At 43.5% G+C, this 144,179-nt stretch overlaps 5 protein-coding genes across 27 annotated transcripts in view; 3 read left to right on the plus strand and 2 right to left on the minus strand.

Annotated features, from left to right (window-relative positions):
- Positions 1-1,379, plus strand: part of LOC129185835 (bone morphogenetic protein 7-like) — a 12,070-nt gene extending 10,691 nt beyond the window's left edge. The window contains exons 5-7 of the mRNA XM_054783355.1: positions 398-471; positions 549-659; positions 751-1,379. Coding sequence (XP_054639330.1) covers positions 398-471; positions 549-659; positions 751-900 — 335 coding nt within the window. The 3' untranslated portion in view covers positions 901-1,379. The remainder of the gene's footprint in view (positions 1-397; positions 472-548; positions 660-750) is intronic.
- A 25,334-nt stretch (positions 1,380-26,713) lies between these two features.
- LOC129185837 (bone morphogenetic protein 7-like) lies at positions 26,714-58,574 on the minus strand. 2 transcript variants are annotated; one of them, XM_054783362.1, is made up of 3 exons: positions 58,069-58,574; positions 36,260-36,527; positions 26,714-29,279 (listed from the first exon to the last, which is right to left on the minus strand). In XM_054783362.1, the coding sequence occupies exons 1-2, from the start codon at positions 58,454-58,456 to the stop codon at positions 36,313-36,315; spliced, it is 603 nt and encodes a 200-aa protein (XP_054639337.1). In that variant the 5' UTR covers positions 58,457-58,574; the 3' UTR covers positions 26,714-29,279; positions 36,260-36,312. The 2 variants fall into 2 exon arrangements, with proteins under 2 accessions (XP_054639337.1, XP_054639336.1); XM_054783361.1 differs by having other exon boundaries at positions 26,714-29,675.
- On the plus strand, positions 58,115-64,452 carry LOC129185838 (dysbindin-like). Its single transcript, XM_054783364.1, has 5 exons — positions 58,115-58,439; positions 62,745-62,899; positions 62,986-63,129; positions 63,207-63,430; positions 64,393-64,452. The coding sequence occupies exons 3-5, from the start codon at positions 63,009-63,011 to the stop codon at positions 64,450-64,452; spliced, it is 405 nt and encodes a 134-aa protein (XP_054639339.1). The 5' UTR covers positions 58,115-58,439; positions 62,745-62,899; positions 62,986-63,008.
- Positions 64,453-67,299: 2,847 nt separating this feature from the next.
- On the minus strand, positions 67,300-71,065 carry LOC129185836 (protein LSM14 homolog B-like). Of its 3 annotated transcripts, XM_054783360.1 has the most exons (7): positions 69,543-71,061; positions 69,299-69,462; positions 69,100-69,229; positions 68,843-69,025; positions 68,127-68,270; positions 67,930-68,056; positions 67,300-67,854 (listed from the first exon to the last, which is right to left on the minus strand). In XM_054783360.1, the coding sequence occupies exons 1-7, from the start codon at positions 69,667-69,669 to the stop codon at positions 67,698-67,700; spliced, it is 1,032 nt and encodes a 343-aa protein (XP_054639335.1). In that variant the 5' UTR covers positions 69,670-71,061; the 3' UTR covers positions 67,300-67,697. The 3 variants fall into 3 exon arrangements, with proteins under 3 accessions (XP_054639335.1, XP_054639334.1, XP_054639331.1); XM_054783359.1 differs by having other exon boundaries at positions 68,127-68,267; positions 69,100-69,462; positions 69,543-71,065; XM_054783356.1 differs by having other exon boundaries at positions 69,100-69,462; positions 69,543-71,062.
- On the plus strand, positions 70,250-101,216 carry LOC129185833 (transcription initiation factor TFIID subunit 4-like). Of its 20 annotated transcripts, none has more exons than XM_054783342.1 (22): positions 70,251-70,708; positions 70,911-71,692; positions 72,381-72,514; positions 73,084-73,203; positions 73,632-73,715; positions 73,836-73,958; positions 74,048-74,137; positions 74,234-74,446; positions 74,522-74,663; positions 74,763-74,865; positions 76,555-76,724; positions 76,799-76,929; positions 83,720-83,845; positions 84,456-84,512; positions 84,588-84,710; positions 86,495-91,647; positions 91,757-92,611; positions 92,748-93,389; positions 93,501-93,586; positions 93,661-93,732; positions 93,984-94,092; positions 94,881-97,925. In XM_054783342.1, the coding sequence occupies exons 2-16, from the start codon at positions 71,152-71,154 to the stop codon at positions 86,651-86,653; spliced, it is 2,316 nt and encodes a 771-aa protein (XP_054639317.1). In that variant the 5' UTR covers positions 70,251-70,708; positions 70,911-71,151; the 3' UTR covers positions 86,654-91,647; positions 91,757-92,611; positions 92,748-93,389; positions 93,501-93,586; positions 93,661-93,732; positions 93,984-94,092; positions 94,881-97,925. The 20 variants fall into 20 exon arrangements, with proteins under 20 accessions (XP_054639326.1, XP_054639328.1, XP_054639317.1 ...); XM_054783337.1 differs by having other exon boundaries at positions 86,495-91,505; positions 91,620-91,647; positions 91,757-91,831; positions 92,426-92,611; positions 93,661-97,924; XM_054783344.1 differs by having other exon boundaries at positions 86,495-91,174; positions 91,346-91,391; positions 91,813-91,831; positions 92,426-92,611; positions 93,661-97,923.
- The last annotated feature ends 42,963 nt before the right edge of the window (positions 101,217-144,179 follow it).

The following is a 144,179-nucleotide window of genomic DNA, read 5'->3' on the forward strand; positions in this document are numbered from 1 at the left end:
TCTACTACGGTCAACTCTAGCTAGCTGACGTCACACAAGTCCTGCTTCTTAAAAGGTGCACGCAAGGGGTCACACACACCATACTACCCTTGATATCACATCTTCTGAACACCTTATATTTGTATTTGAATTCATTTAGCCATTTTTATGCTTGGAAATGCTTCATTTAGGCCAAGAATACGTACAATTGGCTTAAATATGCATTTGGTTGATGAATAATAGGCTGTATTAAAAAACGAAACAGTGATCATTTATTGGAAAAACCAAGACAGAGTGAGGCAGCGACGTAGCGAGGGATGACTGTGGCCGATTTGTAGCGCTCAAATATGACATCATCAGATGCTGCATGTACTGTATGCATACACATTTTAATTGTTAATACTGCTTTCCATTTTAGATCATCTGGGCACCTTGAAAGACGGATGCAAAAAACACGAGCTGTATGTCAGTTTCAGAGATTTAGGATGGCAGGTATGGGGAATATTTAGCATTTGGTGATATCAAAAAAGTAGATACTTTACTGACTTTTTCTGCTTTATGTCGATCAGGACTGGATCATCGCACCAGAGGGCTACGCAGCTTACTACTGCGAGGGGGAGTGCGCCTTCCCTCTCAACTCCTACATGAATGCCACCAATCACGCTATTGTGCAAACTCTAGTGAGTCTGGGACACCATGACAGCCGTTTTTCTGAACACTTGATGTTGTGTGCCAAGCGTGTCAGCTGATTAATACGTCTCGTAACCACAGGTGCACTTCATCAACCCTGGAACAGTGCCTAAGCCCTGCTGTGCTCCCACGCAGCTCCACGGCATCTCCGTGCTCTACTTTGACGACAGTTCCAATGTCATCCTGAAGAAGTACCGCAACATGGTGGTCAGATCCTGTGGCTGTCACTGACTCGTGGGCATCCGCTATGCGAGGTCATTTCTGAGGGATGTTTCCAAAAGGAAGAAAGTGGTAGAAGCAGAGGCAAGGGGTGTGTTATTGCCTGCCACAGAATTGGCTTTTACGTTTAGGACCAGCAGCTGAGCAATTTGGACCACTGCTTCCACCAAAAGGGTGGTTTGCTCTGCCTCTTTTTCTATTTCTCAGTGCAGCTTGGAAGCATGTGCCATGAATCAGAGCAGGGATACTTGAACTGGATTACACGTGTGTATATTTCACTTGTGACCATCAGATTGATTCTGAATTGGACACCTCATCGACGTTTAGCCACTGGGCTGCACATTGTGTTCCGGAAGGACCGAAGGAGATCAAGTCCCGATAAAAGCAGGACTATAAGCTTTACTGTTCTGGGCTGGCTTTCAGCAGACCAGCTGGACCAAGTCAGGTGTTTGATGTGACAAATGACAGCAAAGCCTTGGAAATAAAAATGAAATACCTCAAGTGTGTGTTCTCCTCAAGTTCTTTGGTGCATATGTACAGAACATGGCTTTGTGTAAGGATGGCAGTGATTCATGCTCATGAGCTACAACCTTCTGCACAGTGATGGGCCATCAGGGCCAGCAAGGTCTTCTCTGCCGGCCTAAGCACTGTCAGACGCAGTGACCCACATTCACAACTTCAATTCTAGTGTTTGTTCCATGGAATTGCTTTCATTTCTTGCCAACACGATTACCGTATTTTCACGACCATAAGGCACACTTAAAAGTCTTTTGTCCAAAATGGGCGGGGCGCCTTATAATGCGGAGCACCGTATGTTATGTGTGTACCGAGCTCCAAAATCTCTAAGTGTTGCTGTGTAACTTTTATGAGCGCTCCGCTCGACTGACTGAGCGTCTCCTGCAGACACGCTGCTTGTAAAGAGGAAAGGAAAGGTGGACGTGACTGAGGACGCTAAAGGCACGCCCCAGTAGTTATATAAGTATATTTTATAAAATGGCGCCATCTATCCATCCCGGCAAAGACTACCGTGGCACAGCAACATCCAGCGGATTACAAGGAAAGCTGGCTATCTTCCGCTGCTACTGCAGTAAAAACGTTGCAGACAACATCACATCACCAACATGGATGACGTGCCGCTCACTTTCCACATCCTGGTGAAGCACACTGTAGAGAAGGAGACAGTGTAACCAATGAGTAATTAAAACAGAGTCCTGATAGCAGTTTACTATCAATCCAGGTTTAATTATTTGCTGGACTGAAATGCATCTCTTATTTTGCTTCACAAACTGGAAGTCAGCGAACATAACATGAATGGACAAAACATCTCAATACAACACACAAAGGAAAAAATTATATCTACTGTATATACAATGTTGAATGTCCCTTAAACTTTCCTGAGCAGAGTCTAGGATTTGCTGGCCAGCATACAAAAATAAAGAGTCTATAGAGCTCTATACGTGTATGTATGGGCGGTGTATGAGGGAGTGAGTATGTGCTGTGGTGCCTGGGATGCTCCAGCAGCGGCAGGATGGTGATGATGAGGAGGAGGTAGATGGTGCCCTCTTCCTCCACTATGGCCAACAAGGAACAGCAACAGTCTCTCACATCCAATTCGCTAGCAGGAAAACAGCATAATGTCATGCAGTGATGGATTGAGCAGGCAGGCCTGGCACACACAGGTGGCTCTCCTACACACTTTGACCATGTGCAGCCTACAGCGCTCACTAGGGGCACAATGGTAACCAATTAACGACTGTAGCAAGACTGTCATAAAGATGTCCATCCAAGAGAATCACTTTCAATTATCATAAAACGAATGTATAAAATTTAATAGGACATTACTTAAATAATAATAACAGAGAGTGGCATTAATCCCGGAACATTACATATAGAAAGATAACATTTCTTTTAAATCACACAAAAACACAGCTGGGTTACAACAGCACGGTAGATACACACAACGGGACACGAGAAGTCCGCTTTTACGGTTGTGCTTGGTTGCCATGGTAATGGACAGAAACTGCTACCTGTGGTGGTTTTTAAGAGGAAGATGCTGCCTAAAGAAAAGTTTCCTGCCGGACCAATCAAAGGGGCTGGAAGGACGAGGAGAAAATGGCTGAGTGGCTGAGTGACGTGTACGGAAAGAGACCGGATGTTTTTTTTCACACGCGTCACCACAGCCGCTGTGAAAAACCAAGTGCAGCAAATTAACTTGGAGCTTAACATCATTCCTGGAGGCTTGACGAAGGAACTCCAACCGCTGGACATCGGTGTAAACACGGCGTTTAAAGTGAAGTTGCGAGCGGCGTGGGAGCGATGGATGACAGCTAGCGAACACAGCTTCACTAATGGATTGTGGATGCTTGGGCTAACGTGTCTGATGCACTGTTGTTGGAGCTTTCACAAAAGCCAGCATCATTTCTGAGGCGCCGCACGGCAACGAGACTGACTGACAATGACGACAGGGAACCTGGCGTGTTTCATGGAGAACTTGCCCCGCTGTTCATTTAGGATATAGAAGATGAGGACTTTGATGGATGTGTGGATGAGGATTAATCAAAAATAACGTGAGTACATTGTTAAATACTTAAAGTACAACCCAACTCAGTTTTGCTCCCGCTGGCTTTTTAAAAACATACAATAGCATGCATGCTCGCGTATTGTAGCGTCGGTAGTGTTTTGGTGCAAATGCTCTTAAAGTTACATGTTTGAGCTACATAGTTGTTAGTTATTGTTCTGCAAAAGTAGCGGTAGTGTCTTGTCTGTTTTTGCGTTGCTGTGTGATGTTTTTAGTTGTGCACCATGACTGAGACTGTTGTGTTGAGTTTTTTTTTTAAACCCCTGTCCTGCCCAGCCTTGAAAGCAGATAGAATTGTAGATCTAAATGGCCTCAAGTGCTCAACAGATTTACTCTGCCAGGGAGAAGTGTGATATACACTTCCCCTGTTATACAGAATTTATTTGACTTTGATGCTTGTTATTAAGCAAATTTTTAGCGACCGGACCGGAGCAGGAGGGGACAGAGAAGAAGAAAAAAGAGAACAGGGGCGGGTGTGGGCATAAGAGGGGGACAAAAAAAAAAAGAGACAAGAGACAAGGACAACAGCAGCAACAACAATTGTGACAACAAGAACAGAACACCAGAAACATACAGAACTACATCAGCAAATAAATGTCTGTGACAACTATAAAGACGAACAAGGACATAAGGACAGAGGACAAAATAATATCAACAACCACAATGACAATGCTGTCAATGACAATCACACATAATAGCAGTCATGAAATGATGAATTATGATAGTGATCGCAATGATAATACTGCATTGAAACAGTCACACATAATAGTAGTAATGAAATGATGAACTATGATAGTGATCACAATGATAATACTGCATTGAAACAGTCACACATAATAGTAGTAATGAAATGATGAACTATGATAGTGATCACAATGACAATACTGCATTGAAACAGTCACACATAATAGTAGTAATGAAATGATGAACTATGATAGTGAACAGAATGACAATAACTGTAATGCACATCCTTGTAAAAAAAACTATAATCATACTGCTGATATCACTGTCGCTGTAATAAAACCAACAATATAATAACACCCTGGTTAACTCAGTGAGTAATGTGGGGAAGTACGTATGTACTGTGAGTGTGCATATGTACAGGTATCTCTGTATGTGGGGAAGACTTCATATATATAAAGGTGCAAGAATGTGTGGGTGTGTAATTGTCACTGAGAATGCATGAAAGGAAAGGGGCCGCCCTCCACCTCCCAGAGAGCCCCGCCCCAAATAGCCAGGCCGAGCCCCCGCCGCCAGAAGGCCACCAGGCCCACAGGGGCAGGCAGCACAAAGATCAGTGCCCCAAGAGCCAGCCCAGAGAGCCCTTCCCCCCGGGAAGACCAGCAAGGGGCCGAAGAGAGGTAATCCCAGCCAAGGACAGGGCGCCGGCGGGCCGGAGGACAGCCAACCCCTGAGACCAGCAAGAGATCACACCCCACAAAGGCAGACGAGTACCGGGCGCCACAAACCGGCAGGCCCAGAGACGCCCCCATAACCGTAAAGAAGCGCCAATCCTCCCCCACCACCACCCCGCCCCGGGCCAGCCCCCGCCCGACCCCCGACACAGGACCGCCCCGCCCAGGGATGCAGGAGGCACACCCCCCACCCACCAAGAAAACGCCCCCGCCCGCCCCGCACCCCGCCACGCCGCAGACCGGCCACCGCCCCACCCCCCGTCCATCCGCCAACACGCCAAGGGAGAAACCCCGGAGGGAGGGAGACAACCGCCGGCCAGGAAGCAGAGACCAGCCAGACACCAGCAGGTAGCAGGGACCGCCCGCCAGCCCACCCCCAAGCACCCGACCAAAGCCACCCGCGACCGCCCCACCCTGGAGCAAGCATCCCCCCGTCGATCCCAGCCAGCGCCATGCAGAAGAACACCACGCCGCCCGCCCACACGCCCACCCGCCCGCGCCCCCCACACCCCCCGCCCACCAAGCCACAGCGGCCCCGTCCTCCCTGAAGGGAGAAAGCAAGGGATCCCCCCACCCCAGCACCACGCACCCCCCACCCCAAGCCCAAACCGTCATCCGCGACCCCCACCTCCGCGCTCCCAGTCACCCGGGAGACAGCCGCAGGCGCCGGAGGACAACAAGCAGCTCCACCTGTTACACATACAACACACACATAAATCAGTCAAATAAAATAAAATAAGTAATAAATTAATAAAAAAAAAATGGCACCCCAACCCACTCTCCCACCCAGAGGAGATAGCTCCGCAGTGGCAGCTGGGCTCAAGTACCCACGCCCCCACCAGGGGGAGAGGCCGATCCCCACACCCCACACCGGACGACCCCATGCGGCAGCCGAGTAGGAGGGCCCAGGGCAGACCCTGCCCCACCCCCAGAGGCAAAGGAGGCGAGGTAGAGGCAGCGCCACCAGCCGCACACGGGCCCCCCCAGCAACAGTAGGCGCCCGGCACCCGCAGGCTGCAGCACCCCGCCCACCCACCACTCCTGGACGGCCACCCCGACCACGCCCCATCACCCGACCTGGACCCCTCCCCACGCCCACCCACCAGCCCCCCCCCAGGCAGGCAGCCCAGAAAAGAAGAAACGGGACACCAAGCCCGCCTCCGCCCGCCCCCGAGGTACCAGGGCCACCCAGCGACCAGGACCGCATCCCAAGCCAGATGAGCGAGACCCCCAGGGGCAGAGACAGACGCCCTCAGCCCCCCGAGAGTCAGGTCAGGGAATTAATTAATGGTGCCCATATAGACTGAAATTCTGACATTTGTTCTTTAGATTCAGCAGACATTCTCTCCATAGCTATATGATCTAACAAAAGATTTTTGTAAAGAGCTATCTTCAGTTTCTTCCTTGATTTCCAATTGATGAGAATGGTTTTCTTGGCGATGCTTAATGCGGTGATGAGAAGCTGTGTTTGGTTTGTTTTTACATCAATTGTGGAGAGATCGCCCAGCAGGCATAGTAAAGGGGAGGTAGGAATGGAGAACCCAAGTGCCAAAGATAGGTACTCACACACTCCGTGCCAAAAATTGTTTAATGGGAGCACAGGTCCACATGGAATGTAAGTAGTCATCTATTCTATGGTCTGAGCAGTGTGTACAGATGTTAGAGTCAGTTAAGCCCATTCTAAACATTCTATGTCCTGTGTAGTGTACTCTATGAAGGATTTTAAACTGAATCAGCTGTAGGTTGGGATTATTGATTTATTCCATACTGTGTAACAAGGTCGTTAAATGAGATAAAGTTGTTTCCTATAATTATATTTTTCATACAACTTATTCCTTTTTCGTGCCATGTTGGGAAATTTAATGGTTTCTTTTTAAGCAAGATGTCAGGATTATTCCAGACGGGAGTGTATTGGCAAGGAGTGAGCGAGAATTTTGTTATTTTTAGAAATTCCCACCAAGCTGTCAGAGTGGTGCTTATATTTATACTTTTAAAACAATTATTTTTCCGGAGGATTTGGCTAATGAAGGGCAGGTTACAAATTGGGATTTCATGGCTAAGTGATTGTTCTATGTCTAGCCATAAATAATCCAATGGGTTAGGTTTTATCCATTTTAAGATATACTGTAACCTGTTTGCAAGGAAGTAGTTGGAGAAGTTTGGTAGTTCTAAGCCCCCATATTCTTTAGATTTTTGTAACGTTTTGAGACTTATTTGTGCTGGCTTATTTTTCCAAAGAAATTTATTTATATATGAATCTAATGACTTGAACCAAATTATAGATGGTTTGGTGGGGATCATGGAAAACAGATAATTAACCTTTGGTAAAATCATCATTTTCACGGTGGATACTCTGCCTGTAAGTGAGATGGGCAAGGTTCTCCAACGTGCAAGATCATCCTCTACTTCAATAGTGGAGTATAATTCAAGCGGATCAGGTCTGACAGGTTGGAGGAAATGTTAATACCCAAATACTTAATGTTCCCTGAACACAGTGGTATAGAGGGGGTGCTCTGGAAACCAAAGTTAATGGGCAGTACTGTGGATTTAGACCAGTTAATGGAGTAATCTGAGGTGCTATAATTGTTAATGAGTGAGATAGATTTGTGAAGTGAAGAATGTGAATTATCTAGGAAGAGTAATACATCATCAGCATAAAGGGTTATCTTATGATGAACATTTGTGGTGTGGATCCCTTTAATACTTTATATTAATAATTATATAATAGTTATATGTTGTCGAATTGCAGCTGCAAGAGGTTAGATAAAGATAGCAAATAGTGAGGGAGAGAGTGGACACCCTTGCCTAGTACCTCTTTGTAAAGTAAATTCTGGAGAGATGTGATTGTTGGTGCGAACAGAGGCCTTCGGGGTGTTGTATAGTATTTTAATCCAAGTTCTAAATGAATCTCCAAAGCCAAATTTTTGTAGTGTTGCAAAGAGAAATTTCCAGTTTACTCTATCAAATGCTTTTCCAGTATCTAATGAGACAATTGTGGTTTCTAAATTATGGATGATAGAGTCATCAATCAGATTGATTAGACGGCGTACGTTGCTAGTTGAGTTTCTCCCCTTGATAAATCCTGATTGATCAGGGTGTATTATATGAAGGGTAACTTTTTCCAGCCTTATAGCTAACGCTTTGCATATTATTTTCAGATCTGCATTAATCAGTGAAATTGGACGATAACTGGAAGGTGGTGTTGGGTCCTTATCCGGTTTCAGCAGGAGACTGATAGTAGCTGAGTTCATGTTTGGAGGCAAGCATGAACTGTCTTTAATTTCCAAAACCATTCTAAGAAATATTGGAGATAGTAATGACAAGAATGTTTTATTAAACTCGGCAGGGAAACCGTCAGGTCCTGGTGCTTTGTTATTCGGTAACCGGTGTAGAGCGTTATGGAGTTCTATTCATGAAATGGGTACATCTAAGTTGGTCACCTGTTCGTCATTTAATTTTGGTAATTCTATGGTGTTGAGAAATGTTTCGATATCTGGGAGAGATGGTTTAATCTGAGGTGTATATAGATTTTTATAAAAGCTACTAAAGACGGAATTAATTTCCTCCGGGAGGTGAGTGATATGACCTCCTGAGTTTCTCATGGAGGAGATAGAGCTTTTTTCTTTATTGACTTTTAGTTGGTTAGCGAAGTATTTTCCGTGTTTATTGCCATGCTCAAACTTTTCCAAACGTAGACTCTGCAGTTAGAACTGAATTTTCTTGTCAGTAATTTCTTTTAAGTCTAGTTTCAGTTTCCTTAGGTTACTTAGAATATGCTCATCTTGTGAGTCAGCATGAGCTGCTTCGAGGATTTGGATTTTTTTCTCCAACTCTGATTCTCGTAATCTCTCTTTCTTTTTCTTATATGATGAATATGAAATGGTTTTTCCGCGCATTCCTGCTTTTGCTGCCTCCCACAGAATACTAGCCGAGACACCGGGTTGGTCATTGAAGTCTAAAAACATTGTCCACTCTCTTTCAAAGTTTTTTAGGAAGTCTGAGTCTTTTAGTAATGATGTATTTAATCTCCAGCATCTAGTAGGAGCGCTCATAGTTTGGTTAGTGAGAAAAAGAGAGACTGGGGCGTGGTCACTAATGGTGATAGGGTGTATGTCACATGTGTCAAACTCGTGCCCTGGAGGGCCGAGACGCTGCAGGTTTTCTCTCCAACCAATATCTTCAGCAGGTGATTTTGTTGATGAGCTCCTTCCCTCAAACTGAAGGTGTTGATCATTAAAATCACCTGCTTTAGTGACTGGCTGGAAAGAAAACCTGCAGTGTCACGGCCCTCCATGGCACGAGTTTGACACCTCTGTGTATGTTTGAAATGTCTGATATGATTGAGTTGCTTGTCAAAAAGTAGTCAATACGAGAGTAGGTGTGGTGCACTGGTGAGAAATAAGTATATTCCCTGTGAGTAGGGTGATAAGAGCGCCAAGCATCACAAAGACCAAAATCATTCGTATCGATGTTGATTGAGACTCACGATGTCTCCCAGCTGGGCTAGACCTGTCCACTTCTGGGTTAAATACTAAGTTGAGGTCCCCTCCCAAGATCATACTTGTCTCCAAATGTGCAGAGAGAGAAGAAAAGAAGGTGTGAAAGAAGGAGGGGTCGTCAACATTCGGACCATATATGTTGGCAATGCAGAAATGTACATTATCAACAGATATGTTCATTATTATATATCTCCCTTCTGTGTCTGTAATAGTGTTGTGGAGTGTAAAAATCACCCTCCTGTTAATTAAAATAGCTACCCCTCTCTGTTTGGATTTGTAACTTGCTAAATATGTGTGTGGGAACTGTGGTGAGTGAAGGGTATGGACAGCTGACTTGGACATGTGAGTCTCTTGGAATAAGACAATGTCTGCTTGGGTGTTCTTCAAATGGTGAAACATTTTTTGTCTTTTTTCTATCGACCCGACTCCCCTGACATTCCAAGTGACAAACTGCAGTGAGTTCATCCTAGACTAGCTTTTGGTGATGTGTGTGTAAACAAGATCAAATGTGAAGTATGTGTACCTGGAAATAAAAATCATGGGAGTATATACAGTGCATTAAAATGTATGCTTAATTTGTACATAGGCAAAGTGTAACATAGTAATCCTGAATGAACTAAGCCAACTAAAGTGAGGATGTGATGTGGGTTTATGCATATGTGAGATGAGCGTGCTTGTGAGTGGGGGTGATATCCATATCAATAGTAGAATATGATGTGTATGTGTAGGAGAATGCGTGCACATGTGTGTATTTGTCTGAATTGTGGCAGACAAGAGGATATGTGACATTATGAGAAGGGGAGAAAGGGGGAAAGCATGACACAGAGGTAGGATGGGGAGAGGAAGAAAGAAAGAGAAAAAGAAAAAAAAGGAAAGAAAGGCTGTGTATACATACAGTGGGATAGAGAAAGGGGGGGTAAAGTGGGAGCAGACAGTAACATGCAAATGCTACAAGTGTGCGCGCTGCGAGATCGAAAAAAAGTAACCTGGTTGAGATAGATCATTAGTTACCATATCAATACAGCCATGGTGTGACTTCCCCGTCGCGGTAAAGTTGTCCATTGACGAAGAGTTTATCCACCGTGATGACAGCTCGGCATCCCTCGTCAATGAACTTCCTCCGAACAGGGAATAGGCGTCGGCGCCTGTCGAGGATTTCTCTGGGAAATTGATCGTGGACGCTGAAGTCCGTCCCCTTCAGCTCCCGGCCTCGGCTCTTCACCTGTTCCTTCTGCTTGAAACGTTCGGATTTCGCCACAATGGGTGTCAGCCTACGGTTCTCTGGCTTCTTGGCTCCCAGGCGGTGGACGTGGTGAAAAGTGATGTTTTGGATGGCGTCCGCTGGGAGTTTGAGCTGTCGCGCCATGAAGGCCCTCACTGATTCTTCAGCAAAGACCAGATTGTCCCGCATGCTCCGGGCCTGGAGGTCAAAGATCGTCTCCTTCATGGTCTTATTCTCTTGGACGAGTTGTGAAACTCTGTCGGTGAGGGACTTCACCGACTCGCGAAGGGCTGCGTTCTCCGTGACCAAGGAGACGATCTGGTTTTGGCTGAAGTCCAGAGATTCACGGATGGCCTGGAATTCTTTGTGAAGCACTTCGACGAGAGCAAGGCGGCCGTCCAAGCAAATCAGCCTCTTCAAGATTCAAGAGTTTTATTGTCATATGCATAGTAAAACAGGCAGTTATACTATGCAATGAAATTCTTATTCTGTTCATTCTCCCAAGGAAAGAAAGAAAATACAAGAAAAAGAATAAGAAAATAAGAAACATAAATACCAATAAATTAAGCAACAACAACAGAAGAGACATTAATACAGATAAATAATACAAATAAATAAATAAATAAAGTGCTATGAGTGTGTGCGTGTGTTGTGTGCAGCGTGTGTGAGTGCTTCGTTGAGAAGCCTGATGGCCTGTGGGTAAAAGCTGTTTGCCAGCCTTGTGGTCCTGGACTTCAAACTCCTGTAGCGTCTGCCTGACGGTAGGAGTGTGAATAATGAATGTTGTGGATGTTTGCTGTCCTTGATGAGGTTGTGTGTTCTTCGTAGGACTCTAGATTTATAAATGTCTTGCAGTGAGGGGAGGGCTGCCCCAACAATGTTCTGTGAGGTCTTGATCACCCGCTGGAGTGCCTTCCTATCACGTGTTGTACAGTTACCGTACCAAACAGTGATGGAGGCGGTAAGGACACTTTCCATAGTGCATCTGTAGAAGCAACTCAGGATTTTGGTGGACATGCCAAATTTCCTCAGTCTTCTCAGGAAGTACAGTCTCCTTTGGGACTTCTTCATAATTTGTTGGGTGTTGTGAGACCAGGTGAGGTCCTCGCTGATGTGTGTGCCAAGGAACTTGAAGGTTTTCACCCTCTCCACCTCAGTCTCATCAATAAACAGGGGTCTATGCGGCTCCTTTTCCCTTGTTCTTGGGTCGATGATCATCTCTTTAGTCTTATCTGTATTGAGATGGAGATTATTATCATGACACCAAGATATGAGGTCCACCACCTCTCTTCTGTATGATGTTTCAACACCACCAGTGATCAGTCCGATGACTGTAGTGTCATCCGCAAATTTAATGATGCTGGTGTTGTTCTGGGAGGCCACGCAATCGTAGGTGAAGAGCGTGTAGAGGAGCGGACTCAGCACACACCCCTGTGGGGTCCCAGTGCTCACAATTCTTGAGCTGGATGTGCGATTGTGGACTCTGACTGACTCGGGCCTGCCTGTTAGAAAGTTAAACACCCAGTTACAGAGGGAAGGAGACAGGCCAAGTGTGAGGAGCTTATTTGTGAGTTTGTGGGGGCTGACTGTATTAAATGCAGAGCTATAGTCTATAAATAGCATTCTGACATATGTGTCCTGGCCCTGTAGGTGAGAAAGGGCTGTGTGGATGGCAGTGTTGACTGCATCATTAGTGGACCAGTTCTGGCGATATGCAAACTGTAGAGGGTCCACACTTGAACTGGATGCTCTTTTTGATGTGGGTCATGACTATTCTTTCAAAGCACTTCATTACAATAGGAGTGAGTGCTATAGGGCGATAGTCATTCAAGCAGGTCACGTTGCTCTTCTTGGGTACGGGCACTATGGTGGTGGACTTAAAGCAGGTCGGTACAGATGCTTGTGCAAGCGACAGGTTAAATATGTCAGCAAGCACATAAGCTAGCGCTGATGAGCAAACCCGAAGTGCACGGCCTGAGATGTTGTCTGGGCCTGCTGCTTTTCGTGGGTTTGTTTTGTTCAGAACCCTGCGCACATCAGCTGATGTCACTATGAGAGGTGAGTCCTGTGTGCTCCCCAAGTCCAGCCACCCTCTCTGCTCATCAGAAGTTTGGGTGTCAAAGCGGGCGTAGAACTCGTTCAGCTCATCTGGAAGTGTGGTATGGCTGGATGTGGCTACACTACTCCGCTGTCGATAGTCTGTGATGTGCTGGAGCCCCGCCCACATGCGCCGAGGGTCTGAGGTGGAATTGTAGCCCTCCAGCTTCTGTCTGTACTGTCTTTTGGCCTCTCGTATGGACCTCCTCAGGTCATATCTGGCCTTTTTGTAGTCCTCAGCGGTGCCCATGACAAATGCAGACGAACGAGCACGTAGCTTAGCCCTTACATCACAGTTCATCCACTGTTTTTGATTAGGGTATTTCCTGTAATACTTGGTGGTGGTAACAGTCTCTATGCATGTGCTAATGTAGCCAGTAACAGCAGAAGCATATTCATCCAAATCAACAGTACAATCTTCCCTCCCCGCTGCAGTTTTAAACACATCCCAGTTTGTGCAGCCAAAGCAGTCCTGAAGTACTTGATCAGTTTCTTCATTCCGCACTTAAACTGCTGTACTCACAGGGGGAGCTTGTTTGAGAAGTTGTCTGTATGTTGGATAAAGGAATATGGAGATGTGGTCGGCCTTTCCAAACTGGGATCTTGGAACAGCCTTCAAAGCACCTTTCATGTTGCTGTAGACTTGGTCCAGGATGTTATTTTCCCTTGTGGGAAAGCTTACATGCTTGTAATATTTGGGGAGAACAGTCCTGAGGTTGCAGTGGTTGAAATCGCCAGATATAATGAATACAGCGTCTGGGTGTTTGGTCTCGTGTTTATAAATGATGTCATGCAGGAGGCCTAGTGCGTTAGCGGTGTTAGCTCGTGGTGGAATGTAAACAGCAGTTAAGTACACAGCGCTAAACTCACGAGGCAAATAAAAAGGTCTGCATTTCACCATCACCAGCTCAATGTCCTGCGAGCAGTGCTTTTCCATCGTCTGTACGTCTGTGGACCACCATACGTCACTTCCGGTTGTACGGAAAGGACGCTCACGGAAAAGCTCCGTCCACTATTACCGGAGTTTTAAACTTTTGCGACCTTGGTGAATACAGTTCGTGATCACAACTTGTGATTACAACTCTGCAAGTGAGTGCTGAGACTTCTGCCTCAATTCGGACCCGCGAGTGGACTAAACTCACCAAAAGAGACAATCAGGTGGAGCCGACAGCCGTTACAAGCAAGCTATCATGCTAGCTGCGGTTTGACAGCCGCACACGAAGCCTGATTTTAATAACAGGATAACATTTGGAGTTTTCCTGTGCACCTTTTTCCGGCCCACAAGGACTGGTGGGACTTTGGTGAGATACTGGTGAGAGATAAACTCGCTGTTATAACGAATATTAATCACCGAAGGCATTGCACCACAAGCCAACGGCTAACTGATGGCGTTACCAAGCAACAGTAACAATGTCAAAGGCTCGAGGGAGAGGAAGCGCATCAAGCGGTGGCTCTAACAGTTCTGGTCGAAGTACTCCAGATTCAGTCATACAGTATATACGGAAGATGTCGACCTAGAACAGATTCCTGAGACAACCGGAGGTGCTTACCTAGTACCACAACCGCCGCCGAGACCCAACAAGGATGACACAGTTAACCAGATGACACACCTGAGTGGAAATATAGACAAAGCAACAGCGACAGCCTTGCAGAAGGTTAAACACCGCGCAAAAAAGCAAGAAAGAAGTTTAATGGAAAAGAGTGAGGATACCATGGCGAAAACCGTGGAGGATTATGGAAAACAGCTGCAGCAACTTGTGGAGAATTCCAACTCCATGTACAGAGTAATTCAAAGTCTGCTAGAGACTACCAACGCCATACAAAGAGAAATGCAAGGTATGAAAGAGCAAGTTCAAGTTCAGAGAGAAGCATTTCAAAATGAAATGGGGATATTAAGGAAGGAAATGCAAGGTCTGAGAGTGGAGAATAAAAAATTACAGGAAAGTTATGCTGCACTGGGAGCCACTCTCAAAAATGAATGTGAAGAAAAGGATAAAATCATTGAGAAGCTGAAAATCACCATAGATGACATGGATCAGAACACACGAATGAATGACGTGGTCGTGACGGGACTTCCAATCAAACCAAGGTCCTATGCCAGAGCAGTGGCGAATACTGAAGAACCAGAGGAAATGGATGTCGCCTCAACAGAGCAACAAGTTGTTGATTTCTTGCAATCAAAGAATGTAGATGTAGACATCCAATCTATTGATACTTGCATCCCATTGTATGGTAGAAACCTACTACACCCGTCATCATCGTCAAATTCACTAATAGGAAGGTTGCTCTGCTGAAACAGGGAAAGAAGCTGAAAGGAACAAATGTCTACATGAATGACCACCTGACCAAGCGCAACGCTGAGATTGCGAAGAAAGCACGTGATCTGAGGAAGCAAGGAAAGATTCAAGGAACATGGAGTGCAACCTGCAAAATCTTCATCAAAGCAAATGGAGGACCAGAGGCCAGAGTTCGTGCTGTCAAAGACATCAAGGACCTAGAAAGATATTGAGGTCTCCCAACATGGAGGAAAACAGCTTCAATATGCTACAAGAAGATCTACAATAGGACACTTTTCACTTTACAGACCACAAACAATTGGATATGAAAAAGATATTGATCCAGACTCAAATTTTTTCTCTCACATTACAAACGACTGCCGTTATTATACGGAGGAGCAATACAACAACAGCTTCATCAACGACGACAAGTTATCCATCATACACATAAACAGCAGAAGCTTGAACGCAAACTTTACTAATATTAAACAATATTTGAATCAATTCAAAGAACCTTTCAAAGTTATAGCAATCTCAGAAACTTGGATCAATGCTAACAAACGAATGGACTTCGAGCTGGAAGGATATGAAATGATGAGTGCAAACAGGAACAATGCAAATGGAGGAGGTGTGGCCGTATACGTGGACAAACATCTGAACTACAAAATGGTAAAGAATATGTCATTTGTCATCGATAACATTTTAGAATGTATAACAATGGAAATCTGTAAATAAAAAAGCAAAAATGTGTTAATTAGTTGTGTGTACAGAACTCCAAAGTCAAAGATTGGAATGTTTGAGGATTGGATTAAGACAATGTTTACAGACATACAGGAGGTCAAAAAACTATTTTCATATGTGGAGACTTCAATATTGATCTCTTGAACTCACACAAGTGCAAGGAAATAGACGACTTCATAGATACAATGTATCGTTTGAGTTTATAGCCTAAAATCATTAGACCAAGTAGAATAACAGAGCACTGTGCCACCCTCATTGATAATATATTCACCAATGACTTGGATAACAACACCATCAGTGGCCTGCTAATGAGTGACATCAGTGATCATCTTCCAGTGTTCACAATCTACAATGAACATTATAAGAAAAAACAGGTGGAGGCAAAAAAGACTTTTCAAAGATTGCGTACAGAGGACAGCATCCGTGCCTTCAAGATAGGACTAGAAGAACAAAGTTGGGAGAGTATCTACAGTGCAATAGATGTGGATGAGGCATATGACAGCTTCCTTGGTACTTATATGGAGCTCTACGATAAGAACTGTCCCTGGCAAGAAAAGTCCAAGAAGCAAAAGAGAAACAACCAGCCATGGATGACAAAAGGACTAAAAAACGCCTGTAAGAAGAAGAAGACATCATACAGGACATTCATCATCCAACAGACTAAAGAAGCAGAACAAAAGTATAAGACTTACAAAAATAAGTTGACATCTATCTTGAGAGTGTGTAAGAGGGAATATTATAGTCACGTACTAAATAAGAACAGAAATAACATGAGAGCAACTTGGGGCATCTTAAATAGTATTATAAAGAACAACTTTAAGAAAGCAGACTATCCTCCCTATTTCATGGTTGGAAACACTTACAGGAATGACATGAATGCGGTAGCTGAAATGTTTAATGAATATTTTGTAAATATTGGACAAAAACTGGAAGAAGAAATTCCAAAACAAGACACAATTGATGAAGGGAATGATATCATTGATAGGAATCTTAATTCTATGTTTCTCACTGCTGTAACCAAAAAGGAGATCACTGACATTGTTAAACATTTTAAGGCAAAAACATCAACTGATTGTCATGGAATGGAAATGGAAACAATGAAAAGGGTCATCAATGAGATCGCAGACCCGTTAACATAGATTAGTGACCGAGGAAAGGGCTTCTTGAGACGTCATCTGTACTTCTGTGTAGAAGGTGTCGGACGTTTCGCTCCTCATCCGAAGAGCTTCGTCAGCAAACTAATAAGTGCTGGTAGCTTAGGCCTAAATACAGTAAGAGTGGGCGGAATAGGTGTGCCAACACCCTCCTCCTATTGGTTCGTTACACTAAGCCTGGGCGGAGCAGTGGTATAATCCTATCCTGTTATTCACGCTACAATAAAAGGGAAGTGTCGCTCCCTGAATTGGGTATGAACGACTCTGATACTGGCTTGTTAGCATCTATTGTTCTGGCTCGGCCCTGCCTTCACCTCATTTGCAAGACTAAGAGCTGTGGGTTTTGGTCTCAGTAACCTGCTGAACACAGGGTCCAAATTAAACCTCAAACCACCATTCCGATTCAATGATGGGTTCTGTTGTTTGACAAAAATAGCTTCCTTAACTCCTCTTTCAAACCATCTGTTTTCTTTGGCCAAAATCTTAACCTCGCTGTCCTGAAAAGAGTGATTGGTAGCTTTCAGGTGTAGATGTACTGCTGATTGAGGACCACTAGCATTGTCCCTGCGATGTTGATAAAGCCTTTTTTGGAGCATTTGCTTAGTTTCCCCAATGTAGTGCTCTTTGCATTCCTCATCTTTACAGTGGATGGAATAGACCACATTGCTCTGTTTCTGGTTTGGAGCCTTGTCTTTAGGATGCACTAATTTTTGTCTCAGGGTATTTACTGGTTTGAAATAGGTAGGAATTTTGTGTTGCCATAAGATCCTCTGGAGTTTTTCGGAGACCCCCGCTACATAAGGGACTACCACTCCTCTCCTTTTTGCTTCTGTGGGCTTTTGGGTTTCTTTCCCTACTCTCTTCTTTTGACATTTGTTAAAAGCCCACCGTGGGTACCCACAGGTTGAGAGCGCTCTCTGGACATGTTGTGTCTCCTTTTTCTTTCCCTCAGCACTAGTTGGTATTTGTTCCGCTCTATGTTGGAGGGTCCTAATAACCCCTAGTTTATGTTGTAGTGGATGGTTTGATTCAAAAAGCAGGTATTGGTCAGTGTGTGTGGCCTTTCTAAAGACCTCTGTAAGTAGCTGTCTGTCCTTTCCTATAATTACCTTGCAGTCTAAGAAGGCTAGTTGGTTTTCTTTAGTGTCCTCGCGAGTAAATTTGATATTGGTGTCCACCGCATTGATGTGATCTGTGAAAGACTGAATTTCTTGTTTTTTGATTATGACAAAGGTGTCATCCACGTATCTAAACCAGTGCCTTGGTAAAAAAATAACAAGTCTAATTAGTGATGCCAACACATATGAGCAACTTAAAAGGGACCCATCCAGTAGGTATAAGAAAGAAATCATACACTGTCTCCAAAAGTTAGAGAAGGAAGAACTAATTGACAGACAGATGTATCATAGGTTATACCCTGGGGAGGCTACACCATGTATCTATGGCCTTCCAAAAATCCACAAGGAAGGGTTTCCCCTCAGACCCATTGTCTGTAGCATTGACTCTACCACGTACAATGTAGCGAAATATGTAAAAACAGTCTTATCCCCATTGGTAGGCAACACTGATCATCATATAGAGAACACAAAAGGGTTTGTGGCGAGCATCAAAGACCTCAGATTGGAGCCAGAGGAAACTTTGGTGTCTTATGATGTGACTTCACTTTTCACATCTGTCCCCACCTCAGCAGCAGTCTCGGTGGTGAGGAAGAGACTGCTCGAGGACTCAACTCTGCATCGGAGAACAAAACTTAGTGCTGACCACATCTGCCAATTACTGGAAATTTGCCTTAACACCACATATTTTCAGTTTAGAGGGAAATTCTACAGACAAATTCATGGTTGTGCTATGGGCTCACCAGTCTCACCCATAGTGGCGAATCTGTACATGGAAGAGATGGAGAAACAGGCTCTCACATCCTTCTCAGGGACAAAACCAAGGCACTGGTTTAGATACGTGGATGACACCTTTGTCATAATCAAAAAACAAGAAATTCAGTCTTTCACAGATCACATCAATGCGGTGGACACCAATATCAAATTTACTCGCGAGGACACTAAAGAAAACCAACTAGCCTTCTTAGACTGCAAGGTAATTATAGGAAAGGACAGACAGCTACTTACAGAGGTCTTTAGAAAGGCCACACACACTGACCAATACCTGCTTTTTGAATCAAACCATCCACTACAACATAAACTAGGGGTTATTAGGACCCTCCAACATAGAGCGGAACAAATACCAACTAGTGCTGAGGGAAAGAAAAAGGAGACACAACATGTCCAGAGAGCGCTCTCAACCTGTGGGTACCCACGGTGGGCTTTTAACAAATGTCAAAAGAAGAGAGTAGGGAAAGAAACCCAAAAGCCCACAGAAGCAAAAAGGAGAGGAGTGGTAGTCCCTTATGTAGCGGGGGTCTCCGAAAAACTCCAGAGGATCTTATGGCAACACAAAATTCCTACCTATTTCAAACCAGTAAATACCCTGAGACAAAAATTAGTGCATCCTAAAGACAAGGCTCCAAACCAGAAACAGAGCAATGTGGTCTATTCCATCCACTGTAAAGATGAGGAATGCAAAGAGCACTACATTGGGGAAACTAAGCAAATGCTCCAAAAAAGGCTTTATCAACATCGCAGGGACAATGCTAGTGGTCCTCAATCAGCAGTACATCTACACCTGAAAGCTACCAATCACTCTTTTCAGGACAGCGAGGTTAAGATTTTGGCCAAAGAAAACAGATGGTTTGAAAGAGGAGTTAAGGAAGCTATTTTTGTCAAACAACAGAACCCATCATTGAATCGGAATGGTGGTTTGAGGTTTAATTTGGACCCTGTGTTCAGCAGGTTACTGAGACCAAAACCCACAGCTCTTAGTCTTGCAAATGAGGTGAAGGCAGGGCCGAGCCAGAACAATAGATGCTAACAAGCCAGTATCAGAGTCGTTCATACCCAATTCAGGGAGCGACACTTCCCTTTTATTGTAGCGTGAATAACAGGATAGGATTATACCACTGCTCCGCCCAGGCTTAGTGTAACGAACCAATAGGAGGAGGGTGTTGGCACACCTATTCCGCCCACTCTTACTGTATTTAGGCCTAAGCTACCAGCACTTATTAGTTTGCTGACGAAGCTCTTCGGATGAGGAGCGAAACGTCCGACACCTTCTACACAGAAGTACAGATGACGTCTCAAGAAGCCCTTTCCTCGATGGACAACTCCTGTACGACTGAGAGCCTACACAGACGCATAGATTAGTAACTTATATATTTAATATTTCCAAGCAAAATGAAAACAGCCAAGGTGGTTCCAATTTTCAAAAAAGGAGACAAACACCAATTTACAAATTATCGGCCAGTTTCTTTGTTACCACAATTCTCTAAAATTGTGGAGAAGCTATTTAATAATAGGTTGGACAAATGTATTAATAAGAATGAATTATTGGCTAGCAGTCAATATGGTTACAGAGCCAACATTTCAACTTCTATGGCACTGATGGAAATCACGGAGGAAATCACTACTGCTATGGACAACAGAAGATGTGAAGCTGCTGTATTCATGGATCTGACAAAAGCCTTCGATACAATTAATCACACTATCTTAATTTCAAAATTAGAAAGGTACAGAATTAGAGGTTCAGTCCTAAATTGGGTTAAAAGCTACCTAGCAAAGAGGAAACAATTTGTAAAGCTAGGAGAATATACATCTGGGAGTTTAAACACCACGTGTGGAGTACCCCAGGGGTCCATACTGGGACCAAAACTGTTTAACTTGTACATTAACGACATTTGTAAAGTAACAAACAACTTAAAATTGTTCTTATTTGCCGATGATACCACCGCTTCTGTTCTGGTGAAAGCACACAAGAACTCATTAAAAGGTCAAGGATGAAAAGGTCATATTAAAGTCATGGTTTGACAGGAACAGATTATCTCTGAACTTAAGTAAAACTAAAATAATGCTATTTGGTAATAGTAGAAAGGACACATACGACCAAATACAAATTAATGGAGTGGATATTGAAAAAGTGGAAGAATATAAATTCCTTGGGGTTGTAATAGATGAAAACATGAGTTGGAAATCTCATATTAAAAATATACAACAAAAGGTGGTGAGAAATATCTCAATATTGAATAAAGCAAAATATGTTCTTGACCAAAAATCACTTCACACTCTGTACTGTTCCCTAGTATTAGCATATCTAATGTATTGTGTGGAGATATGGGAAATAATTACAAAAGCAATCTTCACTCACTCACTGTATTGCAAAAAAGATCTGTGAGGATAATTCATAATGCCAAGTATAGAGAACATACAAACCCTTTATTTTTAAAATCACAGATATTAAAATTCGCAGATTTAGTACACTTTCAAACCGCTAGAATAATGTATAAAGTTAATAACAACTCGTTACCCAAAAACCTAATAAAGTATTTCTCAATCAGAGAGGAGAAATATGATCTTAGAGGAAGATGAAACCTAAAACATTTATATGTGAGAACTACGCTGAAAACCCACAGCATTTCCGTGTGTGGAATTAAATTATGGAACGGATTGAGTAAAGAACTCAAACAAAGTACAGAGATGAGCAAATTCAAAAAACAATACAAGCAGTTGATGTTTGCTAAATACAAGGCAGAAGAGTCCTGATTGTTCTGTCAGGTTTGTTATTTTTTTTAAATTTTTATTATTATTTTTTTATTATTTTTTTTGTTTTGTTAAAAAAAAAAAGAAAAAAGCTTTGTTCTTTTTTTATTTATTTATTTTGTATTGTCATCATTATTATTATTATTATTATTATTATTAATGTATATGTGTGTATGTATATATATATATATATATATATATATATATATAATTTTTTTTCTTTTTCTTTTTTTGGGGGGGAGGGCTATCTTACCGTTATCTATTATGTATTATCCTGACTATCACAGAAAACATGACATGGAATGCAGGAAGTGAACAACATGTACTGTACAAGATGTAGATTGGAAGGGGGGTAGGATTAAATAAGCTTTGCTTCTTCCTACTCCTTTTGGACATGTGGAACTGTGAAAAAAAATGATTCATGAGATGTATTCCATTGTAACCTTCATGTTCAAATAAACTAAACCAAACCAAACCAAACCAAACCATTTGTTTACGTAAACACAGACGCCGCCACCTCTGTGTTTACCAGACGCTAAAGTCCGATCACCCCGGTAAGCAGCAAATGTTTCCAACTGGATCGCCGAGTCCGGTATATCCTCCGTCAGCCAGGTTTCTGTGAAGGTGAGGACACAGCATTCCCTGATCTCACGTTGAGCTGTAATCCTTGCTCTTAGTTCGTCCATCTTGTTTTCAAGAGAGCGGACGTTGGCTAGCAGCAGGCATGGTAGCGGTGGCCTAGTCGCTCTAGCTTTTAGCCTAGCATGCAGGCCGCCTCTCTTGCCTCGTTTCCGCCTCGAATGCTTTGCTCACCGGATATTCAGCTCATCAGGCCCGCAGGCTGCTGCGTCCTCCCGGCGCAGAAGAAGACCAAAGTCTGAGAGGCTAAATGAAAGTTCATGGTGAACCCTGCCGATGTTCAAAAGTGTCTCTCTGTTGTAATGTACTGCATGAGTGCGTTGAATGTCCAAAATGAACAATAAAATCGCAAAAAATAGAAAAAAACGGGAGAGTGAGACAGAGACATCTGCCACGGAGGGCGCCATCTCTGAAGTCAGTGCCTGGCGGGGACATTTCTCCAGGTGAGTCCTCCGGGCGGCTCCGCTTGGGTTGTGGTGTCTTGGGTGACTTGTCAGACTTGCCCATAACTACACGATCGAAGCACCCGTCGATGTACTCCTCCAGATCTTCCATTTTTTGGCTTGGTTAGGCGTTTAGGGTGTTTAATATGTTGGTTTTGTGTCGAAATACTTTGTGGATGTTTTAGTAGTTGATTGTTTTTTTCTGAGCGCTATGTTTCGCTTGTCTGTTTTCCGCGCATCGCGCACACTCTCGCGAGATTACAGCATCACGTCCTCACCACTGTTGTGTTGAGTGATGACCATCCTGATTTCAAGTGGGTTTGATAAACTGCATGAGAGTTCTGCTCTTTATCTAAAGAAATAAAGCATTGTCGCTTACTCACTGACTTCTGAGCGACACTGTATGTGTTAGCGTGCATACGTGCACCCAATAATATGGCCTTGTGTATGTGTTAAATACAAAAATAGCACCTGGAACTGAGACTGCGCCTTTTAATACGGTGCGCTTTATGGTCGTGAAAATACGGTATCTTCATTCCGTAGCGGCTCCATTGATTGCACTGCTTCTAGGCGTGTGTGTTTTTTTGTCCAAACAGAGTTCATCTTCTTTGTGATGCCAGTCTGATGTCAGTCTAACCTGCACCGGGCCTTTCCAGTCACGAATGTTGTCACTTAATGTTAATGCTTCTTTAACCAATTAGATTTCAGATTTGCTGGCCCACAATAACGTCAGCATTTGGCTGACGACTGGCTGATCAGAACAAAAGTGTTCCACAAATAGTCTGTAGTGATCCAGCAAGGAGATTTTGTCTATAAATTAAAGGTGACCATTTCTGTATTTTATTTGTATGTTTTCCATCAGCCGTGGCATATTGAACATACAGTATTGTCATGTTCTGTGTTTCTGTCTGCTATGTGTTGTAGTGCACGCTGCCGTGCAGAGGCGGCGCTGATTGCGCACACCTGTGTTCAACCTCCAGCACCTGGATTAGCAGTCAGACACCAGTTGTTCATCGCTTTCACATGCTCACCTACAGCCGTACCCGCTCTCCTGGTGACTTCTGACTGGTCTAGTTTGTGTATCGTTGTTTTGTTCCCTGCGTGCTGTCCTGCAGTTATCCAGCCTCTCGCTCAGGTTAGTTCTGCTACCTTTTTCAGCAGCTCTCTCAGTTACACGAGTGTGTTTTTGTTCCTGCCTTAGTTTTCCACAGCGGTGTTTTTTGTTCGTACCCTTTCTGGCTTTATGCCCAGTGTCCTTTTCTTGTTACAACGCTGTGTGTTTTCACTCTCTGCATTTTGGCATCCAAAACCCGGCCTTGGCCGAACGTGACAGAACAACTGGCCAACCATGGATCCCGCAGAGCTTGAACACCTGCCTTCCGCCCTTTCCCATCAAGGGCACCTGACCCATCTCTACAACTCTTTGTTGAGGTTGACGCTTCGGATACAGGAGTGGGAGCGGTCCTGTCCCAGAGATCCCCGGTCGACCAGAGGCTTCACCCGTGTTCATTCTTCTCGTGAACGCTGAGGGTAATTACAACGTGGGGAATAGGAGCTGCTGGCCATCGTTCTGGCGCTAGGGGAGTGGAGGGTGCAGCCTTGCCGTCTGTGGTGGTGACGGACCACAAGAATCTGGCACACATCAGGACTCCTCACAGACTCGATTCCCACCAGGCGCGTTGGTCCCTGTTTCTGACGTGCATCAAGCACGAGAAAATATCCAAGGGGGATGAAACGACTCAAATCAAGGTTAGTAAAAATAAGCTAGATGAAAATGCCGAAGCTGAAGTGAAATATCCTAGAAATGTGCTGAAATTTATTCATATCAGCAACCATCAGTTGGGAGATGACCACTCTACGTTCACAGACTTCCTATCAAACCAACTTCCACCAATAGGTGGCGACATTGAAATTGTCCATTCATTTTCAATGTGAAAAAAAATACTGGATGAAGGAAAATGTTTAAGAAATTATAGATAGCCTACATGTCCTGAATGAGCTCAACATTCTCATGTTTGCGCAGGTTGAGTTAGCGGACTACAAAAGCAGTGTAAAAGTAGAATAAGCACAAAGTTACAGTCATGAAAAAATTAACATTACTTCCACCAGGAGAGGTTAGGGTTACAGCCTCGTGGAGGAAGACAATGTACCAAGGCCCACACAAGGGGGTGCTATTGCTCCTCTTTAGAGCATTCATTCATTTTAACATTGGGAACAGTTGGCTCAGTTGCAGCTGCATTGTGGATTTGACCCAAAGGTAAAGAAAAGGATCAATCCAGCGTTGATTTCTTGTTGCAGAACATGAAATATGAAGCAGCTGTGCACCTAGATGTACTTAGACCTTCCTTCTAACCTCATCTGGAGTGCGTGCATCTATTCTACTGTGTCATTCTACAAAGTGGTTTCAAGGGATTGTTTTATGCCATTTGTTTTTACACCAAATGCCCTTCAAAGTCAAATCATCGTCCCTTTTTAGCTCTACACCAGGGGGGTCCAAACTTTTTCCAGCGAGGGCCACTTAGTGAAAAATGAAAGGATGCAAATGGTACTAAAAATGATGTTTTTTTCCATAATAATATCAGTTTTTTCTTGTAGAATTGGATCAATGATAATTAATTTCCCAACTATTTCATCTCAGCTTTCCTTTTTTCTTTATTTCGACTAAAATGATTGTTTATTCTCATAAAATGCTACTTTTTCTCATTAGAAAACTTTTTTTCTTTATTTTGACTTTAATTACAAATTTCTGCTGTTTTCTGTTTCTGCTGTTGATTTTTTTCGCAATATTTCAACTTTCGTCTTGTATATTTTCTTCTCCTAATATTTGGACTTTATTCCCATGTTATACATGTTCACCAAACCTAAGTTTGCAAAAATTACAACTTTATTCATTTTTTACTTTGACAAAAAATCTACTACTGTTCCGCTATTCTTTCTTTTTTTTCCTTGCTAGATTACTATTATTAATCCACCAAATGCCTATTTAAGACAGTTGTACGTATTCTTGGCCTAAATGAAGCATTTCCAAGCATAAAAATGGCTAAATGAATTAAAATGCAAATATAAGGTGTTCAGAAGACATGCTATCAAGGGTAGTATGGTATCTGTGACGACTTGTGTGCACCTTTTAAGAAGCGGGACTTGTGTGACGTCAGCTAGCTAGAGTTGACTGCAGCAGATTAGCAGTGGAGAGAGTGGCCGACAGCAGCTCCTGTGTGAATATTCACTGCATGTGTTCTCTGCTTGTTAATAAAGTGATTGAAGTGCATCATAGGTCTCTCCTTAACCTCAAACAGCGGCAGTATTCTACACTAGTCACTAATATATATAATATATATAATATATATACTAATATATATCACTCAAAAAGGAGGGCCATTTTGTGTCCCCCCTCCAGGTTAATTTTCTTTAAAGGCTACAGTAGGTACTGGTACACAATAAGTTAAATCATGTTGTCAGATTCATGTTGTCACGTCTCGGCTTGTGGTGTGGCGACGTCCCCAGGATGCAGAGAGCAGGACCCAAATATATATTTTTCATAATAGCAGCTGCCATGCAGGGGCAGCGATCCAACCATGACAATCGCAAACTACACACGCCAAAAGCAACCTAATTAGCGACACATGCCTGTCACGAGAAACGGAAAGACGGGAGCAAACTGAATGGAGGAACAGGAAGTGATTACAAAATAAAGGTATATATCAGGAACTGAGGCCTAATGATGCAAAATAAACAAATAAACAACATTTGACTTGATTCAGGATTGAAGTGCTTCCTAACACGTTGTGTTGCATATTTTTGATGGGAAATTCTTAGCTCATTTGATCATTAGTTAGATGAAATTAAATGATAATGTTCATTTTGAACATCTGCATAAAAGACAAACAGTCAAGATTTTTTCCCTTTCTGGGCGCAGTGGTACACGTATATCGGACATTTTAGCCGTATTATCACGTGTTTGGAAGTTATTCCCAACTGAGGGTGAATGACAAAAAATGACGACAAAAAGAAATGATGAAATGATGCTTTGGACCAAAAATCCGGAAATTCGGATGCTCAAAAAAAAAGGGGGAAAAAAACCCAGAACAAAAAGGAAAAAACTGTTTCTTTATTCATATTTAATTTATATATACTTTTTTTTCTTGGTCTTACTGTCATCTTTAATGTATTAGTATCCTGATTATCATAGAAAACATGACATGGAACGCAGGAAAAGAAATAACAAGTGTTCTAATAGATGTGGAATAGACGGGGGGTGGGATTAAATAAGCTTTGCTTCTTCCTACACCTTTTGGACATGTCGAACTGTGAAAGGATGCTTTATGAGATGTATTCCATTGGAACCTTCATGTTCAAATAAACTAATACCAAACCAATCATGAATGTGCAGAGATCCTGTCATGAATTGGCTGACGCCAAGAGTGGGAACCCAGAATGCAGATGGACACAGCGCTTGAGTGAAAAAAACACACTTTTATTACCACAGGTAATAAGGCGCAAAGAATACAACAAAAATACAAAAATATAACTAAGTTACGCAGAGCAAAGGCCAAAAAGTACTAACAAAAAATCACTGGCAAGCAGGAGAAAAAAACTAAGCAATAAATAAGGGAGCTGCAGAAAAACAAGATGCAGAACAGGTACTAACAATACTGCTAGGCAAGCTACAACAAACTATGAAACAACAAGGAAGCAAGGACCAGTTGGAAGGCCAAGGTATGAGGAACGGGAAGCAGGATTGGCAAGGGAATAACTGGCAACTGGTTGTGGTATGGCAGCAGCTGATAAAGGCCCAGATAATTGGTCACAGGTGATTCACATGAGTAATTTTGGTATGGTATGCACTGCAACAGAAAACAGACAGGCGGCAGCAAAGCGATAACACTGAACATGACAGTACCCCCCCCTCACAAGTCGCCCCTTGGCGGCATACCTGGTTTGTCTGGATGGAGAGAGTGGAAGTCGCTTATGAGTGTTGGGTCAAGGATACAGGGGCGGGAGACCCACAATCGCTCCTCATGTCCGTATCCCTCCCAGTCGACCAGGTATTGCACCCCCCTACCCCTCTTTCTCGAGTCTAGAATGGCCTTCACCGTGTAAGCTGGCAGGCCATCGATCATCCGCGGAGGAGGCTGAGACTCAGCAGGAGGACACAATGGACTGGTGGATACTGGTTTGAGGCGAGAAACATGAAAAACAGGATGGATCTTGAGGGCAGCGGGGAGCTTGAGCTTGACAGCGGAAGGGCTGATGATGGTCTGGATGGTGTATAGTCCTACGAATCTGGGTGCCATCTTTCTGTTGGTGTTAGCCAATGGTAAGTCCTTGGAGGACAACCAGACCTCCTGGCCCGGTTGATAGTTCGGGGCCGGGGCCCTATGTCGGTCCGCTAATCTGCGGTTGCGGGCCGCAGTGCGTGAGAGTGCAGCTCTCGTCTCACGCCAAATCCGGTGGGCCCGGGGCGGATGTATTGATGGACCGACGATACTGCTGCTTCTCTTTCCTGGGCTGGAAACAATGGCGGCTGGTATCCAAACGCGGCCTTGAAAGGTGACATGCCTGTGGCCGAGCAGATCAGTGAGTTATGGGCGTACTCGACCCAGGGGAGGTGGCGGACCATGCGGATGGGTGGCGATGGCAAACACATCTCAGAGCGGCCTCCAGGTCCTGATTGGCCCGCTCAGTCTGGCCGTTGGTCTGAGGGTGGTAACCAGAAGACAGGCTCATGGAAGCCCCCAGTGTCCTGCAGAAAGATCTCCAGACCTTGGATACGAATTGGGGCCCCCGGTCAGATACAAGGTCGGTAGAAATGCCGTGAAGGCGAAAAACGTGCTTGACCAGCAACCGAGCCGTTTCCATGGACGAAGGCAGTCTGGAGAGAGCAATGAAATGTGCCATTTTGGAAAATCTGTCAACCACGTTAAGTATCACCGTATGTCCTCGAGAAGCCGGCAACCCCGTGATGAAATCGAGTGCGATGTGGGACCATGGACGGCAGGGAACAGGAAGTGGTTGCAGAAGTCCCGCTGGAGGTTTGTGAGAAGCCTTGCTACGGGCGCAGACTGAGCAGGCAGCGACGAAGGCCTTGATGTCGGAAGTCAGGGATGGCCACCAGAATCTCTGTCCCAGAATAAACTTGGTGCGGCCAACCCCTGGATGACATGCCACTTTCGAGTCATGTCCCCACTGCAGGACCTCGGACCTAAGGGAATCAGGCACAACAACTTGTCCTCCGGGCACCCGTCAGGGGGCGTGGTCCCAGTGTTGGCTTCCGAGACCTTCCTCTCCACCTCCCACTGGAGAGCTCCAAGTACCCGGGCCACAGGCACAATGGTGTCCGGAGTCGTGTCAACCTCCGCCGGGCCGTAGACCCTGGATAGGGCGTCAGGCTTCACGTTGCGGGACTTGCCGGAGGATTAGCAGGGGAGGGTGGAGGAGGAACTAGAAGTCCGGCTGTAAGTGCTTGCTCTAGGTGTTGGTCAATCGAACCCACACTGATGGCAAGCGCGGTGATAGCGTCCATCATTTCACGCAAAGACTTGTCGTGGATTCCCACCAGCTGCCCTTGATGATTCAGGGCGGAGCGCAGGTGTTCCAAATCTGCAGGTTCCATAATGGCCAGTTATTCTGTCACGAATTGGCTGACGCCAAGAGTGGGAACCCAGAATGCCGATGGACACAGCGCTTGAGTGAAAAAACACACTTTTATTACCCCAGGTAATAAGGTGCAAAGAATACAACAAAAATACAAAAATATAACGTTACGTAAAGTTACGTAGGGCAAAGGCCAAAAAGTACTAACAAAAAATCACTGGCAAGCAGGAGAAAAAACTAAGCAATAAATAAGGGAGCTGCAGAAAAACAAGAGGCAGCACAGGTACTAACAATACTGCTAGGCAAGATACAACGAACTATGAAACAACAAGGAAGCAAGGACCAGTTGGGAGCCAAGGTATGAGGAACAGGAAGCAGGATTGGCAAGGGAGTAACTGGCAACTGGTTGTGGTCTGGCAGCAGCTGATAAAGGCCCAGATAATTGGTCACAGGTGATTCACATGAGTAATTTGGGTATGGTATGCACTGCAACAGAAAACAGACAGGTGGCAGCAAAGCGATAACACTGAACATGACAGATCCACTGTATTTAATTTACAAAACTTTGTGTGTGAAATTTTGTGCTTAATAACATTGGGCCTCATTCACGAACATCTTCTTAAAAGTCTTCTTAAGAGCTGTACTTAAGAAGGCGCGGGTTGGAAACTGCGCCACATTCACGACACGTTCTTAAGTAGGGATAATCGTTCGCACCGGTGTTCTTAGGTTGATGAATGCCAACTGCGATGCCCGTGCATGTGAGGCCTAATTTGCATAGGTCACCGCCTATTATTTCCTATATAAGGTCAAAAATGTGCCGTGCGCAACAGGCAGCTGGAGGCGGAGATGGCAACGCGCAAGGGGGAGACTGAGAAGCAGCTGGACAACAAACAGAAGAAAAACTTCAATTCTACTGAAATAGAGGTGCTTTTACAAGGAGTGAGCGAACACAAGACCACCTTATTTTCACGTGTATCCACCGGTCATCAGGCCATCCAAAAAGAGTCGGCATGGAGCACCATTGCAGGAAACATAAATGCCGTTTCCACGAAGAAACGCGCCACCACAGAGGTTAAAAAGAAGTGGTTTGACTTAAAATAGACTAAAAAAAAAAAGATTGGACTGCACCGGAGGGATCTGGAGGAAACGGGAGGCGGGCCATCAATCAAAAACCAAACCATTTCGGAAACTCTAGAAAATATTTACACAATCATGATGGAAAAATAAAGTCAAAATACATAGTTTGTGTGTGACAATGTATTTTTTCTGTGGTTACATTTGATTAGACGCTGCCTAATTAATACAGCAGCCCCGTGGTCTGGCTCAAGACGTGGCTGGGGGCGCATGTCGTTATCTGGGGGTGCTACGTGTGCAATAGACACACCACGTTTCATTGCGATGTTATTCTGATGATCCTGCACACCTGCAAGAACAGAGAGGGAAGCCTGAAGCCTGAAGCGGGACATCAAATATTGGTGGCTTTCAGCAAATAAATCTAATGGTCCCTTTACATTGTCTCTCTGTGCAGCGCACGTCCAGCCAGCCTTTTTTTTTGATGAATTGGGATTTGAATATATATTTATCCATCAGTATATTTTAGTTGTTTTGATGATAAATAATTGTTGGGATATTTTATTTGCACTACATTTTTTGGGATCAGGTTGCAAAATCCATCATGAGGGCGATTGTGCATTGAAAGTGCAAGCTTTGCTTGTGCGTAAGAGTCCTCCTGAGCGTTCGTAGAATTTGTTCTTAGATCTAAGAACTGTGAGTTAAGAACACGTTTCGTGAATGCCAAAACTCTTCGTAAGAAGGCTTTAAGAACACATTTGTGCGTAAGAACGTTTCGTGAATGAGGCCCTGTGAGTTAAGAACACGTTTCGTGAATGCCAAAAATCTTCGTAAGAAGGCTTTAAGAACACATTTGTGCGTAAGAACTTTTCGTGAATGAGGCCCATTGCCGCTTCATATTTCATGTTTGTGAAATATTGCTTCTTTTTTCAGCAAGTAACAGACAACTAAAATGTAGTCCGAAAAAATGATGGATAGACCGAATTTTGCTCTAAGTCACTCCCCAAACGTCTGGCCACGCCTGCACAGGGGCCAGACAGCAGGATAAGAAATGAATCACTGCTTGAATCACCCACCATTTCATTCATGCAACCGGCATTGATTTGCATATTTCTCATGAAATTCTTTTAAAACACTCATTTTCTCCAAAATTCAAAATGAACAGAGGAATCCATTTTCATACACAGTAGTGCCTCGTTTATTGGTTAAAGTAGAGGTCATTCTTTATATTATAAATGGAATGTTTTCATAGTTAAAGCATAGAAAACCTTCTATCACCTTGTAAATACGGTATTTTTTTTTTAGCACTATCATAGACATGAACCACGAACACCTCTTTACACTCCTATTAGCCAATATGGTTGACATAATGACATACTGTATCATATAGTCCAGGGGTCACCAACGTTTTTTCTTGTGAGATCTACTTTTAGAAACTGAAAATAGCCACGAGCTACTGATTTGTGTAGAAATGATTTTCATACCTCATTTCAACCCAAACAGATCAAATATGCTTGTTTTATCAAAACATTCACAAAATGCTGGTATCCACAACTCACATTTTATGTTTCACAATACTTTTCTTTCTAGTGTTCTCACATTATTAACTGAAAACCTGAATGAAAAGCAGGCCTGCAGGCACCTCATGTGGTCGTGGGGGCTACCTGGTGCCCGCGGGCACTGTGTTGGTGGCCCTGATATAGACTTACCCTTGTTAGCATCGGGACACTTCCTTAAGTGGCCTTCTCGTGGAGTCACTGAGTCACACTAAATTTTATTGCCAAGCTTATGGCCGATAGGAGCACTCAGCTCCAACACAGAACACACTTCAGCTGTTCTCCTTATTCACTAATGACGTGAACAGAGGTGCGTTCACAGACATCAGAATTTAACAGGAACAGTACCAACAGGTTGTTACACTAACATTACTGACACCTAGTGACCAGGGCACAATACTACATATCAATGTGTCTTACGTCTTAGATTTGTATTTGAGTTCATTTAGTCATTTTCATGCTTGACAAACTGAAGCCAAATGTCCATATATTTTTGACTAATACTGTAAATATGCTTTGACTAAGTCACATTAATAAGAATATTCAACCACAGCCTATAATTAGTTTCAAGAAATGCACCTTAAAGCACATTTGAGGTATTTTATTTCTAAATGTGTCATGATCTGTGTGCTGCTCTGCTGCCCTCCTCTGTCCTCTTTTTGCAGCACATGGCTGAGACCACAGGAGGGCTAATTGGACACACCTGATGACAATTACAGTGGCCTTCTTAAGCAGCAACCAGACTCAGACACTATGCCAGATTGTTGCCAACCTTGTGCCAACTACCTGCTCGTCCCAGCATCTAGTCCCTCGTGTTCTTTCTGGTCACAGTGTTACTATTTCTCATTTTTCCCTGCAGTGTTGTCCCTGCAGTGGTAAGTGTATTGCCTTTACCTGCTTGATTGTTCAGCAGCGACTTTAGTTTGTACTTTTCCTGCCTACGTTTTGTGCAGCGTTTTCTGTTCTTATCAGGCGCGGATTTAGAGGGGGGTGTGGGGCCCATTTTGAGGCACCCACGATTTTCTTTGCCACAATAAAAGCTAATAAAATGATAAACCATCCTGGATTGCAGTCACCCAGTCCCAGTGAAGGTACATGTATGTCTAAACCGGTACACGTTGATTTATTAGTACTGCTACTAGTACCAAGACAGATCACCCCAGGCCACAGTCAGTCAACTGACCCCAGAGCTAGGCCGGCTGGGGGAGCAGGGGAGGCTAGCGTCCTTTCATAAAGAGAGTTATGACAACTGAGATTACGCCGCCATGTTGGGGCCAATTCAAGCGCGTGGCTTGCGTGCACAGTACGACAATGCATGTAAATTGCAATGTCTCTGCACAAAGGGACGCATGCAAAATGTCTGTTTTATAACAATTTATAGATCTATATTTTCTAATGTGTAATATGGTGTCATTTGACTGACTTGACTGGATGAATGAAAACATTGTTGAACAGTTATGGACATCATGCAAATGCAGTCTACATTAAAACAATATGAATTCTGTTGAATATGGAACAGTTGCATTAACTTCAACATTTGGTTTCAACTGTAAATGGAATAAAAAGCAGAATTTTACGATACATTCAATGCCAACAGATCTCAAAATGAATGCAGTTTTATAAGTTTGCTGGAGATCATGGATGACTTCATTTGCAACCAGAGGTGGTTTACACAAGGATCATTCTTAACTCTAAGCATCCATGACTGCCTTATTGTTTCCTTTTTTATAGTATATTTACATTTAGGCTACTTTCTTATATCAAACCAATGAAGTAGAACACAATATTTAGGTAAACACACTCTCTCCAAAATGTGCCAAGCTCATGACGAGATGCCTTAAACTTAGTAACATCGCCCCAGGTGGCTCTGGCAGGTTGTCTAAACATTGTGACATTAAACATGTTAACATATACAGAGCCTACCTCACACAGCTTTGAAGACGAGTTCGGCTTCCAGCCCAAACGGTTGATTTTATTTTCCCAAATTGTCCGTCTGTTGACATCTGAAGGGAATCTGTACAGCTTGAAACCCTTGTCATGTCTATTTGTGCATCCAAATGCACAACAACCCGGCATTTTTGGGGAATAAACAAGAATACGGCCAAGAATACTGTAAAGAAAAGGTGAACGTGAAGCGAATTTGGCCCCAAGATGGCTCCACGAGTCACGTGACCGTATTTTTTCGACTCGTCATGTCCCAACTCTCTATATGGAGGGACTCTAGGGGAGGGGAGCCCCAGGGAATATTTTGTGGTCTGCTTTTTGGGTCAGGAGGATGCTACACTGTTCTAGGCTGGCTGTACATGTGTATGGCTTAGTACATGCTGCACTGTGTAGTGGTAGGTGGTAAGCAGGCGGCATGCAGGATAGGGTCAGCATGTATCCTTGATATCAGTTTGGGCATTGGGCTGGAGGGTTTATGAAGTGAAAGTAATTAAACACTGCTAGGGATTGCTTCCCAGTGGGAAATAGACGGTCTTTTTATCTGAAAAGCCGGTCAATCTGGCTGGCAGCCAGCACACTTTGACATTGACAACCCAGAGATTACCCCTCATTACGCTATTACGATGTCCCACAAAATATTTACGATCTCAGACTTCGATTTACTGATGAACCTTAACACACATTATATGGTTCTGATTGGCTATGAGACAAAAATAAGATAAAAGAGATAGAAATAACAACAAACTCTTGAAATTAAGGACATAAAATTGGCCTCAGATATCACCAGATTGCAGGGAATGAGGTCTAATTTAAAAAAATTTTCAGGGGGAGGGCTCCCAGACCCCCCTTCTCCATTTCCAATGTCAGCCTCGGCCACACCCCCCCTTTTCAAAAAAGCTAGATCTGCCCCTGTGGACCGAGATAGACTTGGTACTTAACATACTCTAGCACAGTGGTTCTCAGCTTGTTAGTCTGCAGGACCCACCGTTACCATCAGCTTCTGAATCACACACTCAGAATACTAAAAGTCTCCTTTGCTTATACCTCGCCGCACAACACGCTGAGGTTTGTCAATGTAGGAACATCCATATTTACAGTATATAGGCTGTGTCATACCCGCGTTTCATGCTTAATTAGTAAATGGCAGTGTGGGGCCTGTGGAGTTGCTACCACAAGGTTACCCAGCATACCTTGTGGGTTAAAGTGGGAATTTCAAAGCCATTGTGGAGGTGTCCAGTATAAGGGAAAATGAATTACAACCAGGGCCGGTCTTACCAAGAGGCAAACACAGGCATGCCTAGTGGGGCCCCCAAACATCTCATAAAAACTGATTATTTATTTTTTTCCTTTGATTTCAAGTGCATATTACTCTTTTAGTCTTAATTCCTAAGTTTAAAGCTACCATCAAAAGGCGTAACCTATCACGATCGCTTCTCATGCGCATTACGGCGCATGTGTAGATTGATTCAGGAGGACGGCAGCAAAACAACCTTGTTGGCGTGGTTTGGAGAAAAATGAAGAGGAGTTACCACCCCAGTGGAGCGGAAAACTTCCAAAAGGTGTTAACCTTTTTCACAGTCACAGCAAACGTAGACGTACGACAACCGGAAGAGCCGGAGAATGCAGCCGCTCTCGAGATGAGGCTGAGTGACGCTTTTCATCACAAAGACGTGAGTATTAAAGCAGTAAAGTAGATTCAATCTTTTGAAGCACATTGAAGACCTTGTGCTAAGGTGAGAAGACCATTTTTGTTAGTGCAGTACGAGGATGTGGAGGACCTCAATGACTGGGTTTGCCTCGGGCCCCCAAATGACGCAATACTCCCCTGATTCCAAGTCAGCGTAGAAATGGATGAACTATGTGAGTACGAAGACACCAAGAATACAAACCTCGGCGAAAGACGTCATACGCTAAATCATGCTTCCAACAGCTGGTGAGCGCTTCACGCCACGGCATGCCAATGTGCCGCTGTCTGGCATGTTCCCGCAGTAATCAAGACGTCGGCGGGTGACCTACGGAGGCTAGGAGCACAGCGACAGACAGCTGACGGCTTCCCTGGAGTCCCAGTTAGATCCTTCTTAGCCTCGCATGATCGCACACGGATCTCAGGTCTGTGTATGCTCTCGGCATGGGTGTGTTTGGGGAGCTAAACCTGCACTCTGTTGGCATCCTATAATCTCATTATAAATAAGAGGTCACTGTTTGGAGAGGCACGGTGGCCCCAGTCCAGTTTGATTCCGATGGAATTAGTAGCCGTCAACATTCCTGTCTGAGTTTCTCTCGTCTCTTCAAGAAGCAAGCAGCCATTCAATGCAGCAGATGAGCTGTCACGCTGCCTCATATAATATCCATCACCCCCCTCAAAATGTGCACACACACACAGCATATGTAATAATAGTCATTTCCCTTCTGAGTTCATATCCTGTATGTAGACACCAATACAAACACATCAGGATCATGTTCATTCAGGCGTGCACAGAAGATAAACAAAGAACTTACAGGGAAGGCGTTGAAGGCTGTGAAGGTTGCCTGATGAGGAGCTCATGCGATAATCAAACAGAGATGCTGATAGTTTGGTCTTCTAGCCCAGAGAGACTGTCGATCATCTCCCACCTTCTCCGCATCCTAGATGAACTGATGCCGACTCCCACACCGCAATCCTTGCCTCTTTCCCTCAGCGGACTCTGCGCCCCTCGGATAATACAGGAAACAAGTTTGAAGCTTTGTGAAGTCAAGCAGCTGACCAATGGCGGGCAGGAGGGAGGAGCTGAGGGATTGAGAAGAGGTTTTATGTAACAAAGTGGAAAATACTGGCTCAGGTTAATTTTGTCTTCCTGTATACAGCACAGCCTTGTCCCTTTCTTTCATTCATTCTAATAAAATGAAGTGATTTTTAACAAAGTCAGACACAACGTGTGGCTAATTAGTTTAGCACAGTCCCTCGTTTATCACGGTTCACTGGTTCCAGACCCCAAGTGAATTTCTGCAAAGCAGGATTTCTTATTTGAAAATCAAATATTTTCATATTAGAGCATAGAAAACCGGTTTCCAACCTAGACGTAAACATAAACCTTTACGCTCATATTACTCAATGTGGGAGACATAATAAGAGTAAATAAGCCATTGAAGACATAAATAAGAATGCTCGCGTGCGTTGCTATAAATATGTTTCCTAGGGGAACTGAGTACTGGGCGGACAGGAGGTAACGTCGAGGGTTCAGAGTTGAGTTGTAGCCTGGCATGGGTTACCACCACAACAGCAGCTGTGTTGTGAGATCATTCCAACCAAGCCTGATATTAACATGACAGTAACATTACTGACACCTAGTGACCAGTGTACAATACTACATACAGTCATGGAAACAATGATTAGAGCACCCACGTTTCTTTACTTTCTTGTTCATTTGAACGGCTGACAACTAAAAAGGTACCAAATATAACCATGACAACAAAAACAGCTCATAAGAGTTCCGTTTTTTGGCAGTACAATGCTGTAGCTATTCATGGAAGAACTTGAAGACAAACATGGAAGTTGCTAGATATCAGCTCTTATTATGAGCTATGTTTGTTATTGTTGTATTTGTCCAAATAAACACATCTTTAGTTGTAGCAGCCATTCAAATGGATCAATAAACTGCAGAAACAAGGATGCTCTCATTTTTATTTTATTTCACCTTTATTTAACCAGAAAAAACCCCATTGAGATCAGGATCTCTTTTCCAAGGGTGACCTGGTCAAGAGGTTAGCAGCACACGTCACACGTGATAAATGTAGGAGGTGACAATAAACAATGTATATGAACACACATACTTTGTAAAGTGCAGGTGATTTGTGATAAGTACATAAAAGCTATTTAAAACAAAGGAACTGTTCTGTGGCTCATGCTCTTTGTCCAACAGCAAGGACCGAAAGACTCTAAAAAGGGATGAGTTCTGAGGAGCTTTAGTTCAGCCTGTAAAAAATTCCACGCTGTGGGGGCTACAAAACTGAACGCTCTCTTCCCCAGTTCAGTTGTGACACGAGGAACGGAAAGATGGAGGATGTCACACGATTGTAAGGCATACTGACTTTCAGTTTTCTGGAGTAAAGTACTTAGATATGTTGGGACTAAGCCAAGCAGAGCCTTATAAATCAGGAGCAGCCAATGTGTATACCTATGCGCACTTAAAGAGGGCAGTCCTGACTTGACATACTGTGTGAGGTGGCCATCACCAGTGACAAACCTCAAGGTGCTGTGATAAACAGTGTTTAAAGGATTGGAGACACTTGAGGAGCACCCATATACAGCACATCTCCGTAGTCGATCAGAGGGAGAAACGTAGCTGAAACAAGCAGTTTCCTGGCTCTGAGCGAAAAACAAGTTCTATTTTGAATAATAGAACCCCAGTTTCACCCTGAGTTTGGAAACTAACTTTGCGATATGTGCTTTAAAGAAAAGCTGGTGGTCAAGAAGGAACCCCAGGTATTTATAATTAGAAACCAGCGGGATGGTGAACCCTGTAGCGTTACAACAGTTGGCATGTTTACTGGGAACACACTACAATTTGAAAAGTCCATGAGTTTGTTTTTTTTCTGTATTTAAAACCAATTTCAGGGTTCTCATGTGAGACTGAACAACATTAAAAGCAGCTTGTAAAAGTCAAAAGCCTGAGTTAGTCATTGTTTTTTCAGTGTCTTTGAACGGGTCTTCTGAATGCCCTATACAGTATGCATGTTAGTTCATTTAGCCATTTTTATGCTTAAATGTCATTCATTTTGTGACGTTTCGGCTAAGGCGGGTTTTGGAATCCAATATGCAGAGTCGAATTAGCCCTTTAAACAATAATTTATTTTAACAAAAGGTGTCCACTTTGTGGCAAAACTACCCGGATACAACACGGGGAAAATATAAGCTGGGGCGGATCTAGCTTTTTTGAAAAGGGGGGGTGTGGCCGCGGCCGTAGGCCTCAGCGCTGGAAATGGAGCGTGGGTTCTGGGGGGTCCTCCCCCTGAAAAATTTTTAAAATTAGACCTCATTTCCTGCAATCTGGTGATATCTGAGGCCAATTTTATGTCCTTAATTTCAAGAGTTTGTTATTTTTATCTCATCTTACTTTTGTCTCATAGCCAATCAGATCCACATAATGTGTGTTAAGGTTTGTAGGTTTTTCGTTACGAAGCCTTAGCTTGACGCTCCTAATTCTTCCCTCGTGCTCCTCTTCTGGTAGTAGCATGCAAAAAACACTCCAGAAAACTCCTCTTCATTTGGTTCACTTTACTTGCAAAACAAACAACATTCTATCGTGACAAAAATACAAAACGAGAGTTTGGAAAGACAAAAAAAAGAATGAGAGTGAGATAGAGAGAGAGAGCATGAGAGGTCAAAAAACTGTGTGGCTCCGTTCCCCTATTCCTAATGATTGCACTTCCAGGTTACATCACCTTATAGATACTTCCGGGTCAAAGCAATTAAAGATGTACATACATTACATAGGAAAGTCAAAACATTTCTTCAATATTAGAATGCTATATGAAATAGTACACCTTAAACTATCCACACACAAAGTACAATGAATTAACTTTTAACTTACTGTATATTTGAACCATCAACATTTCACTTGTAAATAATGTAAATAGCCAATTTTTAGCTGAATAAACCTAAATCAACTTTTATCCTAATATCAATCAACTTAAAGAGTATTTAGGCTCCTGCATTACCGGCCCCTAATTGTTATCAACGTCCTTGAAACAATTACTTAAAAGTGTTAACTTAAATTAAAAGGTGCCTAAATAATATTACTACTACTTATCAAAGAAGCTTGTATGTCTTTGTCCCATGAGGTCCTTGTCTGGTCACAGTCCATCAGTTATTCTCCGATTTTTGAAGAAGACATAGCTTTGTTATTGGGCGACAAAGCTCGTTGGTCTTGGTCTTCACTTTAACCTGACGAACAAGGCTGTCTCCACCAGGAAAAGTCTCCACAATTCTTCCTAATGGCCAGGAATTTGTGGGTGATGTGTCGTCCACTATCAGCACCACGTCGCCGACACGAAAGTTCCTTCCAGGTGAAGACCATCGCTGAAGATTCCAGAAGATATCCGCGAGGTACTGCACCTGTCTCCATCTGCGGTTGGTGTATTGGTCATCCTTATGAAACACTCCTGGAGGTAACATAGGCTTGACCTTCAGCAACAACAGGTGGTTGGGTGTAAGAGCCTCTAAGTCGTTGAGGTCTGATGATGCTGTTTAACACTGCCTTGGCTTCACATAATAAGGTATGTAGATCCTCTTCATCCAGGAGCTGTTCCTTCACAGTGACGCTCAGGACCTTTCTCACTGAACGGATCAGCCGCTCCCAGCTTCCTCCATGGTGAGAACCTGCTGGTGGGTTGAAATGCCACTGAACACCTTTCTGTTGCAAGTGTTTCTCAATCCTTTTGGTGTTCCATTCCTTGATCAATTTCCTCATCTCACTGTCAGCTGACCTAAAGTTGGTTCCGTTGTCTGAGTACATTTCTCTGACTTGTTCTCTTCTGGCGAGAAATCTTCTGATTGCATCGAGACATGCGTCCGTGTCGAGAGAAGACGCAACTTCCAGATGTATGGCTCTTATAGCAAGACACGTGAAGATATTGCCGTATTTCTTTACTTGTCCTCTTCCCCTCTTCACTAGGAATGGACCGAAGTAATCAATGCTTGTAAAAGGTGGGTCGTCAGGCAGGACCCTGCATGTTGGTAGATCCGCCATGAGTTGCTTTCCCGCAGCTCCATTAAGTCTTTTACAGGTTACACACTTGGACAGAAACTTTCTGATGAATCCTATGGCTGCAGGTATCCAAAATCTTTGACGCAGATTAGCCATCATGTGATTCCTTCCGGGATGAGTTGTAATGTCGTGAATGTGCCTCAACACAAGATTTGTGATGTGTGAATTCTTAGGCAAGATGGCTTGCTGCTTGGAGTTCTCAGGCTTTGCTGCAAGGCTCAACCTTCCACCTACTCTCATGACTCCATTTTGTAGCACTGGATTCAACTTGCACAGTGAGCTTCCTTTCTTGACTCTATGATGTTCCTCGAGTGTTACCAACTCTTCCTTGAAACTCTGCCTTTGACAAAACTTCACAATTTCTGTTTGCGCTTCAGTCAAGTCATCACAAGTCAGATGCTTTCCTTTGACAGCTGCTTTGAATGCAGACATCTTGCTTTCTTCACCTAATGCTTTTAATTCCTTTCTCTTTTCCTTCAGCTCTTTCAACAAATCTTTCAGTTTGAGAAACCAGGCTACAGCACGCTTCAATGCTGTCCAAGAAGAATAGTGGTTCATCCACTGTTTCATGGAATCTTTAGGCTCTTGTACCTGAATGATGTTTACTTGAGTCACTCCTTTGAACTCTAGATCATCGACATCCAGCATTCCAGAATCTGGATTTTTAGGCCACTGGTCTGGTGAGCCGAGCAAGAAACTTGGTCCTGAAAGCCAGCTCTCATTTTTCAAAAATGATTCCACAGTTTGTCCTCTTCAGACATGATCAGCAGGATTCAGTGTGGTGTTGACATATCTCCACTGAGATGTCCGAGAATGCTCCAGGATAGCTGCAATCCTATTTGCAACAAACGTCTTGAATCTGGTGCGTTCACTGTTCAAGTACTTTAGCACAGCCGTGCTATCAGTCCAGAAAACTGATTCCTGAAGCTCCAATTCCAGTTCTTTCCTCAGGAGCTTATCCATCTTTATTGCAACTGTGGCTGCGGTTAATTCCATTCTTGCAATAGTTGAAAACTTCAAAGGCGCGACCCTTGTTTTGGCTAGGATCAAGCTGGATTGAGCTTCGCCAATTGAAAATCACATCAGCAAGTAGCTTGTGGTTCCATATGCATCTTCACTTGTGTCAGCAAAGTGATGAAGCTGCGTAAACGTTGGCACACCAAACTGCTTCAACTTGACACATCTGTCAACTCCAAAATTTTCAAGTTGTGACAGACTTGCGATCCACTTTTTCCAACTCTTTACCACGGTGTCAGGCAGGTCTTCATCCCAGCTATATTTCTGCCGACATAAGTCCTGCAGTATTCTTTTGGGTGGCAATATTATTGGAGCCAGAAATCCCAATGGATCAAAAATGGAACTTACTAGGGAAAGCAGGCCTCTCCTAGTGTGTGGTCGATCTTTGGGGTTGATCTTGAACTTGAACTGATCGGATTCGGCACACCACTGAATGCCCAACGTTCTTTCCATTGGCAGGTAGTCCTCATCCAAGTCCAGATCTTGAAATCCCTGTGCCTTTTCCTTTTCTGGGATGGAGTTAAGCAACTTCCTGCTGTTACTTGACCATTTTGTTAGCCGAAATCCTCCCTTTGCCAACATATTCCTTAATTCAGCACACTGGGTAATGGCTGCATTCTCGTCAGAAGTAGACTTAACACAGTCGTCCACGTAAAAATTCTTACTGACTGACCTTGCCGTCTCCTGTCCATACTCATCCACGAAGTCTGTTGCACACTTTTGAAGTGCAAAGGTTGCAATACTTTTTTTTACCCCCTGTCCTGTCCAGCCTTTAAAACAGATAGAATTGTAGATCTAAATGCCCTCAAGTGCTCAACAGATTTACTCTGCCAGGGAGAAGTGTGATATACACTTCCCCTGTTATACAGAATTTATTTGACTTTGATGCTTGTTATTAAGCAAATTTGGAGCGACCGGACCGGAGCAGGAGGGGACAGAGAAGAAGAGAAAAGGAAACGGGGGAGTGCGGGGATGAGAGGGGGACAAAAAAAAAGAGAGACAAGGACAACAGCAGCAACAACAACAACAAGAACAGAACAACAGAACCACACAGAACTACATCAGCAAATAAATGTCTGTGACAACTATAAAGACAAACAAGGACGTAAGGACAAAGGACAAAACAATATCAACAACCACAATGACAATGCTGTCAATGACAATCACACATAATAGTAGTCATGAAATGATGAACTATGGTAGTGCTTACAATGACAATACTGCATTAAAACAGTCACACATAATAGTAGTAATGAAATGATGAACTATGATAGTGATCACAATGACAATTAGTGTAATGCACATCATTGTAAAAAAAAAAAAAAACTATAGTCATACTGCTGATATCACTGTCACTGTAATAAAACCAACAACATAATAACACCCTGGTTAACTCAGTGAGTAATGTGGGGAATATGTATGTACTGTGAGTGTGCATATGTACAGGTATCTCTGTATGTGGGGAAGACTTCATATATATAAAGGTGCAAGAATGTGTGGGCGTGTAATTGTCACTGAGAAAGGAAAGGGACCGCCCTCCACATCCCAGAGAGCCCCGCCCCAAATAGCCAGGCCGAGCCCCCGCCACCAGAAGGCCACCAGGCCCACAGGGGCAGGCAGCACAAAGATCAGTGCCCCAAGAGCCAGCCGAGGGAGCCCTCCCCACCGGGAAGACAAGCAAGGGGCCGAAGAGAGGTAATCCCAGCCAAGGACAGGGCGCCGGCGGGCCGGAGGACAGCCAACCCCTGAGACCAGCGAGAGATCACACCCCACAAAGGCAGACGAGTACCGGGGGCCACAAACCGGCAGGCCCAGAAACGCCCCCACAACCGGAAAGAAGCCCGCCCACGCCAGAAGTGCCAATCCCCCCCACCGTCACCCCCACCCCCAGGGAGCGGAGCCCGGCCCGCCCCCGGCCAACCCCCGCCCGACACAGGGCCGCCCCGCCCAGGGATGCAGGAGGCACACCCTCCACCCACCCGGCGGAGGCACGGGCGGCAGAGATGTATCACCCAGCACTCGACCCCACGGAGCAAACCCCTGTATGCCCCCCCCCCCTAAATAACTAAAATAAATAAATAAATAAAAGTACACACACCCACACGCAAGCACATACACAGTCCTACGCCCCCACGCGCACGCACACGCACGCACACACACAGTGGTCGACTGCCCGACACCCGGAAGCCCCACCCTATCTCCCGTTGGTAACCCAAGGAGCAGCGGAGCCGGGGACCCCGGAGTCCCAGACATACAATCCAGAACCCAGGCGCGGAGAGCGCGGACCGCCGGGGAGCAGGAAGACACCAGGCCACACCCTCCCAACGGTAGGATGCCGCCAGCAAGGCAGACAGAGAAGCCAGCAAGGAGGAAAGCGGGAAACTGAGCAAGCGGGCGGGAAAACAGGCGAGCAGCCAGGCGAACCACCACACAGCGCCAACCGACACCCGCGGGCCAGAAAACCCCGAAGCGGGAGCGGGAGCACCGCACCCCAAGCCGCAGGGAGGCCAAGCACCAGAGCCGAGAAGGCGAGACCAGCAACAGACAAGCCGACGGACCCCACAAACCACCAGAAGCCAGACCAGCCACATGCCACCAAAGCCGGCAGCGCACCACCCGCACACCGGAGCCCCACCCCCGACAAGCCCGCAGACAGACCGGGGGAGGCGAGGACACAGACAGCGGCCCAGCAGAGCACAAAGCGCAGCGCAGAGCACAACCCCCCCCCCCCCCCCAGCGGGCCCGGCCCCAGGGCACACGCCCCTCGACCCCCACCCCGCCACCCAGGCCCACAGTACCCGCAAGCATGACCAAGCCCGAACCCACCAGCCGGCCCGGCGCCCCAGCAGCCGCCACAGCGCAGCAACCACAAGCCCCCGCGGCGGCACACGGGCCACCCGCACCACCGGCACCGCCCCCCGGAGACCGCCGAACCCGCCCCAAGAGCGCAGAGGCGCCCGCAGCATGTGTCAGTCCAGGGGAAGCACCGCAAGCCCTGGCATCAACAGGCCCCAGAGGGCCACCCCAGGGAAAGGCAGGTGAACCAGACAAAGGCATCCCACAAGCCAGGCCACCCCGGGCGAGCCACCGCGACGGCCAGGCCCCCGGCCTCACCGCCGAGCCTGGCGGGCAGGCGCCGCGGAACAGGCACGAGGCACCCAATCCAGCCCGCCCCACCCGTGTATGTGATAAGGTGTGATTGTGTCTATAATGCAATTAAAAAAATAATAAATAAACAAAATAAAATAAAAGAGGACAGCTATAAAGAGCTGTTCTCTGTGTCCCTGATAGGGGTGTATGTGGATGATAGATAATGATGCAATTAAAATCGGGGGACAGCTGCAGCTCGGAGGGCCCCTCACCTGACCAGTCCCCCCAAACCCTAAGTGTCTACTCTGTGATTAAAATTGGGGGGCAACAGGTTAGTGGCACGGCAGGTGCAAAGGAGCCCCGCAAGGCAGCTCCCCTCCCCACCACGCTCGACCGTAGGCCACCCCCAAAGTCCTATATGTACTGTATGTGAGGTGGTGCAGTGGCACAGGAAGGACGGGGGCCCCATACCCCAAAGGCGCCACCAGGACAGCGGGAAACGCGCCCACGCGCCCTCCGCATACCACCACGGCCGGCAAGGGAGCAACACTACAACGACCACAAGAGCACCGGACCCCACATAGAGCGGAGCACGGCCACACCCACGAAGCACGCAAACCAGAGGCGCCAGGGAGGGACAGAGAAGCAAGCACCGCACGACAGGGCCCACGAGAGGAGCGGCTCCCCGCCCGGCGCCCAAGCAGATGCCCCCGCCCGCCCTGCCCCCCGCCATGCCGCAGACCGGCCACCACTCAACCCCCCGCCCATCTACCAACACGCCAAGGGAGAAACCCCGGAGGGAGGGAGACAACCGCCGGCCAGGAAGCAGAGACCGCCCGCCAGGCCCACCCCCAAGCCCCCGGCCAAAGCCACCCCCGACCGCCCCACCCCGGAGCAAGCATCCCCCCGCCGATCCCGGCCAGCGCCACGCAGAACAACACCACGCCGCCCGCCCCCACGTGTACCCACACGCCCGCGGCCCCCACACCCCCCGCCCACCAAGCCACAGCGGCCCCGTCCCTGAAGGGAGAAAGCAAGGGATCCCCTCCACCCCAGCACCACGCACCCCTGACATCCGCGACCTCAACCTCCGTGCCCCCAGTCACCCGGGGGACAGCCACAGGCGCCGGAGGACAACAAGCAGCTACCACCTGCCACACATCAATTGGTAAAATAAAATAAAATAAAATAAAATAAAATAAAATAAATAAATTCAATTCAATTCAATTCAATTCAATAAAATAAATAAATTAATAAATAAATAAATAAATAAAAAGGGGGAACCCAACCCGAAGGGGAGATAGCTCCGCAGGGGCAGCTGGGCTCAGGCACCCACGCCCACACCAGGGGGAGAGGCCAGCCCCCACACCCCACACCGGACGACCCCACACGGCAGCCGAGCAGGAGGGCCCAGGGCAGACCCCGCCCCACCCCCAGAGGCAAGGGAGGCGAGGGAGAGCCAGCGCCACCAGCCGCACACGGGCCCCCCCCAGCAGCAGTAGGCGCCCGGCACCTACAGGATGCAGCACCCCGCTCACCCACCACCCCGGAGGTCAACCAACGCTGCCCCATCACCCGACCCGGACCCCATATAACATATAATTTAGATAATGTTTTAGGGGCAGATATTTTTAAAAATTGGTCAATAGGGGTATTGCTTTCCCATGATATAGTCCTGAAACTTGCTTTAATTATACATTTAATTTGTATGTATTCAAGAAATTTGTTATGATTTATTCCATACTGTGTAACAAGGTCGTTAAATGAGATAAAGTTGTTTCCTATAATTATATTTTTCATACAACTTATTCCTTTTTCGTGCCATGTTGGGAAATTTAATGGTTTCTTTTTAAGCAAGATGTCAGGATTATTCCAGACGGGAGTGTATTGGCAAGGAGTGAGCAAGAATTTTGTTATTTTTAGAAATTCCCACCAAGCTGTCAGAGTAGTGCTTATATTTATACTTTTAAAACAATTATTTTTCCGGAGAATTTGGCTAATGAAGGGCAGATTACAAATTGGGATTTCATGGCTAAATTATTGTTCTATGTCTAGCCATAAATAATCCAATGGGTTAGGGTTGATCCATTTTAAGATATACTGTAACCTGTTTGCAAGGAAGTAGTTGGAGAAGTTTGGGAGTTCTAAGCCCCCATATTCTTTAGATTTTTGTAACGTTTTGAGACTTATTTGTGCTGGCTTATTTTTCCAAAGAAATTTATTTATATATGAATCTAATGACTTGAACCAAATTATAGATGGTTAGGTGGGGATCATGGAAAATAGATAATTAACCTTTGGTAAAATCATAATTTTCACGGTGGATACTCTGCCTGTAAGTGAGATGGGCAAGGTTCTCCAACGTGCAAGATCATCCTCTATTGACTTCACTCGTGGAGTATAATTCAAGCGGATCAGGTCTGACAGGTTGGAGGAAATGTTAATACCCAAATACTTAATGTTCCCTGAACACAGTGGTATAGAGGGGGTGCTCTGGAAACCAAAGTTAATGGGCAGTACTGTGGATTTAGACCAGTTAATGCAGTAATCTGAGAAGGTGCTATAATTGTTAATGAGTGAGATAGATTCGTGAAGTGAAGAATGTGAATTATCTAGGAAGAGTAATACATCATCAGCATAAAGGGTTATCTTATGATGAACATTTGTGGTGTGGATCCCTTTAATACTTTATATTAATAGTTATATAATAGTTATATGTTGTCGAATTGCAGCTGCAAGAGGTTAGATAAAGATAGCAAATAGTGAGGGAGAGAGTGGACACCCTTGCCTAGTACCTCTTTGTAAAGTAAATTCTGGAGAGATGTGATTGTTGGTCCGAACAGAGGCCTTCGGGGTGTTGTATAGTATTTTAATCCATGTTTTAAATGAATCTCCAAAGCCAAATTTTTGTAGTGTTGCAAAGAGAAATTTCCAGTTTACTCTATCAAATACTTTTTCAGCATCTAATGAGACAATTGTGGTTTCTAAATTATGGATGATAGAATAATCAATCAGATTGATTAGACGGCATACGTTGCTAGTTGAGTTTCTCCCCTTGATAAATCCTGATTGATCAGGGTGTATGTATGTATGTATGTATGTATGTATGTACTGTATGTACTTTATTTATCCCACAGCGGGGAAATTTACTTGTTACAGCAGCAAGCAAGCAAGACAAGTAAAGAGAACAGTGTAAAGAAAACATGGTTCAGGTGGTGCAGGTGTTGTAGACCCTGACAGCGGTCGGTATGAAGGACCTGTGGAACCTCTCCTTCTTACACCGTGGGTGTAACAGTCTGCTGCTTATTACTTATTACTGCTTATGCATACGTATTATATGAGGGGTAACTTTTTCCAGCCTTATAGCTAACGCTTTGCATATTATTTTAAGATCTGCATTAATCAGTGAAATTGGACGATAACTGGAAGGTGGTGTTGGGTCCTTATCCGGTTTCAACAGGAGACTGATTGTAGCTGAGTTCATGTTTGGAGGCAAGCATGAACTGTCTTTAATTTCCAAAACCATTCTAAGAAATATTGGAGATAGTAATGACAAGAATGTTTTATAAAACTCGGCAGGGAAACCGTCAGGTCCTGGTGCTTTGTTATTCGGTAACCGGTGTAGAGCGTTATGGAGTTCTATTCATGAAATGGGCACATCTCAGTTTGTCACCTGTTCGTCATTTAATTTTGGTAATTCTATGGTGTTGAGAAATGTTTCGATATCTGGGAGAGATGGTTTAATCTGAGGTGTATATAGATTTTTATAAAAGCTACTAAAGACGGAATTAATTTCCTCCGGGAGGTGAGTGATATGACCTCCTGAGTTTCTCAGGGAGGAGATAGAGCTTTTTTCTTTATTGACTTTTAGTTGGTTAGCGAAGTATTTTCCGTGTTTATTGCCATGCTCAAACTTTTCCAAATGTAGTCTCTGCAGTTGGAACTGAATTTTCTTGTCAGTAATTTCTTTTAAGTCTAGTTTCAGTTTCCTTAAGTTACTTAGGATATGCTCTATCTTGTGAGTCAGCATGAGCTGCTTCGAGGATTTGGATTTTTTTCTCCAACTCTGATTCTAGTAATCTCTCTTTCTTTGTCTTATATGATGAATAGGAAATGTTTTTTCCACGCATTACTGCTTTTGCTGCCTCCCACAGAATACTAGCCGAGACACCGGGTTGGTCATTGAAGTCTAAAAACATTGTCCACTCTCTTTCAAAGTATTTTAGGAAGTCTGAGTCTTTTAGTAATGATGTATTTAATCTCCAGCATCTAGTAGGAGCGCTCATAGTTTGGTTAGTGAGAAAAAGAGAGACTGGGGCGTGGTCACTAATGGTGATAGGGTGTATGTGAATGTTTGAGATGTCAGATATGATTGAGTTGCTTGTCAAAAAGTAGTCAATACGAGAGTAGGTGTGGTGCACTGGTGAGAAATAAGTATATTCCCTGTGAGTAGGGTGATAAGAGCGCCAAGCATCACAAAGACCAAAATCATTCATGTATTTCTTCAGTATCAATGTTGATTGAGACTCACGATGTCTCCCAGCTGGGCTAGACCTGTCCACTTCTGGGTTAAATACTAAGTTGAGGTCCCCTCCCAAGATCATACTTGTATCCAAATGTGCAGAGAGAGAAGAAAAGAAGGTGTGAAAGAAGGAGGGGTCGTCAACATTCGGACCATATATGTTGGCAATGCAGAAATGTACATTATCAACAGATACTGTATGTTCATTACTATACATCTCCCTTCTGTGTCTGTAATAGTGTAGTGGAGTGTAAAATTCACCCTCCTGTTAATTAAAATAGCTACCCCTCTCTGTTTGGAGTTATAACTTGCTAAATATGTGTGTGGGAACTGTGGTGAGTGAAGGGTATGGACAGCTGACTTGGACATGTGAGTCTCTTGGAATAAGACAATGTCTGCTTGGGTGTTCTTCAAATGGTGAAACATTTTTTGTCTTTTTTCTATCGACCCGACTCACCTGACATTCCAAGTGACAAACTGTAGTGAGTTCATCCTAGACTAGCTTTTGGTGATGTGTGTGTAAACAAGATCAAATGTGAAGTATGTGTACCTGGAAGTAAAAATCATGGGAGTATATACAGTACATTAAAATGTATGCTTAATTTGTACATAGGCAAAGTGTAACATAGTAATCCTGAATGAACTAAGCCAACTCAAATGAGGACGTGATGTGGGTTTATGCATAAGTGAGATGACCGTGCTTGTGAGTAGTTGTGATATCCATATCAATAGTAGAATATGATGTGTATGTGTAGGAGAATACGTGCTTGTGTGTGTATTTGTGTGAATAGCTTGAATTTGGTTAGGTTTGGACTTTGAGGGTGTATGATGTCACTGTGAGGAGATGCTGATGAAGGAGACAGCTGGCAGACAAGAGGATATGTGACAATATGAGGAGAGGAGAAAACGAGACAGAGGGGGGGAATAGAAGAGGAAGTAAGAGAAGAAGAAAAAAAAGGACAAAAAGAAGAAAGGCTGTGCATACATACAGTGGAATAGAGAAAAGAAAGGGGGGGTAAAGTGGGAGCAGACAGTAACATGCAAATGCTACAAGTGTGCGCGCTGCGAGATAGAAAGAAAAGTTACCTGGTTGAGATAGATCATTAGTTACCATATCAATACAACCATGATGTTACTTCCCGGTCGCGGTAAAGTTGTCCATTGACGAAGAGTTTATCCACCGTGATGACAGCTCGGCATCCCTCGTTAATGAACTTCCTCCAAACGAAATAGGCGTCGGCGCCTGTCGAGGATTTCTCGGGGGAATTGATCGTTGACGCTGAAGTCCGTCCCCTTCAGCTCCCGGCCTCGGCTCTTCACCTGTTCCTTCTGCTTGAAATGTTTGAATTTCGCCACGATGGGTCTCGGCCTACGGTTCTCTGGCTTCTTGGCTCCCAGGCGGTGAAAAGTGATGTTTTGGATGGCGTCCGCTGGGAGTTTGAGTTGTTGCGCCATGAAGGCCCTCACCGATTCTTCCGGGTCCTCCTCAGATTTTTCGGGAATTCCTGCGAAGACCAGATTGTCCCTCATGCTCCGGGCCTGGAGGTCTAAGATCGTCTCCTTCATGGTCTTATTTTCTCGGACGAGTTGTGAAACTCCGTCGGTGAGGGACTTCACCGAGTCGCGGAGGGCTGCGTTCTCTGTAACCAAGGAGACTATCTGGTTTTGGCTGAATTCCAGAGATTCACAGATGCCCTGGAATTCTTTGTGAAGCACTTCGACGAGAGCGAGGCGGCCGTCCAAGCAAATCTTATCGATGGACTCAAGGATGTCTCTGATGTCAGTGCCTGGCAGAGATATTTCTCCAGGTGAGTCCTCCGGGCGGCTCCGCTTGGGGTTTGGTGTCTTGGGTGATTTTCCCATAACTACGCGTTCGAAGCACCCGTCGATGTACTCCTCCAGATCTTCCAGTTTTTGGCTTGGTTAGGCGTTTAAGGTGTTTAATATGCTGGTTTTGTGTCTAGATACTTTGCGGATGTTTTAGTAGTTGATTGTTTGTCTTTTTTTCCAGAGCGCTGTGTTCCGCTTGTCTGTATTCCGCGCGTCACGCACACTCTCGCGAGATTACAGCATCACGTCACTTCCTCTGTGTCTTGACGGAACCTCATCAGGACCCCTACTAGTGAGCTTGTAAGGTCAGGTCCCTGTAAAAGTTGTTGGTTCAATGAAGTACCTTGAAAGCTTGCGCCACAGTCAAAGACAACTCGAAGCTTCTGTTTGGTTGGATGTCTCACTCCATGGTGAGGCAGATGCCATGTTCGCCCCTCAGCAGGTTTGCGCTCATCACCTTTGAGCTGCACTGCATAACCCTTTCTGAGAAGGTCGTTCATGAACGCCACGTATTCTTGATAAAACTTGACGTCTCTTGAAAATGTTTTCCGTAAATTTAATGCACGTTGCTCCGCAACTGCCCTGTTGTTTGGCATGCACAAAAGCTTCTTCCTCACTGGAAGGCAAACATTGTAGTGGCCATCTTTAAGTACTGCGAATTGAGACACCATGCTGATAAACTGACGGTCATCCTTAGACATCTCGATGTCTTCATTTTGTCCAGCGTCAGGAAAGTCCTGCTTGAACTGCAGCTGCCAAAGTTCTTCAAGCTTTACGACTGAGATTCTGTTTGCAGTCATTCCTGTCAATTTGTTTGTCGCCGTCCAATTACTTCCACCTCGGAGTGGTCCATTTACTGTCCAGCCTAATATTGTCCTCACGGCGTATGGTCCATCATCCACACTGTTAACCACTTGTAGCGGTTCCATCGCCTTGGGAACGTTTACTCCTATGAGAAAACCCACTTTAGCTTGAACAGTAGGTATTCTCACCTCCTTTAGGTGGGGCCAATTATCAATATCCTCTTGGTGGGGAATATTGTCCTTAGCTACAGGAATGTCCTTCTGTGCGTACACCTCCTTTAGTTCAACAAACTGGTTCCCATCCAGGCTGCTGATTTCCAGACCAGTCACAATACGAGAATACTGTAGAGCAGGGGTGGCCAACTAGTCAGAGACTAAGAGCCACGTTTTTTTCTGTGTTACTGCAAAGAGCCACATCATACACATGGGTACACATGAACATCATCTTTTAATCATGTATGCACGCATACACAGACCTCTGCTCAGCCAGATCTAATGAAAATAACCAAACCAACATGATAATATCAGTAATTTTCAACACTAAAATACTCACATGCTTGAAGGTCAGAGTGCAACTGTGATTCAACAGCTGTATTAATATCCGATATTCTGCGTTTAACACTGTGGCGGGACAGTTGAACGTCTGATACGCTCCGTTTTAGTTTGTTGTCTCCAGGAGCCAAGATTTCAAAGGCGTCAATGAGGCATTTTTTAATGAAGTCCCCTTCGTTGTATGGCTTTTTAGCCCGTGCTATGTTCCAAGCCAGCTGATATGATGCAAGCGTTACGGTCTCCGAGTGTTTCGTAATTTTTTGGAAAAACTGCACCTGCTTTTCTGCTTGGCTTTTCAAAGCGACCAACTTGTTCTTGCGAAGTTCAGTCCCTTTTGGAAATTCCTGTTCGATGTTAGGGTGGAGTGAGCTGAAGTGACGCTGAAGATTTGAAGCTTTGAAATGCGCTAATGCTGCGTGACATATAAGGCAGATCGGCTTGCCATTACGTTCAACAAAAAAATATAAACTCTCCCACTCTGGCAAAAACATCCTGTGTTCTTCTTCAAATTTGCGTTTGGCTGTGCTTTTTTCCCCTGCCATTTCAAGAGGTAACTTGACGGAAATTGTTTACAACACAAATGATGTCACACCAAAGATTCTCTCGTCGCTCGTTTGACGTCACTCAAACAGGCTTACATGGTCAGTGTGCCATTTAGCTGTAGGGGGAATGAATGACAGCGCCAGCCACGCATTTTTGACGCATGTCATTTGACAGCTCTTGAAGAGCCGCATGAAACTAGTTAAAGAGCCGCATGAGGCTCGCGAGCCGCGGGTTGGCCAGGCCAGCTGTAGAGTCATTTCCCATTGTTTGCAACATGATGCTGAAATTGCGTCCATCCAGGTTCAGTTGGTCTATCAGTGACTCTGTAGCAAAAGTAGCTGAGCTACCAGAGTCAGCAGAGAGGCGTATGTTATCACTGTCTTGGTTCCCTTTTGCGCCTTGACACACACTGGAATGATGGAAAGAGCACAGTCTTCTTTACCAACCAGCCCCAGTGTCACCACAGGTTTTGCTTGTTTGTACAAGGGCACTTGATATGGATTGCTGTTCACACTTGTCTTTTGCATCCTCTTCTCCTGAATCTTTGTGGTGAATGTGTAACAACGTGGGATGCAGTCTGGAACATTCTTGACAGTGAAGCTTCTGTTTGCAACTGCTACTCATATGGCCATGCTTTTAACATGCAAAACACAGACCTTTGCTTCTCAAGTAGTCGATTTTGTCCTTGTGTAGCTTCCTTTTGAATTTCTTGCAAACTGTGAGGCTGTGTTGCTCTTCGTTACAATACACACAAGGTTTGCTGATAGCATCCATTGAGACAGGTTGTGTTGTTGTTATGGTCTGTTGCTCATTTTCCTTCTTGGGGGGCACAACGACTGTTGTGAAGACTTTCTTTGATTTCAGTCTTTCTTCATATTGTGGTTTTGATTTCTGCCTTGCAGTATCTTTTATGGTCGTTGTGGTTTCCTTTTCCTTTATGTTCCCATAGAGTGGATGCAAAAGATATTTAACTTGCCGATTTACGAAGTCGACGAAATCCTTAAACTTAACTCTTTTCTTGGTTCTTTCTTGCAGGTCGCAGGCGAACTTTCTCCAAGATTCCTTGAGTTTATATGGAAGTTTATTTGCCAGTGCCTTTATATTAGCTGTGTTATCCAAGTCCTCCATGTACTCAGCATCCGTCATCGTGCTAGAGCAGCCAGTCAGGAACAATGCAAAAGACTGTAGTGCTACACCGTCTTCTGGCTTGATTGTCGGCCAATCCATGGCTTCCTTCGTGTAGGCTTCTGCTATTTTGAAGTCATCTCCAAAGAACTCCTTCAACATTTGTTTTGCCTTAGCATAGCCTGCTGATGGTTGCATGTGGATGCAGCTATTGACCAACTCATGCGGTTGTCCACTTGTGTACTGCAGCAAAAACCAAAGTCGATCACGACTGTCACCAGCGCGACTTTCAATTCCAAGTTCGATGGCCCCAATAAAGGATTTGTACTCCAGAGGGTGACCCTTGAATATTGGGATGGACAGATCCGGAAGTAGAGATGTATTGTGACTCTTCACGAGATATTCTGTGACGTTGGCTTGTTGTGAGATGGCTTGGTAAAGTCCATCAAGCATTGGTCCTTGTTCCTCTGTAATTTTGGTCTTTGGTGCCAATGTAGTCGTTTGACTAATTGTGGGTGGAGCATTATGTTTAATGCGAGGCGTCGGTAAGGTGGGTGGTGATGGTAGCTGCGTGGTAGTGTTTGTAACTGTTTCACCACCCTCCTCAACAACTACACTGATGCTATTTTCTTCTTGCATGTTTTCGTACCTTTGTAAGACCTCCATTTTCGCATCAGACTCAGCAAGCGCTGTTTGTATTGCATGCATTTCTTTCTTTGCTTTTATTGCAGCTTCTTCCTGCTCTAGGGGCCAACTTGTGTTGTAAAGCTGCAGCCTTTGCCTTTAATGAAGCACGCTCCATCTCTGCCTTTAATCTGACTGAAGAAGATGACGAGAATGAGCTTCCTGTAAGTGAGGTGACCTTATTTTGACTTCTACTGGTCACCTTTGTTGATGCAGACCTACTGTCTGCAGGTAATACTTGCTTATTGCATTCTTCAGCCTGCTCAGCACGCTTTGAAACATCTTTCATCCACTCCTCACCTTTCCAGAAAAACTCATCCAACAATATATTTTTTGGATCAAACCAGCTGTTTTGATCATCCACGAATTCCTCCTCAGACATTAATTTCTGAAGACCAGCATTAAGCTCCAAAAATTCTTGCTGCAAGCCACTTAAGTCCACACGTAGCTCATTTTTTACAACATCCACGTTGGCATCATTCTCCATTAATTGCTCAATATGCGTCATCAAGCGAGTCAATTGCGATAGCTTGTACCTGCGTGCATGCATCTGTCTCACCTTGTGTTCTTCTACAGCCTTTTCAGTCATTTTTACTGTTCGTTTTCCGCTGTCTTGTGCGTCCATGACAAGCCAATATTTCCACAATGAATCAATAAACATGTGCAATTACTGTAGCGTCTCACTTCGTCACTCAGCTGAACAACGATCCTCTTTTTTTTATTTTTTATTTTTTTACTTTCACTTTAAGGCAGCGCACTCACGTACTTGGCGCGTCCCTCGTTGACTGCCGTCCCTTAACAAGCCTTTCCTACTTTGCAATCCGCTTCCAGTCAGGCTGTTCCACGTCAAGTTAATCCACACAGAGCAAGTTTTTTGACTAAAATGTAGGTTCCTAGTTACGAAGCCTTAGCTTGACGCTCCCAATTCTTCCCTCTCACTCCTCTTCGTTTGGTTCACTTTACTTGCAAAACAAACAACATTCTATAGTGACAAAAATACAAAACGAGAGTTTGTAAAGACAAAAAAAAGAATGAGAGTGAGATAGAGAGAGATAGCATGACAGGTCAAAAAACTGTGTGGCTCCGTTCCCCTATTCCTAATGTTTGCACTTCCAGGTTACATCACCTTATAGATACTTCCGGGTCAAAGCAATTAAAGATGTATATACATTACATAGGAAAGTCAAAACATTTCTTCAATATTAGAATGCTATATGAAATAGTACACCTGAAACTATCCACACACAAAGTACAATGAATTAACTTTTAACTTACTGTATATTTGAACCATCAACATTTCACTTGTAAATAATGTAAATAGCCAATTTTGAGCTGAATAAACCTAAATCAACTTTTATCCTAATATCAATCAACTTAAAGAGTATTTAGGCTCCTACAAGGTTCATCAATAAACCGAAGTCTGAGATCGTAAATATTTTGTGGGACATCGTAATAGCGTAATGAGGGGTAATCTCTGGGTTGTCAATGTCAAAGTGTGCTGGCCGCCAGCCAGATTGACCGGCTATTCAGATAAAAAGACCGTCTATTTCCCACTGGGAAGCAATCCCTAGCAGAGTGTTTAATTACTTTCACTTCATAAACCCTCCAGCCCAATGCCCAAACTGATATCAAGGATACATGCTGACCCTATCCTGCATGCCGCCAGCTTACCACCTACCACTACACAGTGCAGCATGTAGTAAGCCATACACATGTACAGCCAGCCTAGAACGGTGTAGCATCCTCCTGACCCAAAAAGCAGACCACAAAATATTCCCTGGGGCTCCCCTCCCCTAGAGTCCCTCCATATAAAGAGTTGGGACATGACGAGTCGAAAAAATATGGTCACGTGACTCGTGGAGCCATCTTGGGGCCAAATTCGCTTCGCGTTCACCTTTTCTTTACCGTATTCTTGGCCGTATTCTTGTTTATTCCCCAAAAATGCCGGGTTGTTGTGCATTTGGATGCACAAATAGACATGACAAGGGTTTCAAGCTGTACAGATTCCCTTCAGATGTCAACAGACGGACAATTTGGGAAAATAAAATCAACCGTTTGGGCTGGAAGCCGAACTCGTCTTCAAAGCTGTGTGAGGTAGGCTCTGTGTATGTTAACATGTTTAATGTCACAATGTTTAGACAACCTGCCAGAGCCACCTGGGGCGATGTTACTAAGTTTAAGGCATCTCGTCATGAGCTTGGCACATTTTGGAGAGAGTGTGTTTACCTAAATATTGTGTTCTACTTCATTGGTTTGATATAAGAAAGTAGCCTAAACGTAAATATACTATAAAAAAGGAAACAATAAGGCAGTCATGGATGCTTAGAGTTAAGAATGATCCTTGTGTAAACCACCTCTGGTTGCAAATGAAGTCATCCATGATCTCCAGCAAACTTATAAAACTGCATTCATTTTGAGATCTGTTGGCATTGAATGTATCGTAAAATTCTGCTTTTTATTCCATTTACAGTTGAAACCAAATGTTGAAGTTAATGCAACTGTTCCATATTCAACAGAATTCATATTGTTTTAATGTAGACTGCATTTGCATGATGTCCATAACAGTTCAACAATGTTTTCATTCATCCAGTCAAGTCAGTCAAATGACACCATATTACACATTAGAAAATATAGATCTATAAATTGTTATAAAACAGACATTTTGCATGCGTCCCTTTGTGCAGAGACATTGCAATTTACATGCATTGTCGTACTGTGCACGCAAGCCACGCGCTTGAATTGGCCCCAACATGGCGGCGTAATCTCAGTTGTCATAACTCTCTTTATGAAAGGACGCTAGCCTCCCCTGCTCCCCCAGCCGGCCTAGCTCTGGGGTCAGTTGACTGACTGTGGCCTGGGGTGATCTGTCTTGGTACTAGTAGCAGTACTAATAAATCAACGTGTACCGGTTTAGACATACATGTACCTTCACTGGGACTGGGTGACTGCAATCCAGGATGGTTTATCATTTTATTAGCTTTTATTGTGGCAAAGAAAATCGTTGGTGCCTCAAAACGGGGGGGTGTACACCCCCCATACCCCCTCTAAATCCGCGCCTGCTTTTATTCATTTCATTTTAGTTTAATCGTTGACTCAAACCTTGCACATTTACTGGTACACATTTTTGATTGAACACACTTTATTCTTCTTATTATTTTGGATTTTATGTTTCATTCTTCCAGCAGCCTTTTCCCTTTTTGAGAAGATAGTGTGGATGGTCAGTCAGTAAAAGACAAGAAGAAGGGGTAGGATTAAATCAAATAAACTCTGCATCTTCCTCCTCCTTTTTGGACATTATGATATAATAATAATTATAATTTATTTATTAAATACGTTATACGGTATACCTGAGACATTTTTACATATCTAGAAAAGTGACATAAAAAAACAACTTACCCAAGTTGACAAAACTCATCACCATATCAGCGTCATCCAGGAAGCGACTGTCCTGCAGGGTGACCATGTCGGAGGCCAGGTGGGGGTTGTAGCTGGAGTATCTGCTGTGCGGTGCGTCTGCCGAGGCAGTGTTGTACAAGTCCAGCATGAACATCGGGGCTGCGGTGTGTCTGCTTTGGACGTGAGTGGGTCGCGGGCGACGAGGCAGCCCCAAGATGGACAGGATCTCTCGCTGCATGTCCCTGCGCTCCTGGCTCCTCAATCGGCGCTGGATGAAGCTGGAGCGCACCTCGTTATCCGTAGAGAAGTTGGAGAAGGAGAGTCCACAGCTCCACGTCGTGACAAAAATCATGATAGTCCCCAAGGCGCATGTAAGCATTTTGACCATATTTTTTACTCTCTCAAAGATATCAGTGAAGTAACGAATCAGCCGTAGATATCACCAAGAGCAGATATATTCTTCTGAATGTCCAGCTGCAATCATCTGCTGCTGCTCTGTGCTGTTCTGTCGGATTCGGTCGCGCTTCTTCCTGATGGCATCTTTGGAGCCAGACGAGAGTCGGCTGGATCGATACAAGCACCGATAGCTATGATACCACAAGCAGTGTCAATATCCGATCGATACTAGTGTGATTAGATCAATATTCTATGTTTAGTTTCACAAATATTCTTGTTTTTCTTGTGTTGTTCATACTGTTACATTGTTGATACTGTATATACTGGATGACACATTCTCCAAACCTGCACAGATCGTCACAAGGATCTTCTATTCTACATGCAAGATGTGAAAAAGTGTTTTGTCCCCTTCCTGATTTCTTTTTTTTGCATGTTTGTCACAATGTTTCAGATGATCAAACAAATGTAAATATTAGTCAATGACAACACAACTCAACACTTCATGCACTTTTTAAATGACATTTTATGATTAAATCAAAGCTACATGTCCCTGTGTGAAAAAGTGATGTCCCCCTAAAGCTAATAAGTGGTTGCCCCCCCCCCCCCTTAGCAGCAACAACTGCAATCAAGCGTTTGTGATAACTTGCAATGAGTCTCTTACAGCGCTGGGGAGGAATTTAGCACAATTGTTGTCATTCAGCCACATTGGAGGCTTTTCCTTGTTAAGGTCATGCCACAGCATCTCAACAGGATTCAGGTCAGGACTTGGACTAGACCACTCCAAAGTCTTCATCCATTCAGAGGTGGACTTGCTGGTGTGTTTTGGATCATTGTCCTGCTGCAGAACCCAAGTTGCTTTCAGCTTGAGGTCACCAACATTCTCCTTCAGCACAATTCATGCTTCCATTGATCACAGCAAGTCTTCCAGGTCCTGAAGACCATCACACTACCACCACCATGTTTTACTGTGGCTATGTGGTTCTTTTTCTGAAATGCCACATGTAATGGGACACACACCTTCCAGAAAGTTCCACTTTTGAGTATTTTCCCAAAGGTCTTGGGGATCATCAAGATGTTTTCTGGCAAAATTGAGGCGAGCCTTAATGCTGTTTTTGTGCGCTCTTGGGGTCATTTTGGTTGGCAGCCCACTCCTGGAGCCATCTTGGGGCCAAATTCGCTTTGCTTTTGCCTTTTCTTTACAGTATTTTTGGCCGTATTCTTGTTTATTCCCCAAAAATGCCGGGTTGTTGTGCATTTGGATGCACAAATAGACATGACAAGGGTTTCAAGCTGTACAGATTCCCTTCAGATGTCAACAGACGGACAATTTGGGAAAATAAAATCAACCGTTTGGGCTGGAAGCCGAACTCGTCTTCAAAGCTGTGTGAGGTAGGCTCTGTATATGTTAACATGTTTAATGTCACAATGTTTAGACAACCTGCCAGAGCCACCTGGGGCGATGTTACTAAGTTTAAGGCATCTCGTCATGAGCTTGGCACATTTTGGAGAGAGTGTGTTTACCTAAATATTGTGTTCTACTTCATTGGTTTGATATAAGAAAGTAGCCTAAACGTAAATATACTATAAAAAAGGAAACAATAAGGCAGTCATGGATGCTTAGAGTTAAGAATGATCCTTGTGTAAACCACCTCTGGTTGCAAATGAAGTCATCCATGATCTCCAGCAAACTTATAAAACTGCATTCATTTTGAGATCTGTTGGCATTGAATGTATCGTAAAATTCTGCTTTTTATTCCATTTACAGTTGAAACCAAATGTTGAAGTTAATGCAACTGTTCCATATTCAACAGAATTCATATTGTTTTAATGTAGACTGCATTTGCATGATGTCCATAACAGTTCAACAATGTTTTCATTCATCCAGTCAAGTCAGTCAAATGACACCATATTACACATTAGAAAATATAGATCTATAAATTGTTATAAAACAGACATTTTGCATGCATCCCTTTGTGCAGAGACATTGCAATTTACATGCATTGTCGTACTGTGCACGCAAGCCACGTGCTTGAATTGGCCCCAACATGGCGGCGTAATCTCAGTTGTCATAACTCTCTTTATGAAAGGACGCTAGCCTCCCCTGCTCCCCCAGCCGGCCTAGCTCTGGGGTCAGTTGACTGACTGTGGCCTGGGGTGATCTGTCTTGGTACTAGTAGCAGTACTAATAAATCAACGTGAACCGGTTTAGACATACATGTACCTTCACTGGGACTGGGTGACTGCAATCCAGGATGGTTTATCATTTTATTAGCTTTTATTGTGGCAAAGAAAGTCGTGGGTGCCTCAAAACGGGGGGGTATACACCCCCCATACACCCTCTAAATCCGCGCCTGCTTTTATTCATTTCATTTTAGTTTAATCATTGACTCAAACCTTGCACATTTACTGGAACACATTTTTGATTGAACACACTTTATTCTTCTTATTATTTTGGATTTTATGTTTCATTCTTCCAGCAGCCTTTTCCCTTTTCCTGGGAAGGTTCACCACTGTTCCATGTTTTGGCCATTTGTGGATAATGGCTCTCACTGTGGTTGGCTGTTTCACACAGGGACATGTAGCTTTGGATTTAATAATAAAAAGTTTCATTGAAAAAGTGCAAAGTGTTGAGTTGTGTTGTCATTGACTAATATTTACATTTGTTTGATGATCTGAAACATTTAAGTGGGACAAACATGCAAAGAAGAAGAAATCAGGAAGGCGGCAGCCACTTTTTCACACCAGTGTGTGTAACAGAAGAGAATAAGGTAACTGTTGTATTCTTTCTGGATATTGTTACATTGTCTTATATTGTTGTATGAATATTTTGTTCAATTGGACATTATTTTTTAATCTAGGCCTAAGTATTTTTGCAAAAAAATCACAAAATCATCTTGAAAAATGTACTTGGTATCGGATAGATACCAACAGTTGCTGTATCACCCACCCTGGTTACAGACCGTATTTTGGGGGAGGGTGGTTGGGTGTCCTGAAGCCTATCTAAGGTGTATCGGTGAAGAAGAGCTTTTAAATCCACGGGCCATTGTTTGAATTGAAGACAAATGTTGGCATTTTTGTGTGACATTTGTCTACTAATAAATCAACGTGTACCGGTTTAGACATACATGTACCTTCACTGGGACTGGGTGACTGCAATCCAGGATGGTTTATCATTTTATGAGCTTTTATTGTGGCAAAAAAAATCGTGGGTGCCTCAAAACGGGGGGGTGTACACCCCCCTGTCTAAATCCGTGCCTGCTCTTGGCTAATTTTGGTTCACTGAGTACGAAAATGATGTTTAAAAAGAGCTCATTAGCTCTTGTTTTAAAGATACGCCACCCCTGTGGTATACCGTATGCCCACAATTGGCAATGAAGGTAGGCCACATAATGTTGAATACAGAAGCTAAATTCACTTGACAACAAGTGCCTAGACTGAATGCACATCAAGTGTATGGAGACACATCACATTGTGTATTACTGCCTATACGTTCATTTGAAATAAAGAACCTTTAACATTTTAGATAATAGCACTGTTTGATGGTCATATTCTTGTTCAGCAGCCCAACATTGACCAAGAGTGATGTGTTTTATCTGAGAAGCAGAAATGTTCTGAAAATGTGAAGAGCTCAAGAGTGAAACCTTCCGCCTCCCACTAGGGTTCACTTTTTACTCAATGACCCCCCCTTCTGGTCTCTAAGATGGGGCTGGAGTTTACAGTATCTATGAAATGAAATGCAGCTTTATTACTCATTCCAAATTCAGTGTCCATTTTCAGCACACCAGTGAATGGCTCTCCTGTAAAGGAGCCGTGTGTGTGATACACTGCCTGGCTAAATAAAAGGTCTCACATGGTAATACCTTCTTGGACCGCCTTTAGTGATTGCGGCACATGTTGGCTCTGGCATCGTTTCCCCAAACTTCTGCAATGTCACAACATTTATTTCTGTCCACCACTGCATGAATTATTCACAAGATCTTGAACTGATGACGGGAAATGCGTACCACTGTGCAAAGTTTTTAATAATGTTCTTAACCTGATTACCAATACATGCCAATAGTGTGACCATTCTTAAGAAGATTACAACCTTCCAACATGTTTGCCATCAGATTGACTTCAATAACACGAGTCACCCATGCAGTGATGGTGATGGGCTCTTATCCGTTTGCTTAATTAAATCCAGGTGGTGACCTCTTTTTTGGCCAGGAGGTGTACTCTGTGTTGGATTGGCACTTTAACAGGCACAAGTTGATATCTAACATTGTGTGTGATATCTCCAGCGGAGCCAGAATGTGGCCAGAGGATTCTCGATGTGGACACAGCCCATCAGCAGAAACTTAGAGAGAGAGACAGCATTTCTTTGAGGAAATCTTCCAGCATGATGTGGATGTCTTCCTATCCTCAGCACATCTTTCTTTTCGAGACTACACAAGACGTGAGCTGGAATGGCAGCATTTTTGTGCAGCTTTTCACAGACCTGCACCGAATACTTGGTGTTTTTGATGGCTGCTCTCCTTGCAGCTCCCATCGGGAGCATCTCGTCGATGGAGGTGAATGTGGACTTGCTGGACCAGGTGGAGCTGATTGACATCTCTGACCAGGAGGCTGTGGATGTGTTCTTGAGTGCTGGGGGCAAAGACAACATCCTGAACTCCACAATGCCTGGTAATGGAATGGCTTGTAGAACATAGCATGAAACATCACCGATGCAGATCTAACATCTTTTTCCTTTTGACTGACAGTGAATGGAAACACCCCTGAGGGAGCAATCACCAATGAGCTCTTTCGACATGTCATTGAGGGTCTTGACCTGAAATCTCTCACGTCCTCCACATTTTCAAACTCCTCTTGTGAGAGTCAGACTAACAATGCTAATATCCAAAACACTTGTGGGGTGGTGCAGCATAATCAAGGTGCACACAGCAGCACAATCAAGCAGACAGCAGCTCCCCCAAAGATGGAGGCGGTGAGAAGTGACTCCTTCATTGTGTTTGTAAGAAGTAGGCTCGCATCATCCATCTCACCACCACCGCCTGCAGTCATAAGACTTACCAGTATACGCTACACACTTACACTTAGCACTGCTGATAGCCTTTCAATATTTTGGGAGGTGGGAGTCTTGGACAATGTTTTAACTTCTACATCAATGCAGCATATGTTTTCTTCATGACACATTTTTTGACTGATGCGACTGAGTGATTTATAGACCGGTACATACAGTATGTCCCCTAATTACGGACTTGACTGTTTGCACATTATGACAGATGATTGTTGAGTTCTGCGGGTCCACCGAGGCGATGTGGCTGGCCAGCAGTGGTATACTCTGAGTGGGATGTTTATGACAACTTCCTGGTGGGCCGCCGCGATGGGAGAGCAATCGAGTGAAAAGCTGTAGCATTAATACAAATTCTTAGAGTTGGAATTCTTAAATGTTCTGAAGTAACAAAATGTCCCAATGATGGTTGTCTTCCCTAATATGTTCTTTGAACAATAAAGAAAAAGCCCAAAATAAAGCGTTTTCCCAGAGTTCTTCACTTTAGCTTTCATAGAGCAATTAAATTGTTGATTGATTTGCATGGGGAATGCTTTGTAACGCGCACACACAAACACACACATAGGGAAGATGAGACCAGATCCTTTCCTCTGCGGCTGCAGGTGACAGACAACTCCCCACACCACAAGACAAGGAAAGCCATCACATCATCCATGGGGAGAAGGGGAGGTACTTTAACATAGAAACAGACCCTGACACCAATGGTGGAATCCTGAGAGTCCGAAAATACAGTGGGTGCTGTTGGGGGGCCATTTCAGTGACATTCGCTTCTGTTGTGCCCCCTTCTTACATTCTTTGTTTTTTACGACAACTTTTAGCAAAATCCATGACCAAAACTTCATATACTTTCTTTAATAATAGCCTTTGTTCTTTAGAAGGGAGCACAGAGGGAGCTGAGTATCGGAATGAGATGCCATTTTCTGCATGTCAAGTGAAGGAGAGCACATCTTCTGCCAGCCTCACCACCACTTACAGTACAGCCCAACTTTCAGTGGGTCGAGCCCAACTGCAGAATGTAGACACTGGGACCTTGGCAGAGAAGGTAACTGCTGTTAATCCTCACTCAAGGTATGTGCAAGACTGGAGTTGACTTGAGACGTGCGTCAAATGTCTCCATCACACTTTATGGACAAACGCATCAGGTCACCAGATGTAAAAATGCTAGAAATTACCGAGTTGGTCATTAAAATGGTTTGCACGTCAGCATCACAGCCTGGAGATTAGTGTTCCAATCTCCAGAACATTTCTGTGTAGTTTGCATTTTCTCCCCATGCCTGGGTTTTCTCCTGGTACTCCAGAGTCCTCCCACGTCCCAAAAAGAGGCATGCTAGGCCAACTGGAGACTCTAAATTGCCCATAGGTGTGAATATGAGCGTGAATGCTTGTTTGTTTATATGAACCTTCTGAGTGACTGCTGACCCATCTGCTGCAACGTCTGCTGGGATAGGCTCCAGCTCACCTGTCAACCTGTGCATGACATATATGTGAATGAATGCAACATGCTGCAGAGAGAAGCTCAAAAAGCAGGATCAACTGGAATAGGCTCCAGCTTCACCATGAACCTAAAAAGTGTTGGAGATGAAATTCTCCACAACCTCCTAAAGGTCAAAGGACCACTTTGGAAAATTAATTAAACCAATTCCACCTCCCCCTTGCGTCTTTTTTAATCTCCAGTTATGAGAAGGAAGAAAGACTCTCACAACCGATATTAGATTTTTTCTAAATGTATTGAAGCATAAGTCAGACAGGATAGTTTCTACAGGATCCTGGTCCCCGTTTCATCCACCTGTACCCATCTTCTGGCTGAAATGAAAGAGGGCTCCCGACCAATCGTCCAATAGTCATTTTTAAACTTGTTTGCTCAAACCATTGGCATCAGTCTCTCCAAACATATATTTCTCCCAGACTCCCTTAGCGGAGCTTGTGACGTCAGCAGATGAGAGCCGATTCCCTCGCCGTCCCGATAACACTTAGTGTAGTTGTTGACATAAAAAAACATTCTTTGCTCCGGCCAATGTTTCTGTTCTGGGCCCTATCTGGCTGGTAACCCTGGTGGGTAAAAGCTGTGGCCAACAGGATTTCTATTTAACCTTTGATAGACCTAAACAGATGTTCATCTACTCCGCTCATTATTTAATGAAGCATTACTTCTATAAACTACTTGTAATCATTCACTAAATTATTGATTAATTGATTCAACAGTTATACAGTATCTATACTGTACTTATTTTACAGCACTCAATAATATTTCAATCAATAAACATCAATGCCAACAGTTATTCTAAAATCTACTTGTAATAATTATTTACCCACTCAGTAAATAATTTTTTTTTCCTACAACAGGAACAGGAAAATTGACAGATGTGTGGATGGGTGATGGTCCGCTCCTTTGCACCTACAGTATAACTGCTGCCATTTTCTGGGAAGACTGAAGATTTTGCAGTGCTCATGGGAATTTTTGTCCATTCATCCAGAGGAGCAATTGTGAGGTCAACTGTGCCTTTATAGTCGTTGCTTTGCAAGGTTATTTCAAGTCAAGGACAACAATATTTATTTACCAGGCATGTTCTACTGTACAGTAGATGTTTTGCTTATCTTTAGTAATGTGTTGTTGTCTCAGGAGGGGTTAGATTTTGATCCCATCTGATTCATGATAATATGTTTTTTGTCAGGGAACATTCAAGTGTTGAATGACCGTGGTCTCACTGACCATCATCACAGCCTTTGACCCCTTTGGGGCGCCGTTCAACATTTGCGCTGCTGGTGGATTTCAAGGGAACGTGCGGGCTTAATCCTTGTTGCAATACTCCTAGCAATGTTATGTAATCAAATATAACAGCAAGTGACAGTCAGCTGGAGTACGCTGTCACTAGCATCCCTGATGAAGGAGCTTGGCGCATATGATGGGCTGCTGACAATCTAAAAATGTCTGACATGCATGGAGAGTTTGGAATTTCAAACTTCAAGGTGCCAGAACCGCTTGCTGCATCACACTACATATGCTGCTTATTAGCAATTCAGCTTTCACATCCCTGCAAATTTGTGGGTTTTAGGACAAAAACTGCATTTAAAGTTTTTTTTTTACCATTTTATTTTTTTCCGCCAGCCACTTTAGAGATAGACACGGTGCTACAGCAGCTAGAAGTGTAGTTGTAGCCCTTGCCTGACGACCAGGCTAAAGGCTAGCTAGCGGCTCCATCACTTCCATCGATCATATTTAGTTACCATTCATTAGTGGCAAGTACCTATGCGTTTTATGTTTTACATGCTTTTAATTTCAAGTGTGTGACACATATTTAGGGCTTAAACCTGAATTGTGCTTCCATGCATTTAGCTTGTTAACTTCCGTCGCCAAGAGCGAACAATGGCAATGGAGACAGGGAAGGTTCTGGAGCTGTACCTAATCTAACAATCGCTTTTATTATGAATGTCAATTGTTCATCAAGGTAGGATTTGGAGGGGGAGGTGTGAGCCAGCATAGCGTAATGTGGCACCTCAATGCCGAAGCATAACCCAGGCTTCATTCACGTGTGAAAAGAATTAATGACAGTCCCATTTGCTATTTGTTGGTGGTTTCTCACCATATCCACCATGTAAAGCAGGTATTTTTCAGAAATAGTCTTGTGGATGTGCTGCAAGATATTTTCCCCAGGTTTAGATTCAGTGACATTTCTGCCAGAATAGGAAGGGGCATTGTGTAGTAACTTACGTGAAAGGTTATGTCAGCTATTGCTTCTGGTGGGCATTTGCAGTACAAAGACCAAGAAGATAGTTTCCATCAACCACCTTATTTAATAGCAACTGTTACTTCAGTTTTTTTTTACAAACATTACAGGTCGGAGAAAATAAAAGTACAAATAATCTTCAAGACCAGTTTGGATTTACATGTGGACAGTCAAGCAGAACATCCAGAACTACAGCAACCAAATTAAATTGCATGTCTGATGTGCTGTTCGAGGACAAGTCTTCCACTGCATGCTAAACTACAAATGTATACATTCACTTGGTCTACAGCTGCTGGATTAAAACTAAATCTCTCTCCCCCCTTATAGATCAGACAAAATGGACACTCCCATAAATGCAGGCTTGTGAAACAAAAACATTGAGTGCTTCAAATTGAAAAAGGGGAGGCAATTAAGTAGAAAATTACAATCTATTTACAAAGAAAACCAAACAAAATTTATACTCTCCCACCCACAATTTTTGGGAGGGGTCTCTGCTCAGCCATGCTTTGCCCTCTGCGAGCCCGCCCCCGGAATCCTCTGCCCTTCAGGAAGCGGCCTGGTACTCCAAAAGTCTCCATGTTTAATTTTTTCTCCTCAGCCCATGTTGTCCTCCTGAGAATGCACACAAACCCTTACTAAGCCATCTTGAAGAAACCAGGACAAAACAAGTAACGACTGCAGCATCACCTGGGCTTCATGTCTGAGGAGACGTTGTCAAAGAAGCCCTTACTCTTGTCGTAGTACTTTTCACCAAGAGTCTCCTCCTCCTGTGTACACTGGCTGTTAGGGGCCACCCCAGAGTTCGCCTTCCCAACTGCAGCAAATTGATCAACATTAGGTTTACCTAAACATCACCAAGTTATCCACATTTGCGATAAACATACCTACAACCTCCTTCGTGAGATCGTCTTTAAACTGAGCATTTGCAGTTTCAAAATCAAAATCGGACTCAAACTTCAAAGTTGTGGACTTGGAGTTTTTTACGAGAAGCTGGCCTCTGCTCCGGTTCCTGGACCTGCGACTTCCTTCTGGAACAAGAGCAAAAACAAATGAATCAGACGGCCAATGTGTGTCATTTAACAATACTTTGTTTCAGAGTATCGGTGCTTTGGCCTTGTGTCTTGTCTGTACTTGGCCGGGATGCTGTTTGACCTAAAAAGAAAATAGGCTCTCAAAGCAAATACGTATGTAAATGGATAGGAACACAGATAGTGACGTACTGTATTGTAGGATGTGAAAAGGACTGTGCGGAACGTGCCAGGGGGCGCCAACATTCAAATATTCTGCAAGCATTACATCCTGCCCTCTACAGTATGCCCTGCATAACACGCACACACATTAGTTCTATTAGCAAATGATAGGGATTTGGCAAGGTTTAGCTACTCAAGTTGCATGTAAAGCCTGTTGTAACAGGAATTGATGACCGCCTGTGCGTGTACACGCCACGGACATGTACGTGAATACCAAGAGCTGTGATTTGTGCCTAATGAAAATAGAGATTTTATGCAGTTTAGTTTGTAATTGTGGAAAAACATACGAGCTTTCAAAAAACTGATTTGGAGCCAGTTGCATACAGACACTTGAAGTCATGAAATCTTACTCGTGGGTACATTTTCTTTCTGAACCTGGGAACCAGACTGTCGGGATGGACGAACAGCCTGTTTGACCTGCGGCTGGGTCGAGGATTTTCCGTTTTTCTGAGCATTGCTGGCCGACGGTACAGTCTGAACAGCTTGTTCAACCATGGGAGCTCTTCTGATGGGGATACCATGGAATCCTGGAACTGTGAGAAGACAAATTGTGGGAAGGACACACATACACACACTGGTAAGCACACAGAGGCTGAACAAGCTGTACCTAGACCCAGGGCTGCACTGTACTGCTGGTTGAGTAGAGAGCTGGCTGCCAGCTGATTGTAAGTGTAATTGTAATCTCTGTAGGAGCTCCAGCGTGGGTGATATCCACCGCAGGAGCTGCTGAGAGAGGACTTAAACAGCAAAAAGTGTAGCAATTTCTTCAGTTCAACCACAACAAAGAAACAAAGCCAAACACACACCTGTACTATAGCAGGGTCTCGAGGGAGCCCATGGTGTGGCTTTGCTGGCTCAGACACAGTGATGTCCTTTATGTCACTTCCCCGGAATATTATGTATTCATACATTTCATCTTTGGGTGGCACTGGGCTGTCAGTGTGACGGTCCTCTGTCCCATATGCCTTAACTGGTTAAAATGAAATGTACAACCAGAGGATTGCAGTGACTGGAACAGGATACAATTTAAGACGCAGCATGCAAACTTACCTTTGGCTAAAGCAACAGTGGACCTATCGGTGTCCACAGAGGACAATATACCTTCATAACGAATCTGTGCTTTCGATATCAAACTTATTTTGCTGCCAATGTAAGGAGTTCCACCTCTGGCACTCATGCTTCCAGTAGTTTAAGCAAACAAAGACCGAAAGAGGTAGCCGGACTTCTCATCAGAAATTTATCAGCAGCAACGTGCACTATTAAACGCACCTGTGTGATTTATAAGAGCGACAGTGACGTCACTCGGACGGGGGTTAGTTTCTTTCAACATCGCACCCCGATGTGTCGATAAGCGGGACAGCTGAGCGAAATAGAGAACATCCAACCTTTGTTTCAAAACTAAATAAATACAGCTTATAAGGCGCGACAGGCAGTTAAGATACTCTATGAGCAAACACTATGGGCAGCACACGTATCGATAACAACTGTCCTTACTTTTTAAGGAAGTGATGCGCATTGTTGTGATTAATTCCCTCACATTTAAGTCACACAACAGGGATACTGTACTGTGACGCTTTATGACGTTATTTTCTCAACAGCCTAATTTCAAACAGGCGTGGATTCTCGATAAAATGCACAACCATCAGTTTACGTTTATCGTGCACAAGAAATGTCTTCGGTTATGTAGTTTGGTGTGGCACACACGCGCACACTCGAGACTGACAGCCGTGTTTCCTCTGCAGGGCGGGTGTGACGCCCACTCCGCCTCTTCACAACAGCAACTTCACTTTTTGCAACAGCAGTGCAGCCATCTTTGCACCGCGACCTTATCGTGCTTTTAATCCGGACAAGGGAGCGTTCATCTTCTGTAAAACATAGTGACAACTTACTAAGTGTCACAGTGAGCAATTGTAAATGTGGAGCAGGCGGTCTACGACGCATTATTTGACGAAAACGCTCGGAACGCAACAGCGGTGTTTACAGCCGGTAGCAAATCCTCTGGAATTACAGTTGAAGCTATTAGGACCGCCTTATACACTGCGGAACAACCAATCACAGCAACAGACAATTGCCCCAGCCAAGGATGCCTAGTCTTGTAGCGCATGCGCAAATCACTTGGTGAGTACCTCCAGAGTAGTCACTTCTCGCTAGCTCGCGGGAGAGTAAAGATGGCGGCTGTCCCTCGTCTGCTGGATGATCTTAAATTACATACAGAGGTGAATAAAGCCGTAGTTTGTCATGTTGTACGCTTTGTAGACTCACCATTGCTGTTGTCGTCTCACAATAAACACTGGGGAAGGCAGGAGAAACTTTGTTATTACATTATTAAGCGGTGAAACATTCAGCTGGGACTTGGTCAGGAAGGTAGCTAGACAGGTACGCTGTAACGCCTAACACTTTGTTGCTTTCCTTGTGCAGGAAGGAACGAGCTGACAGGGGGATGAGTAGATGTATCAAAGCGTAGCCCCGTCACTTTCTTCCTTGTAAAGTTAAGTGAATGGGGTCTCTACATAACGACGCCGCCATGGTTAGTCGACGGACTTTACCACGGGACACAACGCTGACAAAACACTCATTATCAGGGTTGCTGTGACTTATCTCCCTCACTCGTTAAGAGGAAGTGGGCGCAGACTCTGCGCGGACTTTTCGACCACCAAGTATGAACTGTGACAGTTCAGGAAGCGCTGTTCCTCCTGCGGGGACGACAGCGACAAGTTGTAGCAGCAGCAGCAGCTGCCCCATGACATCTGTCACAACTGTCAGTAGCGCTGGACCCCTTTTGTCCAAGGGGCCGAACACTGCCATCATGGCCCCCACTGTCAACCAGACTCCTCTCCCCCTCTCGCAGGGCGTTATCACCTCAACTCCAACGGTGACAGGAGCCACCGTGACTCTCGTTCGGCCTCCTACGCACACCGTGCAATCGGGTCCAACTTTAAATGGGAACAATGACGAGAAACCCTTGGTGGTTGCCAAGACAACTAGCCAGACAGGTACTCAGTCGTTCAACTCGGTGGCGCGCATGATCAAGGAAGAGCCCGCCACCACACAGGCTCCACAGCAGCAGGCCGTCACTTCTGATGCCCCTAGAGCTGCTGGTTCAGGTGGGATACAAACATTTCAGCAACAGATACTGTCGCCCAGGCTCCCTCTGGCATCCACGGGTCAACCTAGTATACATAACATCCAACTGCCCCCCGGTGAGTGTCCCATGCATATTTTGCACACTCTACTCACACAAATTCCAGGATGAGTCTAATATGCACTTTAACCTGTAGGCGAACTTACTTTGACTTTCTCTAAACCTTTCAGTACTCATGTCTAACTTTTCAGTACTTTTTTGTTTCAGTACTGTTAGTTTGTTCTGTAGCAAGGAACTGAGTAGCGACACTCACAAATACATACCATAGCAATACATTTCCTGCTGTTCGCATCACGAGACCAAGACAGCGCCTAATAATTGATCACCTCACTATTGTGAGGCTCGAACAGTAGAGGGGGATGGCCACGGAACTTAGTGTCATCAGCAGGTCGCAGCAGAGATACAGGGAGACTGTTCCATTTATCTGTGAAAATGAAAACATTCAGATGTCACATTTGATCTTCAGCTGCTTGCTGTGCAAAAAGAGCTGAAGCATAGAACAGTTGGACATGTACCAGCAAAAGTTGAGAGAAGGTTTAAGTTAAGTTGACCTGTAAAACATTATGGGGCATCTTAGGTTCATCCTCAAATTTCACCCAAAAGCCGAACATCCCTAACTTTTTGTAAGTAGTGTATAATTCCTTATGAGACAAAATTAAATTGATTTGCCAAATGAACTTCACAGCGTATAGGTTCCTCTTGAATTTAGTAAGTCCTGTCTTCATACATTCTCTAACATGCTGCAGGGATGGTGCTTGTACGCAGTGAGAGTGGCCAGTTGTTGATGATTCCGCAGCAGGCTCTGGCCCAGATGCAGGCACAGGCTCAAGGATGCATGGCGCCCCGGACTGCTACACCAACAAACATGTCTCCAGGCCAGGTGATATTTTACACCAGGAGAGTCCATAGGGCCATTTGTGCCTTAAAGCTCAATTTGGCATATTAAATAGATTTGTATGTGTTACTTATTTGGTAAACCTTTATCTAATGACATGTAATATAAGAGCGATGTCAACTATTTTTGAATATAATATTGCACAGTTGTTATTGATATATTGATCCTGATCAATTTTGATATTTATTGATCTATAGAGTGTTATTCCTTCATCACATCGTTAATATTGTGGTTGTAGTATCCAGTTTTGTAGAAATGTACTGCATCATGCTGACCAGTGTCTCTTATTATGGCTCCCATAGAATGACCAAAATATGACAAAGACGTCTTCATACAGCACATTTCCACACCACTGTCAACGCTAACCACAAAAATGCTACATTATTGTTAAATCAATATTATCATTGTCTTTGTCAAGGCGTAGTTTTTGCTAAAACTCACGTAATGGATCTAATTGGGTTGTGCAGATGTACTTAAGTTTCGGTGGCCAGTGAGAGCATGCTTTGATGGGGAAGTTTTTAGTGTAAAATGTTTCTATTTCTGCCTTTTAATAGGCTCCTGGAAATCCCATCATCAGCAGACAAACAGCTCCCACCACCATTATCCGGCAGGGCTGTCCTACTCCGACAACACTGCCCGCCACCACCACTCTTCATAGACCTCTTAGCCTTCAGGTAAGCTCATGTGAATGTTCCAGTGCCCCGTAGGCTTATTTAGTGGTCCTGGAATTTCATCACAAAATGTAAATATTTGTCGCATCTATCAACCTAAATCAAGTTTTTTTTGTGGTGTATACAGCACTAGTTAATGTGTAACAGTGTCCCTATGCTATCACGTTAGCAAATACTGTATAGTGCGTGCAATTTTCTTCCTTATAAAGTCATGGAATGTTATGGTCATGCAAAAGCCTGCATGCGTTTGACATACTTGTTTATGTCTTCTGATAAAGACATTAGAAGATGATGAAAATTGATTAAGTAAACAAATAAGGGACAGCACTGCTGTGGTTATACAGTAAGTTTGGATACCCTATTTTTCCAAAATGACACAAGTCGATATGACGATTATGATCATTCCTGCTCTCTCCCTCTCTTTACTGCAGAGTTCAGTGGGGACGGCAGTACCCGGAATAACCCAGAGGATTCAAAAAGCTGGGAACACAGTTACATCAGTTACAATGAGTAAAGTGAGTCATGTGTCTGGCAAATGGAAATACATCACATGTATGTTGTGCGATGTCTCACAAATGTGTCTTTCTGCAAAACAAAGTCAAACAGAATCTAAATGCGTCCTTTACTCCTATCAGGAGACAATGGAGAATGTGAACAAATGTAGGAACTTCTTGTCTACACTGATCAAGCTGACTTGCACTGGCAAGCGGTCAACTGAGGCTGCAGCCAGTGTGAAACAGCTGGTTAAAGACCTGCTGGTGAGTGACAAGCCCACTAGGAGCTGTTTACGGTATTAACATGTCATTGTTCTGTGCGGTAATTTGTCTTTGTCGTTATGTTTGGTCAGGAGAATAAACTGGAAGCTGAGGAATTCACCAGCAGACTATATAAAGAGCTTAACTCCTCACCACAACCTTACCTCGTGCCTTTCCTTGAGGTACGCATCTGTCTTCATTGTCAGCAAATGTCCATACATTTTCTAGAACTAGATTTGGGGGATTGTAGGTAGCAATGTTTGCCCATTTGTCTGCAGAAAAATCTTCCTGCCTTGAGGCAACTTACCCCCGACTCAGCTGCCTTCATCCAGCAGAGTCAGCTTCCCCAGCCAGCATCTGGTCCTGTCTTGTCCACCTCACCAAGCCCCACCACAGTGGTCCTGAGCAGCCATGCTCCTCGGCTCACGGCTCAAGTCAACAGACCACAGCTTCAGACAAATGTTAGCAAGTCCAGACAGACTCCGTCACTTGTAAATATCTGCCACATGATATAAACTTAATTGTGCAATGACTTTTGAAGTCATCGTAATCCTAACCCTCTGTAGGTTCTCCAGCCTCAGCATCAGAGAGCAATGCTGAGATCTCAGGTCCCCTTAGCAGTGTCCTCCACGGTGAATCTCAGGAATCAGGTCCCTGGTCGCATCGTGCTGGGACAGCCACAGGTCCAGCTTAAAGAGCTGCAGCAATGTAAGGACATTGAAGTCACCTCTTGCCGAGTGTGTATATGCGTTTCCTCCATCAAGTAGCTTCTGTTGTTGATGGAGACTGTCTGCTCTGTCTCTGCAGTTCCTGTGACATCAGAGGGGTCACCTGTTTGTAGGCAAAGCTCGGCTGCAGTCCTGGCTCTAGCTCAAAAGAACAGGCTAAAAGAAGCAGGCAGTACTTTCAAGTATGAGTGTCTTGCAATTTCATCAAAGAAATGCAGGTTGATTGAATAATGGTACTTCAGGTTATTGTTGTCGTTGGCAGCGCTCCAGATATTCAAACAAATCAAAATGATATTATAATAGCACATCAAATGTCACACATCCAAAATAAACGGTTGCTTACTTTTATATCATAGGAAAAATAAACATTTTCCCCCATAATTACATGTCTAAGATATCTTAACGCTTCTCTGCTTTATTTAAACAAAAGAATTAAAGCGAAGTGGTACCAAAGGGGTACCAAAATTCAGCGGAACCTGAGATTCCCTTTCAAATGCACAAGCTGAACAAAACAAAATACGTATGAATAAAAGAAATCTAATCATGCAGCAGCACACTGATTCTTGTAAAAAAAACATCAATACCAGAACTCTTCAGTTGAAATTGAGTAAGTTCCGTTTAGGCAGTTCTTTTCACAGCAAAGGTCCAAACCTTATTTTGCCTTAAATTGCATCAACTAGACAAGCTTGTATGAATATCAAATTTAATGAAAGCCTGCACATCACCCTGCAGCACAAAATTATTTTGGCACCTAAATTACATTTAAGAGAAAACAGGACCAAATTTCACATAATAAAAAGTTTGACTGTACTGACAATGAATGAACACAAGAGGCTTATTTTTAGGTTAAATAAAACTGCACCGCTTTCTCTGAAAAAATATTTTCCAAAAATGTGTCTCTCTTAACAGAAAAGGTGCAGCAGTACGTCCTCCTATTAAAGTTTCACATTTTCTTCTTATTGTTGTAACTGACATTGCCTCTTTTTGTTTACCTTTGTTTACTCCTTCACATCTGTCCCGTCAGTGAAAGATGTTTTATTTTGCTCCAATATGCATCCAATCCTTTTTTTTTTTTTTTTATATGCATCCAATCCTAAGTGAACACTCATTTCACTTTGCTGTAAAGTCATGTGTTATGACACTCGTAGATTTTTTTTATACTGGCCTCCGTAATGGTCCGCACTCTCACATCAGACTTTGGTGGTTACTTGCCCTCGAATTACCTGGGTTTGTCAGGTTGTCGCCTCACATTTCCGCTTTTGACCAGCGCTACAGTTTCAGAGGGTATGAGACTCAGTGCTTTGGCACTGGATTCTGGAAGAATGAGCATATATCCCTCCGTCCTTTTCACTTTTAAATGTTGGCTTTTCTCCATCAACTGTTCTTTTGAGAAAACCATTGCTCTCATTGGCTTGGCAAGTAAACAAACCATTTTATTGGCTCATTTTGAGTGACGTCACTGCAGTTGCTGTTATTTAACCGTAATAACTGAAGCAATTACGCCCCCACACTGTCGCTGTGATCGGTCTGCGAGCATGGTTACATGTTAGTATACTTCCCATTTACTTCCACTGGTCTCGGGTCCGTAAAGGACCAACACTGGTTCCGGATCCGGACCGACGTCCGCCATGTGGTGATGGCTGATCTATACAGTTCATATGTGGTGATGATCAGTTCAAAAGCAGGAAACATCTGCTGCAAATGTACTGAAACCATTGAGGCATCAACTCATGGGAGAATGTCACGGTGGTGGTTCGATATTTACAACCCACTTTCTTTCTTGATCTAACGTGTGTGTTGTTGAAGCATCAGGGTTTTTCCAACCTGGAAGATGTGGACGTGCATTCGTCAGTCTGCATGTGTTTTCACAGAGATGACGATGACATCAATGATGTAGCCTCCATGGCTGGAGTAAATCTATCTGAGGAAAGTGCCAACATCCTAGCAACCAATTCAGGACTTGTGGGAGTAGTGACACATTCCTGTAAGGATGAGGCTTTTATTTCCTGTGCCCTGTTGCAGAGGAGAATGCTGGAGATTGGTGAGATATTGATGTGCTCATACTAATATGTTCCTAATGATGTTCAGAGTGTAATGTAACTGTTTCCGCTCCAGGTCGCGGGTTTGGAGTGACAGATTTCAGTGCAGAGGTGATCAATTTTGTCTCACACGCTACTCAGCAGCGACTGCGTGATCTGGTGGAAAGGGTTTCACTTGTGGCCCAGCAGAAAAACTGCAATTTCAAGGTTTGTTCATAGCTTCATTGCATTCATAGTTGGTCCCTGCTCCCCTATGAATTTTTTGAATTGGCGTTATGTTGCCATCACATTATTACAGTTGTGAAACATTGAAGTTCTTGTTCAAACGAAACATTTTTATTCATGTTTTTTTTTATATTTATTTTTTTTTTTACATATGGTATTCTAACTGGGCTAGCCGGTGGCAGTGTGGTTAGCACATCTGCCTTACAGTCCTGGGTTGTAATCCTTTGGGTTTAGAGTATTTCTTTGCTCCGGTTTCCTCCCACATTCAAACATGCATTTTAGGACAACTGGAGACTCTAAATTGCCCATCAATGTGAGTGTGAATGGTTGTTTGTCTATACGTGCACTGTGATTGATCGGTGACCAATCTAAGGTACCGTACCAAAACTGGGTATCATATTGGCACCAGTGTCGATAAAGGGTAGTAACCAGACCGAAAAACTAAGTAGCTATTGGTGCCTCATTTTGGTGCTTAATTACGGCAGACTCAGCCACCTGCTTGAAGGTGATACTATTGTGATTGTAAGTAATGTGGTGTCCGACAGAGACATACAGTCTGACATCTTTTTAAACTTTATTGGCAACCTTAAGACAGCAGTGCGCAGTTCCAAACTCACACACACACTTCTCTGTCGCTGTCCACACCAGCAACACAACACTTCCTCGTTATTCATCAGTCACGCTCATGACAAAGTGCATTCACAAACACCGGAATTCTAAACATCAACATTACAACACAAGCGTGTCGTTACACCAGTGGTTCGCAATTATTTTTTTGTCATGCCACACTCTGGGGGACAGAAATGTTTTCACGCCCCCTCAATTTGAAATACGATTGAGAAACTGATATGTGGTTTGTTTATCTGTAATGTCCAGACTGAATTCGAAACGGAAATCAGGAAAATGCAACACAATGGAAAGCGGTAAAGCACACAGGCGTATTCAAGAGTCAAATTGCATGTTGAGTACGACAAATTTGTACGTGTTGGCAGGTCTGCACGAACACTGAAAGGTATTCCCTGCCCTTACGCCCCCCTGACAGTTCACCGTGCCCCCACTATTTGAGAATCACTGCGTTACACTAACTTAATTTTGCTCAATTCATGCACGACTCTTGCATGGCAAATTAACTGACGTCGCCACAATTGTATATCATTTATCAACTTCTTCTTGAATTGTGTGGGTTTTATGCACATTTCCTATGCTCTCTATTGTTGCTTGTTTTACTGCGATCATTTTTATTTTTTTACTTTTATTTTTTTACTATTCTGTTCAACTTGCATATCCCAAAATACCATAAAGATAAAAAGACACGACATTTGGATAACATTTGTATGTTTTAATATATTTTTTTAAATATCAGTTATTCCTGTCACAATAATGGACAAACCGATTTATCGAACGATAAAAAAACAGGTGGATAATTATGAGCCCCGGATAAATGGACATGTACGCGTATGCGCGTCTGCTCCATGTGTTGGAGTCTCTGTGGTGACAAGAGGGTTCACTCTGCACGTGTCTGCGCATTGGCTCTATATGAACGAACACAGAAGAGAGTGAGCATCATCTCATTTATTTAGCCTCTTCGTCCCAGTAGTGGAGGCGGGGGCTACGGATCACTGATCTGTATTATATATCTGGATAGCTCATTGGCGATGACTTGTGAAGGCAAACGGCCACCATATTGCTACTCGCAAGAAACACTTCTCGACAAGCTTTTGCATTCGTGGTGAACTTATTTTATTAATTCGGATTGGACACAAATTTTGACTTAAGATGCCTGCATGTGCAGCTATTAACTGCCGAAATCGCCAGTTCAAAGGCTGTGGACGAACATTTCACGTGTAGGTATGATTGAAATGTAGATTTATGATTGATCATTTAAGGGTTTTGCACTGTCCATCTCTCAGATATTTTCGATCGTGTAAAATTCCTCTGATTAAATGTATGTCCAGAATTGATACATTTATATAGCTCTATAATAGCTAAGAGGAAATGTACGTACTTGTATTTTCACAACCATAAAGCGCATCTCAGTTACAGGTGCTATTTTTGTATGTAACACATATACAAGGTGCACCGTACTATTGGGCACAGGTATGCATGCTAAAACAAACAGTGACGCTCAGAAGTCAGTGAGGGAGCGACAACGCTTTAATTCTTTAGATAGATTAAGAGCATCATTCAGTTTATCAGAGCCACTTGAAATCAGAATGGTCATCACTCAACATAACAGTCTCAGTCATGGTGCACAACTAAAAATATCACAAAGCAACGCAAAAACAGGCAAGACACTACTGCTACTTTTGCAGAACAATAACTAACAACTATGTATCAAGGGAAAGGCTTCTTGAGACGTCATCTGTACTTCTGTGAAGAAGGTGTCGGACGTTTCGCTCCTCATCCGAAGAGCTTCGTCAGCGAACTAACAAGTGCTGGTAGCCTAGGCCTTAAATACAGTAAGAGTGGGCGGAATTGGTGTGCCAACACCCTCCTCCTATTGGTTCCTTACACTAAGACTGGGCGGAGTAGTGGTCTAATCCTCTCCTGCCATTAGCACCTCCGATCAAAGGGAAGTGTAGCTCCCTGTAGTTGGGTATGAACGACACCTTCTTCACAGAAGTACAGATGACGTCTCAAGAAGCCTTTCCCTCGATGGACAACTCCTGTACGACTGAGAGCCTACACAGACGTAACAACTATGTAGCTCAAACATGTAACTTTAAGAGCATGTGCACCAAAACACTACCGAAAAGCACGCTGGGGAACAGGAAGTGCTCCCAGCGACGCTACAATACGCTAGCATGCATGCTATTGTATGTTTTTAAAAAGCCAGCGAGAGTAAAACTGAGTTGGGTTGTACTTTATTGAAGTATTTACCAATGTACTCACGTTATTTTTGATCAATCGTCATCCACAAATCCATCAAAGTCCTCATCTCCTATATCCCAAATGAACAGAGGGGCAAGTTCTCCATGAAACACGCCAGGTTCCCTGTCGTCATTGTCAGTCAGTCTCGTTGCCGTGCGGCGCCTCAGAAATGATGCTGGCTTTTGTGAAAGCTCCAACAACAGTGCATCAGACACGTTAGCCCAAGCATCCACAATCCATTAGTGAAGCTGTGTTCGCTAGCTGTCATCCATCTCTCCCACGCCGCTCGCAACTTCACTTTAAACGCCGTGTTTACATCCATTCACAAATTGTGGCGAAAGTCGTACGGCACTACTTCTCAGTGTTAGTGAAGTTGTGTTCGCTAGCTGTCATCCATCGCTCTCACACTGCTCGCGACTTCAATTTAAACGCCGTGTTTACACCGATGTCCAGTGGTTGGAGTTCCCTCGTCAAGCCTCCCGGAATGATGTTTAGCTCCAAGTTCATTTGCTTCATTTGTGGTGACGCGTGTGAAAAAAACATCCAATCTCTTTCCGTACACATCACTCAGTCATTTTCTCATCGTCCTCCCAGCCCCTTTGTTCCGGCTGGAAACTTTTCTTTAGGCGGAGTCAGCGTCTACCGCAGGTAGCACTTTCTGTCCATTACCATGGCAACCAAGCACAACAGTAAAAGACGACTTCTCGTGTCCCGTTGTGTGTATTGCTGTATTGCTTCTCTACAGTGTGTTTCAGCAGGATGTGGAAAGTGAGTGGCACGTCGTCCATGTTGGTGATGTAGTAGTAGTTAGGGTTAGGGTTAGGGTTAGATAGATGGCGCCATTTCATAAAATATACTTATCTAACTACTGGGGCGTGCCTTTAGCGTCCTCAGTCACGTCCACGTCCCTTTCCTCTTTACAAGAAGCGTGTCGGCAGGAGACGCTCACAGTCGAGCGGAGGGCTCATAAAAGTCACACAGCAACACTTGCATATTTTGGAACTTGGTACACACACATGGCGTTGCGCATTATAAGGTATTTTTTTTAAGGGAGGAAGGTTGCCTTACTTGAAGGAATGGGAGAATCTCAGTGCTTCCATGATGCTTACCAGGCATTGTATACAGTGCAGTTAGCAAGCCCGTTTGCATACAATTGACCCGGCATGACCCTTCATTTGGATGATAAACTTTTTATTTTTTTTTTGCTGCTGAATGACTGACGTAAAAGGATTCATTCATATTATATGTTCTGGAAAATAATATTACTGAACATGCATACCGGTATGTTTGAGATTGCTAACAACGTATTGTTTTACCCAAAGCATATGGTTTTGTTTCAGTGTTGTTTTGTTCTGTGTGTGTGTGTGTGTGTGTGTGTGTGTGTGTGTGTTTATGGTTAATACACATTATGGTTATCACATATTATTCCTGTGTTTTTTTGTTCAAATATATTTCTATATCAGAAAAGAGGTTATTTCTATTTCATAACACAAACTAAAAAAAATAAAAATCAACAAAATGTGAAATGATTTAAAAACTTGTCTCTTTTATGATTCATATTTTGTACAGATGAGAGCATAGTGAATTGTATGACAGTAAGAATAAAAAGTAAAGGATCATGACCATGGATTTTAGTGGAAAAAAGGGATGGGATATGCAGTTCAAATGAAAATCTCTTTCTAGAGGAGTAAAACTATCATTGCTATAGGGGCGTGCTGAGCCAGGGTGCACAGTAGAATTTTGTCCCAAAGGCAATGAGAATTGGAAGGGGGGAAAGTACATTTAATATAGCCAAAAGATAGAGAATAACGTATCAAATGGTTTTTAAGGGACCAAGGTTGCGTTACAAGGAATGGGAGAATCTCCCCGCTTTTTAATGTCAAATATAGATGTTCTGTTAGCCTCTTCATCTGCTTTGTACACTATGTACGCTGTGCCAATGTAGTCGCGATGTGAGTAGTAAGATGGCGTCTGTTTGGCTTCAGCGGCTTGCACTCCGGCGTGCGACGTATGAGCTATCCAGATATAACATACAGATCAGTGCTACAGATACGGACTGCTAGCAGTTAGCAAGCAGACGCAAATGTGAATGAAGGCACAAAAGTAATCGTTTCTAAGACGAATGTCACAGTTCCAGTGTGGATGTGTATCAGAGCCACCCTCCCGACAGTCAACGCTCACAGAGGCGTTTGATCGGCGGAATAATTATTAAACGAAACAGCGCAAAATCGTGCGTGTTCACATTGTCGCTAGCTGCATTGCAAAAGAAATGTAAGCCTTCAACACGGTTGGAAAGCCAACATTTGGGGAAATGTTAGACAGTAGCAGTCACAAACCGCAGTAGAAGAAAGAATAGGTGTTGAAGAACATACATGTTAGAACATACATTGCATTTTAGCCCACTCAGCTGTGGTCCAGCTTGTCATATATTGTGTGTGGAAGAAGTGCTGATGCCTGCAGTGTCCCTCCTGAACTGCCATAGCGTAGTAGTAGTAGTAGTAGTACTTTTAATAGTAGTACTAATTAATCCCACAGCAGGGAAATTCACTTGTTACAGCAGCAAGCAAGATACACAAGTAAAGAATGCATAGTGACATAGTGAATACAAAATGGTTCAGGTGTTGTAGAGCCTGATAGCGGTCGGTATGAAGGACCTGCGGAACCTCTCCTTCTTACACCGTGGGTGTAACAGTCTGCTGCTGCGTGTGCAGTGAAGTAGTGTTCAAGCACAAATGACGTAAAAAGATGGCTACCATCTAAAGTCACGCAAGTCGTGCAGTCGGTCATATCCATTATTTTACACAGCTCAGATATGACCCCCCCACAATAGATTAACAATGCATTACATAACGGTGTGTGGTTTTATTGAAGGTTTTATTGAAGTGTTTTTTTTCTTAACGGAGACGGTCTACACAGTGTAGTCACCGAGAGCACTTCCTGTTTCCCAGCGTGCTTTGGTGTAGAGTTTTTGTAACCTGCTGGAAAGTACATACTTATAGCTGATGTAGTAGTTGGTTAATATTCTGCATTATACGTTGGTAGTGTCTTGTCTGCTTTTATCCACCTATTGCGTTGCTGTGTGGAGTTCTGTGGACACCATGAGTAGCATGGTATGTGAAGTGGTGACCTCCCACAATTCATCAACATTCAAGGTGGGAATTTCTGGGCGATCTTGAGCGATAATCAATATGGATTAAGAAAGGTCAAAATAAATAATTTATAGAACAATTATTAACCAGCAAATTTAGTTTAACCACCAACCCTAGTCCAGTGTACCCTGCCTCTTGCCTAACAGTCAGCTGGGATAGGCTCCAAACCACCTGTGACCCTGTACAGCAGGGGTGTCCAAAGTATGGTCTGGGGGCCATTTGCGGCCTGCGGCTTTTATCGGCCCTTGACACATTTTAAAAATACAATTAAACAAGAAAACTAACAAAAACAATAACAGAAGTGTAAGATAATTTTACAAAATACAACAATACAACAATAAAGGTAAGTAACAGAAAAAATGGTTTTACAAGCATAAAGTTGTAATACAATGAGAACAAAACAAAATTGTTATTAAAGTTAAAATATTAAAGAAAACATTTATTTTGGGTTGGTTTACAAAAGGTAAAATATCAAAGTGGCCCCTGTATTGCTTGATTTTACCGTATGCAGCCCTTGCTGAGAAAGGTTTGGACACCCCTGCTGTACAGGATAAGTGGTATCAAAGAACTCCAAGATATGTCCATCTTGTTTGCATACACAAACTTAGATTTTACATTGTCTGTGCTGTTACCTGTCTAAAAATACTGTCTAAACATTCAGAAAGTATCATTTGTAAAGTGGAAGTGTACATTTAAAGTGTTGTCAGTGCTTTTATTTCATGATTTTTTTGTAATTACTACTCTGCTGGCAGGAGGAGGACAAGCATGAACAGAGCAGCGATGTTCGTGCTCAGCTAAAGTTCTTTGAGCAGCTGGACCAGTTAGAGAAACAGCGGAAAGAAGAGCAGGAGAGAGAGATCCTTTTAAAGGCAGCTAAGGTACAGCCAAAGCGTCATGGTCCCCTACGTATCTCTAATTCAGGACAATGTAGAAACTTGGACGTTATAAGGACACGTAAATACCTTACAATGGCATTTTCACCCTGACCATAATACAACATGACAGTGAATGCTTTCAGTCGACGATCATCCTGTGACCACTGCTAAACAATTTAGCAAGTGGTAAAACGTTAGCACTCAAGTTAGCCCACACGCAAGGTTGTCTCTGGACTAAAGTCCTTCTAACATTGCAGGGTACCATCAACAGGATTTTGAAGCTGTTAATTTGAATCAAAGTGACGACCTATGGTTACAACTTGGTTCATTGGGACTTTGTTTTAAAGATGGATGTTTTCAGAAAAACAAATAAGATGCTTAAGGTGTTTTCTAACTCTTAATACAATTCAGGTGATACAGTTTATTCATTTTCTAAAAAATGTTTTCTATGAGATTTACATCGTATCGATGTACGGAAATATCAGAAATGTCAAATCTGTGGTTTGACTTGTCTCCCTTTTTGTCTTGACTTGATCAGTCCCATGGAACCTGGTCATGAGTCTTTCTTCTGACAATACGTATGTGTGGATGTTTCTTGTTTTTGCCATTGCAGTCTCGAGCTCGTCAAGAAGACCCAGAACAGCTACGTTTGAAACAGAAAGCAAAAGAGGTGAGAGGAGTAAGTCAGTATGTCTGTTTTAATTATCCTGATGGATACCTGCGTTGGTACATGCGCTTCACTCAGATGCAGCAACAGGAGCTGGCTCAGATGAGACAGAGGGAGGCCAATCTGACTGCTTTGGCTGCCATTGGCCCCAGAAAGAAGAGGAAGATTCCCGACTCGCCTTCCGCCTCTGCTGTAGCGGAGGTAATGTTTCTGCAGTTACAGCCACAATGTCTACCAAGACGAACAGTCCAGTTGCGCTTACTGCAGTTGAAGCAGGAAACACTGATCTTGTGAAGTGCAGGTCTTGTGCCTCAGCTTTTTTTCACCCCAATTTAACCTGCAAATGAATTTACCAATTCATCAAAATGGAAGGGCTGCAGCAAGATAGACTATGGTTAATACAAGAAAACAAAGCTTGTTTGTCAAAAGGCGCATTTAGTTTTCTTCATATTCCTGTCCCATAGAGTTCTCTCTTCAACTAGTCAAGAATCAGTTTGTCCATGTATACGGTGCCTTCACGTAGCGTACGGCTGCGCTTGTTTGAAGAAAGTTAAATGAAAGCATGTTTCCAGGCCGGCTTAAGTAGTAGTAGTGCATCGTAGTGTTACTCAATTCACCAGACGAGACGATACACAAGACGAGATTTAAACATTACTTTGAAGAAAAGTCCGATGAAAAATATAAAAGTTACTGCATATGACAATATATTGCAATCTACTCATTTAATTTCTACTACGTTACACTCTTCTGCACTCTGGTTTATGCTAGCGGCCCCACCTCCACCCACAGAGACAGACTGTATTACGGACAAAAGGGCTCACTCCGCTCATGCTGTTGTTCTATGGAAATAACGAGCCAAGGTGCTGCTTGGAGACAAGAGACGAGGAAAGCACATGCATGCACATATTCAAGCCAGAAAAACTATGAAGTTCGTTCTCATTTATTGGGTGTTTAATTAATTTGTTTATTAGCTTCTCAGGCCTTGTGCCTATGAGGCAGTTTTTTTGGAACAAGAACTCTTGTCACGTTTTAATCTGGTAAGCTCTTGTGACACCCCTCCTGCAACAAGCAACTGGCGCTATAACCCTGGCAACCTTTTATGCACATTAAAATGCATTAGTTTTACGTAGTTATTTAGCAGAAAACTTGAGATAGCCGTACACATTCAGCGATCAATACACTACGCTCAAATGTTTTAGAAGACTCCAATTTCTCTCGAGGAAAGCGCTCCATTTGAAGTGTTAAGATGGTGTGTCTCTCTTCCACTCTTCATTGCCTTTTTTCTTGCCATGTTTGTAGCAACAAATGACTTTCTCCAGTCCAATGCTGTTGAACTGATGTTGACCAGGGTATATAGTACCACAGTGTGTTTTTATGCAGACAGAGGAGGTAGTAAGTACTCCTGTAGGAATGACTTGCACCAACAGTTTAAATTGTTGTCCCATTTAGTGCTGTCTGAAACAGTATGATTCTGAAATACACATTGAATTTTGGAACCACTTGAATTTCAGTCAATAACTGGGAAAATTGGGCTAGTCCAAAACTTTGGAGCGGTAGTGTACGTATTTATGCAACTTGATGTCAGAGAATGATATCTGGGGGGGTTAAGGAGCATAAGGTGTGATGTTTCTGTTAACTTAACAGGCAGAGTGCCACCTTCCCTCCTGAAACACCCTTGAATAAGAAGCCCTCACAGGATGTGTGTGTGTGTGTGGGGGGGGGGGGGGGGGGGGTGTTAGGTTGTTGTTGTTTTTTTTTTAAATATGCATGCTTCGACAAAACTTGACATCGAGTGTCCTAATTTGCCAAGTCTTCTAATCCTGAACCGCTGCCCACAAGAGGGTGACATTTTGTGGAGTGTTGTATTATCTTCCTGACAAATACCCCAGACAAAGTTTGACCCAATGAGTCCGGTTGACATGACTTCTCATGTGTTTGATTGACAAGAGAAGGACTCATTGTTCCTCATGTCTTTCTCCTGGCAGGGATCATGCCCATCACTGTCAAGAGCTGCTGGTTCATCAGGCTCCAGACTCACACGGCAACGCATCACGCGTGTCAATCTCAGGGACTTGCTCTTCTGTTTGGAGAACGAGAGATTTACCAGTAACTCCCATTTCCTATACAAGGGCTTTCTCAAATAGGTAGGAGGGCAGGGGGACTCTGGTGTGTGGCGAGAGGGCAGATGAGGCTCCTATTTGGTTTCACTTTGTTGTCAGATCACTATATACCTTGAATCACCTCTCTACCTCCCCCCTAAAGACTCAGCTAAAGCTAAAGCCTTTTTGCAAATGTAAGTATGCACTGTAACTCACTAGTTAATGTTCTTACTGTCGGTATGTGCGTTAGGGTTTGAAGCACTGGAAATCACCTTTGTTTTGACAGACCCCCTGCTATTTTCTATGGAATGATGATCTTTTACATACGGTAACTGAATTAATTAGTAATGCGCTCATGATCCAAATGTTAAGACCTGTTGGACAAATTGCAGGAATTTACATTTTGCATTGTTGCATCTTAAGGAGGTTCTAAGTAGCGCTTCAAAATGCAAAAGAGGAAATGGGAGTGTGGTCAAAAATTGCACTGTACTGCAAACAAGCATTAAAGTCAAATAGGCTGTTCATCAGCTGATCAAAAGTTGAAGACTATAGCGCAAAAGAACTCAAAACTCCACTAAAATAGAAATACAAATTTCAAAGAAGGAATCATTCATGAATAGCTGCGCCATTCTTCTTACCTCACAAATTGGTCTGTACATGTCTGATGCCAATGTTTCCAGGAGGCTAGTGAGAATATTGTTCAGATGGTGAGATGGCTTCATGCAGGGCATCCACATCCATCCCCAGGATGCTCCAAAAGAGTGAGCTTATTCCTCAGGAAGAAGTCCTCTTGTGAAGTGCAGCCATGTCCTGTTGAAAAAAAGCCACACAGATGAGACCTTCAGTTGTGAGGGATGCCCCCTGCAACATCTCCACACAGTGGGTAGCCATTTGATGCCCCTGCACAACCTGAAGCTCCATTGTTCATTGAAGGCTCATGATGGCACCCCCTCCACTGTGCCGGATAGAAAACATCTCAGGTGGGATCTCTTTGTCATGCCAGTAACATTGGAAGCCATCAGGACCGTCAAGGTTACATTTTTTTTCTCATTAGAGAATAAAACTTTCGTCCAGCTTTCAATGTCTCATGTTTGGTGCTCCCGTCCAAATTCCAAACAAGTGTTGAAGGAGACGAGGCCTTTGAAGACATTTTTTGTTCTTAAGAGCCTTCTGTCACAGCTAGTGTCTACTAGTGATTGGACTGCACTCAGCACCAGTAACAACCTTCTTTTCAGCCGAGGATCGTCTCGTGTCTTGACAGACAGCCAGTCGGAGGCTCGGCCTCAGGGCCAGTGACATATTTTTGGGTCTACCACTTGACTTTTTTGTTCTATAGCCCTCAGGATCCTTGCAGAGATTGCAGAGAAAATGAGTGTTTTACAGCATCCAACCTCAATAGCAACAGCGCGTTGCGAGAGGCTTTTCTTATGCAGCTCAGCCATCCGACTGCCTTCAGAGAGAAAACCTTTGCCTTGGCCACCAAGAGATCATGACAGTGTGAACACTTGACAGAAAATATGAAATCCACACTTATTTTGGCTTTGTGCTCTTAAACGTGATCAGGTAATGAACAGCGTATTTCACTTGAATAACATCTTGTTTCACTCCCATTTCTTGTTTTTGCATTCTGAAGCCCTATTTAGAGCCTCCTTAAGGTCCAACAGTGCAAAATGTACATTCTTGCCATTTTTCAACTGCTCTTTTGGACCAGGCGTGTACATTGAAACTGTGACCTACTGAGTTGCCTTTGCAACTATCAGCCATATCCTTCTGCTGAAGCAGTACCTTGCGCCCCCAAAACTTCCACCATATTTATTTACAGAATTTGTGCAAGAATAAATGTGTAGCTATTTATTTAATTTCATATATGTATCAAATCAAAATGTGCATTTGACTGCGGTCAATGTAACTGGTGATTATTTTTTAACTCTTTTGGGTGTGTAGATTTCACTGTGTGAAGAGTGCTTTTTATCATTTGACTTCATTTTTTGTCTCTGAAATTAACTAACAATGCCACCAAGTTTCCCCAGAGCATTTACCCGAAGCTGATTGATTTTATTTTATTTTTTTAGCAGAGCACCGCTTGCTATTTTACTTCTGTCAAAGGTGACTGACCGAGATCTTGCAGTCATTTTTCCACCTGTGTGTATCAAGTGTGTGCCTGGTCACCCCTTTGTCTTTTACACTCTATGACTCAAAAACCTGTCATGTATATTTGTAAATGTTACATATTAACTTTTACATATTTGAATAGCTGTAAGAATTTACCCATATACAAAAATAACCTTTATCTACTGAACATTTTGAATAAATTAACATTTGCAGTAACTTTCTCGTCCAGTTTGCCAAAGCTAATATTTGTCATTTTCTACTAGAGGGCAGCACTGTAGGGAAAACATGACAGCTACGATGGCTCCCATCCATCCATCCATCTTCTAAGCCGCCTGTCCTCACTAGGGTCGCGGGGGTATGCTGGAGCCAGGGGCGGATCTAGCTTTATCGAAAAGGGGGGGTGTGGCCGAGGCGCTGGAAATGGAGCGGGTGGCCTAGGGGTCCTCCCCCAGAAAATTTTTTAAAATTAGACCTCATTTCCTGCAATCTGGTGATATCTGAGGCCAATTTTATGTCCTTAATTTCAAGAGTTTGTTGTTATTTTTATCCTTGGAATATATCGTTTAAGCCAAAACATTCTATTTATAAAATTACCGGTATTGGGAAAAACCCATTTTAGCTCAATTTCCTGAAATATTTTCCAATTTGAAGCAGCTGTAAATTCCAAGGATTTCAGTATAATTTTATGTCACTGGGGATCTCTTTTCTGGTTAATTTTCATTGAGAATAGACAACAGTTTTCCTTATAGTCATGATGCCAGAACCTTTATTTTGCACCTCCACCTGAATAGCCATGTACAGCACATTCAATGTCCAATGTAAATTATCAGCCTGACAGCAGCTTCAGGAATAGCATGCGTCTCGGTTGCATTCTGGCTGACCACCTACCACTACACAGTGCAGCATGTACTAAGCCATACACATGTACAGCCAGCCTAGAACAATGTAGCATCCTCCTGACCCAAAAAGCAGACCACAAAATATTCCCTGCGGCTCCCCTCCCCTGCTCCCCCAGCCGGCCTAGCTCTGGGGTCAGTTGACTGACTGTGGCCTGGGGTGATCTGTCTTGGTACTAGTAGCAGTACTAATAAATCAACGTGTACCGGTTTAGACATACATGTACCTTCACTGGGACTGGGTGACTGCAATCCAGGATGGTTTATCATTTTATTAGCTTTTATTGTGGCAAAGAAAATCGTGGGTGCCTCAAAACGGGCCCCACACCCCCCTCTAAATCCGCGCCTGATAAGAACAGAAAACGCTGCACAAAACGTAGGCAGGAAAAGTACAAACTAAAGTCGCTGCTGAACAATCAAGCAGGTAAAGGCAATACACTTACCACTGCAGGGGACAACACTGCAGGCAAAAATGAGAAATAGTAACACTGTGACCAGAAAGAACACGAGGGACTAGATGGGGGGGGGGGGGTGTCAGCCTGGGAGCCTATCCCAGCTGACTTCAGGCGAGAGGCGGAGTACACCCTGGACTCTGTTGCAGCTTTACAGATCTTAAATGCAGGAGAAACGTGTAGAGATGACTGGTTGTTGGAGGTTCCTTTTTCACGTTTTAGACTTCAGAGAGCTGGTCTTGTTGTGCACATTTGTTGGGTTCCAAACATTGGAATAGTGGGGAATGGAAAAGCTGATCACCCAGCCGGCAGATGACGAGCTAATTAGAATTCCAGTTGGAAGAGGGGAAGCAAAAGCATTAATCACCACAGCAGAAATGATGGCACTCGGGAAGGAAAGGCAGAGACTTGCACAACATCCAACAGTCAACCAAGGGGTAGGGAGGAGGTGGTGTTCTCACAGCTTACGTTTAAGAGCAACTCTATTTGCAGGTAAAGCAGCGACAGACAGATGGGCTTTGTGTGGGCTAACGGAGAATGTGCAGCATGTATTGATGGAGTGCAGCAAATGCATACCACAGAGGAATGTGTTGAGGGACAAACACAGGTTCTAGTCAGCAAACATGGACAAACATTGCAAAGCAGCAGCAGTCTTTGGCGTTGAGGAGCTGTGCTATTTGTCCCTTTCTGCAGTCGAGCGCGTGCGCTACGACAAGAAAGCCGCTTGTTTGATGATGATGATGATGATGATGATGGTGGACTCTTCACAGCAAATTGAGGAGTGTTAATTTTTTGGTGTTGATGAGAATCTTGAAGTTGGAGTGTCAATCTTGCACTATTTGGAGTTGATCTAACACTGCATTTTCTTAAAAATGTTAAATTTAACACTGGATCATGAAAGTGTTGTAGTTAAAATGGAGTGTTGAAAATGTTTAAATCTTGTTCGTGTCACAATAAAGACATTCAACACTTCCACACCCCATTTAACACCTAACAGTGTTCACGTGTCTTACACTCCGCCCACGGACATTTCATTTAGACTCCACCCCTCACTTCACGTTGCTGATGGAAGAAGTTGACAATTAGGAATCTTTTTGCATCAGTGGGTAAGTAAACGTTTAAATAGATGAACTAATGAATTGTGTTGTACCTGGATGCTAACATATAAAAAACGTTAGTTTTTGGTGTGATATTTAAGACTAATAAACTGAGGCAGCTGTTTATTAGCCTTTGCTAATGTTAGCTGGTGTTTTTGCTAAGTTATATTTTCTATTTAGTGTTGCTGTGAGCTGAATCGGTACTGCCTGTGCAACATTTGGCAAAGTAAGTGAGCGCTACGTTATATCTTCATTTTTAATGAGCTAATGGCTAGCTAATTGGCATGAGGAGCCCCCACACGTAGGCCTGCTGGCCCCCAGCAAAGGACAAGATATCAAGGTTGGCAACTGTAATTGTTACTTTAACTTAAAAATAATTGTCAGGCATGTGTTGGAAGTGAACTACACAATTTTTTTAGAATGATGCATCTTTATTTTTCTTCTTGATTCACAGCAAACTTTCCTTGAGTTACATGAATGTGGTAAGTAATTTTATCAAGGCATAATAAGCCCTGCAACTGTGGCTTTTTCATATTTATTTGATTATTTTAGTAGGATTTTTTATATTATTTTATTTATTCCTATTCTCAGAGGTGGATGGAGATGTCTTTGATGAGCTTGTCAAGTCAGGTGTTTTGACTTTCAAGGTCCTTTTATCAGTGACAGGTAAGGATGTGAAAACATGTGAAAATGCATGAGGTGGTTTAGATATCACAGGCAGTGTGGACCCATCAGGTACCTTGGTTTTGTCCAAATGAGATATTGTCGTGAGCTTTGAGCCCTCAAAATATATTTTTGGTGTCACTTTACAATAAGGTACACAAAATACAGTAGTTACTGATGAACTAATGAGGAACTAATTACTATGGCACATAAATTTACAGTAGTAGAGGATCTAATGAAGAACTAAAAAGGAACCAATGAGCAGAGGAGTTACTGAGGAACTAAAACACATACATTTAGAGTAGTTACTAAGAAACTAATGAGTAGTGGTTAGGGTCAGGTAGGTTTGTTCCTCATCCTGCACGACTGTAATTGTGTGTACCTTATTGTAAAGGGAGACTGTATTTTCATTTGATATTCAATTTTTAGCCCCTTTTCCATAGATTGAAAATCCCCAAAATAGTTTTTTTTTTTTTTTGTAGAACAGTTAAACCTGTTTATAGCGGCCACTGAAGGGAAATGGCAGAGGTGGCCGTTATATACAGGTGGCAGCTAAGACAGGTTTGACTGTAATTGGTGTTGTGTACTGTTTTGTAGAGTGAGATTCATTTGACGAGATGAAGCAGACTCCACTATCCCCAGCTTCACCCCAGTTATCGCCAGTTGGTGGCGAGTCTCCACTCTTGCCTGCCACATCCCATTCATCAGGTTCGACAATTTATCCTTCAGCCCACGAGAAAGAGGAACCCAACAGAACCAATGGATCAGGATGAAGCCAGACAGGTAAGCTTTGAGTAAATGAATGTAAAGTTCATATTATCAATGATACCTAATGTATTTTTATGCATGACATTGATTTATTTAAAAATCCTCTTGAATTCCTATGAACACACTATTTCATTTTTAATATTTTTGGCAGAAAGTCGGTGGTGTTTTGAGGGCCAATCCGAAAGGTGAAGAAATCTTCAAGGAGTGCAACAAGACTAAAACACTAACTGATGCAAAGTGTAAACGGATGGTGAACATCCTGGTTGCAGATATGATGGAGCTGCATGGGTCACTTCCCCCTTTCCATTAGAACAGTCATTCCATGTAAGACCATGTAGTGAGGGAATGGTTCTATCTGTGATCATTAACGATGACGTGTTTTGAAAGGAGGGTTCCGCCGTCATGTGTGACGACAAATTACACCCTGAGAATTGTGACTTGTTTTCCATACCTCAAAGATGCATTCTCCAAACCTGCATATGTACAGTAAGTGTGTTTTCAATGTCCACCCAGTCACTGTTGGGTCCTACACTTCTCCTGGCTCTCAAAGTTGTTCCAAGACTGTTTCTTTAGGATGGTCCAAAAACCAGAGGAGAATATCTGTTAACTGGTCAACAGCTGTTTGCTGAGGAGTGCAGGGAGGCACTATCTACAATAAGACATTCAACCGATGAATCCGTGATCAAAGAAGATGAGAGCAACTTTCCAGTATCGGCAGAATATGATCCAAGCAGAAGATGTATCATCGTCTGTCCTCAATGTTTTCCCTCGCTTCTTTGATGTTCCTGGATTGGTAAGGAAATCTTTAGTATTTGGACGAGTTCAGTATTGGATTACCCATGACGTCAACCATTTGTAAACCTGTAGGCCTACAGTATATGAAATATTCATGTCTTGTTTCTAGATTGACCAGGATTTCTCAATGATGTTTGCTGACGAAGTATCTCAGAGGTTCCTGGCAAAGTGGTCAAATGTCAATGTCGTAATAAGGTGTGCTAAACGCCTGAGAAATGGAAACCATCAAAGGGGTTTTAATTGTTGTTGTTGCCCTTTTTCACCCACAGGAAGGAGCCAGTGTGACCCCCTTCCAAGACTGACACAAGACAACCATTTCTCCTCTGCATCAGCGAGCAAAGGTGACATCCAGAGGTTCTACATGATTGACCAAAAGCCGGTTCCATGCAAGGCAGCTTATTGCAGCTTTTGATGAACTGTTCAAAGCTCACTGTGTCTTCAGTCTCCCGTATGGTTAAAAATGGATAAGAGCAAACATTTGGGTCTGAATGCTGCCCAGTCATGGTGTCTTCTATGTAACACTCCACTTATATTTGGTGATGGCATTGAAAGGAAGAATGATCACTGGAACTTCCTCCTCCTTTTGATGCAGATTGTCAACATACCTGTGGTGTTCTCCTACACCATAACTGATGGAATGATGCTTTACTTGAAACATCTGATAAGTGACCACCACACTCGGTACAAAGCATTGCTGCCTGGTAAGAAGTTGATTCCCAAGCACCGCTTGATGATACACTATCCAAGACGCATATACAATAAATTGGCCCTCTTATCCTACGTGGTGCATACGTTTTGAAGCCAAACACAATTCTTTCAAAAGGTGTGGTTAAAAATTATAAAAATCTCAGTCGTTTGTCGTGGCATTTCACTATGAAAATTATTATTTTAGAAGATTTGCATTTGGCCCTACAACATCAAAAACAATCTGCAACTTGAAAGGTGGGGAGGAACGTGGTATAAAATGTATGAAGCCGTCAACTAGTCATATTTTTTATCCATCCATCCATTTTCTATACCGCTTCTCCTCATTAGGGTCGCGGGGGCATGCTGGAGCCTATCCCAGCTGACTTAGGGCGACAGGCGGGGTACACCCTGGACTGGTGTCCAGCCAATGGCAGGGCACATATAGACAACCAATCACATTGAAAGTGTTGAGATTAACTCCTACAGTGTCAATTTAGGCCTGCTGAATTTTCTGTGTACATGCCGCTGGTTATGGCAGGTTAGCATATAGCTAATGCTGCTTGCTAACCCTGTATTATGGCCAAACTAACGAACAGAGCAACAGCGTCTGCAAAAGCGCTGCTTTATAAAACATGCTCCAAAGCTGAAGAACCAAGCCAGTTTTCTGAGTGAAAAGTGTGGACTGAGAATGTGTGGTGGAACCGTGCATGTTTTACTGCCGTGCTTTGCTAAGCTCATGACCATAGGTGAGGATGGGAACATAGAATGATCAGAAAATTAAGAGCTTTGCCTTCCGTCTCAGCTCTCTCTTCACCATGACGGTCCGGTACAGCGACCGCATTACAGCAGAGGCTGCGCCGATCCGCCTATCGACCTCACGCTCCAACCTTCCCTCACTTGTGAACAAGACCCCGAGATACTTAAACTCCTCCACCTGGGGCAGGACCTCATTCCCAACCCACCCTTTTCCCACTGAGAACCATAGCCTGGGATTTGGAGGTGCTGAGTCTCATCCCACAAGCTCACACTCAGATGCAAACCTCCCCAGGAAAAACGGAAGGTCACAGCCCGATGAGGCCATCAGGACCACATCGTCGAGACCAGACCCTAAGGCCCGCAAACTGGACTCCCTCCTTGCCTATTGTTGGGCTTATCCCTCTCTTCACCCGCGTGTCCAGAACATGCGGACGCAGGTCTGATGATACGACTACAAAGTCATGGTTCATGGTTCATGGTTTTAATTCATCTTGAACATGCATACAAGTCAAACAGTTGCACATCACACAATACAGTTCACAGTTTTGCATGTCCAAAAAGGAGTAGGAAGAAGCTAAGCTTATTTAATCCTATCCCTCATCAGTTTCACCTCAGTTGCAATACATTTATTCACCTCTTGTTCTTCCAGGTATGCTTTGTAAGACTACATGACAATGTAGTGCAATCATAGCCAAGGTTTTTACTTACTAAAAGGAAGCTAGAGGCTTAATAATAACTGATAGAATGATTGAAGAAGTGTTTGATTGATAATGAGTGAGTACAGACCATGTAATCTCCACAATGAAGAGTTAGTAGTCAGGATAGTAGTGGTTAGATGTTGTATGTACACAGTGGTTCAGGTCTCTTCTTTGTATTTTGTGAACATCAACTGCTTGTACTTTTTATTAAAATCGCTCATTGTTGTGCATTGTTTGAGTTCCTTACTCAATCCATTCCACAACTTGATTGCACATCCAGAAATGCTGAAAGTTTTCAGTGTTGTCCGTGCATTGAAGTGTTTTAGGTTAAATTTTCCTCTCAGATCATATTTTCCTCTCTTGTTGATAAGAATTGTTTTACATTTTTTGGTAGAAGATTATTGTTTGCTTTATGCATAATTTTAGCCGTCTGAAGGTTTACTAGATCCGCAAATTTTAATAATTGTGATTTTATAAATAAAGAGTTTGTGTGTTCTCTGTAAGCAGCATTATGGATGATCCTGAGTGACCTTTTTTGTAGCACAGTTAGTGGCTGAAGTGCACTTTTGTAGTTATTACCCCATAACTCGGCACAATAAGTTAGATATGGTGATATCAGTGAACAGTAGCGCGTATGTAGTGATTTTTGGTCAAGGACAAATTTAGCTTTATTCAGTATTGAGGTGTTTCTTGCCACTTTGTTTTAAATTTTTAATGTGAGATTTCCAGTTCATCTTCTCATCTATTATAACCCCGAGAAATTTATTTTCGTTCTCCCTGTCAATGTCTACACCATCATTTTGTATTTGCTGGTACGTTTCCTTTTTACACTTACCAAATAGCATTACTTTAGTTTTACTGAGGTTCAGTGATAGTCTGTGATTTGTTGTACTATCTCTGGTGTGCTGTCTCCAGAACATAATGCGATTGTATCGTCTGCAAATAATACTAGCTTTAGGTCTCTTGGGACTTTACAGATGTCCTTTATATATCGATTGAATAGTTTAGGTCCTAGGATTGACCCCTGGGGAACGCCGCATGATATATGGCGTATGTTCTCCTAGCTTCACATATTGCCTCCTGTCAGCTAAGTAGCTTTTAACCCAGTTCAAGACTAACCCTCTGATTCCATACCTTTCTAGTTTAGTGATTAGAATATCATGATTAATTGTGTCAAAGGCTTTTGTTAAATCCATAAATACTTTCTGTGATCTACAGCATTGGTGATTTCCTCTGTAATTTCTATCAGTGCCATGGAAGTTGAAATGTTACTTCTGTATCCGTACTGACTGTCAGTGAGTAACTCATTTCATAGTTTTTCAATGATTTTGGAAAATTGTGGCAGTAAGGACACTGGTCGGTAATTTATGAATTGATGTTTGTTTCCATTTTTAAAGATTGGAACTACTTTAGCTATTTTCATTTTGTTTGGGAATTGACCTGTCTGGAATGATAGGTTGCTAAGGTACGTTAGCGGTTGTGCAATCGCATTTATAACCCTTTTTATCGTTTCCATTTCTATTCCCTTGCAATCGGTTGATGTTTTCGCTTTGAATTTGTTGACAATATCAATGATTTCCTTTTGTGTGACGTTAGTGAGGAACATGGAATTGGGATTCTTGTCTATGATCTCATTTCTTTCCTCTACTGGGGGTCATTTGGGATCTTTGTTTCCAAATCCGGTCCAATATTTACGAAGTAATTGTTGAACTTTTCAACTACCTGATTCATATTATCATATTTATCATTTCCATCTATAAAATAAAGAGGGTAGTCTTTCTTTGCACTGTTCCGTATATACTGTTTAGAATGCCCCATGTTGCTCTAGTGTTGTTTTTATTCTTGTTTAATAATTGACTAGAATATTCTTTCCTACACACTCTCAGGATGTTTGTTAACTTATTTTTGTATGTTTTATTTTTTTTTTTCTGCTTCTTTAGTTTTTTGAATGATAAATCTCCTATATCGTGTATTTTTCTTCTTTCAGGCATTTAGTAGTCCCTTGGTCATCCATGGCTGATTTCTCTTTCTTTGCTTATTAAAGACTTCTCTCAGTGGACAATGTCTGCTATAGCACTTCATGTAAACATTAAGAAAGTTTTTATACGCCTCGTTCACATCATTCTCACTATATACACACTCCCATCTTGGTTTTTCCAAATCTTTCCTAAAGGAGCTAATACTTTCCTCTGTATGTGATCTTTTGAATGTCCTGATATCGTCCTTCTTTCTCTTTTTATAGTTTTCATTGTAAATCGTAAACACCGGAAGATGATCAGTAATATCATTAATTAACAGTCCACTCGTGTTGTTGTCGATATCATTGGTAAATATGTTATCAATTAATGCTGTGATCTGTAATTCTGCTTGGCCTGGTGATTTTTGGATAAAGACTTAAACTGTTCATTGTATCTATAAAGTTATCTATTCTGTTTTGCTTATTTGAATTTAGAAGGTCAATATTGAAATCTCCACATACAAAGATTATTTTTTGGCTAATGTCTGTGAATGTTGCTTTGATCCAATCCTCAAATACTTCAATGCTAGACTTATTACTTATTACTTATTACAACTTATTAGTACATTTTTACTTCTCTCTTTACTGATTTCAATAGTTATGCATTCTAGAATATTATCAATAGCAATTGACATGTTCTTTACCACTTTACTGTATAATTCAGATTTTTATCCACATACACAGCCACTCCTCCTCCACTTGTGTTGTTCCTATTGATGCAGTTCATGTCATAACCTGTCATAAGTCCATCATAGACCTGCGGCCACCATGTGCACTTGTGGACATCCTTATGTTGGACATGGTGTTTGTGATGGACAAACTGTGGTTCGCACAGAAGTCCAACAACATCACACCGCACGGGTTCAGATCGGGGAGGCCGCACATCAGCACGCCGCCTCTCCCCTGCAGCAACTCCAGAGTAGAACAAGGTCCAGCCCCTCTCGAGGAGTTTGAATCCAGAACCCAAACTGTGGGTCGAGGTGAATGTGACTATATCTGTTTGGAATGTCTCAACCTCTCTCACAAGTTCGGGCTCCTTCCCCACCAGAGAAGTGACATTCCATGTCCCAAGAACCAGATTTGGCCGCTGAAGACCAGGTCGCCTAGGTGCCCGCCCTCGACCACCACCCAAAGCACAATGCACCGGACCCTTATGCTTGCCCTCGCAGGTGGTGGGTCTATAGGGGAGGAGATCCCGTGTGGCTTGTTCGGGCCGAGCCCGGCCGGGACTCATGGGTGAGAGCCCGACCACCAGGCGCTCACCTGCGAGCCCCTCCCCCAGGCCTGGCTCCAGGGTGAGGCCCCGGTATCCCACGTCCGGGCGAGGTGTGGTCCCTCCTCTTGTGTTTATTCATAAGCTGAATCACTCTTGGTCTGGCCCGTCACCCAGGACCTGTTTGCCTTGGGAGACCCTACCAGGGGCATATAGCCCCAGACAACATAGCTCCTAGGATCACTCGGGCACACAAACCCCTCCACCACGGTAAGGTGGTGATTCACGGAGGAGACATAAACAATTAAATCAATACATCTTTAAAGAATTCATTAAATATGTTTTTAAATAATTAAATCAATACATCTTTCAATTAAATAATGAAATGTCATTAAATAAATCAATAAATAAATCTTTAAATAATGAAATGTGTCATGAAATCATGAAAAGAGTAGTTATTTCATGTAAAACCATACATCATTTCACTCAGTTTAATATTCATGATTTATTTCAGGTACACGTGCGTGGAACTTGATGGATGAATTGGATCTGTCACAAGCGCCCATCAAAGTGTGGGGGCGGGACTGAAGCTCTGACATAGCAGGAAAGACAGAGTAAGTTCTTGAAGTTGTTGGAAGGATTTGCACACTTTCTTTGTTGATTTGTTGAAGGGAGAGTGGCTGAAAATGTGGAGGAAGCCCCCTAGCACTTCTCCACCAGGGTTCATCAGAGCTTCACACCATTGGACTAGATTGGCGGTAGTCCCGCCCACACACTTCAATGACATTCAAGCGTTGAAATCAATAAAGAGTGAAATCATGAGTGAAAGACTTGGTTTACATGAAAGGAAGTTAGTCATTTTTCAAGAATAAATGGAACAAGAATGAATCAGCTGATATTGGAGCAAATCTGGTATGTGTGGCTTTTGTCTTGAGCCCAAATGAAGCATTTTGCAGCATAAAAATGGATAAATGAAGTGAATATTAGTTCAATATGGAAAAGAAAGATGAGGCGGGGCTGCTTGAACGTGGATGTGGACCCTTCCTGTCTGGACTCCTCCCACCCAGCTGAGCACCACACCTGGACCTGCACAACATCACACACAGCAGAACATGGAGCATTGAAGCAATGAAGCAAGCCTTTTCCTGTGGAAGGATCATGAAGAAGCTGCTGTCTTTGACCTCCACGTGACAAATGTTTCAAAGTGGACACTTTGTTACACATCACACACCTGTGTGTGTGCGTCTGTCTCTGCTTGTGTGTGTGTGTGTGTGTGTGTGTGTGTGCATGTCTAATGCGTGGCAGAAGGACCACGCCGTCTTCAAAGCCCCACCTCCTCCCTCCCCCGAGATCACAAAGTGCGTCAGTGTCCCCAGCAACCCCTGCCGGGACATGGTCGCCGTGCTCAAGTGCCACAAAGAGCACAGGGACACAAGGATAGGTACGTGTTTGGCTCCTCCCCCATTGCTAGTAGTGATACCGGTTCAGAGCTGCCACCTCTGACCAGCCCTCCCCCCCAGCATCACGTAAGTACCTTTTGGACCAGTGAGCTCTCCCTGGCGGCACCTTTTGAAAGAAAGATGGATGGATGTCCAATAGGTCTATTCTGTCTTCTTAGTGAGCATGTTGAGTTTCTGATAATTTTAAGGTACACTCGTCCCTCGCTACATCGCTCCCTCAGTCAATGGCCTTTTTTCACAAAGTCATTGATGAATGATCGCTGTTTAGGGTTTGACTGCGGCCTATTAGTGAAAAAATAAGCAAAATGTACGGATTTTCACAAATGGATGAAAGAATAAACAATGGCTGCTGCGTGGTTGACTTTGGCCTATTATGAGTCCAAAAATACACGTTGTATGTAGTATTGTGGCACTAGGCCTCAGTTATGTGTGAAAAAATGTGTTTCTATCGTTGTGAAGTTTTTGTTATGAAAATGTACTAACGCTCACACATTTTCACGTGTGAGAATGTGATGTGACCATGAACGAGAGCAGCTGCATTTTGCAGCATCAGTTCAAACAAGAGCCTTGTTAGAGAAATCTATATACGTTATCACCCACTTTATAAATATATTATTGTTGTACTCTTGTGTATGGAAGGGAGTAAGCAGGCCCTGTGAGGGCAATCAAAGGGATCAGTCTTGTGTAACTCAGAGTAGTAGGCCCCTTCCTTGAGAAGCTGAACTCTCCTGTAACTAGGGAACGCCCATGTGCAAATAAAGAGAGAGGTTTTTCGGAGAGCGTATCCAGAGTGGTGTGGGATGTAACTCTGGTGCGTCCCTCCGGTTCTCCTCGCGAGTAAGACAATCTTGCCGTGGTTGAGTCTGTTTCTTTGAGTAGTTATACAGTCCAGTACTTGTCTTGGTTATCTGCAAGGATTTCCCTGACATTTTAAAACTTGGTCCTTCGAGCCGGATGGTAACGCCTCTCTTCGGTGGATGATCGACGACGACTGAACCAAAGTGGTGCGCAACGTCGGGGACACCATGTCCCTAGAAAGACCTTCTTTCTACGAGGCCAGAAGTTGGACATCTGCCACCGAGAGACTGCAAACACCATCCAACCAGCCTGAACGACTCAACCAGCGGAGAGTTTGATTGAGGTCAGTCAATGTTTCTGACAGGAGTGTGGAATGAAGAAACTGATCAAGTACTTCAGGACTTTGGCTGCACAATCTGGGATGTGTTTAAAACTGCAGCGGGGAGGGAAGATTGTACTGTTGATTTGGATGAATATGCTTCTGCTGTTACTGGCTACATTAGCACATGCATAGAGACTGTTACCACCACCAAGTATTACAGAAAATACCCTAACCAAAATCAGTGGATGAACTGTGATGTAAGGGCTAAGCTACGTGCTCGTTCGACTGCATTTGTCATGGGCACCGCTGAGGACTACAAAAAGGCCAGATATGAGAGGCCAAAAGACAGTACAGACAGAAGCTGGAGGGCTACTATTCCACCTCAGACCCTCGGCGCATGTGGGCGGGGCTCCAGCACATCACAGACTATCGACAGCGGAGTAGCGTAGCCACGTCCAGCCAAACCACACTTCCAGATGAGCTGAACGAGTTCTACGCCCGCTTTGACACCCAGCAAAATGTTGGAAAGGAAATACAGATGCTTGGTTGGTAATTAGAATGCATGAAGTCCTTTTACTGTGATGGCTTACATTTATTGCAGACCTGCCAACATGTATGCGCATTATTTATTTTTTTGTACTGTGTGTGCATTTTGGCCCTTTTTAATATGACTGTATGCTTTGCTGCTCTCCAGGTACTCATTTTGGTGCATTTTGCTGGTTTCAATTTCAAAGTTTAGTCTCTATAGCCTGGATCATGCTCCCACCTTGAAAAGCCAGCATACGTTATTTCAGCTCGCTCCTTCCCCTGCAAACCTATTCAAGATTCAAGATTCAAGAGAGTTTTATTGTCATGTGCATGGTAAAACAGCAGTTATACCATGCAATGAAAATCTTATTCTGTTCATTCTCCCAAGAAAAGAAAGAAAACACAAGAAAGAATAAGAACATAAGAAACATAAACACATAAACATAAATACCAATAAATTAAGCAACAAAACAGAAGAGACATTAATACAAATAAATAATACAAATAAATAAATAAAGTGCTATGAGTGTGTGCGTGTGTTGTGTGCGGCATGTGTGAGTGCTTCGTTGAGAAGCCTGATGGCCTGTGGGTAAAAGCTGTTTGCCAGCCTTGTGGTCCTGGACTTCAAACTCCTGTAGCGTCTGCCTGACGGTAGGAGTGTGAATAATGAGTGTTGTGGATGTGTGCTGTCCTTGATGAGGTTGTGTGTTCTGCGTAGGACTCTAGTTTTATAAATGTCTTGCAGTGAGGGGAGGGCTGCCCCAACAATGTTCTGTGAGGTCTTGATCACCCGCTGGAGTGCCTTCCTATCACGTGTTGTACAGTTACCGTACCAAACAGTGATGGAGGCGGTAAGGACACTTTCCATAGTGCATCTGTAGAAGCAACTCAGTATTGTGGTGGTCATGCCAAATTTCCTCAGTCTTCCCAGGAAGTACAGTCTCCTTTGGGACTTCATCATTTGTTGGGTGTTGTGAGACCAGGTGAGGTCCTCGCTGATGTGTGTGCCAAGGAACTTGAAGGTTTTCACCCTCTCCACCTCAGTCTCATCAATAAACAGGGGTCTATGCGGCTCCTTTTCCCTTGTTCTTGGGTCAGTGATCATCTCTTTAGTCTTATCTGTATTGAGAAGGAGATTGTTATCACGACACCAAGCTATGAGGTCCGCCACCTCTCTTCTGTATGATGTTTCAACACCACCAGTGATCAGGCCGATGACTGTAGTGTCATCCGCAAATTTAATGATGCTGGTGTTGTTCTGGGAGGCCACGCAATCGTAGATGAAGAGCGTGTAGAGGAGTGGACTCAGCACACACCCCTGTGGGGTCCCAGTGCTCACAATTCTTGAGCTGGATGTGCTATTGTGGACTCTGACTGACTGGGGCCTGCCCGTTAGAAAGTTAAACACCCAGTTACAGAGGGAGGGTGACAGGCCAAGTGTGAGGAGCTTATCTGTGAGTTTGTGGGGGCTGACTGTGTTAAAAGCAGAGCTATAGTCTATAAATAGCATTCTGACATACTGTATGTGTCCTGGCCCTGTAGGTGAGAAAGGGCTGTGTGGATGGCAGTGTTGACTGCATCATCAGTGGACTGGTTCTGGCGATATGCAAACTGTAGAGGTTCCACAGTTGCCGCCGGGATGCTCTTTTGATGTGGGTCATGACTATTCTTTCAAAGCACTTCATAACAATAGGAGTGAGTGCTATAGGGCGATAGTCATTCAAGCAGGTCACGTTGCTCTTCTTGGGTACGGCCACTATGGTGGAGGACTTAAAGCAGGTCGGTACAGATGCTTGTGCAAGCGACAGGTTAAATATGTCAGCAAGCACATCAGCTAGCTCTGATGAGCAAACCCGAAGTGCACGTCCTGAGATGTTGTCTGGGCCTGCTGCTTTTCGTGGCTTTGTTTTGTTTAGAACCCTGCGCACATCAGCTGATGTCACCATGAGAGGTGAGTCCTGTGTGCTCCCCAAGTCCAGCCACCCTCTCTGCTCATCAGGAGAGAGACCAGGTCATCTTCATACTCAACCCTGATGAAGACATCCCAATCATTTAGTTACCTAGTTCATGAGATGGACACTTCAAGAAAAAAACAAACTCACATGACAGCTTTTCTAACTGGATACAAAGTGGTGGTGTGACTACAGAGAGGTTCTGCAGGAGGCTCTAAGCTTCCTGGGTGTTCTGTCCAGTTTGTCAGTGGAGGACAAGAGCTCACAGCCCACCTGTGCATCGCTCCCATCCAGTCAGTTGTCCGGGGGTTACAGCTATACTAAAATGGTACAAGTAGCAGTATTTTTAATAAGCAAAACAATACAGTATATCGCAATGGAACACTGAAGTACTTTTACCGATGTTGATTTCGGGAAAATCGTCGCTGGTCGTAGAGCCCTGCCTTCCGGTTTTAAGAGTTTCTCATCAAAGCTGAGTCCCCATTTCTCCAACTCTTTCTGTGCCTCAGCATCCCTGTAAAGTCACATTACATCTACTGGTCACAATTTTATGTCTCCATGCACGATCTAATGATACAACACTGGTTATGTGTAGTTGAAATGATCTGATTTGGCATAGGGAAATGTGAAAGAACGTACTTTTCAATTTGTATTCATTTCACAGTCACTTGCACACAATCTTATCAAAAACAAAAGCAGATACTTCTGGCGTAATTGTTAATAAAGAACTGCAGAGTCAAATGATGACGTCAGACGGGCAACTGAGCTGGACGACAATTCATTCCAGTTCCGGTTTCCAGGTGAGAGCGTGCTAACAGGCACATTTTGTAATCAAAAAAATGTTATGAACACAGTTGGACTCTGTGTATTACCACCACAAAATGTGTGTGTGTGTGGGTGGATCACATAAATGTCATCAGTCAGCAGACATGAACTCTTTACTGACGTCTTTTTCAAAAAGTAACGTTGACTGCCAAAGACATCTATTCACATCGTTTGCTTTTTTTCACGGGAGCTACAGATCAAAGTCTTATTCATGTTGTGTGTGAGACTTTCTGACTTGTAGGCAATGTACAGAGCCATGTCAAAAAATTAGAATATTGTGTAAAAGTTCATTTTCTTCCATAATATAATTCAAATGTTGAAACCTTCATATATTCCAGGTTCACTGTGCATGCACTGAACTATTCAAAACCTTTTTTGTCTTAATTTAAATTTTTATGGCATACAGCTAAAAAAACACCCAAATCCATGCGTCTGTGTAGGCTCTCAGTCGTACAGGAGTTGTCCATCGGGGGAAAGGCTTCTTGAGACGTCATCTGTACTTCTGTGAAGAAGGTGTCGGACGTTTCGCTCCTCATCCGAAGAGCTTCGTCAGCGAACTAACAAGTGCTGGTAGCCTAGGCCTTAAATACAGTAAGAGTGGGCGGAATTGGTGTGCCAACACCCTTCTCCTCCTATCCTCCTATATCCTAGGCTACCAGCACTTGTTAGTTCGCTGACGAAGCTCTTTGGATGAGGAGCGAAACGTCCGACACCTTCTTCACAGAAGTACAGATGACGTCTCAAGAAGCCTTTCCCTCGACCAAAATCCATGTGTCATAATATTAGAATATTCTGACAGTACTCAGTTACTCAGTCTCAAAGTACTCCGTTGGCTAATTTAAAAATCAGCTAATCAACTCAAAACACATGTTAAGGTTCCCTGAGCCTATAAAAACTTGTCAGCCTGGTTCAGATCACAAAACCACAACCATGGGGAAGGCTTCTGACCTGACTGACATCCTCCATCAGGAGGGCAAGAACCAAAAAGAAATTTCAGAAAGCGTTGGGTGTTCCAAAGCACATAAGAGAAAAGCTTGTTGGAAGATCAAAATGTGGGAGGAAACGCTGCACAAGCAGTAGAGATGTCCGGAAGCTTAAGAAAATTCTGAAGCAGAGCCGCTTCAAAAATTTGACTGAGCTCACAAAGCCGTGGAATGAAGCTGGAGTGAGGACCTCAAGGAAAACAGTCCACAGACGTATCCTAGAAATGGGCTACAGAAGCCGGATCCCCAGGGTCAAGCCACTCTTGACTCCAAAACAAACAGAAACGTCTGAGCTGGGCTTTGGATAAAAAGAATTGGACTGCTGGCCAGTGGTCCAATGTCCTGTTCTCTGTTGAAAGCAAATGTGATTTCTCATTTGGAAATCAAGGTCCTAGGGTGTGGAGGAAGACTGGAGAGGCACAGGACAGAAGCTGCCTAAAGTCCAGTGTGAAGTTTCCTCAGTCTGTGATGATTTGGTGCCATGCCATGTGCTGGTGTTGGTCCACTCTGTTTCATCAAGTGCAGAGTCAATGCAGCTGTCTACCAGGAGATCCTGCAGCACTTCATGCTGACTTCATATTCCAACATGACCTGGCACCTGCCCACAGCGCCAAAACCACTAGTACCTGCTTTACTGACAACGGTATTACTGGGCTGGACTGGCCTGCAAACTCACCTGACCTGAACCCCATAGAGAATCTGTGGGTGTCGTGAAGAGGAAGATGAGTAACATCAGACCCAACAACACAGATGAGCTGAAGGCCGCTATCGAAGCATCCTGGGCCTCCGTAACACGTCAACAGCGCCACAGGGTGATTGCCTCCATGCCAGACCAAATTAAAGCAGTGATTCATGCAAAAGGAGCTGCAATCAAGTATTCATTACAGGAATTGAACATCATTTTCAGTAGATTGAAATTTCTATATTATAAATCCCATTTTTTTATTGTTTTGATAAAATATTCTAATTTTTTGACACATGGATTTTTGGTTTTCATGAGCTAAATGCTATTAACATGAAAATTAAAAAAATAAAAGGCTTGAAAAAATTCAGTTCATGTGTGATAAATGTAGGACATATGAAGGTTTATTTTTTTAATGATATTATGGAAGACAATTAACTTTGACACAATATCATAATTTTTTGACATGGCTCTGTATTTCTGTCTCAGTAGGGGGCAACAGTTCTCTTTTCCTCCAACCCGCAGCAACAGATTGTTGATGAAGACGGATTGTGAGTTGTGAGGAAAATGGTCAAACACACGCAGAAATGGAGTGGAGACAAAAAATCCAGGCAGCTAACACTGTCACAGAGCTTGTCTGGATCTGCCATCATGGAAGACAGAGGTGGCATGGATGATGTATTGCAGATGACAGACACAAATACAGTTGACAATGGCAGCCCAAGCAACAAGCTAGTGGTGAACCTTGCTGAGCCATGTGGCACGACACCTGAAGCAGTTCAGAGTTGGGTGACTCAAAAATGGTCAACGCATGCCTGACAACGCATGCTTGTACGCATGCCTGACAACGTGGGGGCATGCTCCCTGATTCTTCTGACAAGCAGCTGCCGTCTGGATCGATCAGCAGCAAGGATTCATCCCAACATCCAGCAGACCCCACAGTCACTTTGCTTGAATTTGCTTCTCTGCAGAAAAAGCTCCTTTTCTCTGTTTTTTGGTCAAAATCATGTGTTTTTGCTGAAACTACCCTAGCTTCTACTGCCAAGGTCTAAAGACCCAAAATGGCTGTAAACAAACTTTTTTTCTGATGAAAGAAGAGAGTCTAAAGTTTCTTTAGATACTTTCAATGTTTATGGAGTCCTAAAACTCTCTCTGCTCTGAACATGGCTGGCGGTCAATGAGTTAAGCTCCTCTCCTGATTCACTGGTGCTCCTCCCGCGGCAAAGATAAAGCGGTGAGAAGACATCTCAAGCTGATGCAACTTTCATCTTTATGATCCTGATGATGGGTAAACTAACTTGGTGGTTATCCTTTCATTTGTAATGGCTAGTTATGTAAAAAATAATAATAACAATAATATATATATACTGCTCAAAAAATTTAAAGGAACACTTGGAAAACACATCAGATCTAAACTGGGGGAAAAATGATCTTAGATATGTTTCCTGATAATAAGTGGGTGATGTATTAGTAACAAAATGATGCCACATCATTTGATAGAAATGAAAATGATCACCCTATAGAGGGGGGGAATCAAAGACACCCCAAAAATGAAAGTAAAAAAATGATGCAGCACACTGGTCCATTTAGCTAAAATGTCATTGTAGCAACTCAAAATGATTCTCAGTAGTTTGTGTGGCCCCCACGTGCTTGTACGCATGCCTGACAACGTGGGGGCATGCTCCTAATGAGACTACGGATGGTGTCCTGGGGGATCTCCTCCCAGATCTGGACCAGGGCATCAATGAGCTCCTGGACAGTTTGAGGAGCAACCTAAACATGGACCTAAACATAATGTCCCAGAGGTGTTCTATTGGGTTTAGGTCAGGTGAACGTGGGGCCAGTCAATGGTATCAATTCCTTCATCCTCCAGGAACTACCTGCATACACTAGCCACATGAGTTCGGGCATTGTCGTGGACCAGGAGGAACCCAGGTCCCACTGCACCAGTGTAGGTTCTGACAATGGGTCCAAGGATTTCATCCCGATACCTAATAGCAGTCAGGGTGCCGTTATCTAACCTGTAGAGGTCTGTGCGTCCTTCCAGGGATATGCCTCCCCAGACCATCACTGACCCACCACTAAACCGGTCATGCTGAATGATGTTGCAGGCAGCATAACGTTCTCCATGGCATCTCCAGACCCTTTCACGTCTGTCGCATGTGCTCAGGTTGAACTTGCTCTCATCAGGGAAGAACACAGGGCACCAGTGGTGTAGTTGCCGATTCTGGTGGTCTATGGCAAATGCCAATCGAGCTCTACGGTGCTGGGCAGTGAGCACAGGGCCCACTACAGGACGTCGGGCCCTCAGGCCACCCTCATGGAGCCTGTTTCTGATTGTTTGGTCAGAAATATTCACACCAGTGGCCTGCTGGAGGTCATTTTGTAGGGCTCTGGCAGTGCTCATCCTGTTCCTCCTTGCACAAAGGAGCAGATACCGATCCTGCTGAGGGTTGAAGGACCTTCTACGGCTCTCTCCAGCTCTCCTGGAGTAACTACCTGTCTCCTGGAATCTCCTCCATGCGTCCAGGTACCGCAGTGATGCCCTGGTCCAGATCTGGGAGGAGATCCCCCTGGACACCATCCGTAGTCTCATTAGGAGCATGCCCCCACGTTGTCAGGCATGCGTACAAGCACGTGGGGGCCACACAAACTACTGAGAATCATTTTGAGTTGCTACAATGACATTTTAGCTAAATGGACCAGTGTGCTGCATCATATTTTCACTTTCATTTTTGGGGTGTCTTTGATTTCCCCCCTCTATAGGGTGATCATTTTCATTTCTATCAAATGATGTGGCATCATTTTGTTACTAATACATCACCCACTTATTATCAGGAAACATATTCAACATCATTTTTCCCCCAGTTTAGATCTGATGTGTTTTCCAAGTGTTCCTTTAATTTTTTTGAGCAGTATATATATAATATAATATATATATATATACATATATATACATATATATATATATATATATATATATATATATATATATATATGTATATTTTGACCTGTGTTTCTTTTTAGATCCCTTCACTCCCTGAGTGGGCGGCGCCACGAGGCACACCTGTAGCCACTTGGTCATCAAGGGCTCTTAAGCCACATGGCTGCAGGAGGAGGACGTGGGATTGTTACTACTGGTTTGCATGCTGCCCGCGAAACACCAGTTTGTTTGCTCCTGTGCTCTTGGCCTTATGATTGCTGTGTTATTTCAAAGTCTGTTCCACGTGCTCCTTGCCTCCTGTGACGCCGTCTGCTCATCAGTGAGTTGTTGCCTTTTTCCACGGTGCCTTTTTGTTTTACTACTTTAGTTGCACCGTCTACCTCAGTTTGGACACAGAACTTTTTGCTATTCCTTTGTTACTTGATTCTTGCTCTACGGAATTAAAGATATTATTTTTTGACCTGGATTGTGTCTGGCTCTGCATATTGGGATCTCTACCTGACTGCACGTAACTATATATATATATATATCTCGTTTGATGGCTTTGCTTTGTGTCCTGAACTCCACTATAGAAATGCGTGTTCTGTAAATTTGCGCGTTTTAAATGATTCCATAAATTGGAAAATGTGCCTTATGTTGCTTTGACTTCGGCTGCATTGTCTTTTGCATAATCATTTTCATTTCTTGTATATCTGTAATGTTTGACAGCAAATGCTAGCATTTGTAGTTCACTAACTGGACGCAACACATGAACTGTGTGTATTATGAATGCTATGTCGCCATTTTAACTGACCTATTACTCAGGTTATGTACACAACTATTGAGGAATTGTGTGTAATTATCTTTGCCATATTTTTGAATATCAACTATTTTACTTGTAAACTTGGAAACTGAATGTGAAATACTAACTAGTATTTAATGTAGTAGTTTACCGGTTTAATTATCAATGTTTATATGTTATGTTTTCTAGTAAGAGATAGATCATGTCCACTTGTAACTTGTGTGCACCCCTGATATCCACGTAGAATGTACATAAATACTCATTTTTAAATACAGTAAATATCAATCCATCCATCTTCTATGCCACTTATCCTAATTAGGGTTGCAAAGGTATGCTGGAGCCTACCCCAGCTGACTTCAGGCGTGAGGTGGGGTACACCCAGGGCTTATCGCCAGCCAATGGCAGGGCACATATACAACCATTCATACTCACATTCATTCCTATGGACAATTTAGAGTCACCAATTAACCTGACATGCATGTTTTTGGAATGTGGGAGGAAACTGGAGTACCCGGGGAAAACCCACACACTCATGGGGAGAACACGCAAACTCCACACCAGGGGTGACAAACATACGGCCCCCAAGGAGGTTCGATCAGGCCCGCAGGATAATTTAAAAGTGAAAAAAATGCATATAAGACACGGAATTAATATTTTTAATAAGATGCATTTCATGTATTATCCACTAGGGGGCACATTGAAGACAACAGCAGTCTCAGTCTGTCGCTGAGACAGACCCAACATAGCAGACGGTATCAATGCGACGTTGGGTCTACCCTGGTCTCTACCCCACCCCAATTATCCAAATGGAGAAAAGTAGATACAGAGTGTAGAATTTTCAATGAAAAATGGACCACGACCTATTTATTTATAGAGATGCAGGGAAAACCTTGGTACTTGGTGTGTTTGCAACAAGTTTCGGTATCGAAGGAATATAATATTCAACGACACTACGAGACTCTTCAAAGCGAAAATATGACGGCTTGCAAGGACAACTGAGAAGAGATTAGATCAACGAATTGCAGGAAGGTCTGAGGAAACAGCAGTCAACTTTCATGAAGAGCCGACAAGTCAGTGAAGCAGCGGTAAAAGCCAGCTACCTAAATTGCTAGCAAAATAGCATTAGCATCAAAGCCATATTCCCATGGTGACTTGGTTAAACGAAGCGACAAGCTTTTGCCAATATTAGCCTGACGAGGAATACTCCAGCAGAGAGGATTTGGGACCTGTCAGTAGATTTAGACAGCCAATTGAAACAGAGTGTCGAGTCATTTATTGCATTTTTCCTTCAAATTTCCTACAAGCCTGCATAAATTGGTCATAAAATGTAGCCTGATCATGTCAATCACAAGAATAAAAGTCTGATAAATCTATACTACAAAAACGTATTTATTAATACCGATTCACAGGACAGGGAGAAGTGAACCTCTAAGCTAACCTCGAAGACATTCCAGAGACATTAGAGTTGGGCGTGAGACAACGTTGAGTCCAATCAAGGAGACAAGATTGGAAGTGTGGCGTGAAGCCGCTTTGGCCGCTAGAAAACATGCAGTTTAGAAGGTCTCATCAAAAAGCATTGCTGATGTGAACCATGCCTTGCTCATAAGAGCCATGATAACAAAATGTTGACTTCTAAATAAAAGTAGAAAAGGTTACAAAAGCATCTGTAAAAGTCTTTATGTTCATCAGACAAATTGCCTATAAAAGGAGAAAGAGCACAGTGCAGAATGCTCAAGGAGGTAAAAAAGAACCCTTGAGTGTCACTGAAGACTTCTAGAAATCACTGGCACATAACATCTCTAATATATAAAACACCTAAAAAATGAAACAAGAATGGGCTTTATGGGAGAACATTGAGGAGGATGCAGTTGCTGCATTTGCAGTTTGCTACAGAGCACCTGGCTGTTCCACAGCACTATGAAAATATGCTGTGGACAGATGAAACCAAAGTTGAATTGTTGGGAGAAACACACACCACCATGTGTGGAGGAACAATGGCACAGCACTGAAACATCAACTGAAGCATTATTGTATGGCCATTCTTTGCTGCCTCAGGGCCTGGACAACTTGCCATCATCAATGGAAAAATGAATTCACAAGTGATGGCAATATTGTGCTGAAGAACCTGAGGTCATCTCTCCAACACTTGAAACTCAAAAGAGGACAAGGATCTAAAACACAGTAGCAAATCTACAAAATAATGGCTTGAAAAGAAGAAATTCAAGATTCAAGAGAGTTTTATTGTCATGTGCATGGTAAAACAGCAGTTATACCATGCAATGAAAATCTTATTCTCCAGCTTCTGTCTGTACTGTCTTTTGGCCTCTCGTATGGACCTCCTCAGGTCATATCTGGCCTTTTTGTAGTCATCAGCGGTGCCCATGACAAGAAAAGGAGTGTTCTGGAGTGGCCCAGTCCAAGTCCTGACCTCAACCCAATTGAGATGCTCTGACATGACCTCAAGAGTGTTATTCACACCAGGCATCCCAGGAATCTTGCTGAACTGAAAGCACTTTTGGAAAGAGAATGGTCCCAAATTCATCCTGATAGTTTTTGTCTTATCTGCAACTACAGGAAACGTTGGGTTGAGGTTATTGCTGCCAGAACGTCAGCCAGTTATCCAAGGGTTGACTTGTTTTTCCTCCCACTATATAGCAAATCAGAGTATTATACAACACATGACAATATCAAGTTGTACATCATGTAGGTCACAACCTGTAAGGAAGCACAGCTCTGGGATGAGCATAACTGGTCCAGCAGGAGCTTGACCGGGACGAACGCTCGTCTCATTGCTGACCAGCAGCACCTGGTTGTCATCGGTGATTTCAAAGGTCATATTTCTGCAACACAATTTGGGAATATGGTAAAGGAATACTATAGTCCTCAGATGTACGTTTTTTGTATGCCCCAGTTGTAGTGGTGACCAAATCACAAAAACAGTTTTGAATAAGTCAAATGTAAAACATTAAGACCATAATGAAGACAACTTATACACCATTTCACTTCCATACTGGCAAAAAGTATAAAAGACAAACAACAATAAGAGGCACAGCACACTACTTTGTTGTGCTGGATAAAAGATTAAGGACCTTTCCAAATTGTATTTGACATGAGATTTTAAGAGTTATACAGGTATTTGAAACAGGCCTTCAATTCAAATGACTGGATTTTAGACTTTAGGACCCCGCGGATGCCCTGTAAAAGCATGCAATTCTGACACTATTTTTACTTGACTTACATTTTACTGAGGATGGCAAAGTGGCCCAATCTTCCAAATAAATCTGGCAACTAACAGCTGTTCAAAAGCAACTTGCTATTATTGTGAATAAGTGAATTAATGAAAGAATGTACAGAGCCCTTATGAGGCATGGAGCTCTGCAGTCACCCCCTCCAGAATGAAACACGCTTTTGTCCACCTATAATTATGCAACAGCATCGTTTGTGTTTCAAACAGAGTAAAAGCAACATTTGTGTTGGTTGCACGTCATTGAATAGTCTAAGAGTACATTTGCATCGAGGAAAAGGCTTCTTGAGATGTCATCTGTACTTCTGTGAAGAAAGTGTCGGACGTTTCGCTCCTCATCCGAAGAGCTTTGTCAGCGAACTAATAAGCGCTGGTAGCCTAGGCCTTAAATACAGTAAGAGTGGGCGGAATTGGTGTGCCAACAACCTCCTCCTATTGGTTCCTTACACTAAACCTGGGCGGAGTAGTGGTATAATCCTATCCTGCTATTAACACCTCCAATAAAAGGGAAGTGTCGCTCCCTGAATTGGGTATGAACGACTCTGATACTGGCTCATTAGCATCTATTGTTGTGGCTCGGCCCTGGCTTCACCCCATTTGCAAGACTAAGTACATTTGCATGAGTGTTTGTTTTAGTAAACCTGGCAGCTTTATGCACAATGACATTTGCAACCAACAAAATAGTTTCTCTTTGAACATACCTAACATAATTCAAGCACACAAAAGGATAAAACAACTCATGTTATGTTCTACTAGTTGTACACAGTTGTGGCCAATATTGAGTAGTGTGTATTTCCACTTGGAACAAGATCCTGTCCACACGGGATTTAACCAAAAAAAAAACAAAAAAAGTGCATCTACACTGTCCTGGATTAGTAAATAGTTGCATCCAGACGGAACGGATGGAGTGAAGAAAACAATGTAACACAAAAGGCACACCTACATGTGGCGCTGTGAACAGAGACCGAACCACGAGACATATCATATTTTTAAACACAGAATACAATCAAATGTGTGTATTTTTAAGGAAGACCAACAATTGTAGAATATAATACATCTCTGGATATATTCGTTTTAATAGCATTGTTACACTGAAGCTAACAATAATAAATACATTTACCATTATTGTGACTTCTGGTGCTGCATGGTTTTGCACCTCTCCATCTTTCTTTCCGCCATCTTTTTCAGCAAAAGGGTTGGCTCTGCAGAATTGCAGTAACTAGCTGACTATTTGATGAAAAGAAGGGAAGACCCCAGTAGGCTACCGCTTTACTCAATAATAAAGTTTTGGTGTCTGATGCAGAAAGTATGGGAAGGACAGCTGGCCTTGGCTCTGGACACCCGCATTCCGCTACAAAATGGATGGATGGATTCAAATGCATATGAACGTTTTATATTTTCAGTGTTATTTTTAACACTGATTTCTGTAATGTTGATGTAACCCAGCTGTGTTTTTGTGCGATTAAAAGAAATGTTATTTTTCTATAGGTAATGTTCAGGGATTAATGCCACTGTCGTTATCAGTTAAATAAGGTGCTACTAAATTTTATACATTCGTTGTTTTATTATAATTGTATGTGATTGTCTTTATAAGAAATGGACATCTTTACGACAGTATTGCGACAGTCGTTAATTGGTTACCATGGTGCCCTGGTGAGCGCTGTAGGCTTGCACATGGTCAAAGTGTGTAGGAGAGCCACCTGTGTGTGCCAGGCCTGTCTGCTCAATCCATCACTGCATGACATTATGCTGTTTTCCTGCTAGCGAATTGGATGTGAGAGACTGTTGCTGTTCCTTGTTGGCCACAGTGGAGGAAGAGGACACCATCCACCTCCTTGTCATCATCATCGTCACCATCCTGCCGCTGCTGGAGCATCCCAGGCACCACAGCACACACTCATTCCTTCATACACAGCCTACATATATGCACGTATAGAGCTCAATAGACTCTTTATTTTTGTATGCTGGCCAGCAAATGTTAAATTGTGCTCAGGACAGTTTAAGGGACAGTCAACATTGTATATATACATACATATATATATATATATATATATTTTTCCTTTGTGTGTTATATTTAGATGTTTTGTCCATGCATGTTATGTACGCTAAGTTCTAGTTTGTAAAGCAAAAGAAGAGATGCATTTCAGTCCAGCAAATAATTAAATCTGGATTGATAGTAAACTGCTATCAGGACTCTGTTTTAATTACTCACTGGTTACATCCAAAGTAGTAAGAGAAAAATTGGCGCCCGAACAGGGACTTGAAGTGCATCTCAAATTGCAAAGCACTTAAAAGGTCAAACATTAGAACATATATACTGTATTACTTGCAAACTAAAGAAAAATATGGAGTTTTGTGAAAGGTATGGATTTGATCCAGAGTACACCGTACTTCTCAGAGGTGTTTCACCTAATGTGCAGCTAACAGAAGTTAAAAGGGTTTTTGCTGCACAAGATGATGTTGTCAAAGTGCAGCATATTAGCAGTCTTTCCAGTGTCATGCTATGCCAGTTTAGTGAGGATATAACCCCAATGCTCTTAGACAAAGAGTATCAGGTTGAGGATTCATGTTGGGAGGTTATTCAGGTAGATAAATACTGTCCACCCAAGTCTTCAAGTGAGCCACTCAGAGAGGATATAGTGCCCATTGCTCGTGTCGTTGGTGACCAAACTGCTGGTTTTAGTGAGCAAGTTAATGAGTTGGCCCTAGAATACAATGTGAATCCCACTACTCTACGTCATGTAGCAATGAAACATATCAGGCGTGAAGATGATGGAGACAAGGGGCTGACAACTTCAACCCCGGCTGCTGCCTTTGAAACACATACTGCACCCAATCCAAGGCTCGCTGTCCCACACCATACTACTCCGCCATCAAGTGCTACACAGGCCCCGGATGACACCTTGCTTGTCAACCCACTGCCCGCAGATGTCACGAGAGTGATTGTGGAACATATTGTGAAACATGATCCACTGGTGTCTTTTCCTGCTCCCAGAGAGTCACGCCTATTTTCTGGAAACTCTCCCAAACCTTCTACAGAGGTAGATTTTGGCATATGGAGGCTTCGAGCTAAGCAGGCACTAGACGACTCTAGTCTGTCAGAGGCACAGCAGCGTCGTATGTTACTCGACAGCTTGCTGACCCCTGCCTTAAATGTAGCTCTCTCCATTGGAGCACAAGCATCACCCAGTGCTTACCTCCTTGAATTAGACAAGGCTTATGGTAATGTTACAGGAGGAGAGGAGCTGTACATCCAGTTCCTAGAGACTCACCAGAACAGTGGAGAGACAGCATCTGACTACCTGCGTCGACTCCAAACCCTTCTGCAGGAAGTTGTTGAAAGTGGTGGTGTGGCTAAACAAGATGCTGACATGCAGCTATTGAAGCAGTTTCGCAGAGGTTGCTGGGATGACTTTTTAATTGCCACCCTGCATTTGAATGATCTTGCCACTCGGACTCTTACCTTCTCCGAGTTACAGTTCAAAATTAGGACTTATGAAAAAGAAAGTCAGTTAAAGGAAATGAGGAAAAAGTGACAAGTGGGCGGTGTTTCAAACAAAGTTTATACCAAAGTACATTTAGCTCCTGATGAGTCAACATCTCTTTCCTGCAACCAACACCCAAGACTGCTTACTCTGGACACGAAGCGACTCGAGGAGAGGATCAGTTAGTTGGAGGAGGAGCTTCGGAAAAATGCATGTTCACCGAACGAACAAGCCTTTAGAAATGACGTCCTGTGAGAAAGCTCCCCCCTCGGGCTAAAAATAACACCACAGCAACAGTCTTGAATGTTCCCACCCAGAGTTTCACAAAGGTTAGGAATTTCTGCTACAATTGTGGCGAAGACTCGCATATGCGCTAGCCCAACAAATGCGGTGCTGGTGCAAAAGAAACTTTGTGAGAGACACCAAGTCAGACAGGACAGACGTTCACTAACCCATCAACAGCAAAACCTCCAGCAAGATCTGTCTTTAAACTAGTAGGAGCTCCAGCTGTGGAGCAAGCTGGAGCTCATTGCCATACAAGCTTCTATCTTTTGAGTCAGCGTATGCGTAATCCCTCAAATGAGAGCCAAATCTCTGATGTCCCAGAAGGCCTGGTGGGAGAGCCTTGTGATAGTGAAGCATGGCTGGATGGAGTGAAATGCAATTGCATTGTTGATTCAGGGTCCCAAGTGACAATTATATCTCAGTCATTTTATTCCCGATATCTTTCCCACAGACTGTTGTTCTCCACTGAGAAGGTGCTCGACATTGAAGGTGCAGCTGGACAAAGAATTCCTTATGTGGGCTATGTGGAAGTGGATATTCGGTTCCCTAAAGGTGCATGTGGCACAGACAAATGCTTTCACATTTTAGCATTAATAATCCCAGACCAATCTTACAACAACAAGTACCCTCTCCTTGTTGGCACAAACACACTGTGCCCGATGGTTAAGAATTGCCAAAAGCAGGGTGGAACACAGTTTCTGGAAGTTCTTCCTATCCAGGCTAACTGGGCGATGGCTTACATCGAATGTTCTAAATGTATGTAATGTAATGTATGTACTTTATTGATCCCACAGCGGGGAAATTTACTTGTTACAGCAGCAAGCAACCAAGACAAGTAAAGAGAACAGTAAAGTAAAGTAAAGCATCGTGACTACAACATGGTTCAGGTGGTGCAGGTTTTGTAGAGCCTGATTCAAGATTCAAGATTCAAGAGAGTTTTATTGTCCTGTGCATGGTAAAACAGTAGTTATACCATGCAATGAAAATCTTATTCTGTTCATTCTCCCAAGAAAAGAAAGAAAACACAAGAAAGAATAAGAACATAAGAAACATAAACACATAAACATATATACCAATAAATTAAGCAACAACAACAGTGGAGACATTAATACAAGTAAATAATACAAATAAATAAATAAATAAAGTGCTATGAGTGTGTGCGTGTGGTGCGTGCAGCGTGTGCGAGTGCTTCGTTGAGAAGCCTGATGGCCTGTGGGCAAAAGCTGTTTGCCAGCCTTGTGGTCCTGGACTTCAAACTCCTGTAGCGTCTGCCTGACGATAGGAGTGTGAATAATGAGTGTTGTGGATGTGTGCTGTCCTTGATGAGGTTGTGTGTTCTTCGTAGGACTCTAGATTTATAAATGTCTTGCAGTGAGGGGAGGGCTGCCCCAACAATGTTCTGTGAGGTCTTGATCACCCGCTGGAGTGCCTTCCTATCACGTGTTGTACAGTTACCGTACCAAACAGTGATGGAGGCGGTAAGGACACTTTCAATAGTGCATCTGTAGAAGCAACTCAGGATTGTGGTGGACATGCCAAATTTCCTCAGTCTTCTCAGGAAGTACAGTCTCCTTTGGGACTTCTTCAGAATTTGTTGGGTGTTGTGAGACCAGGTGAGGTCCTCGCTGATGTGTGTGCCAAGGAACTTGAAGGTTTTCACCCTCTCCACCTCAGTCTCATCAATAAACAGGGGTTTATGCGGCTCCTTTTCCCTTGTTCTTGGGTCAATGATCATCTCTTTAGTCTTATCTGTATTGAGAAGGAGATTGTTATCACGACACCAAGCTATGAGGTCCGCCACCTCTCTTCTGTATGATGTTTCAACACCACCAGTGATCAGTCCGATGACTGTAGTGTCATCCGCAAATTTAATGATGCTGGTGTTGTTCTGGGAGGCCACGCAATCGTAGGTGAAGAGCGTGTAGAGGAGTGGACTCAGCACACACCCCTGTGGGGTCCCAGTGCTCACAATTCTTGAGCTGGATGTGCGATTGTGGACTCTGACTGACTGGGGTCTGCCTGTGAGAAAGTTAAACACCCAGTTACAGAGGGAGGGAGACAGGCCAAGTGTGAGGAGCTTATTTGTGAGTTTGTGGGGGCAGACTGTATTAAAAGCAGAGCTATAGTCTATAAATAGCATTCTGACGTATGTGTCCTGGCCCTGTAGGTGAGAAAGGGCTGTGTGGATGGCAGTGTTGACTGCATCATCCGTGGACCGGTTCTGGCGATATGCAAATGATGATGAATGATGAATGAATGAATGATATGATAGCGGTCGGTATGAAGGACCTGCGGAACCTCTCCTTCTTACACCGTGGGTGTAACAGTCTGCTGCTGAAGGAGCTGCTCAGGGAAACAACAGTGTCATGTAGCGGGTGAGAGGTGTTGTCCATGATGGATGTCAGCTTAGCCAACATCCTTCTCTCCCCCACTTCCTCCACGGAGTCCAGAGGACCGTCCAGGACAGAGCTCGCTCTCCTGATCAGCCTATTGATCCTGCTCCTGTCCCTGTCCGTGCTGCCCCCTCTCCAGCAGCCCACAGCATAGAAGATGGCTGAGGCTACCACAGAGTCATAAAAGGTCCGTAAAAGAGTCCTGCACACACCAAAGGACCTCAGTCTCCTCAGCAGGTGGAGGCGACTCTGGCCCTTCTTGTAGAGGGCGTGGGTGTTGACGGACCAGTCCAGCTTGTTGTTAAGGTGAACACCCAGGAATTTGTAGCTGTCTACCAACTCTATGTCCGCTCCCTGGATGTTCACCGGTGTGAAGTGAGATGTTTTCCTCTGGAGGTTAATGATCATCTCCTTTGTCTTGCTGGTGTTGAGTTGCAGCTGGTTAAGCTCACTCCAGCTGACAAAGTCCCTGATGACCATCCTGTATTCCAGATCATTCTCCTCTGAAACACAACCCACAATGGCTGTGTCATCGGAGAACTTCTGGATGTGACACTGTGTGGAGTTGTGTGTGAAGTCCAAGGTGTAGAGGGTGAAGAGGAAAGGGGAGAGCACCGTACCCTGAGGGGCACCTGTGCTGCAGAGTACCATGTCAGACATACAGTGACGGAGCCTCACATACTGTGGTCTGTTGGTGAAGTAGTCTATAACCCATGCAGTCAGGTGTTGGTCTACTCCCACACTCTCCATCTTCACTCTGAGTAGTGACGGCTGGATGGTGTTGAAGGCACTGGAGAAGTCAACAAACATGACCCTCACAGCGCTCCCGCTGTCCTCCAGGTGTAGCAGTGATCTGTGCAGCAGGTAGATCACTGCGTCGTCCACTCCGATCCGAGGCCGGAAAGAAAACTGCAGGGGGTCCAGCTGAGTGCCCACCAGGGGTCGCAGGTGCTGCAGGATAATCCTCTCCATAGTCTTCATCAGGTGAGAGGTCAAGGCAACAGGCCTGAAGTGGTTAGGCTCCTTGGGACGCGGTGTCTTTGGGATCGGGACCACACAGGAGGTCTTCCACAGGGCCGGGACTTTCTCCAGGCTCAGGCTGAGGTTGAACAAGTGCCTGAAAACTCCACAGAGCTGGTCAGCACAGTCCTTGAGGATTCTAGGGCTGATGCCGTCCGGTCCCGGGGCCTTCCTTGCCTTGATCTTCCACAGCTGACTTCTCACCTGATCATCAGTTATGGAGAGGGGAGTAGAGGATGGCTGGGATGGGGATGTGGCGGTGAAGAGTGGTGAGTTGGTAGGGGAGGGAGGGAGGGCAGACTCAAATCTGTTAAAAAACAGATTGAGTTCATCTGCCCAGATCTTGTCCCCACTGGCTTGGTCTCTCCCCACTCCTTTACCATGGCCTGTGATGGTCTGCAGGCCTCTCCAGACTTCCCTGGCATTATTCTCCTCCAGCCGCTTCTCCAGTTTCCTCCTGTAGCAGTCCTTCTTCTTCCTGATCTTGTGCCGGAGTTCCCTCTGGACTGCACAACTCCTCCTTGTCCCCCGAGTTGAAGACCCTCTTCTTCTTGTTCAGCAGGGCCTTAATCTCAGAGGTCACCCAGGGTTTGTTGTTGGGGAAACACCGCACCAACTTGGAGGGCACAGTGTTCTCCACACAGAAGTTTATATAGTCTGTGATGCAGTGAGTCATGCTGTCAATATCACTGCCATGGGGACTACAGAGCGCTTCCCAGTCTGTTGTCTGGAAGCAGTCTCTGAGCCTAGCACTGCTCTCCTCAGACCACTGCTTCACAGGCCTCTTCACAGGGGGTTGTCTATTCACTACTGGAGTGTAGTCTGTGACGAGATAGATGAGGTTGTGATCAGAACGACCCAGCGGGGGGAGAGGGGATGAGGTGTATGCATCCTTGATGTTTGCATACAGGAGGTCCAAAGTTTTATTGTCTCTAGTGTGGCATTTGACATACTGGGTGAAGGTGAGAAGAGCAGAGGACAGGGAAGCATGATTGAAGTCACCGGAGATGAGGAGGAGGGATTGGGGGTGCTGGTTCTGAAGTTGAGAGACGATGGTGTGGATCTGCTCTATAGCTGCAGCAGCGACCGCTGAGGGAGGGATGTACACAGTCATAGCAATAACATGTGAAAACTCATTCGGAAGGTAGTATGGCCACATGCTAACCGCTAACAGTTCCACGTCTCTGGTGCACAGTTGGTCCTTCACACAGATGTGTCCCGGGTGGCACCATCTGTCATTCACAAACACAGCGATAAAGCTACCGACTCCCAAACAAAAGATGCCAAAGTTCTGCGCGTGACTCTGAGTAGCAAAGTACCTGTACGTATAAAGCGTGGTGAACTTCGCACAGTGAAAGGCAGCTGCCACACTAAATCACCTGAGGGGTTTCAGGCGCTTGTAGGGGCTACAGATGAAGTTCCCACACCAGGTGGTCTGATTGTCTATAATCATTACCATTACCTTGCATCCAAAGACAACCATTGCTGAGTGTTTCTTAATTGACTGGGCTGTGCCTGTTGTGCTCTCTGACCAGAACACCCTGTCAGATATGTCTGAGCCGCAAGCATATTCCCTGCAGGTGTCCCAGGATGAAAAGGTTAACTCAGCTGTTGATGCCCTCCATCTGGATTTCAGTGACAGCCCCATATCACCACAGCTGAAGGAGCACATAGAGGCTAGAGTCATGAAAGAGGTACCCACTGCATTTGCGAGACATGATTTGGATGTTGGCAGTATTGCAGGGATCACCCATCGCATAGAACTGGAAGATCATGTACCATTCAAAGAACGAACAAGGCGTGTCTCACCTGCAGACTTCAGTGACTTGAAACGGCATCTTCAGGACCTCTTAGCAACACGCATCATAGAGGAATCACAGAGCCCCTACGACTCTCCAGTTGTTCTTGTCAGAAAGAAAAATGAATGAATGAATAATAAAAATGAATAATAAAAATGAATCCACCACCATCTGCGGATGGTGGTGGATTACCGCAGGCTGAACAACCTGACCAAAAAAGATGCCTACCCGTTACCTCGTATAGAGGAAACATTCACCTTGCTGTCAGGCTCTAAATGGTTCACTGTACTTGACCTTAAGAGCGGGTATGACCAGCTTGATGTTGAGCCAGCTGACCGATCAAAGACAGCATTCACCACACCTTTTGGTACGTGGCAGTTTCGTAGGATGCCACAAGGCTTAACCAACTCTCCAGCCACCTTCCAGCGAACCATGGAGAAGGTGATGGAAGGAATTAATCTCCAAGAAGTGGTTGCTTTTCTTGACGACCTCATAATATTCTCAAGCTCCCTTGAAGAACATGAGGAGAGATTGATGAAGGTTCTCAAGCGCCTTGCCGATTTTGGTCTCAAGTTGTCCCCTTCTAAATGCAAATTCTTTCAGACCTCAGTGAAATACTTAGGCCATGTCATTTCTGCTCAAGGGATACAACCAGATCCTGACAAAGTTGCTGCTGTAAAAGAATGGCCCAGGCCACAAACAGTCAAACAACTTCGGTCCTTCTTGGGTTTCACTACTACAGGCGTACTACAGGCGTTTTGTGAGAGGTTATGCAAGTATTGTCAGGCCTTTAAACGACCTGTTGAAAGGAGATCTAGCTCCGAGGCACAAGAGTTTTAATTCTTGGCCAAGGAAACAGTCCCAGTCACTTGGGGAAAAATGGACATTTGAATGTCAAGCTGCATTCGACACTATCGTCAGTAAATTAACATCAGCACCTGTTCTTGCCTTTGCCAACTGGCAGCTTCCATATTTGCTCCATACTGATGCCAGCCTGACTGGTTTAGGTGCGGCACTGTATCAGGTCCAAGATGGTCAGACCCACGTTGTGGCTTATGCTAGTCGTGGTCTTTCTAAAAGTGAAAAAAACTACCCCGTGCATAAACTGGAGTTTCTCGCCCTTAAATGGGCAGTCAGCGAGAAATTTCACAACTATTTATATGGAGCTCAATTCAAGGTACTGACGGATAACAATCCTTTGACATACGTGTTGACTAGTGCAAAGTTGGATGCCACAAGCCACCGGTGGCTCGCAGCTCTGTCAATGTATAACTTTGACGTTCAGTACAAGGCTGGTCAGCACAATGTTGATGCTGATGGACTTTCTAGGAGATCTCATGAACCATCGCCAGATGATGAGGAGTCTCAAGAAATGGACAGAGAATCTCGAGCATGCTAGATCGGGTTAGCTTGTCGCCCGGTGAGTTCCGGGTCCTGAATGAAGAGACAGTCAACACTCTTTGTATGTGCCATGGTATCAATGCCAATGCAGACTCACAAACCGAACAACAGGATGCTGACAGTGTGATACCTGCAGTGGAAACGCTTTTGTGTGATGACAGTGCGGTTCCAGATGACTTGGAAGACCCGTGTCCTGGTCAATCTTCCTTACCTGGGATGTCTATGGAGGACTGGCATCGGTTGCGGAGAGAGGATGTGTCCTTGGCACGAGTGATTGACATACTGGAAATGGAATCTGACACTGAGACACTAGAAAGGAGGTGCGAGGAGTCCGAAGTAGTTCTGCTACTCCGAGAGCGGCAAAAGCTACGTTTATTGGATGGAGTGTTGCACCGAAGAGTCTACAACCAAAGAGGTGAACCTTTTCATCAGCTTGTCATGCCCAGTAGTCACAGAGAGAGAGCATTCCATGGTGTCCATGACGCAGTCGGTCACATGGGCATTGAAAGAACGGTGGAACTAGCCAGAGCAAGATTTTACTGGCCGAAAATGGCTAAATATATTGAGGCAAAGTGTAAAAGCTGTGAGATGTGTGAGACGAAAAGCTAGAGCTCAACGAGCTTCTAAACTGGTCAACATCAAGGTTGGCGGTCCTCTCGAGTTAATTTGCATTGACTTTCTGACATTAGAACCTGACACAAAAGATACTAGAAACATACTAGTTGTGACTGATCATTATACAAAATATGCACAAGCCTATCCAACAAGAGATCAGACTGGCAGGTCTGTTGCGACTGTGCTGTGGGAGAATTTTATCAGTCACTATGGCTTTCCTCGTAGGCTACACAGTGATCAAGGAGCTTGTTTTGAATCTGAAGTTGTTGCAGAGCTTTGTAAACATGCTGGTATAGTCAAGTCCCGCACAACACCCTACCACCCAAGGGGAAACCCTGTGGAAATGTTCAACAGAACTCTGCTTGATCTGCTGGGTACTTTGGAGGACAAGAAAAAGGAGGAGTGGAGGAAATATGTGAGGCCACTTGTACATGCGTATAATTGTACGAAAAATTATGTAACAGGTGAAGCTCCTTTTCTTCTTATGTTTGGACGAGAACCACGTCTCCCAATTGACCTTTGCTTTGGTACTAGTCCTCAAGGCCACAATCCCAGAACACATTCCCAATATGTGAGGGACCTAAAGAAAAGACTCATGCCTATGAGTTGGCATCAAGAAATGCTGAAAAGAGACAGCTATTGAATAAAAAGCGTTTGGATGCTAAAGTGACTGCCTTGCCGTTGGAAGTAGGTGATAGAGTCCTGGTAAGGAACTTTAGCCTCCGAAAGAAACACAAAATCTCTGACAAGTGGGAAGCAATTGTTCATGTTGTTGTTAGACAGCCTGATGAGAGCATCCCCGTCTATGTTGTCAAGCCTGAAGAAGGTGAGGGCAGAGAGAGAGTCCTGCATCGTGACATGCTTCTTCCATGTGGGTTCTTACCTGCATCATCTGGAGAGGACGAGAGGGCCAATGTGGTGCATACCACTCTGACATCAGCACTGGAGGAGACAGATGGAGGAAATCCTGTGGAGAATCAATCTTTAGTGGAAGTTGACATGGAACGGGAAACCCATGACACGACTCTAGATGCCCTGGAGCAAACTATGTATCCATCACAACCTTCTTTGAATCCTGATGCCCCTGAGTTCAGTTTAGACCTGGTGGATTTGTCAGATGTGGCTACAGTGGCTAGTCCAGCCCTGTCACAAGTTAGGCCTCAAAGGAATAGACTACCACCAAAGTATCTCAGTGATTATCAGCTTGGGTATAAAGCTCATTGCAGACAACACAGTCTATGTACCCCAAATCAGCAGACATTGTTCCACAGTTTCCTTATGTCTTTGCAACAGCAAATTGCTGGGTTAGTGCAGTCGTTAGCCCGTGGTAGTGACGGGGACGTCACATTCTAAGTGGGGGAGGATGTAACCCAGCTGTGTTTTTGTGCGATTAAAAGAAATGTTATTTTTCTATAGGTAATGTTCAGGGATTAATGCCACTGTCGTTATCAGTTAAATAAGGTGCTACTAAATTTTATACATTCGTTGTTTTATTATAATTGTATGTGATTGTCTTTATAAGAAATGCACATCTTTACGACAGTATTGCGACAGTCGTTAATTGGTTACCATTGTGCCCCTAGTGAGCGCTGTAGGCTTGCACATGGTCAAAGTGTGTAGGAGAGCCACCTGTGTGTGCCAGGCTTGTCTGCTCAATCCATCACTGCATGACATTATGCTGTTTTCCTGCTAGCGAATTGGATGTGAGAGACTGTTGCTGTTCCTTGTTGGCTACAGTGGAGGAAGAGGACACCATCCACCTCCTTGTCATCATCATCGTCACCATCCTGCCGCTGCTGGAGCATCCCAGGCACCACAGCACACACTCATTCCTTCATACACAGCCCATATATACACGTATAGAGCTCAATAGACTCTTTATTTTTGTATGCTGGCCAGCAAATGTTAAATTGTGCTTAGGACAGTTTAAGGGACAGTCAACATTGTGTGTATATATATGTATATATATATATATATAATATATATATATATATATATATATATATATATATATATATATATATATATATATAATATATATATATATATATATATATATATATATATATATATATTATATATATATATATATATTTTTTTTTTTTTTTCCTTTGTGTGTTATATTTAGATGTTTTGTCCATGCATGTTATGTTCGCTAAGTTCTAGTTTGTAAAGCAAAAGAAGAGATGCATTTCAGTCCAGCAAATAATTAAATCTGGATTGATAGTAAACTGCTATCAGGACTCTGTTTTAATTACTCACTGGTTACATCAGCAGAATGTACTTTTTAAAAAGCTGGATTTGATGGTGTTAAATGTCAGAGCCAGATGCAGTCATCAGAAGTGCCACATCTGGCTCCTGAGCGATAGGTTCCCTACCCCTGCTATGGAAGTAGAAAGGATGCATGAGCACAAGTCCGTCTTTCCGCTTTCCAACGTACGTCTAGGTTTACCACACTTGGAATTTCATGTGCGTCATTTTGGGAGCATAAGACAAAAAACACCGGGAGAATGTTGACTGCGGTGAGTCATGACACACGAAATACTCAGATATTTTGGCTTTTTGTCAAAGCTCACTTTTGGTCACGTGATGGCGATTCAAATTCAAATTCAAATTCTTTATTTTTAAAAAGGGACAGTGTACATTAATCAACATTTCTTTACAGAAAGTAAATGTACCCGAGTTAGCTGAAAGGCTAATTTTCATCGGCAGTCCCTTTGCCAGATGGTAATAGACCCAACAAAACAAAACAACAAAAAAGACACCATACACAACAGACATAGACAGAAAAACAGTCAGCATTCCATTTCCCCACAGTACAAGTTATATAATAAAATTAATAAAACCAAAATGAAAAATTATAATACAAACACCGCCAAGCCAGCCATATTGGCTACCTTACCATTTACATTTAATTTGTTCTCTACCTGACACTGGTAGAATAATGGATAGTACCAGTGATACTGCTAGTGCACACATCTTTGCGATTCAACAAGCCAATTCTTAGCATTGAGTTTAAAAGAGTGATATGATGAAGATTCTCTGACTGATTGTGGTACTGTATTCCATTGATGGGATGCTCTAAATGAGAATACAGCCTGGCTAAATGTAGTTTTCCTGATTGGGATTGTGCAATCTTTTTTAGTGGCACCTCTGGTGGCTCTGGTAGCAGAGGACCGAAATGTTATGAAACCGGATAGTGGAAGAGGAGCCAAACCGTGCAAGATCTTATATACCAAGCAGATGTTTTTGTATTTGATGAGATTTTCCCAGCTCAGCAATTTATACTTCTTCAAAATATGGCAATGGTGGTATCTGAAAGGTTTTTTATCCAGTGTTTTAAGTGCTTGTTTATATAATGATTCAAGTAGTTTCATTACAGTGGAGTGTGCATTAGACCAACTTATCAGACAGTATGTGATGTGAGAGATAATCATAGAGAAGAAGTATATCTTGGCTGCTTCAATTGATAGAGAGTCTCTGATAAATCTAAAATTTGACAAACTAAACTTTACCTTATTGCAGACTTTCTTTATGTGAGCGATGGGTCGCTGACGTCATAGTTTTTAAAATGCATCGGATTGTCCAACCAAACGACTAGCCGGCTAGCAGATTTTCCCACACTGGAAGCAGTTTAAAAAAAAAGACAGTTTCAGGTCACCCGTGACGATGAGAGGCTAAAACAATAAAATACTTTGCCGTTTCTGCGTGGAAAGTGTATGCGTTGGATGTGACACCTACTGTTGCAGCCTTGTACTGCTCTCAACACATCAGCCGAAATGAGACGTCATACCAATTTGATACGAATGAATAAACACATCAATTCCAGTCTTGGTAATACAGTACACTTGGCAAATCCCCACATTAGTCATCACTACGTAATGCAAATGAATATCATATTTGCATCAAATAAAACAGGCCGACTAACACAGCTTCTGGTCCCATGCTAATAGAAGAAACTAGGCCATTTGACATACAGTACAGTACCCATTTTCCTTCTTAGCAGTTTCAGTACCGTATGTTGGCCCCCATAAGGCACACCGTACTAAAAGGCGCAGTCTCAGTTACGGGTGGGGTGCTATTTCTGTAGTTAACAAATACTGTACTTTACGTAAGTCACACCGTATTATATTGTAAAACATATGCTAGCTTAAAAAGCCAGCGGGAGCAAAACTGGGTTCAGTTGTACTTTATTGAAGTATTTACCAATGTACTCACGTTATTTTTGATCAATCCTCATCCACAAATCCATCAAAGCCCTCATCTTTTGTATTGGAAATGACCAGCTGGGCAAGTTCTCCACCAAACATGCCAGGTTCCCTCTCGTCATTGTCAGTCAGTCTCGTTGCCGAAATGATGCCGGCTTTTGTGAAAGCTCCAACAATAGTTCAAGCAGACACGTTAGCCCAAGCATCAAGCCATTCACAAATTGTGCCGTAACTCGTACGGCGCTGCTTCCCAGTAAAGTTGTGTTTGCCATCTGTCATCCATAGCTCTTCACTCGGTGGCACCCTGTTTACACCGATGCCCAGCGGTTGACGTTCTTTCGTCAAGTCTCACGGAATGATGGCTTCATTTCTCAACGGCTGTGAGATGGGCGCGCATGGAGTCACAGATCAACGGACAGTGACGCATGGAAAAAACATCCCATTTCTTTACGTACATCCAGCCCTTCCGATTGGTCTTAACGACTCCGGATAGACACTTTTCTTTGGGCATCTTCCTCTTAAAAATCACCATAGGTGGCAGTTTGTCCATTACCATGGCAACCAAGGCAACAGTAAAAGCCGACTCCTCGTGCCCCGTCGTGTGTATCGCTACCGTGCTGGTTCCCTTCTTCTCGTCCATGTTGGTGATGTGGTTGGGCTGGATGTGTTTGTCAGCAATTCCTTGTAACCCGCCGGAAGTTGCCGCACAACGGTAGTTCTTGCCCGGATGGATAGATGCCGCCGTTTCGTCGCTCTTGAATTTCTTGCGGCTGGTTGATTTCCATGTTCCTCCGTGAAACTGATAGCGAGCAGTTTAGACTGTGCTTCATTAGCCTGTCTCTTTGTAGGTCCCATTTCCGGGGGTCCTTAGCCAAACCGATGTTTTGCACAATGCACATACCGGCACTATATACTTGTACTAACTACTGGGGGCATGCCTTTAGCGTCCTCTTTCACGCCCAACCTTTCCCCTTTAACGTCTGCATGCTGTCCCCAGTCACGTCCGCCTTTCGTCTATATAAGCAGCGTGTCGGCAGGAAATGCTTCCAGTCAGTCAAGCGGAGTGCTCATCAAAGTCACACAAAAACATGAACAGATTTTGGAACTCAGTGCACGCATGAGGCGCGCCGCATTATAAAGCGCCCCGTCCATTTTACAGAAAATGTAAGTTGTTTAAGTGCGCCTTATGGCCGTGAAAATACGGTAGTCATGTGAAAGTAACCGTGAAAGCAACATTTTTGTAGTAGTTCTTGAAGGAGATGTCTGTGTCCCCCCAAGTTTAGTATGTAAATACATGGGGGTGGGGGTCGTGTCAGAAAATAGAAACCACTGAGCTATGTTTATACTGCAGGTCAATTACCATTTTGTGCTCACAAGTGACTGCTCTGATTTTGTCATGTCAGTCTAAACACCACAATTCCAATGCATGTCAAACAGATAAACTACCAATGAATAATAACAACAATAACCAACAACTATGTGAGCTCCAAACATGGAACTTAGCAGCCATGAACAACATCAGCAAAGCACGCTGGGAAATAGGAAGGGCTACCATCGCTTCTGATTCATGCGCGTATGTCGTCTCCCCAAGGTAACCGTAAATGCTCTGTATCCACTCACGAGTAGCTCCGCCTCCACAAAGAGGCTGAATGAGAGGGCTCACTCTCAATTCATTCCACTGTAGAACCCATGCACATAGACATATGCAGAGTGAACCTTCTTGTCATCTAGCCTTTGTGGCACAGACGAGCAGGTGAAACACACACATGCATAGCAATTTATGGAGGTGTCATAATTAGAGTTTCTAGCTTTTAGATTGTGCAAGGCTTGTGAAGCCCACTCACTTCCATTGCAAGATGGGCGTACTGGCTTTCTATGGCACCTACGGCTATTGTGACCGGGAGAACCAGAGTGTACAGCGGGAAGAGCCACCCGCCGTGGCCGGGCAAAACGCATTAATGTCTGATACGCTATGCGAGCAGCTGCCGTGCATCCACGGAGGTCGGGAGAACCCGAATGTGCAAGTGGAGGAGTCGCCTGCCGTGGGAGGAGCTGTACACAATGTACTTTTAACTTGCAACACACACACTCCTCTCCCGTTCCTATCCCGTTTAAAGTCATTGATCGGATCAGTGAATTGGACAAATGATGTTTCAGATGATATACATACTGCAGCATGTTTATGCTGCTTATCTGCCATCAGATGGGGATAGTCTATTGGACATTTGCACTGTGAGGACGTATGACATGCTTGACTGTGAAAACATGTATAACTCTGCTTCCACTGTGCAAGACGACTGTCACAGCAAACCAAATCTGACATACCAGAAATCCAAATGATCAGTAGTTTCCGCTTGGACAAATACAACACGTGATAGGAAGGCACTCCAGCGGGTGATCAAGACCTCACAGAACATTGTTGGGGCAGCCCTCCCCTCACTGCAAGACATTTATAAAACTAGAGTCCTACGAAGAACACACAACCTCATCAAGGACAGCACACATCCACAACACTCATTATTCACACTCCTACCGTCAGGCAGACGCTACAGGAGTTTGAAGTCCAGGACCACAAGGCTGGCAAACAGCTTTTACCCACAGGCCATCAGGCTTCTCAACGAAGCACTCACACACGCCGCACGCAACACACGCACACACTCATAGCACTTTATTTATTTATTTATTTATTTAATTTGTATTAATGTTTCTTCTGTGGTTGTTGCTTCATTTATTGGTATTTATGTTTCTTATGTTCTTATTCTTTCTTGTGTTTTCTTTCTTTTCTTGGGAGAATGAACAGAATAAGAATTTCATCGCATAGTAGAACTGCCTGTTTTACTGTGCATATGACAATAAAACTCTTGAATCTTGAATCGTGAATCTTGACAACTGACGCCCGACCAGACTTCAAATCGAGTCGACCAGCTCGGAATCTGGTTTAATACGAAATGTATAGCCAGGTTAAGAGTTTGTAAAAAATAAACTAGCATGTTACCAAACAGTCACTGGAAGCATCATAAACACACTAGCTAGTGTTGTCACAAGATCTCATGTGACAAGAGATGAACATGTGACTATATTTTTTGTTGAGAATGATGATACATGGAATATGAAAGTGTAGGATTAGAAACGCATATCAAGTGCTTCACGCACGCCATAAAGCTTGCATTCCAACCTACTTTGGTGTTTGCAGCATCACTCCCTCGCGATATGTGGCTGCTCTCCTCTTCCATCGGCTGCCTCGGTGTTCATGTCCATGCAGAAGCTGTAGTATTTCTACATTTGATCAAAGTTACTTAAGATTTGGCGGATCAAAATACCATCGCAGCACAAGACTTCTATCAAAACATCTATTTGGGACTAATTCATTACTGCCTGGTAGAGCACTCCAAGCATCATGGAACTGTTCTTTTCGGTAAACTTAAAGCAAATCTATTGCAATCTATTTTACACTTCTTTACATAACTACACGTTAACACAAATGATTAGTACAAGTAGCAGCTACAAATGCAGTCATTTTAACTTTGATAATTCTTAGTTTTTGTTTCAATTTGTGGAACAAAGTTGAACAGTTAAAAGGGTCACGCATGCAAATCTATAAACCATTTCAAAATGTACCTGCATTGTTTTGGGACTCAGTTAAACAAGTCTGTGAGCTGAGTGTATCATGACACCCCTAATATTTAGCCATTTCTCTCAGCCAGCCGAAATGAGTGTTCCCTATTCTCCACTAGATGAATGTGTTGCTGTGGAGCAACGTGTGTAACTTTCACATGCTGTTACTGTAGAGGTGTGAACACATATGAAAATAGAACAATTAGAACAGATAACAGCGCATATGGACAAACCAGAAAGCCCACCTTCTCAATATGATGTTGGTGGCAGTTCATTTCTCTCAACTTCCTCCCCATTTCCTGTCGTCCTGGTAGACTCAGTCTCCTGAACACACAACAGACATTTAGGCAGAGTGAACAAACATTCCATTTTCCACAACAAAATCCCATCAGACACAATAGATGGTTCCCTAAATACCGCATGTTGTAGCCTGACAGCACCTGCTCAGGAAGTCTGAGAGGCAGGAACAGACTGGCTCCATCAAGACAGTGATCTGAGCCCAGGTCCTGTTCATGCTGAAATAGAATGGCTGATCTAAGGCAACCAGACTCCATTGATGGTTGGAAGTCCACGTGGTCCTGGTACAGAAGACTCCCAGGGCAGGAGAGGATGCCAAAGAAGTTGGAAATAGTCAATAATAGTATATTGAGTTATGAGGCCAATCAAGATATGCATGTTTCAACTTTTCAACATTGTGACAGACCAGACTTTGACTCTCTGACACGCTCCATCGTCTGCTGACATCATGGAAATCTCTACCACCGCCACCTTTTCCTCCCACTTCCACCTGATGAAATCCTGCTGAGATCTGTTGTCCAGCTAGAAAACAGAAAATATTCACACACGCAATGTAGTAAGTGAACAGATTGAGTGACATGTTGAATCCACGCCTCTCTGCCACAGTGGCCTTTAACAGCCAAGCGTGGCTTTGATTGGCTTTGAGGATACCAATACCACCATAGCATTGATTGGATGAAAGCGCATCAATACACCTGCTTCAGCAACACGTCCTGAGACACTCGCCTGTTCACCCTCTGCTTGTGGTGCAGCTTCTGCTGGAGGCTCTCCAGACTGAGCCTTCCGAGTGCATTGAAAACAGTCAAAGTTCACACATTGAAGAAACGCATCCTGTTTTCTTTGTTTCATCACAATGCTGAGACTTTATTTGACATAAACCAAGTACCAAGTATCCGCTGGACCGACTGGGAGCGTCTCCTGCCGACACGCTGCTTGTATGGAGGAAAGGAAATGCTGCATGGAAATGCTGGAAGATCTGCTCCATCACTGTTCCAACATGCTGGACATGGATGACATCCAGTCTGATTCCTTGTCAAAAAACATGACTTGAACTTTGATAGCTCATTCACTTCTCTACCCCAAATATTACAAAAGTTAAAAAAGGAGACTTTATGGTGGAAAATAGTGCCTTTGGCCCCCATTGCTTTAACACCAAGTCAAGACAAAAGTTGTGATGGACCCACGGACATCGGCAAGTGCAACGGCACTACAAAATATAGAATAACTTAGGCTGTGAACACCTGTTTGAAAAGTCAGAGTAGTCATTCACATTTTGGATGAAAAAGTCCAGGGAAGAAAATCAAGTGTCATATTTTTCATGAGGGCCACACGAACCACAAGAAATACACACAGCTATCATCAATGCCCGGGATGTATCACATCCACCAACATTTGAGAACATACGTGTTTTATAGCATCAGTGTGTTATCATGAAGCCGCATAGAAAATGGATGGCATCTAAATGATCCATATTTGATTTGCTTTTATATTGACAATCAAGGCATCCACGCTGAAAATATGACAATGTAAAGCACACATGAAGTAATTCCAGGTTCAAAGGAAAACAGTATTTCACAGATTTTAATGAAATGTAATCTTCAGATAGATATTAGAGTGAATTCATATCCTATACACCTTCTTTGTTATTTCTATTGCTTGTGCTGAAGCTCCGATCCATGACTTTGAAAGACGCCGTCGTATAAGGTTCAATGCTTAACATGAGCGCTCAAGCTAAGTGTCAGACTTTTGCATGGCTAAAATACAGGTTTTATAACATCGCTAGTCCTTGTACACTACAAAATAGACAGATGGATGTGGAGTGAATAGCTGATCATAAATGTATGCATTCATTATAGCGCTTGGATGGGACTACAGCAATGCATTTTAATGTTAAGTGTTCTTAGCGCTCCAGGTGCAGCTGGCTCCTGACCACGAGCCCTGTCTTGGGAACTAGCATGTGCCCGACTGGCCATTCTTCCTCCAAATCACAAAGTGTCCTTTTATTGAACAATACAATATTAACCACACAGGACAAATTGGGAGTTCATTCCACACGGTTGACAAATGTCCACCAATGACGATGGATGACACATGATTACCACTCACAACAGTTAGGCCTCGTGTAAAGTTCACCTGCACAAGTCAACATTAAGCTAATGCTTTGCACGTGCCGACTATGCTAACCCTTGTCTTGATCAGTTTGATCAAATATTATATCATGTTTTATAACAGCTTTTTGTACGAGTCACGCTACATACATTGGCATTGAGATTACGAGCTACTGGTGACCTCTGACACTGCTAGCTTATTGAGATACTGGTGACCTTTAAACTGCTTGCTTATTGAGCTACTGGTGACCTCTGACACTGCTATCTTATTGAGCTACTGGTGACCTGATACTGCTAGCTTATTGAGCTACTGGTGACCTCTGACACTGCTAGCTTATTGAGCCACTGGTGACCTCTGACACTGCTAGCTTATTGAGCTACTGGTGACCTCTGACACTGCTATCTTATTGAGATACTCGTGACCTATGACACTGCTAGCTTATTGAGCTACTGGTGACCTTTACACTGCTAGCTTATTGAGCTACTGGTGACCTCTGACACTGCTAGCTTATTGAGATACTGGTGACCTTTAAACTGCTTGCTTATTGAGCTACTGGTGACCTCTGACACTGCTAGCTTATTGAGCTACTGGTGACCTCTGACACTGCTATCTTATTGAGCCACTGGTGACCTCTGACACTGCTAGCTTATTGAGCTACTTGTGACCTCTGACACTGCTAGCTTATTGAGCTACTGGTGACCTCTGACACTGCTATCTTATTGAGCTACTGGTGACCTCTGACACTGCTAGCTTATTGAGCTACTGGTGACCTCTGACACTGCTATCTTATTGAGCTACTCGTGACCTATGACACTGCTAGCTTATTGAGCTACTGGTGACCTTTACACTGCTAGCTTATTGAGCTACTCGTGACCTTTACACTGCTAGCTTATTGAGCTACTGGTGACCTTTACACTGCTAACCTATTGAGCTACTGGTGACCTCTGACACTGCTATCTTATTGAGCTACTGGTGACCTTTACACTGCTAACCTATTGAGCTACTGGTGACCTCTGACACTGCTATCTTATTGAGCTACGTGTTTCAAGATTCAAGATTCCTGGTGTTGACTTGTATCTTCTCGTGTGGATGTTTGATGTGATCGTGAGGACTTCTGATGCTGCAAACATTCATGGTTCAAATGTCTCCCGTTTGAATGGAACTGCCAAGTGAAGCGTGTGGTTCCATCTGAGAATATGGGAGTCTAAATAACCAAACCAAAGAATCTAATCCAGTGAGATTTATTTCTGACAGTGGTACCTAATACAGACGCGTCCGGGCCTCATACAGTCCCTGTACGCCTGCATAAGCGGGTTTTAGAACAGCACAGCTGTAGAAAGGGCACCCTTCTATCCCTGCCCGCTTATTTTATACATTTTGAGATTGTGCAAGATGCAGGAAGTCTGGCGATCGTGGACCAATCAGCTCACGCAGGGGGCCGGTGATGGGGACCAATCATCTTACGCCAGCATCCCTGCTTCGCTCCACTCCTGTCTCTGCCTGGAGCGCCGCTGTGGCGCCCCTGCGACCTTGAGCGCTTCCTACTTTGATACGATACCAGCGTAGAAATGCACAAAGGATGTCTGTAGCAGTCAGTACTTGTTCTCATTCCCTTGTATGGTCATATGTGTGTGCTGTGAGCTGGCCGTGTTCTATTCTGTGATCATGTGTGGTGTGGTACCAAAGCAAGGAATAACATGTTGTCTATTCTACAACAAGTAAACATCAAGTGATGATTACATCTTCAACAGACATGAAGGAACCATTCCAAGAAAAGACATTTTGACTAAAAATGTCTTTTTAGTAAACTCTAAATTGTCCATAGGTATGAATGTGAGTGTTTGTCGAAATGTGCCCTGCCATTGGCTGGACACCAGTCCAGGGTGTAAGTCTGCTGGGATAGGCTCCGGCATACCCCCGCCACCCTAATTAGGATAAGCAGCATAGAAAATGGATGGCTGGAAGAACATGCTGACATCATGATTTAGTCAAATAAACGTTTGTGGACGTTTTTGTTTGTGGTAGTTATTATTTTTGAAATGTATGAACATAAATGGTCAGGAAGCATACTTCATATATGTCATATATTGGGGGGAGTGACTTGTTCAAATACTTGGTTAGCATGTGGATGTTTCTATAGCCTTATGACATCCACCAAGACTGAGCTGCCTAAACACGTACCCAGTGCACGTAAACGTCATATCCGGTTACGTATGGCGTACATAAAGAAATAGAATAAACATACTGGCTGTCCTGAAAGTCACAAGAGGTCACCAAATGACATCATTGCCTAATTTGCATTATTGGTTGTATGGACACTGTAGAACGTAATAACGTCAAAAGCTAATGTAAAAAAGTTAGTTAAAAAAAGGCTGAATACGATGCAAATAAACGACTGTTGTTTCTGCTTTCAATATGATTTCAAGTGAGTTTTTCCACACTAAAATGAAGTCAGATGTAAATGGGTTCATGTTTGAATGAAAGATGAGCACCTCGGGTGGGGAGGAACTACTGTATATGGTACACTTGCTTGGTACACGTGCTGTATGTTGCTCATTCATAACAACTTGCATGCTTCTTATTTTAGTGGCAGCCCATTTGTCATCTTAAATTTGTTGTTTTCCACCGTTCATGTTCAATGTCATTATTCATGATGTACTGTGTATCCTTTCTTTTAGACATCATGCAGTCCCAGCTATGCAAATGACTACAGATCAGCAGACTTCACATCACCAGGACTGGGTAAACACGTCTATACAGTCGTCCCTCGCAATTGAATCAATGATGGCTGTCTGGTGGTAGACTGTGGTCTATTATTAGTCAAACATATTGAAATACAAGCCATATGTAGTATTCTGGTCACTAGGTGGCAGTAACGACACTAAACATTGATGAGCAAAGTATGAAGTCATGAAGTCATGGCATGTCCCACATGGTAGACTGAAAACAAGGTCTCCTCTCATTCCGTGTGGAAGTGGTCATTTTGGGGTTTCGTGCGTTTCGAAAAAATAAATTCACACCGAGCGGCAGCTGTCCCTTGATTTTAATTGCATCATTAGCTATGATCATAACCCTAACCCCTAACCCTAAGCCACATACACCCCTATCATATACATGCACACAGATACACCCCTCAGGGACACAGAGACCAGCTCTTAAAGGCTGTCCTCTTTTATTTTATTTATTTATTTATTTTAAATTGCATGATAGACACAATCACACCTTATCACATACACGGGTGGGGCGGGCTGGATTAGGGTGCCTCGTGCCTGTTCCGCGGCGCCTACCCGCCAGGGTCGGTGTTGTGGTCGTGGACCAGTCTGCTGGCCATCGCGGCGTGGTGGCTCGCCCGGGGTGGCCTGTCTTGTGGGATGCCTTTGTCTGGTTCGCCTACCTTTCCCTGGGGTGGCCCGCTGAAGGACTGTTGTGAAAAGACTGGGTCCTGAGCATGACCTTAAAAGGCATCCGACGATGAGTTCACATAAGTGACTGGAGGAGAGTGACACTACCTCTTAATTGTTGCACGTGTCCAGGTACATTCTGGCCCGGAATGTTAGTACCTGTCTAGGGTCCCAGCCAGGGGTGACTGGTGAATGAAGGGTAACCAATTGTTAACAATAACAATATGTATACCTGTGGATCATGACGCCATAAAATACCATAAAATACCAATACCAAATATCATAGTCTTTAAAAATAAATAATAAAAAGACATATATGGCCATTATGGGCAGACATAGGAGGGTTACATAAGGAGGGATACTGTGTTGCGCAATTGTGCTTATTGCTATGCAATTGTGTATATGTGGTTAACCTCGCGTTGATTAAAGGAGAATATGTATATACTGACGTATAAACAATGGTTACGGAAAGAAGGTATGTTTACTGAAGGGAAACATTTACTTCTTTTATGCTTTTTATGCTTGCTTAAAGTGCTGTTATGAGAAACCACATTTTAAACACACAAGTTAGTTGAACCTTCGCTGAGTGCGATGCATTTTTAGGGAACCAGCACAAGAACGCACACACACACACGCACACACACACACACACACGAGTTGTTTTGAGGAAGCGCTGCTTATTGTGAGAAGCGGCGAGGCATGTATTTCCCATTCGCAATACATGTGTTTAATAGTACTGCTGGGTGGGAAAGTGACCTTATCCCATGACGTTTTATGTTCCAGAAAGAGCTGGAGCAGATTAGTGCGTGAGATAGTTGGCGCAGTGGCGCCAAGGGACCCAGGGGAGTCCGAGGCAAGTTAGTGTGAGAAAGTTGGTGCGGTGACGCCAGAAGGGCGGAAAGGTATAAAAACCGCACCCGAGAGGTTTTGGGGTTTTTTCTCCTTGCGAGTCCTCAGGATACGTATAGCTGTATCTTCCAAAATTGGCTACAACTGTGACTTTGTTCTGCAAACGAATAGAGCTGTCCGCTCTCTCGTCAGGAGAAACACAGACACAGCAACCAACCTAGCAACCAGCAAGGAGCAGTGTTGAGGAGAGAAGGTGCCTGGGGACATTGGAGATAGCCACACATAGATACAGCTCCTTTTCTTCTACCTACATTTGCAAACTAGATCCTTGCAGGAGACCAAGGAAGATTTATCAAAAAGTGCTCATTGATGATTCTCACCTATGGGATAGGGATTTTCCCCCCAGCAGTGGATTTTACAAAGTACTACTTTGGTCTTTTACTTTTTTATCTGGATGTTGTTGTGGCATGATTGTTACTCATTTAGGGATAAGACTGAGAGGGTGGTTGCGACCCACGCCTCATTTTTAACCACTTTGTGTTAAGATTCTTGTCGCTCTGCTGCCGCCTGCTGTCTTCTTTCCGCAGTCTTCTTTCCGCAGTACACCTGCCACTAATCATCCCTGCTCCCATTCATAAGCCGTGGGAGGACTGCGGTCCGGTGCCTGATTGTCGTCGACTCTCGCCTGAGACCCAGCTACCTCCCAAGCTCCTAGTTCTCGCTTTTCTGCTAGTGTTACCTTTGTTCTTGTTAACTGCTGCTGCTGGTTAGATTCTTTTGTTCTACGCTAAGGTTAGTTTGTTCCTGTTGGCCGTACGCCACAGTGATTTTTCGTTGCTCTGTAGTTTTTTCCCTACACCCCTCTGGTCGTAGACTCTTTTTGTTGCCTTGTTACCTTGGAACTGCCTGAATAAACTCTTGCACTCTCCGCACCTGCTCGCCCTGCATCGTGGGGTCCTAGTTACTCTCACCAGTGCATGACACTTTGGACCCATTTTTATAACTTTGGTTCTTATGTAACTGGAGCTCAACATCATTTTAAAGACAAGGTAATGTATGATTTCTTTTATTTTACTGCTTTTTGCCCTTTCCAAATTACTATTAAATTTCCTTCATTCACCTTTTCTGTTGTTTTTGCGTCTTGTGAGATAAAAGAGTAAGCTGTTTGTATAAGAAAATTCCTTTTAGGTTGTTCCGGTCACACCTTTGCTATTATAAACAGGTCCCTCTGATCACTAACAGATTAGTAAAATATCCCAGGTCTATACCAAGTGCAACAAACCATTATGGAGGAAAGCGACTACAAGTAGAGGGTCTAGTGCTGGGTACAATTTAAATACGGTTACTCCATTGTGTTTGGTCCGGATGTAGCGGGGCCGCCTCTACATATGTCGTAAAAACCTGGGTGAGTTTCCTCCGACCTGACTTAGAAGCACCCACTTTAACACAGGAGGCTTTAACCCTTTAAGTGGAGAATTCAGAGAGGTAGGTGCACCTGCTCTACGCACGAAGGGGCATGGGTCTTGCACCACCTGGTAACAAGGGTTTTAACACTGCCCCGCGAGTGTCGGCTGGCGCTGTGTGGTGGTTCGCCTGGCTGCTCGCCTGTTTGCCCGCCCACTTGCTCATTTGCCGGCTTTCCTCTTCGCCGACTCCTCTGTCTGCCTTGCTGGCGGCGTCCTACCATTGGGATGGGGTGGCCTGGTTCTGCTCCCCGGCGTTCCGCGCTCTCCGCGCCGCGAGTTCTGGGTTGTATGTCTGGGACCCCCGGGGTCCCCGGCTCCGCAGCTCCTTGGCTTACCAACGGGGGACAGAGCGAGGCTTCCAGGTGTAGGGCAGTCGACCACTGTGTGTGTGCGTGTGTGTGCGTATGTGTGTGTGCGCATGCGCGTGTGTGTGTGCACGTGTGTGTCCGTGTGTGTGCACATACGTGCGTGTATGTGTGTGTGTGTGCGTGTGCGTGGGTGCGTAGGAGTGTGTATGTGTGCGCGCTTTAATTAATTAATTAATTAATTAATTTATTTATTTATTTAAGTTATTTAAGTTATTATTTTAGTTTTTTTTTTTTGGGGGGGGGGGGGGGGGGGGATACAGGGGTTTGCTCCGTGGGGTCGGTACCTGTACACACGAAATTTACAATGATATGCATTACAGTTATTGTCATTCTGTTCACTATCATAGTTCATCATTTCATCACTACTATTATGTGTGACTGTTTCAATGCAGTATTATCATTGATATCACTATCATAGTTCATCATTTCATGACTACTATTGTGTGACTGTTTCAATGCAGTATTATCATTGATATCACTATCATAGTTCATCATTTCATGACTACTATTGTGTGACTGTTTCAATGCAGTATTATCATTGATATCACTATCATAGTTCATCATTTCATTACTACTATTATGTGTGACTGTTTCAATGCAGTATTATCATTGATATCACTATCATAGTTCATCATTTCATTACTACTATTATGTGTGACTGTTTCAATGCAGTATTATCATTGATATCACTATCATAGTTCATCATTTCATGACTACTATTGTGTGACTGTTTCAATGCAGTATTATCATTGATATCACTATCATAGTTCATCATTTCATGACTACTATTATGTGTGACTGTTTCAATGCAGTATTATCATTGATATCACTATCATAGTTCATCATTTCATGACTACTATTATGTGTGACTGTTTCAATGCAGTATTATCATTGATATCACTATCATAGTTCATCATTTCATTACTACTATTATGTGTGACTGTTTCAATGCAGTATTATCATTGATATCACTATCATAGTTCATCATTTCATTACTACTATTATGTGTGACTGTTTCAATGCAGTATTATCATTGATATCACTATCATAGTTCATCATTTCATGACTACTATTGTGTGACTGTTTCAATGCGGTATTATCATTGATATCACTATCATAGTTCATCATTTCATGACTACTATTATGTGTGACTGTTTCAATGCGGTATTATCATTGATATCACTATCATAGTTCATCATTTCATGACTACTATTATGTGTGACTGTTTCAATGCAGTATTATCATTGATATCACTATCATAGTTCATCATTTCATGACTACTATTATGTGTGACTGTTTCAATGCAGTATTATCATTGATATCACTATCATAGTTCATCATTTCATGACTACTATTATGTGTGACTGTTTCAATGCAGTATTATCATTGATATCACTATCATAGTTCATCATTTCATTACTACTATTATGTGTGACTGTTTCAATGCAGTATTATCATTGATATCACTATCATAGTTCATCATTTCATGACTACTATTGTGTGACTGTTTCAATGCAGTATTATCATTGATATCACTATCATAGTTCATCATTTCATTACTACTATTATGTGTGACTGTTTCAATGCGGTATTATCATTGATATCGCTATCATAGTTCCTCATTTCATGACTACTATTGTGTGACTGTTTCAATGCAGTATTATCATTGATATCACTATCATAGTTCATCATTTCATGACTACTATTGTGTGACTGTTTCAATGCAGTATTATCATTGATATCACTATCATAGTTCATCATTTCATGACTACTATTATGTGTGACTGTTTCAATGCGGTATTATCATTGATATCGCTATCATAGTTCATCATTTCATTACTACTATTATGTGTGACTGTTTCAATGCAGTATTGTCATTGTGATCACTATCATAGTTCATCATTTCATGACTACTATTATGTGTGATTGTCATTGACAGCTTTGTCATTGTGGTTGTTGATATTATTTTGTCCTTATGTCCTTGTTCGTCTTTATAGTTGTCACAGACATTTATTTGCTGATGTAGTTCTGTATGTTTCTGTTGTTCTGTTCTTGTTGTCACAATTGTTGTTGCTGCTGTTGTCCTTGTCTCTATCTTTTTTATTTTGTGTCCCCCTCTTTTACCCCCCCGCCCCCTGTTTTCTTTTCTCTTCTACTCTGTCCCCTCCTTGTCCGGTCCGGTCGCTCCAAATATGCTTAATAACAAGCATATAAGTCAAATAAATTTTGTATAACAGGGGAAGAGTAAATCTGTTGAGCACTTGAGGGCAATTAGATCTACAATTCTATCTGCTTTAAAGGCTGGACAGGACAGGGGTTAAAAAAAAAAAAGAAAAAAAAAAAAGAAAAACGAAATTCAAGGCTAACTGGTTAGCTCTGTAGCTTGCTAGCTGGCTAGAGTTGCACAATGTGGTGTAAATAATGAATAATAGGGCTGTAAAGGTGACTAGGGGTCTTATTTCATGTTTTATGCTCCAACTGTGAAAATGTGCTCTACTGCAAAATGCATGAAATAAATTTAAAATGAAGAAGGTGACAAGGAAGGAAGGCAAAGAAAAGATGATACTTCTGAGGGAAAAATATCACATCACAAGATTGTTGTGAGACACAAAACTTGACAAGACTAGTAAATATAGATAAACTTACTACAATACTAGTAAATATAGATAAGAATGAGTTTTCTTGGCTCATTTTAAGATCAACTTTATGTTTTAAAGCTTAAATATAATGTCTTATTTCTAAATATCTCACTAAGGCAATTTTGACTTCTTCCATTGGCAGATTTTCTACTTATTAAAAGCACAAATATTTTGCATGAAGTTCTTTTAAACTTGTTTTTAGAGGGAACCTTTTCCTGGGAGGAATGAAGGTAGAAATCAAATGCTACTTCTGAGGGTAAAAATACTACTTTGGAGAATCACAAGCTTGTTATGAGACTCAAAATGTCCCAATATGAGTAAATCCAGCTAAGAATAAGTTTTATTTGCTCATTTCAACACCACTTTTATGTTTTTAAAGACATATTGGGCGCTAACTGGGGAATGTACGCAAACCGAGGCAAAATTGTGGCCTGAATTTTTTGTTGAAGGGATAATATGGAATTTTTGCCATGAAGTTGTATGACATCCCCATCAGCAGTGACTTACCCCCACTTGGTCTCCTAAGTCCAGTTGTGGTGGGGTTTTGGTGATGAAGAACGTAGTTAGTCGTAGGTGGTGGCTAGGGTTACACAAGTAAGGAGTTTGGCTTCTCAAAACAACATGCGTTCAGAAGAGGAACACATTTACATCACAAAAATGCCTACTTGAAAAAATCAGAGCTCACAAGTGGCCTCCCGCCGTTTCCCTGCACACTGTCGCTTTTCCATTCTTGTGTGTGTGACGAAGACGCTCGCATGTTCTTCTGCGACAGAGCGCCGCGGCCATCTTGTTTTGCGTGTATGTTCCACAGCAGAAGAAGACGTGAGCGTCTTCATCACATATATAGGATGGAATGGACAGGTGACAATGCACAGGGATGCAACGGGAGGCCATTTGTGAGCTCCGATTTTTTTGGAGGCGCTTTTGTGATGCAAATGTATTACTCTT

The sequence above is a fragment of the Dunckerocampus dactyliophorus genome, chromosome 8 (genome assembly GCF_027744805.1).
Source record: "Dunckerocampus dactyliophorus isolate RoL2022-P2 chromosome 8, RoL_Ddac_1.1, whole genome shotgun sequence".
Taxonomy (NCBI): domain Eukaryota; kingdom Metazoa; phylum Chordata; class Actinopteri; order Syngnathiformes; family Syngnathidae; genus Dunckerocampus; species Dunckerocampus dactyliophorus.

Coding starts and splice junctions, on each gene's coding strand:
- LOC129185837 (XM_054783362.1), bottom strand. CDS start 58,456: ATGGTCAAAATGCTTACATGCGCCTTGGGGACTATCATGATTTTTGTC. Junction 36,528..58,068: donor GATGAGTTTTGTCAACTTGG/GTAAGTTGTTTT, acceptor TCAATCCCTCAG/CTCCTCCCTCCTGCCCGCCA.
- LOC129185836 (XM_054783356.1), bottom strand. CDS start 69,669: ATGAGTGCCAGAGGTGGAACTCCTTACATTGGCAGCAAAATAAGTTTG. Junction 69,463..69,542: donor CACTGTTGCTTTAGCCAAAG/GTAAGTTTGCAT, acceptor CATTTTAACCAG/TTAAGGCATATGGGACAGAG. Junction 67,855..67,929: donor TCCTCAGACATGAAGCCCAG/GTGATGCTGCAG, acceptor GTGCATTCTCAG/GAGGACAACATGGGCTGAGG.
- LOC129185838 (XM_054783364.1), top strand. CDS start 63,009: ATGGAGGTGAATGTGGACTTGCTGGACCAGGTGGAGCTGATTGACATC. Junction 63,130..63,206: donor CCTGAACTCCACAATGCCTG/GTAATGGAATGG, acceptor TTTGACTGACAG/TGAATGGAAACACCCCTGAG. Junction 63,431..64,392: donor CTCCCCCAAAGATGGAGGCG/GTGAGAAGTGAC, acceptor TTTGTTCTTTAG/AAGGGAGCACAGAGGGAGCT.
- LOC129185833 (XM_054783348.1), top strand. CDS start 71,152: ATGAACTGTGACAGTTCAGGAAGCGCTGTTCCTCCTGCGGGGACGACA. Junction 74,447..74,521: donor CCAGACAGACTCCGTCACTT/GTAAATATCTGC, acceptor AACCCTCTGTAG/GTTCTCCAGCCTCAGCATCA. Junction 83,846..84,455: donor TCCTTTTAAAGGCAGCTAAG/GTACAGCCAAAG, acceptor TTGCCATTGCAG/TCTCGAGCTCGTCAAGAAGA.